The sequence below is a fragment of the Rhinoderma darwinii genome, chromosome 7, assembly GCF_050947455.1.
Source record: "Rhinoderma darwinii isolate aRhiDar2 chromosome 7, aRhiDar2.hap1, whole genome shotgun sequence".
NCBI classification, from domain to species: Eukaryota; Metazoa; Chordata; class Amphibia; order Anura; family Rhinodermatidae; genus Rhinoderma; species Rhinoderma darwinii.
The window spans coordinates 43,888,246-44,010,797 of record NC_134693.1 but is presented as its reverse complement, the minus strand read 5'-3'; the positions used below and the strand labels follow the sequence as shown (position 1 = coordinate 44,010,797).

The 122,552-nt window shown below is 42.0% G+C and overlaps 2 protein-coding genes across 2 annotated transcripts; both read left to right on the top strand.

Moving 5' to 3' along the window:
- The first annotated feature begins 11,755 nt into the window (after positions 1 to 11,755).
- LOC142657148 (calcium-activated chloride channel regulator 1-like) lies at positions 11,756 to 39,954 on the top strand. The gene is made up of 14 exons (XM_075832197.1): positions 11,756 to 11,914; positions 14,214 to 14,351; positions 14,893 to 15,043; positions 15,904 to 16,012; positions 17,531 to 17,699; positions 18,239 to 18,463; positions 18,675 to 18,899; positions 22,052 to 22,235; positions 25,071 to 25,177; positions 26,425 to 26,646; positions 34,661 to 34,931; positions 36,736 to 36,900; positions 38,755 to 38,985; positions 39,530 to 39,954. The coding sequence occupies exons 1-14, from the start codon at positions 11,756 to 11,758 to the stop codon at positions 39,952 to 39,954; spliced, it is 2,781 nt and encodes a 926-aa protein (XP_075688312.1).
- Positions 39,955 to 67,747: 27,793 nt separating this feature from the next.
- Positions 67,748 to 89,557, top strand: LOC142657147 (calcium-activated chloride channel regulator 1-like). The gene is made up of 14 exons (XM_075832196.1): positions 67,748 to 67,927; positions 69,569 to 69,706; positions 70,422 to 70,572; positions 75,948 to 76,056; positions 78,549 to 78,726; positions 78,816 to 79,040; positions 80,386 to 80,610; positions 83,380 to 83,560; positions 83,979 to 84,085; positions 84,195 to 84,416; positions 86,248 to 86,518; positions 87,444 to 87,611; positions 88,315 to 88,545; positions 89,090 to 89,557. The coding sequence occupies exons 1-14, from the start codon at positions 67,769 to 67,771 to the stop codon at positions 89,551 to 89,553; spliced, it is 2,829 nt and encodes a 942-aa protein (XP_075688311.1). The 5' UTR covers positions 67,748 to 67,768; the 3' UTR covers positions 89,554 to 89,557.
- The last annotated feature ends 32,995 nt before the right edge of the window (positions 89,558 to 122,552 follow it).

The following is a 122,552-nucleotide window of genomic DNA, read 5'->3' as shown; positions in this document are numbered from 1 at the left end:
GCAATTAAAGCTATTAAAAAACATCTGATTATTATTACTACATATAAATGCATGTCTTTCGAAAGTTAAGGACTCAATATATTGTTGATCGGTTCTCATTTTTACCAATTAAGCGTCATATGTAGAAGGACCCTATAAGATATTGTACACTGGCAGATGATCGGCTGAATGATCGCTTGTAATCAGGAGTTGTGCTGCCAACATAATGCAAACTGTATGGGGATGATCGAGCGTATTAACGATCGTTCCTCCCCATACTCATGATCATTGCTCCATGTAAATGAGCAAACGAGCGCCAGCCCAATCACAGACATAGTGCTGTTTCTGGGGAAAGAAACAAACCCTTTTTCTAAATCTGGCAACCCTTTTCAAGAACACTAAAGAACTGGTGTGCACAAAAGTGTAAGTGTACAAGTGCAGAAAAGGAATAGTAGCTGCTATACAAACAAAGCACATCCTACAAAAAAAAAAAAAAAAAAAGTTTAGGGCTAATATGCCATTTTTAATGGTCAGAACAATTTCATGATTCTTAACATGTAATTTATGTCAATAATACTAATAATGATTGGTTTTGACGGATGGAAATCATGCTTTAAAATTAATCGCTACAGTTATTTTGTTTTCTGTTTTTAGAAATAATACATCTAGGGCAATGCAAATGTACACATTTGGGAAAAATCATTCATATTGTAGGAAATAACCTTTCCCAAAGAGCAATCTGAAAAAAATTTAAACACTCACCGTCTCATGGCCAAATATTTAAAGACTATGTAAACCTTTGAACACTTATTTTTTTTTTCAATAATACCATATACTATGGTTTTAATTCATCTTTTAAATTTGTTTTTATGAAACACTTTTTTTACTTTATGAGATACAGCTTCTATGTATCAAGGATAAATAGAAACTGTATCTTGTGCTGAAACTCCAATCCGTCAGGTCAGTGGCACTGACGTCTTCGGTGACAGTGGGTCCTGTGTATCTCTGACACCTGGTATCAATCACATCTAAGTTATGAACCCGGATCCCTCTGTCACCGAAGCCATCAGTCCTGCTGACCTGACGGATTCAGGTTTCAGCTCAAGATACAGCTTCTATGTATCCAGGATATATAGAAGCTGTATCTCAAAAAGTAAAAACTGTTTTGAATAAAAACCAACTCAAAGGGTGCATTAAACACCATAGTACATTGTTGTTGTTTTTTATTATTTTCAAAAAGTGTTCAAAGTTTTACATAGCCTTTAAGTGTACGGTCACCTTGATGAACCCTAATGACACTAAATAAGAATAGACTCCACTTATTGTCTTCATGAGTGTCAAATCTAAAAAGGGTGAAGCTTAAGATGTTTGACTAGTGAAAATACTATTTTCTATTGTGATCCTAGGTAAGTAAAATTAAGTCTTTCTTGACCTATCCGATGCAGTAACACAAGGTGAGTTTTGTCGGCTGCACAGATAGGCGTAGCGGCTGGCATTTTGTTTTATTACCTTCCTGAGGTGGTGGCCGAAACATAGACATCTTTTTTCAGATGGTCCCAAGTGAGATTGAAGTTCTATTAAGTATAGAAAGTATTATTCTCAGCTCTTCAATTGTAAAGGGAGATTGTAATAAAGTCATATAATTATAAGGTAAAATGATAGTAATGGATTTATAGTGCATAGAAAAAAATTTGTTCTAGAAAGTTGCCTTTGAAGATATGCTTATTAATAAACATAAAACAACACTTGATGATAAGAAGGCCAGGGGTTTGAGGGATAACAATGAATATGAGTTTATACTGCCCAGAAGCCTCCAGATTGCAGCTTAGACCCATTGTTTAAAAGATTTAAATCCTGAGCCAAAATGTATACCTATATGTCCTAGTAGGGCATATGAAAAGGGGTTATCTAAGGCAGAAAGCCCTACACTTCCAGAGAAAGTGCCTTAACCCATCCACATCAATGAGACCACCCATTAACCATAAACTATGTAAGCGAATGTTCCTGGGGTAGGTGGTTTTGTTTGGTGCAAACCCATGCATTCTGATGTGAATAGGGATTTGTACTTATACACTTTGCAATTCAAGCCAATGCTATGGCCACAGCATCCTTATGCATTCAACCTCTATGCCCCTTTCTCTGATGATCTAGCAATGAATGGATGTTGAGACACATAAAAATATGGCTTTATAGGGTGATGACATATACAAAGTACTATAGATTAAGGTTCCAAGGTGTAATGGTTTCCATTTAAAGAGGTATTCTAGTTACATATATATCCAACTTCTCTCCCAATGTGCTGTGTGGTTGTAATAAAGTACACCTGATGTTTTTCATCTTCCATTATGTCCACTGTACCACAATATTTATTCAGTTATTTCCCGTTCGTTCCTGGTATCTGCAAAACTCATGTCCTACATCTCACAATATGGGCGGTTCGGGCAGCCGCCCAAGCCCGAGGCACCCAGGGGGCCCATGCAGGGGTGGGATCTGGCCAGTTCACCCCAGTTCTTTCAAACCGTTTGTTAAAATAACAGCCGGTTCGAAGTACTGAGGAGAAGTGGGACCCAGAACCACACCCCTGCACTCAATTGTATCTGCATCCTTAGGATACAATTGGATAGGTGATAAGTTGATGTGGTGCGATAACCCCTTTAAATCTGAAATTCATTTAATTAGAAGAGCAGCACTTAAATCAAAACATTAATTACCACTAACTAAGCTAAATTTTGTAAAGAGACACATTGACGCTCAGATTATAGCTTTATTATTTCCAGTGCAGCTTACAAAAATTGTCTGCCCTAGCTAGAAGGCTAGTTTATGTGCTATGTATCTGCAACATGGGATTTACTGTATAAGGCATGTTACATAATAAAGTCACTACCAAGTCGTTAAAGTGGTTTTATGACTAATTTTCTGGTATACAGAGTGTGGGTGTTAACATGAAAAAATGTAAGTGGAATAACAGCTGCAATAATAAATCAAAATCCAAATTGAATTGGCCATAATTTGTCTGCTGTAGCATGATTCTGCAGAGGGCTGATAGTCCGTCTTGTCTTGAGGAGATGAAGATAGCAGTAAATTCAGAGCAGGGGCCCTTTTACATCGGCCAATTATCGGGCAAACGCTCATTCATAGAACACTCGTTACCGATAATTGCCTTGTGTAAATAGGGCAGCGATCAGCAGATGAACAAGCAAACGCTCGTTCTTCTGCTGATCGTATCGTTTTAAAAGTGAAAAATATTATCATGTCGGCAGTAAACAGGGAGATGTGCTACCGACATGATAATAATGTATGGGGACGAGCGATCACAATAACGAGCGCTCGTCCCCATACTAGCTCCGTGTGAAAGGAGCAAACGAGCGCCGATCAAAGAGCTGCATCGTTGATCGGCGTTCGTTTACAAGGCCCAGGACGGGTCGTGTAAGAGGAACTTTAGTGAACCATTCAGGAGGTGGGAGGAAAAGAGCCTGATAAGTAGAGAAAAAGGCATTTTTCTCTGATAAGATATATCACAAAGTTTCTTATATTTGCTTATATTATTGATTTATGCTCAAAGTACAGTGCCTGTTTAGGCTTTTGCAGCTGACCCCAAGATAGGTCGGCTTCTTCTAAATGAAGGGATTCCTGTCAATACTTTGGAACATCAATCTGTTTTACATTCCAACCTAGTATCCAATTAGTCATAATTTTATTATTTGGGCTATTGTTGATGCAAACCTGTAAAGGATTAAACTTCTGCCAGCAAATAATTTATTGCTATATTAATCATGGTACTGTAACATTACCTCTATTTACCAGACAAATAGAGGTAATATAACAGTAGTTGGTAAATTTAGGCAATTCTGCATTCCAACAGAATATCCGAGAGTAGTAATATGGCTAATTAAACAAATAAGGGTTGTAGTTTTATTGATATGATTGGGGGAACTGTCCAATCAAAATAAAGCATGGCTTTGAGTGACAGATTATAAATAAGCGATTAAACTGTCAGCTCTCATGCTGGTGAGGCAGGTAGAAAGACTGAGAAAGAAGAAGATTGTAATTGTGTCTGAAAGCTGGATATAGTGACTACAAGGAAATATAATACGTATAATATGCATATAGGTCTATTAATACATGGCGTGTAATGGATTCCAATGTCTGCCAAATTAAATGAACTGTAAGAAATTTGGAAAGGGAACAAAGTAAAAACTATTTTCTCAAAGACTTCTACTCTTCTTTTATAAGTTCTTCATTAGGGTAAGTTTACATAGAGTTTTTTATACTGATTCTGAAGTGGAAACTGCGTCGGAATCAGCACGAAAAAATTTCGGAAATCGCCCCTCATTGATTTCAATTGGAGGCAGAAACATCTTTTTCTCCCAGACAACTTTTGGCTGCTCAGTCATGGGGAAAAAAAGCGGCATGTTCTGTGTTGCGACGGTTTCCACCTCTGACCTCCCATTGAGCATTAGATTCAATGGCCGCAGATACAAAACGCCACAAAAAACGTGGAAAAAAAAAAGCATAGGCAGTTCAAAATCTGCCTCATAATTCCTGAAGGAATTCTGAGGCAGATATTTTCTGCCTGCAAAAAACTCTGTGTGAACAGCACCTTAAATAGGCTCTGTCACCAGATTATAAATGCTCTATCTCCTGCATAATGTGATCGGCGCTGTAATGTAGATAACAGCAGTGTTTTTTATTTAGAAAAACGATCATTTTTGAGCAAGTTATGAGCTAGTTTAGATTTCACTTCTTTCACTGCACAATCACACTGTGCTGTGGATCATGCTGGGCTGGAACAATGAGAAGTGTAGGACACTGGCTTGGTCACTGATTGGTCAGCCTCATAAACTCCTCTGTACAACACCCAGTTGGTAATAAATAAAAACACGCCCAGTTGTCCATTGAGAAACTCATTAGCATAAATCTAAACAAGCTCATAACTTGCTCAAAAATGATCGTTTTTCAAAATAAAAACCACTGCTCTTATCTACATTACAGCGCCGATCAGATTATATAGGAGAGAGGGCACTTATAATCTGGTGACAGAGCCTCTTTAAAGATAATGTGTAACACAGTTGAAGTCATCTTATTCTCATTGCTTACAACTACAACCCCTTATTAGTTTAACTATTTAACTAGTAATATTGCTACTCTTCTGGCGTAGTTGGCAGGATCGTTGGAAGTTAGTGAGACTGTCTGTTTGATCTCACTTAGGTTTTGAGCTTGATGCTGAACACATTGATAGCAGTCATCAAATCATCAAATTGTTGTCTTTCCAAGGTTTCTAAAATATTTTGTCAAAATTTATATCCCCATTAGCTCGTATGAGGTCTGTCAAAGCGCTCTTCAATTCCGTATTTATCAGACCAGTTACCAAACTGGTCAAGTAATGTATGATCTGCCCTGATTAAATCATCAAAATGTGTTCCTTCTCTTCTTTCTATGTGATTCCAACTTTTCGCATAATTTAATCATGAATAACTGGATACTTTCCCCTCTTTCTGCATCTGGGTATAACATTTTGTTTTTAAAACTGCTACAGCAGCGGTTTCACCATACCGCCTTTCTAGCTGATTTATAATGTCACCCAAAGTAGCTTTCTTTGTTGGTGCAATGGGCAGAAGAGATTTATTTCCTACTTCTTCAAGTGAGCTCAAAGCCAGGTCTGCCTGATGGTGACTTGGGATGCTGCCTTGAGTCTGGCAGTGTGGGTACCAGTGAATGATGTGTTTCTACGGAAGCTGATGTTGGACAATAATAAATAGCTAAGGTGAATACATTGGGACATGGCTTTGCTGTCAATTTAGTGGAGTTGGCCGAGCTGTAAGCCGACATTAAAATAATTCCCAAAAATATACCTGATGCGCAAATAACATCAATACACAATGAAATAACAAATATAAATCTTTATTATCCCATTAGGGAAAAATGACCCACAAAATACATACAGTTAAAACACAGATAATTAACCCCCCCCCCCGGATTGGAACGTCCACCATATTCCATAATAATAACCATGTGATAATGCAGTAATGTAATAATACAGAGTATCGCCTGAAGATCAGGAGTCTAGAATTGATCAACTAGCTATGACATAAATGTTTTACAGTATGTAAATCACATCGATATCTAAATAGGTTATTTATTTACCTGGGGTGGACATGATGACAATTACCCGATCCGAGGACCACCTCGACGCGCGTTTCGCTTCCTTCGTCAGGAGGTCTTTAAAATAATGCTGGTTGTATTAAGTATACAAGGGAAGTGTAGTACACCAAGGACAAAAATATTTATGAACTTGGGATTGGACGGTACATTAATAGTGATGCAAACCAGTACTTTGAGGAAAGACATTTTGAAGAGAGAAAACAAATAAACGGAGAGCATGTGAGCATCTGATGACTGACGATAAGCTCCATCCCCCACACCCGCCCGCCGTATTTGTTTATCATGACCGCATGATATGTAGGACGCCAACCAGGCAGAGCTCAGACAGCTCCTTTTCCCAGGTGTAATCTTTGTCGCTACCCCTGGTGTAAGTTCAGGCAATCTAGCTAGGTAACTCTAAAGCATGAAAGAAAGGAAGCATGAGCCTGGCATAGCTGGATGGTCTCCCCCTCTGGTACAGACCTTTGTAGCGGCTGTTCAAACCTCAGCATTTGTGCAGGGATCTATGCCGTGTATCTCAGTATCCCCCTTAATGTGACCTTAGGGAAAAATGGCTATGCCCCTTCAGGAGTGGAGTGGATTCCTGGATCCAGCTGTCCCTGAAATCAGCACCTACAGATATATGAGCAGCATCTACAGCCTCTCCTCTGCAGCTGCTATTAAGCCTGCCTTCATATGGGGAAAATGTGAATATTATAAAGAAAAATAAACATCTATTGAGGGGGGGTTGTGATCTACAAGGAAGGGGTGCTGCGATCTACAAGAAAGGGGGGTGCGATATACAAGGGAGGGGGTTGCGATCTACAAGGGAGTGGGGTTGCGAACTACAAGGCAGGGTGTGCTGCGATCTACTAGGGGGGTTTGGGGTGCTATCTGCTAGGTGGTGTGGCACTATCTACATGGGCATTGTGGCACTATATTGGGGGTAGCACTATGTGGGCACTGTCATTACATGTGGGCACTGGCACTGTCATTATATGTGGGCATTGTGCCACTGATGTGGGCACTGTGGCATTGATTTGGGCACTGTGGCATCGCATGTGGGCACTGTGGCACTATATGTGGGCACTGTGGCACTATGGGGGCACAATATATAGGGACATTGCGGCACTATCTACATGGGCACTGTGGCACTATGTCACTATATGTGGGCAGTTTGGCACTATATGTGGGCAGTGTGGCACTATATGTGGGCAGTGTGGTACTGCATGGACATTGCGGTACTATCTACATGGGCACTGTGGCACTATGTCACTGTATGTGGCACTGTGGCACTATCTACAGGGAAATTGTGGCACTGTGGTGTTTTCAGGGGATTGAGACAAAAAAAGCTGACAAATGAGATTCGTCTTTTTTTTTTTTTAAATGGCCATGAAAAATGAACAGACGGACTGGAAATGGATGAGAATTTGGAGACACTGATGCAAAATGGACATGAAAAACTGACAAATGATGAGTTTTTAATGGTCATCTTTTTTCACAGTCATGTGGCTTTAGCCTAAATCAGTGATACCCAACCACTGGGCCGCGGACCATTTGGTACCGGGCCGCAGATCATTTGGTACCGGGCCGCTGTATCTGGTATCCGCCCCGGTGGCCTCAGGGAATTTTGGGCTAAAAACCGCACCAAACTGTGGTGCAGTTTTTCGCCCGGAATATTCGCTGCGGAAAACTACTGCTGAGCAGGCCTCTGGGATTGACGTTTCATCCCAGGAGACCACTGCACCCTGTGATTGGCAGTCACATGAGATGAAACATCATCCCAGGAGGCCGGCCCTCTAATGTCCCCCAGGCCGGCCTCCTGGTATGATGTTTCATCCTATGTGACCACCGCTGGTCCCAGTTCCAACTGCATCCTTAAGATGCAGATACAGTTGAATTGAATGCTGGAGCAAGAGTGATGGCTCCTTGCCCCGGCATTCACTCTGCCGTGACCGGCTCGGCGCAGGCAGGCGCGATGTTGTGACATCTCGTAGCATAGTCCAGAAGAAAAGGTTCCTCCACCCGTCGTGGGAATGAGGATAGGTAAGTAATTATGTTATTATTTTTTATTTTGTATTAGGCACGTATGGGGGCATTATACTGGGTATGGGAGGGGGGCTGATATGGTGGCAGCTATGGGAGCATTTTACTTTATGGGGCAGCTAAGGGGGGCCTTAGACTGTATGGAAAACATATGGGGGCATTATACTGTGAGAGGGCAACTATGGGGAGCATTATATTATATGGGGCAGCTATGGGAATCATTATACTGTGTGGGGGCAGCTTTGGGGAGCATTATACTGTGGGGGCAGCTATGGGGAGCATTATACTATGGGGGCATTATACTGTCTGGGGGAAGCTATGGGAAGCATAATACTGTGTGGGGTAGCTCTGGGGAGCATTATACTATGGGACATTATAATGTGAGGTGGGCAGCTATGGGGAGAATTAGACTATGGGGGCAGCAATGGGGGGCATTATACCATGGAGGCAGCTATGCGGGCATTATACTGTGGGGGCATCCATGAGGACTGTTGGGCAAGGCGGCTGGGCATAGGCACGGGCAGGGGTCTGGTGGTGTTGGGGAGGGGTAGGCGGGCCCAAGATGAATTCTTGCACCAGGGCACATGAGCCTTTAGCTACGCCCCTGCTGCTATTTGTTGCGGATTTTACCCCCCCATTCAATTTAATAGGGAAAACCCGCAACAAATAAGCAACGTTTACGCAAATACCAGTGACATGCTGAGTGATATAATTCTGCACCGCAGGTCAATTTCTGAGCGGTTTTTCCGCTCAGTATTTACGCAGAGTGTGGATGAGACTTGTTTTATCTCATCCACTTTGCTGCTACTGTATTATGATGCAGATTTTCCGCAACATAATACAGGTATTGTTTTACAGTTATACAACATATTTACGCAATGCGTGAACTAACTCTAACTGCTGGGAACACAGAAGTTATAATCAGATAGACATTTTTCCAATTGTATTTATGATAAAAAAAAGTATTTGCAGAGGTTAAAAGTTGTGAAGTTACGTAAAATAATTATAGCAATATATGTTAAAAAGTCATTTATATAAAGAAAATGTATTCAATTATCTCTTGGTATTACTGTTAAATAAACAGAAAAAAAAAAAAAATAATCGAAATTCAAATCTAAAATCGCCCAAAGTGTTGAAAAAAAAATCTAGATTTTATTTTTGGGAAAAATCGCCCAGCCCTACTACGTGCATCAATGATCCTTGAGCGCTCATAACACAGTCACTGGTTGTCCTTCCTGGGATCAATTTTGGCCCATTTCTGCTGCTTCCGACACATAATCTTCAAGAACTGACTGCTTTCTTGTCTAAATCTTCAATACAAATACAAATATTAAAGGGATACAAAAAGAACATGCATTTTATAATATATTGAGTATCAATCCTCTGGGGTTCCACAGTATGGACATGTGTGTATGTGTATCTACAAATGCTTGACAAGTTGTGCACATACACTTCAATATATCCAGCTGGTCCATAGATTTCTTGTATAAATGTGCATCTATACGCACACATGTTCATACAGTTTAATCCATAAGATCTTGACACGGGAAACAAAGTGCTGTATTACAAAATATAAAGAATTGTCTTATAATGACTCATGAGCTGATAGAGGGGAATCATGAGCTGTGTACCCCCCCTCCCCCTCTCTCTGATGTCCTGCTGCCCTAGATAGGCATATACACTAGGAAGGGGTTGCATTCTCCATGCTAAAGGTTATTAATCCTAACATCAACTTTCAAAAAACCTTATGAAGATTTGTATTCCTAATCTTTCTTTTTATGTTTTTAGTGAGTAATGAATAATAACTGTTTGCCAGTGGCGTAACTACCGCTATAGCAGCCGTAGCGGCTGCTACGGGGCCCGCAGCATGAGGGGGCCCGTGCCACCCGCCGGCACGGGCCCTTCCCCCCATGGCCGGAGGCTGCGCTAGCAGCCGCTATGGCAGCTACAGCGCGACGCCACTGAAGGGGTTGTTCCTACAAAAGACATGCATCCCCTATCCACAGTATAGGGGATACATGTGGGATCGCTGGGACGCCCAGCGATAAGGAGAACGGGGGCACCGAAAGTCCCCCAAAGTTCTCCATGACAAACCTCGGACTTCCGGGGTCTGTCGGCAGCTCCATAGAAATGACTTGTGCACCGGTTGTGCTTGTGCACATGCGTGACCAGCGCTCCTTTCATTTTTATTGAACTGCGCAGACCCCGGAAGTCCGAGGTTTGTCACTGAGAACTTCGGGGGACTTTCGGTCCCCTGTTCTCCTTATCGCTACCAGCGATCACACGTGTATCCCCTATCCTGTGGATAGGGGATACATCACTTTTGTAGAACAAACTATAGGCCGTTTTTTTTTGGGGGGGGGGCTGTATGCCGTTATCTACAGGGGGGCTGTATGGCGTTACCTACAGGGGGGTCTGTATGGTGTTATCTACAGGGGGGGCTGTATGGCGTAATATACAGGGGGGGCTGTATGGCGTTATCTACAGGGGGCTGTATGGCGTTATCTACAGTGGGGGCTGTATGGCATTATCTACGGGGGGCTGTATGGCGTTATCTACAGGGGGCTGTATGGCGTTACCTACAGGGGGGTCTGTATGGTGTTATCTACAGGGGGCTGTATGGCGTAATCTACAGGGGGGCTGTATGGCGTTATCTACAAGGGGGTCTCTATGGCGTTATCTACAGTGGGGGCTGTATGGCGTTATCTACAGGGGGGCTGTATGGCGTCATCTACAGGGGGATTTGGGGCTGTATGGCGTTATCTACAGGGGGGCTGTATGATGTTATCTACAGGGGGCTGTATAGCGTTATCTACAGGGGGAGGGATGTAAGGCGTTGTACAGGGGGGCTGTAAGGCGTTATCTACAGGGGGCTGTGTATGGCGCTATCTACAGGGGGCTATATGGTGCTAGCTATAGGGAGACACTATCTACAAGGGGGGGTTGTGTGATACCCAGGGGAGGGGGGGCCCCAGTCAAAATTTTGCTATGGGGGCCAGTCTTTTCTAGTTACGCCCCTGCTGTTTGCTGTTATTACTGTGTAACCAAGAGCAATCTATGTTGCTGCTATGGGGACCCATGACAAAGAATGACCCAGATCAGGCTTGCAAACCTGCATAGGAACGCTATACATGTATATATGTAACTATAGGTGGAAATGGACAGAGGGCCATGCAGCCCTTAATTTCTACAAAGGATGAGGAGAGAAAAAATAAGGAGCCTTCTATGTTCTGAGATGCTGCTATAGAGGGGCAGGGGGTCCAGCTCAGGCTAGAAATACTCCTTGTTCCTTGCGTTGTAAATCGATAGTAATGCAAGATATGGAAATCATAGCTTCTACGAATTAGCTATTCTGTTTCCTCTACAAAGTAACATTTTCCCAATCTTTAGATTCCTATCTCCTTATCACAATTACAGAGTGCTGACTTACTGTCATTAATAAGTTACAAATCACGGTGTTACCCAAAGTGAAAAAAAATGAAAGATAATCTACAGTAACAAAGTCCAAATAGATCCTCTAATAAAAAAGAACATTATATCAAGTTTCGTAAAACAGCTTAGCAAAAGCACTGAGCGTGAGGGGAGGAAGATGGCAAGCCGCCTCATTTTATATTTATTTTTACTATTCCAGGCTCTTTCCATAAGCAACAGTTCTCTAGTGAAGCTTAACAATGGAGGTTATCAGGATATTGTTATTGCAATCCATCCAGGAATACCTGAAAATCCTAAAATCCTTGAAAATATACAGGTAAGAGTCTAAGAAAATGTTCAATGGCTACTGTTGATTTCTCATACTCTTTCGCATTTTTTTTTTTCCTGTAGATATGGATTAAATTCTATAACTGCCTCATTTACATGCAACCAGACTGAAGATATTTTTGATTGTTCTTTACCGAGTAAAATATTCATCATATAAATGTCAAATCAGACAAATATTAACATACGGAAGTAAGGTATTGTTCATATCATGTTTTTCCCTATGGTTAGAGTGTACGCCAGGAAAGCCACCGACCTACACGCTAAACATGTCCATAGGGCTCTATAAGACCGGCTGAGACCAAAAGAGTATCCTTTTGACCTCCATCGGGCTGGTAAACGTTGGTATATCTTTGTTTTGAGGTATGGAATAGCGTACTAGACTACTCTGTCCCATACAATGGGGCCAATAAATTATTAATTATTTTAATATAGGAGCCTATAGTAAAAAAAAAGTAATTATTGGCCAATTCTGACAAATTAAAATTATCCCAGTGACCGAAATCATTGTCAGGCATGCTGAATTTTTCTCTTTGCAAGATGTTATTACCTGTACACTCAATAGGACCCAAGTGTCATACAAAGCAAAAATAGAATAAATACAACCGTGTACTCTATTTACTCACATATTACGCCATTCTTTACCTCGGATAGGCTTATTTTGAGTTAGCAGATGTGGCTAAGTAGATCTATAAACATACTATATGGACAAAAATATTGGGAATACACCTCCTAATCACTGAATTCAAGGCTTTCATTTAGTCCCATTGTCACAGGTATATATAATCCAGCACCTAGCCATGCAGTCCGACTTTACAAACACTTGTGAAAGAACGGGTCATTCTAAAGAGCTCATTGAATTCTAGCCTGGTACTGCAATAGGATGCTGCCGTTGTAACAAGTCAGTTTGTGAAATTTATTCCCTCCTAGATATTCCACAATCAACTGTAAATGGTAATATTGTAAGGTGAAAGCGTTTAGGAACCTCAACAACTCATCCACAAAGTGGAGACCACGTAAAGTTACAGAGCAGGGTCGCTGAATGCTGAGTTCCAAACCTCCTCTGGCATTAACATCAGTACAAATACTTTGAGAGCTGTCTCATGAGCGAGCCAAATGTTGTAGGCCCCGGGAGTTGCTCTGATCCATACAGAGTTGCAAAGTGATCAGGAATTTTTCCATATTATCAGTTCGGAGAGATTTTTTTTTTCACATACCAGCAGTTTATTAATTCTCTCCTTAACTAAGTTGAAAGGAAATGACTTTGTGATTTCCAAAAGTATGGGGGCACCTACACATTACATCTTCAGGAGCCAAAACCAAAACCAGAAATTCTGTTATGATGGCAGTTAGTTTCCATATATGTATTATTTTAAGAACGTCTATTGGATTATCACTAAATCTGTGCATTTAAAGGGGTTGTCTGGGCACGGACTACTGATGACCTCTCCACAGGATACATCATCAGTATATGATCGATGGGTGTCCTAAACCCAGACCCCGCAGTGATCAGCTGCTCCAGCTGCCTCCGGGTACCAGATATCCATGCCGGAAGCAGATGGCTCTGGTCCACAATAGCGGCTGAGCTCCAGTACTGCATCTCTGCTCCTACTCAAGTGAATAGGAGCAGAGCAGTAGTTTTGCAGGACAGCCGCCATTCAGTGTATGGAGCCAACTGCTTCTGGCTCCGAACGCTGCATACATTGTATAACATCCGGCGCCGAGGTGTCGGACCCCAGTGATCATATACTGATGACCTATCCTGTGGATAGCTCATCAATTGTCTGTGCCCGCACAACCCCTTTAAATTTAGTTTGAATTTTTAATATGTAATGAGCAAAATATACATTTACAACCATAGTGAGAGACTTGCTATAGATTTCATAATGGAGGGAACTTCTGCATTCAGTAGTTTTGCGTGATGTCAGAGTTTTGTTTTTCTGATTCAGAGGTCCAAACTCACTGCATCACATGAATAAGGCTCTTCCCATAGCGATGAAAGTTGCATATACGAGTTATTTTTCCCGATTTACAAATGGCAGTCTGACTATTTGACGAAGGTTTTGCTAGACTGAGACGTTATACTATATAGTGGATTGTTTGAAATAAACTAAAGCAAAATATGAGTGCCATTTCTCTCTCTAGAAACTCTGCTCCTTTCCTCAATCCTCTGAAACAGGGGACATATTGGAAAACATAAATGTTCATTATATAATGTAATTGTTGGAAGAGGTTACAGCTGTTCAAATTTGAACTCATAGAATGAACTTTTATTTCTTTTTCTCAAAAAGAACATGATGAAAGAGGCCACAAATTATTTGTTCTCTGCCACAAAAAACAGGCTCTTCATAGAGAATGTCAAGGTCTTAATTCCAATTACTTGGAAGAAAAACAACTATCTAAAACCAAGAACTGAAACATATGACAAGGTAGGAATCTCTAAATACTTCACTAGCTGCTAAAAAAAAAATCTATAATAAATGTAAATACATTTACGGGGAATTCTTTTAAGCCTTTTAAATTGGTTGTCCAAGATTAGAGAAACATGTCTGCTGTCTTCCAAAACATCCACCACACCGGTCCATGGGTTGCGTTTGGGATGGCAGCTCAGCTCCATTAAACTAAATCGGACTGAACTGCAATACCACTCACAAACCATGGACAGGTGTGGTGCTGTTTTTGGAAGACAACAGCTATATTTCTCTAATCCTGTATACTCAAGGATTCTTTGACCCTTCATTACTACAACAAAATTTCACCCTTTGGAATTAAATATTTAAAATATCTCTTTTTAATTCATTTCTTAGTCTACCCACATTTATTTTTGTTTTTTATTCAAAAGGGGTTTTCCAAACCAGATAACTCCTAACAGGAAAACATGATTTCTACCCAATATACTTTATTAAAGAAACTTGTATATGGAATTACATGCTCAGTACAATTTTCACACTTTATTATTTGTCAAATTAGGCAGATGTCATTATTGCTAAACCACACTTGAAGAATGGAGATGACCCGTACACTTTACAGTACGGCCAATGTGGAGAAAAAGGCAAATATATTCATTTCACATCAGATTTCCTGGTAGATGATAAACTACTGTCAGTATACGGACCAAAAGGTACAAAAACAAATATTGTAAAATGTATAATATTCCTAGAAAGCTTAGAAAAAAATATAATGCATGTAGAATATATGGAAAATAGAATGGTAGTACATGGCTAGACAATAACTTCAGATGAGTGATCCCAATGGCATGAATTGGCTTTTCCTTACTCGAGTCACACAGTTATTCCATGGTTGCATATCTCTGTGTTTGTCTAATTGTTTTGTCATCCCAATATATAATGTATAACATGTTATTAGCAGGATCCAGCTAATAATGTTAGTTCATGAACTTTGAGACATGCAGGACCAGCTTTCAGCTAAGCCATCAGTTCAGCTCAACTGACGGAATTGGCTTTGACAAAATGATACAGCTTCTATGTATCCAGGATACAGGGAAGCTGCATCTTAAAAAGTAAAATAAATAAATAAATCCATTTAAAAGTTGATTTAAATCACCTAAAACATTGCTTTTTTATTATTACAAATAAAAAAAATGTGAGCTAAAAGGTGTACATAGCCTTCAAGAATTTTATAACACCGTGCAGGATTTCTGATGCTGGAATGTGAAGTTATCCTGGACGTGATGAAGCAAAACATCTCCATATTATCTCACTACCACATTCACCACTATCCTACTACTACAGTCACCACCATCACATCTGACTGATGGTATTTCAGTTATTATTTACATACTATAGACAGAGTGGATGAGTTGCCTAGAGAGTTGTGTTTGGTTATAATTTGTTAATGCCATCTTTGAATACATTATTATCAGCATTTTTGATCTGTATATAATATTCAAGACGTTGTAATTTATTTGTTGTGTATATTGTTGTTTTTTGTTTTAATTAATCTTGTTGTGTTGTGTTGTAGGTAAAGTCTTTATCCATGAATGGGCTCACCTCAGATGGGGGGTCTTTGATGAGTACAATTCTTTATCACCATTCTACATTGCTAACAGTGGTAAACCAGAAGCTACAAGGTATGAAAAACTGTTTTGCACTTATTGGCTATGTAAACTTTTGAAAGGCAATTTTTTTTAAAATAAAAAGGTCAGTGTGATTAGTGCAACTTTCTAATTATTATTATTTTTTTAATGAAAAATTAGTTTTACTTTTTGAGATACAGCTGCTCTATATCCTCTGTTACAGAGCAGCTGTATCATGCGCTAAATCCTGCTCCCGTCAGGTCCACAGGACTGACGGGTTCAGTGACAGCAGGTCCTGTGTGTCTCTGACATGCAGGATCCACCTGTAATCGATCATATCTAAGTTCATAACTTAGACGTGCTAGATTAGAGGTGGATCCTGTATGTCAGATACACACATTACCCGCTGACACTGAACCCGTCAGGTCCGCGGGACTGACGGATTTAGGTCATAACGAACGATACAGCTGCTCTGTATAGAGAATATGGAGCAGCTGTATCTCAAAAAGTAAAAATAATTTTTAATATAAACTATTTATACTGACTGACCTTTTTAGTAAAAAATGTACCTTCAAAGTTGTACTTAGCCTTTAATAATTACTAGTTCCATTGAAATTGCGTAACAGAAGAACTATTTTTTTTCCCACCCCAACTAATCCTCTGCTAAAGATCACATAGTTGAATCTCACCTTTAAGAAAGCTACAGTTAGCAGGATAAAACAGGACAATCTATTTATTTGTGACATACTGCACATTGAAATTCCTTTAATCCGACATTTGATAATCCCGAAAATCTGATAATCCAGCACTTATTTCCAGCACCAAACTGAAATACAATATGAAGTTTCACAATATCAGAAGCAGAAAATTTAACAGAGAGAATCAATTAGGACACTCCTCTGATTACAGTTATAGTAACGTATTTTAAATTACCATTTCATTTTATTTTTATTCTCTGCCTTTTACAATTGATTTTATGCCACATTAAAGGAATTTTACTGTATATTTTTCAAATTGGGAATATTATGTGTAATAAATAAGCATAATTTTTGGAAAAGGGTTCTATTCTGCGGCTGCACTTTGCAATGATTGAACCGTCATTTCCTTTTGACTATGGAATAGAAACTGATCGACTTTACTCGGAGCGGTGTACGAACTCAATAGAAAGTCTATGAGTCCCTACAGTGCTCGCTCGGCTTTCCGAAGGAAAATAATTCAGAAACAAATCGGCACAGCACTCACCTTATAGCGATCGTTGGGGGTATCGGTGCTTGGACCCACACCGATCAAAACTTCTGACATGTGACTATGACGTCAAAAGTGTTTAAAAAGTTTAGTTACCCTTTAAGGTCTAATACATTCTTTGTGAATCAACTAATTATAAATAGTGGTAAGTAATTGACTCCAAAGTCTGCTCAAAATGGGGTTATCTACTGCTGGACCTTTGGGGCCAGCGTCTGGACCCACTGGAGGATCTTCTGGTGCTGTGGTTGGCTAGTCCCATCCTGATCCTACATTAGCAATCCTGTACAGGAGATAATATGTTTTCTTCTTTTCTTTTTTTTCTGGTAGGTGTCCTGTGAATCTAAATGGTGTTTATATTAAAGAACAATGTACAGGAAACAGTTGTGAATGCAAAAGGGACATAGACACTGGACTGTATGAAAATGGCTGCGTCTTTGTTCCAGACAAAAATTTTGCTTCCAAACACTCCATAATGTATCTACAGGCTTTACCTACTGTAAGTTACAATTGTCACCTATGATTCAGCATAGCTCTTTATGGCCGCATACACACGACCGAAATTGCGGATCAAAGTACGGACCCATTAATTTCTATTGCCCACGAAGACCTTCCCGTATATTTATGGGAACTTGTCCGAGCCGTAGAAATGACCCGCAAAAAATAGGACATGCCCTATTTTTTTATTTTATGGACTGTGATTCCATACTTTATAATGGGAGCATGGCCCGCAAATACAGATGACTGTCTTTGGCTGGCTGTGCCCATAATCACCGGCCGTGATTACGGGCACGGCCGTGCAGGGAACCTATGACTGTGAATGCAATCTTATTTTTATGATCGTATCCACACGGGATGCAACCTAACACCAGCAGGGAGTCGTTTTTAAACATTTTTGCAGACAATATTCAAGGCCGGACATGGTACTTAAAAAAAGGCGCAGACCGTAAATCTTTCGGCGAGTACTTTGGTCATGATAACTTTTTTATTTTATTGATAGCAGATAAATTCTATGTTAACAAATGTTAATGTTCTCAGGTATCTGAATATTGTGATGACCAGAGTCACAACACAGAAGCTCCAAATTTACAAAACAGAATGTGCAACTACCGCAGTACATGGGATGTTATCAAGAACTCAACTGATATAAAGACTACTGCAGTGTCATCCAATGCAAACGTTCCTGAACCCACCATCGCTCTTCTTCAGGCTTCAGACAGGGTGGTCACCTTAGTCTCTGATATTTCAGGAAGTATGAGCCAAGTAAGTGTTTGGATGATCCCTCTTGTCCTTGGTATAATTCCATGTTAAATATGAACCTAACCTTCCTGCTATTTACAGTTATGGCTTTGATTCTTGGATCACTATCACCAAGTCTGCTAGTTCCTGCACAAAGTTTTTCAGTGTTTTTTAATTATTTTTCTATAGCTTTATGGCTTTTATTACAACTTTCCAATAAATGTTACATTTACAGAGTGAACGAGATTTAAGACTGGTCCAGGCTGCAGAAGTATTTATTATGCAGATAGTTGAAGATGGGTCATTTGTAGGACTTGTGGAGTTTCAGAGTTCTGCTGCAATCATTTCAAACCTAGTGCAAATATTCAGTGGTGTCCAACGTCAGCAACTAAAAGGTCTCCTTACAAGGAAAGCAAGTGGAGGAACAAATATATGTGATGGCATTCGGAAAGGGTTTCAGGTAATAAAAACATCAGTGTATGTCCACTTTTTTAGGTAATTTTGCGTGATTGTACAATAGCCTTTTATATATTTGTAAAGGATCTGCCAGACACAGCTTCTGTGTCGATGCCCGTGGTTAATCAGTCTGCACCTGCTCCTAGGTCTGATAGAGTGACTCGATCTGGTACCACTCAGGCTGGTAGGCTCAGGAGTGGGAGAGCCTATCACAGCCTGGCCAGACGGTTCTAGCTCCCGCCCTCGGCCTATTTATACCTTCATTTCCTGCTTGTCTTTGCCTGTGATTCTTTCCTGTGTCCTGGCTCTGCTGCTCCTGCTATTATTATTGACCTTGCTTCATATTGACCCTGGCTCTGTGTTTGGTACCTGGTACACTCCTGGTTTGACTCGGCTCGTTCACTACTCTTGTTGCTCACGGTGTTGCCGTGGGCAACTGCCCCATTTCCCTTAGCTTGTGTGTACCCTTGTCTGTTTGTCTGTCGTACACATATTGAGCGTAGGGACCGTCGCCCAGTTGTACGCCGTCGCCTAGGACGGGCCGTGCAAGTAGGCAGGGACTGAGTGGCGGGTAGATTAGGGCTCACCTGTCTGTCTCCCTACCCTGTCATTACAATATTGGTTTTAGATTAATTGCATTAGGCTGGATTCGCACGCAGCATCTACTCGTATTTTCAGTGGCATTTTTTGCAGTGTTTTGGCATTGCTTTTTGCCCAAAAACACTAAGGCCTGTCAATAGTAAAATATGCTGCATACACAGAATTTTGTTTTGTAGCGTTTTTGGAATTAAGGGTAGTTTCACAAACAATGGTTTGCTGCATTTTTAAAGTCTATAGTAAAATATCAAATGCACTACAAATGCGTCAATTTTGTGGTCAGTGGCATTTTTGCCAGGAGTAACGCCAGAAAATAAGCATGTACAAGATACACCAAATAAAAGACACCACTATAAACACCTTAAAAACGCATGTTACATTTAGGCTGGGTTCACACGAGCATGTTACGTCCGTGAACGTATTTCAGCAGGCAAGTCCCGGACCGACCACACTGCAGGGAGCCGGGCTCCTAGCATCATAGTTATGTATGACGCTAGGAGTCCGTGCCTCTCAGTGGAACTACTGTCCCGTACTGAAAACATGATTACAGTACGGGACAGTTGTCCTGCAGCGAGGCAGGGACTCCTAGCGTCGTACATAACTATGATGCTAGGAGCCCGGCTCCCTGCAGTGTGTTCGGTCTGGGACTTGCGGCCGAAATACGTTCCGTCCATTACGGACGTAACATGCTCCTGTGAACCCAGCCTTACATTTAATAATGCTAGCATTTTTAGAAGCGTTTTTTTGGTGCAGTTTAATTGCCAGAAATATTCTGTGTGTAAAAGAGGCCTAATGGTGTTTTATTCAAAACGCAACATGCTCTAGGTAATGTGTTTTTTTCTGGTGTTTTTACCATAGGACTTAAAAAATACCAGGAAAAACTGTATAAAACAACACATATTTTTTAAGGGCTTCCCTCTTTTGTATCCACAGTGTTTGGCTAAGAAAAAACGTAATAAAAAACTGATGCAATTTAAGCCTGCCTCTTTCAGATGAGAGTATTTCACGTCCGTATTGTATCCGTTCTTTACTGTCCATTATAAAGAGCTAATGTTAGTCAATGAAATATGCGCATATTTTAATAACACAGCATGCACTACTTTCATCCATATTGCGGATGGAAAACGCACATTAAAGTTTACGGAGAGTGATTAAAATACGGATGTATCCATATTTGGTCTGTATGTGCATCCATACTGCATCCATTTTTCAAAGGGGCTATCTTATGTCATTTAATATTCTCCCTAAGGCAAGGATCACACACACAGCTTTAATGCAGTTTTCGTTTTTGTGGCAGTTTTTGGCTCAGTTTTTAAAACCAGCCCAGAAGGGGACTCAAAAGAAAGGAGATACATCAGACTTTTTTTTATTTCTTTCCTTCCTTTTGGATCCACTTCTGGCTGTGGTTAAAAAAACTGTCACAAAAAAAATCATTAAAACTGTGTATATGGTACCGCCGCAATTATGATAGCCCTTAGAAAAAAAATTAAATTAGAAATGAATGGAGTGCCGCTTACGCTTGTGCGCATCTCTGACCGGTGCTCCATTCATTTTTATGGAACTGCCGGCCACACAAACTCGACAAAGAAACCGGAAATCCCAAGCTTCTCATGGGGGACTTTCAGTTCCCCATTCTCCTTATCGCTGGGGACGGCCCCTAAGCGATCACACAATTATCCTCTATCCTGTGGATAGGGGATACATGTGTTTTGTGGCACAACCCCTTTAAACTAGAGCTACACGGCGACTTTGGCCGCGACACTAGTGGCTCTGCCACAGATCGCTGTGTAGCACGGCCTGCATTACAAGTAATGTACTGTACATGAATGCGGTCACATTGCGACCCTCAAGTCCCGTGACCGCGATGCAACAGTCGCAAGTCCAAACCCTCCCGATTTTTTGTGACTGCTGTCTTCCAGTCGTGTGCGAGGCGACCATATTCACTTTCATTACTCGAGACGCAGGCAGCGCGACACAATGATCTTTGGTCGTGCAACGTGTGTCGCAACCATATTCACCCATTTGACCTAGCCTTATGTAATTAAATTTCCTCTCCAGGAGACATTTCATCGATATTATGAATCCATTATATGGATGCAATATTGATTCAATGTGGATGACATACTGATGCAATATGATCCCTCATACAGACGCATTGCGGATCCATATTATGCAAGTTCACAAATACGCTCATTTGAGACTGGCCTTAAGGACTTATGCCTCTGTACACTGACATACAGGCTCCATCTGGTGCCACATGTACAGAGCTTCTCTCCCCTAGAAGCAGTATTTTAGTGTAGAATATACTATAGAATATCTCCATACATAAGGAGTCTGAGGAAGTATGCAACAATTATTTTCCTGTTTTATTCATATGTACACTATCTCTGTCCCCCATGTACCACGCCTGGTCTTGACTGTCTCCGTTGTTGTTTTTCTGCAGAATGTGAATGGGGTTCTGTAAAACCCAATTTACTTGCATTTCACTAAGCTTGGAAACTATCCCTTGCATATTGACCATGAAATTAAAACTTCACCACTTGGTACTGTATATTCTAGGTAAATAAAGGAACCAACGATAAATCCACATATGGTACTGAAATAGTATTACTGTCAGATGGGGAAGATAACAATTTCCCAACAGCTTGCCATAAGGAGATAATAGACAGTGGAGCAATCATTCATGCAATCGCTCTTGGACCTAGCGCAACAATGGCCCTTAAACAAATTGCAGAAGAAACAGGTAGGTTGTATTAAGAAGGAACATTTTCAATATATCTCATTCATTTAAATTCTGTATTCAGGGAAATTACAGCATGAGGGCCAGAGATGTGTATATTATCAGCGGATTTGCGCAAGTACAATCCTGCTGCGGATTACAGTAGTTGGGAAGTAGGTGAGAAGTTACAAAATCTCCTTCTTATAGGGGAACTAAACATTCAACAAACTTCTGACATGTCATAGTGACATGTCAGAAGTTTTGATTGTTGGGTGTCTGAGCACTGAGACCACCACCAATCGCTAAAACACAGCGGCAGAGCCCTGAGCCGCTTTGTTTCTGTTTGGCTTTTTCCGGAAATCGATGTAGCGGTGTACGGGCTCAAAAGAAAGCCTATGAGCCCGTACACCGCTACATCGGCTTTCTGGAAAAAGCCGATCAGAAACGAAGCAGCTCAGCGCTCACACGAGTGCTTTTGCCGCTTCGTTGTAGCGATTGGTTGGGGTCTTAGTGCTCGGACCTCCACCAATCAAAACTTTTGACATGTCACTATGGCATGTCAGAAGTTTGTTGAAGGTTTAGTTACCCTTTAAAGTCAATAACTAAAGATAATTACTTTTCCAAACTGGTGCAGGACCCAATTAGAGGGACGGATCTTTTGGACTTAATATTAACCAATAGACCTGACAAAATAACAAAAGTGCAGGTCAGGGGGCACATGAGAAATAGTGACCATAATATAATAACTTTGCACTTGCCTCCCAATAGAATGTTTTGTGGAGGAGCCACAAAAACACTGTAATTCAGGAAGGCAAAGTTCCATTAGCCAAGAGATGCCCTTAAAGGTGTTGTCCACCATCTGACAACTAATGACCTATCCACTAGATCGTGCACCGACACCTGGGCCCCACACCGATAAGCCGCTCTGGTGGCCTGCGGGCACCGGATGTTATGGCACATAATGCTATGTACAGAGCCCGGAAGCAGTTGGCTTCGTACATAGCATAGCGTCCATGATACGGAACTGCAGGTCCGCTCCTATTCACTTGAATAGGAGCAGAGCTGCAGTACTGCAGCTCGCCCGCTATTCCGTGGCCGGAGCTAAGTGCTTGGCACTGGACCAGCTGATCTGTGTGGGTTTCGGGTGTCAGACCCCCATAGATCATTTACTGATGATCTATTCGGTGGATAGGTCATCAGTTGTCAGAAGGTGGAAAACCCCTTTAACCTCACTGACTGGGACAATGTTATCAAAATTAATAGTAACGATACTAAATAGAATACCTTTTTTAAAGCAATTTAAATTTTCATTATGAGAGGGACATTCCGTTTGTCTCTGTTCCGTAAGGTTTCCGTTTTTTTGGCGGAATCAATAGCGTAGTCAAGGTGTCTGATGTTATCTAGAGCAAAAACGTTAGCAGGAGATCCTTTATGGATCAACTAGTTTTTCCATCATATTAGATGCTTGATCGGAATGAGATCTGGGGAATTATGAGGCCAAATTAACACCTTGAACTCTTTGTCATGTTCCTTAAACCATTCCTGAGCACATTATCGTGCTGAAGGAGGCCACTGCCATTAAGGAACACTGTGAACCAATGAAGTGGTGCACTTGGTTTGAAACAATAATTAGATAGCTGGTAGGAGTCAAGGTATGTTCACACAGAAAACGAAAAGGGAAAACAGCCCCTGATTTTCAGCCGTTTTTTTATGCATCAAGTGTTTTTTGATGAGTTTTTGGAGCTGTTTTTCTATTGAGACAATGAAAAACGGCTCCAAATATGTCTCAAGGAGTGGCTTGCAATTCTTTTTAATGGGGCATTTTTTTTACGCGCCGTTTATACATACGGCCACTTAAAAAAACACACTAGTTGCTACTAAATTAAGTTTTTCCCATTGAAACCAATGGCCAGATGTTTGGAGGCGTTCAGCCCCCATATTTTCAGCCATTTTTCGGGGCGTTTACAGCCATGTGAACATACCCTCAAAGTAACATTCACATAAATGTGTCCAAGGTTTTCGAGCAGAACATTGCCCAGAGCATCACACGGCCTCTGACGGCTTGCCTTCCCATAGTGCAACCTGGTGACAAATGTTCCCCAAGTAAGCAACGTACAAGCACTTGGCCGTCTACATGACGGAAAAGAAAACATGATTTGCCAGGCCAATACACCTTCTTCCATTGCTCCATTGACCAGTTTTGAAACTGACGTGGTTATTGTAGGTGCTATCGACGGTGGACAATAGTCAGCAGGGGCACTCTGACCTTAATGCGGCTACCCAGCCCCAAACGCAGCAACTGCGAAGCACTCTGACATCTTTCTATAAAAAAAAGAATAAGCAGAACTCAAAAAATGTAAGTAAAGTGGGTGCCAGCAAGCAGACCTGATCCTCAGTCAGTCCAATACAAACTAAAAGATTGCAGCAACTCCAAAGATATCCAAAAATACTGTATATATATGGGGCCCAGTCACATCTCTGGTGATATAGATTATAGATAGATCTAACAATTTCAAACTAACAATCAGTACTAAGAACATCAATCTAAGGCCCCAAGCACACAACTGTAAAAAATCTCCGTAATTACGGACCCGCCTGGTTCTATTGGCCGCGGAGACCTTTCCGCATCGCTATGGATAGGTGTCCGTGCTGTAGAACCGTGCCGGGAATTATGTCCTGCTTTCCAATTTTACGGGCCGTTCTCCCATACTTTGTATGGGAGCATGGCCTAAAAATGCGGCATTCGCGGGCCGTGATTACGGGCACGGCCACGTGCATGAGGCCTAACAGTTTAACAGGTCACTTTTTCTACTGTAATGTTATGGACAGCCGTTGTAAAATGTAACCTCTATTTTCCAGGTGGCTTAAGTTTTTTTGCTACAGACAGCTTTAATGCAAACGGTTTGATTGATGCTTTTACTTCAATCGCATCTGGTAGTGGAGACATCATTAAACAGACTGTTCAGGTATTGTATATTGTTTCTTTGATATAAACGAGACTTTACCATTTAATCATTATGTATTATTCATGTACTGTCTTAGGTGAGACTTTTGGTTGATCCAGTTTTGTTACAGGGGTCCCCCGATGATGAATTGTAATTTGTGCGGAAACCTGGCCGCAAGTATTAAATTGTAAACCTACAAAAGAACCTCAAACAGCAGAACAAGGGAGTCCCCACTATATCATAGAACAACCTAAAAGCACAAAAAGCACAGGGGACATAACACCCAAAATAAATAGAAGAAATATGCATCTACCACGTATCAGAAAATAGAAATTTTTATTAATAATAAATAACTACATGGTATCACATAAATAGACAGATGAAAAAATGTAGACAAGGTCATATACGAAGAGCAGCATCAGTGGTATAGCTGTAATAATACCCAGAGGTAAACAGAACAACCCATCTCAAACCAACAGTGTCCCATACTCAAGATACCCATGAAATGCAAAACATGACTGACTAAGCAGCAATGGCCAGAAAGTCAAATATAAACCTTATAGGTACATAGAGAAGATGGTAAATATACATCAGGTATGACCCCAAAACAGCGATGAAAATGATAAGATAGAATGTAAAGCTGAAAAGAGTCATCACCAGAATATCATTATGAATAAACTGTACCTAGAGACATAGTAGAGGGAGGAGGGAGATGTGGCACAAAAAACGCCTCGACGCGCGTTTCGCCCAAGACAGGCTTTGTCAGGAGGCTAACTATAGTAAAAATATCGGGGGGTTTTATAGAGACGCTGGACAAAATACCTACACCTGTGATTAACACACAAATCGGCGCTCAGCTCACATGATGAGGGCATCGCATTACCGGAAGCGCTATGCGTCTGCGTGGTGACGGAGCGCACAGAGATGACATCAGATGCTCATCACCATAGAAACAGACACAAACAAAGCACTATTTCTTCTATTTATTTTGGGTGTTATGTCCCCTGTGCTTTTTGTGCTTTTAGGTAGCAAGTATTAAACTCCCTGCCAAGTGAAATTAATTGACTGTCCATGTAAAGCACAGACTGTCTTGGGTCTTCCAGAGTGAGAGACTTTAGAATTGCAACTGCTGCTCATCTTGTTCGGAACATGGGCTGGAAAATTAACCATGAAAGCTCATTCATTTTATTAAATATTTGACAGTATCTTCCTGTATTTCCACACTTTAATTCAGTATAATGACGTGCTCGTTTTCAATCCATATACAGCTGGAGAGCACTGCATCAACAATTGCAAGCAAAAATTGCTTAAACGGCACAGTTTTCATTGATAAAACTGTGGGGAATGAGACTTTCTTTCTGGTCACTTGGCAATCTGCAGTACCCAATATTAACTTGCAGGATCCAAAAGGAAAACTGTATACAGCAACACAATTTGTTACTGACACAGCTACCAAATCTGCAAGACTTCAAATTCCAGGAACAGCTGAGGTAAGCCTTTTATGTCTGCCACAAAATATAAGTAGGAGTTAAATAGCAATAAGTTAATTTAAAACTATGTCACCTCCGCAACCATTTTTTTTGCTATTGTCCCAATGCACCTAAAATCAGAAATGATACAAAATTGCAATAGGGCTTGATCAATAATATCCTACCGTTTTGTTTTTTCAGCTCCTATGCAAACCTTTGTGTCTGCATGGTAATAGACAACAAATAAACTCTGTGTTGTCTGATTCTAAAGCCATACTTCCATCTCATCTACTTCTTGCAGGTAGATGCATTGGGACATAATAAATGTGGTTGTAAGGGTGAACATAGACAAAGCTTTTTTTCATTAAACATATATATATATTTTAAATTATATATTTTTCAGAATCAAAGCGTGGAAACATGTCATAGTTATGCCATAGTGAGATTAAGAGCCTTGTATGAGAAATTCAGAACTGTGTTACTTTCTATCGGGTGACTTATTTTTGTGACATCAACTTTGACCACTTTTAAAAAGACTTAAAAGAGTATCTGTCACCTCTCCTGACATGTCTGTTTTAGTAAATACTTGTATTCCCTAGGATATAACAATTCTGGAACATATTTTCTTAGAACTCTGCATTGTGCCATTTCTCCGTTATTCCTTATAGAAATGTATGAATAAATTGACAACTGGCTGTTAAAGAGGCTCTGTCACCAGATTCTCAAATCCCTATCTCCTATTGCATGGGATCGGCACTGCAATGTAGAGAACAGTAACGTTTTGTTTTTTTTAAACTTTCATTCTTGGCCAAGTTATGAGCTATTTTATATATATATGCAAATGAGCTTTAAAATGGACAACTGGGCGTTTTTTTTTCGTTATGTCCAACTGGGCGTGTATTGTGTTTTCAACTGGGCGTGTTTACGTGTATGACGCTGACCAATCAGTGACCAGTCAGCGTCATACACTCATCTCCATTGATTTACACAGCAGCGATGTGCAGCCACATAAACAGAGATTAACGTTAATCAAGTGTCCTGATAATGAATACACATGAAATCCAGCCTCGACGTCATGTGTATTCAGAATCCTGACACTTCTGACTCTTTTCTTTGAGATTTTCAGCAAGGGAAACAAAATCTAGTTTACCTCCGTAATCTCGCGAGATTTCGTTTCCCTTGCTAGAAATCTCAAAGAAAAGAGTCAGAAAACGCTGCGTTTTGCGTGCGCAAAAGGCACTTACCAGCTCCGTGTGTCAGCCCCGTATGATGCGCGATTGCGTGATTTTCGCGCAGCCGCCATCATGATGACACTCCGTTTGGATGTTTGTCAATAGAAAAGCACGTGGTGATTTTCTGTTTGCAAACATACTTTTGACTGCTGTTGCGCGAATCACGCGCATCCCACGGAAGTGCTTCCGTGTGGCATGTGTGATTTTCACGCACCCATTGACTTCAATGGGTGCGTGATGCGCGAACACCGCACAAATATAGGACATGTCGTGAGTTTTTTTCAGCGGACTCACGCTGAGCAAAACTCACGGACTGTCTGCATGCCCCCATAGACTTATATAGGTCCGTACGACACGCGTGAAAAGCACGCGCGTCGCACGGACGTGTAAACGAGGCCTTAAACTCACCGTGCGAGTTAAATAATGGTATATTGTAATAGATCGGACTTTTACAGACGCAGCGATACCAGATTATTTTTTTTATTTTTTTAAAAAATGTTATATTTTTTTTTTTTACACTCCTGAAAATTTATCTAAGGTTTTTTTTTTTAAAGATTTTATTAGTTCCCCTAGGGGACTTCAACAAGCTGCTACTTGGTTACATGTCGAGTTACTGAAACAGCGTAACTCGCTGAATTACGCGCTTTCCCTAACTCCCATAGTAGTGAATGGCAGTTACGGAAGCAGCGTAGCATGTGAGTTACGCTGTTTCCGTAACTACTGTTCAATTCTATGGGAGTTACGGAAACAGCGTAGCTCAAAGAGTTACGCTGTTCCAGTTATCTCCACATGTAACGAAGTGGCCGGGAGAGCACAGAAAGCTAGAACAGGATTTAGGGGGCCCCGTTCTAGAGATAGGTGCGGGTCCCAGAGGTGGGACCTGCATCTATCTGACATTTATGACATATCCTGTGGATATGTCATAAATGTCCTTCATAGAAAAACCCCTATAAATGCAGCGGTTGCTATTGACCGCGGCATTTAACTAGTTAAAGGGGTTTGCCATAAAACACATGTATCCCCTTTCACAGGATAGGGGCTACATGTGAGATCGCTGGGCGTCCGACCACTGGGACACCCAGCGATAAAGGAGAACAGGGGACTGAAAGTCACCCAAAGCGCTACATGAGAAGCCTGGACTTCCGGGTTCAGTGTCCGGCATATTTGTTCCGCAGCTCCATAGAGATCAATGGAGAGCCGCTGGCGCATGCGCAGAAGAATCCCATTGATCTCTATGAAGCTGCCGGACACAGAACGCGGAAGTCACAGCTTCTCATGCAGCGCTCTTGGTAACTTTCGGTCGCCTTTCTCCTTATCGATCACACATGTATCTCCTATCGTGTGGATAGGGGATATGTGTGTTTTATGTCACAACCCCTTTAAACTGCCAGGAACAGCGAAATTGCTGTTCCTGGCCATTAGAGCAGCGTATGCAGTGTATGCAGCGCGAGAGCTCGCTCCATACATCACCCCCCCCCCCCCTGCTCCATGATGTGCTGGGTCCCTTGACTGCGGACTATAAGACACAGGGACTTTTTAGCAAGATTAATTCTTGCTAAAAACTGCGTCTTATAGTCCGAAAAATACAGTATATATTGTAGCAGTTTGGGGAATGTAGATAGGCAAAGAGACACTCTCAGCGCAGTATTCTTGTTTGAACAGGACTTTAGAAGCTTTATTTCTCTTTCAATCAGGGAAATACAATATACACAACGGTAGCTTGTCTCCTCAGCATACACAAGGGTTAGAATAGAAAGAAACGTTTCACGTAACAAAAGTCCAGGTATAACTCACACAGTCCAGCCCTTTGCAGGGGTTAGCCCTCACCCCTCTGTTAATATCAGGTCTTGTCAGCAGCAGACCAGTCTTCACAGTCTTGCTCTCCCTTCTGACCCACACTCCCAGCAGTGTTTTCTCATAGTTAATTACCCTCCAAGCCAAAGATCCCATAGAGACGGTTCAAAACGTTGCCTGCCTGGGGTGAATAAGCACACCACTTTTTTTCACCAATTTCCTTGGAATTTTCCTTGCCTCTTCATTTTTGGGGGATTTCATTAACCCCTTCACGATCACCCCACGTAGATTAACGGGCTACAAAGCTGGTCGTTGTGCCTGCAGCCCGTTAATCCACGTGTGCTCCTAACAGAGCACACAGACGCTCTCCGCAGCCCGGCATCTCCCAGTACAGGCTGCTACTAGCAGCCTTAGTACTGGGGGAAAACATCGGGTCGGATCACAGCGATGATCCAAACCGATTAACCCCTTAATTGCGGCAGTCAATAGTGACCGCCGCATTTAAGTTGTTATAGCAACATCGGCACCCCGCTACGCGATTGCGGGGGCCGATTGTTGCGGGGGGGCGATTGCTATGGCAACCAGAAGCCTAACAAAGGCTTCCTATCTGCCATTACGTTAGCCGATTAGGCCCCGTCCGGAGGCGGAGCCTGATCGGCTTGCTGTCAGTGAACAACTGACAGTTCTAATACATTGCACTACATGGGTAGTGCAATGTATTAGAACATCAAACAAACAGTTGGACCTTCAAGTCCCCTAGTGGGACTAAAGAAAAGTGTAAAAAAAAAGTGTAAAAAAAGTAAAAATAAAAGTTGTAAAAATACAATAAAAGTTTCAAATAATAACACAAAACACAATCGCCCTTTCTCCTTTATCAAGTCATTTATTATTGAAAAAATAATAAAGCCATACATATTTGGTATCGCTGCGACCGTAACGACCTTAACTATAAAAATATTATGTTATTTATTCCGCACAGTGAACGCCGTAAAAAAAAAACTAAAAAATACTGACATAATTGCTATTTTTTGGTCACTTTGTCTTCCAAAAATTGAAATAAAAAGTGATCAAAAAGTCGCATGTATCCAAAAATGGTACCTATAAAAACTATAACTCGTCTCGCTAAAAATAAGCCCTCATACAGCTCCGTCAACGGAAAAATTAAAACCGTTATGGCTCTCACAACATGGCGACAGAAAAAATCTATTCTCTTTACAAAAGTTATTTTATTGTGCAAAAAGTTCTATAAATTAGGTATCGTCGGAATCGGACTGACCCGCAGAATAAAGGTAACATGTAATTTATAACGATTGGTGAACGCTGTATTAAAAGAATTAAAAAAATAATGCCAGAATTGCTGTTTTTTGGTCACCTTGCCTCCCAAAAAAAAAGGATAACAAGTGATCAAAAAGTCGCATATACCCCAAAATGGTACCGATAAAAACTACAGCTCGTCCTGCAAAAAAAACAGCCCTCATACCACTACGTCTATGAAAAAATAAAATTAGTTAAGGCTCCAATAAGCCAGGAAATAAAAATATGCAGTTGTGCCGGCCCGAGGGGAACATTTCTTCTGTTTCAAGTGGCGAATTATCAAGGCCCCTAAAATTAGGGAACCAGGAAGGGGAGAGCCCAAACATATCTGCTGGAAGCGACGGTGCCCGTATTATACCAGGACAACACTTCTCAGCAAAATTCCTCAAACTGCAAAGGTGCGGAGTGTGGACCAAAAGGGGCATAAGAAAGGACGCCGTATATCAGTGCGACACCGGCCTGTGCAGAAAGGATTGTGTCACAGCGTAACACACATCTATGGATTATTTTATTGTTTTTGTTTACCCTATTATTATACCACCTGACTATGCCCCTTATATACTCCGCCCGGCTTACATGTACCCGCACATTATAAACGGAAACACCAGTAAGACTCAATACAAAACTACTACAAGCAAAATCCATGCTCCAAAAGCCAAATGGCGCTACCTCCCTTCTGAACCCTACAGTGTGCCCAAACAGCAGTTTACTTCCACATATATGGCATCACCATACCTGGGAGAACCCTTTTAACAATTTTTGGAGTGTGTGTCTCCAGTGGCACAAGCTGGGCGCCACATATTGGCATATCTATAGAAAAAAATCCCATTTTCACTCTGCAACATCGAGTGCACACCAATTTCTGCCAATCACCTGTGGTGTTAATATGCTCACTACACCCCTAAGTGAATACCTTGAGGGGTGTAGTTTCCAAAATGGGGTCACTTCTGGGGGGGATCCACTGTTTTGTTCCCACAGGGACTTTGCAAATGCGACATAGCGCCCAGAAACCAATCCAGCAAAATCTGTACTCCAAAAGCCAAATGGCGCTCCTTCCCTTCTGAGCCCTACTCTGTGCCCAAACAGCCGTTTATGACCACATATGTGGTATTGCCATACACAGGAGAAGTTGCTTTACAAGTGTTGTGGCGCTTTTTTTCATTTATTTGTTGAGAAAATGGAACATTTTCAGCTAAAACTACATCTTATTGAAGAAAAAGGATTTTTTTTTATTTTCACTGCCCAATTCTAATAAAATCTATGAAACCCCTGTGGGTTCAAAATGCTCACTACACCCCTAGATGGATTCTTCAAGGGGTGTAGTTTCCTAAATGGAGTAACTTTTTTGGTGTTTTCACTGTTTTGGTCCCTTAGGGGCTTTGCAAATGCGACGTGGTCTCCGCAAACCATTCCTGCTAAATTTGAGCTGCAAAAGCCAAATGGCGCTTTTTCCCTTCTAAGCCCTGCCGTGTGTCCAAACAGCCGTTTATTACCACATGTGGGGTATTGTTTTACTCGGGAGAAATTGCTTTACAAATGTAGTTGTGCATTTTCTCCTTTTAGTCCTTGTGGAAATTAGAAAAAATTAGCTAAACCTACATTTTCTTTGAAAGAATGTAGATTTTCATTTTCACGGCCTACTTCCAATAATTTCTCCACAAAACCTGCGGGGTCAAAATGCTCACTATACCCCTAGATAATTTCCTCAAGGGGTATAGTTTCCGAAATGGGGTCACTTTTGGGGGATTTCCACTGTTTTGGCGCCACAAGAGCCTTTCAGACCCGACATGGTGCCTAAAATATTTTCTAATAAAAAAGGAAGTCCCAAAATCCTCTAGGTGTTCCTTTGTTTCTTAGGCCTGTGCTGCAGTCAATAAGTGCACTAGGGCCGCATGTGGGGTATTTCTAAAATCTGCAGAATCTGGGCAATAGATATTGAGTTGCGTTTCTCTGGTAAAACTTTCTGTATTACAAAAAAAATAGATGAAAAATTAAGTTCTGCAAAAAAAAAAAGAAATTTGAAAATTTCACATCTACTTTGCCTTAATTCCTGTGAAACATCTAAAGGGTTAAGAAACTTTCTAAATGCTGTTTTGAATACTTTGAGGGGTGACGTTTTTAAAATGGGGTGACTTATCGAGGGTTTCTAATATATAAGGCCCTAAATTCCACTTCACAACTGAACTGGTCCCTGTAAAAATAGCCTTTTGAAATTTTCTTGAAAATGTGAGAAATTGCTGCTAAAGTTCTAAGCCTTGTGATGTCATAGAAAAATAAAAGGATGTTCAAAAAACAATGCCAATCTAAAGTAGACATATGGGTGATGTTAATTAGCAACAATTTTGTGTGGTATTACCATCTGTCTTACAAGCAGATACATATAAATTTAGAAAACTGCTAATTTTTGCAATTTTTCGCAAAATTTTGGTGTTTTTCACAATTAAATACTTAATGTATCGAGCAAATTTTGCCAGTAACATAAAGTCCAATGTGTCACGAGAAAACAATCTCAGAATCGCTTGGATAGGTAAAAGTATTCCGAAGTTATTACCACATAAAGTGAAACATGTCAGATTTGAAAAAATTGGCTGTGTCCTGAAGGCCAAAACAGGCTGTGTCCTGAAGGGGTTAACAAGGGTTCCTAGCCTCAATCTAGGAGGCCTGCGACCACTGCTGTAGCTGTGCTGCTTTATTCTTTTTCTCATTTTATATATATATATATATATATGAAGGCTAATATGCTATAAGCTCATCAGCACTGGGACCATCTGTTGTCGATGTCCGCCGCTGGTCTTACTATTGCAGAGAGTTTCAGAGTGGGAGGAGTCATGAATAAAATGAAAGCAGCTGCTAAGGGGGTGCATGCGGGAGTTTGTCGACTAGGTCCTGGGCTGTTAAGTACTAGATATGGGAAGAATAAATGGTTGACATGTAGTGGTGAGATCTAGCTGCAATTTACGCTATTTGGCTTGTGAAACTTTAGGCCGTCCCAGATTGTGTAAGGGTATGTTCACGCGGCAGCGTCCGTAACGGCTGAAATTACAGGGATGTTTTCAGGAGAAAACATCCCCGTAATTTCAGCCGTAACGGCATGTGCAGGCGCTTGAACGCCGCGTCCATTACGGACGTAATTGGCGCTGCTTTTCATTGGAATCAATGAATAACGGCTCCAATTACGCCCCATGAAGTGACAGGTCACTTCTATGACGCGGGCGTCTATTTACGTGCCGTCATTTGACAGCGGCGCGTAAATATACGCCTCGTGTGAACAGACAAACGTCAGCCCATTGCTTTCAATGGGCAGATGTTTGTCAACGCTATTGAGGCGCATTTTTCGGACGTAATTCGGGGCAAAAACGTCCGAATTACGTCCGTAATTAGTGTGTGTGAACATACCCTAAGACTGATGTGTAACAGATAACTCCATAATACCTAGACACGTGTTTTAATAGACTGCATGAGTATAAAACGTTGTATGACCTGCAGTTGCTGTCACTTTATAGCTACTACAGATACAGCGAGACATATTACATGTTAGACTAAGATGGCATAACACATTTATACTGCATTGCTCATTGAGTTAACTTTGCCTTTTATATTCAACTGTATTTTAAAGATCCTTCTGCCTCTTGTGTGATTTACACATCCATCATCTGATACCATCATACAAACATATGCTTATTTTTTATTTCTAGAGGGGAGCCTGGCATTACAGTCTTTGTAATGGTATTTCATCATCTCAAGCAATAGGAATTACTGTAACCTCCAAGGCTGTGGATGCAAATGTTCCTCCTGTAGTTGTAAATGCCCATATGAATCAAGACACCAATAACTACCCCAATCCAATGGTAGTCTATGCCTCTGTTAGTCAAGGTCTACTGCCTGTGACAGGTGTAAATGTAACCGCCATCATTGAAGGAGCTACTGGACTAACAGATACCTTAGAACTTCTGGATAATGGAGCAGGTAATATTAAAATGAAAAATACACATACAGTTCAGAATAAATATACTCTTTAAAGGGGTTTTCCCACGAGGGACATTTATGACATATTCACAGAATATGTCATAAATGTCAGATAGATGCGAGTCCCACTTTTGGGACCCGAACCTATCTCTAGTACTGGCTCTCCTAAACCCCATTCCAGCATTTTGTGCTCACGCTGACTCCCGGCCATTTCCTGAAAACATGGTCGGGACATGGTCTGGAGTTGCAGAAACAGCATAACTCACTGAGCTACGCTGTTTCCGTAACTCCCATAGTAGTGAACGGCAGTTGCGGAAGAACTGTTTCCGTAACTACCATTCAGTTCTATGGGGTTATGAAAACGGCTTAGCTCAGCGAGCTACACAGTTTTCTCATTCATGGTCGGAAATCAGCCGGAACACAAAGAAGTAGAGATAGGTGCGGGACCCAGAGGTGGGACCCGTGTCTATCTGACATTTATGACGTATCCTGTGGATATGTCATAAATGTCCCTTGTGGGAAAACCGCTTTAATGTCAAAGCAAGCAGGTCCATTAAACGTAATCTACGTTCTCCTTCGAGTTATTATTCAGGAGTCACTCTTTTTGACAGCAATTTAATCTGGTTTGGACAGATCTTTGTTAGCTTTACAGATCTAGACACGGACGTTGTGCCCATTCTTTTTTGTAAAACTGTTTGGTTAAGTAGCCTGGGAATATTGACTGAACAGTTATTTAATAGTACAGCTACACATTCTCAATTGGTTTAAGGTTCAGACTCTAACTTGGCTACTATTTATTTTTTTGGCACAGGCTTAGACCTGGGGACAGCCCTGTTGGAAATGGAGGGTGTTTGTCAAGTCCAGTGCAATATTATAGAATATGCAGTGGGAGTTGTTGTAGTAGTCTATATTCAATATTTTAATACCTGTGATGTTAATAACAAATTTATTCAAACTTTAATTTAGTTGTTTTTGGTGTTCATCACAATTAATTGGAGGGCCTTCATTTACCAGGCATTCTAGTACTATTTACAGCACCTTAGTATTGTTATTCTTAAAGGGGTTGTCCACACACAGACATATAATGACCTATCCACAGAACGTGGCCTAAACGCTCAGTTTTTAAGACTAACAAAGATACATTGCATAACATTTTTCTATCTCTTTGGCGGTTTGTGGCCATTGATGGTACACCAAATGGACATTTATTGCTAAGCAACTAAATGTAAGTTAAGAAGAAGTAGGGCGCAGTTAGAAGGGAGTATGACTGCAGGGCAAACTACACAGGGGTTTTTCCATGAAGACATATAGGTATGCCTAGAAGTAGTAGACAAAAACAGTAACTTATTTATACTCCAGACTAAATTCAAAGCTGCTTTATGTTTTAGCACAATTCTGAGATAAAAAGTGAGAATTCCGAAATAGTTTAGTCAGAATTCTGTAATAAAAAGTCAGAATTCTGTGACTTAACTACAGAAAGTCAGACTTCTATTTATCTCAAAACTCTGACTTTTTACCTTTTGGTTTGTGTTATTTATTTATTTTTTGTTACATATACTCAGGCCTCATTCGTCATTTTTTTCTTCTTGATGTACATTATTAGAGCAATAAAAAAAATGGTTAAAAAGTACACATATCTTTTAAGAGTGTGTCTTATAGTAAGAAATTTTATGCAGTAATGATTGTACTTTATAATAAAGTGATTCCTTGTCTAGCTTTTTAATGACTATTTATTTTAAAACATAGCAATGTATGAATAATTGTTGCTTGCTTGTACTACTAAAAATATTCTGTTCTCTCCAAGGCGCTGATATTGTTAAGAATGATGGGATCTACTCAAGGTACTTTACATCTTTTTCAATTAACGGAAGATACAACTTAAAAGTGCGTGTAGAAAGCAGTCAAAAAAAGGGTCGTTTGGTACTTCCCAGAAATCGTGCTCTTTATATACCAGGCTATGTGGAAAATGGTAGGAAAACATATTATTTTACTATACTTTAGATGTTCACATATGCTAATATGTTCTAATTCCTCGTAGTCTTCCAGTCAAAATTACTATAAAGACTGAAGAACAAAACTACACACTATCAAACTAATGCAATAATCTTGTATCTTCAGTTACCAGTTCCTTTGTTGTTGGCTGGAGTTTTTCCATCCACTACAAACCCCTAAAGCTTTGGCAGGACTTCCACGTGCAGTCAGCCACATCACTACCCACAACTAGGTGCAATGCCCCTTGCATGATGTCCGTAGACAAGAGGTTCAGCAAATTCATTGTTTTAACCATTACCACTGTATGTAGCATTAACAGAACGTAATGCTGTCATCGTATTTAAGAAAAATAAACCAAAATAAATCTCTTAAGAATTTTCTTTAAATAGCTATAAATATATGGACACTCTATCTATCTATCTATCTATCTATCTATCTATCTATCTATCTATCTATCTATCTATCTATCTATCTATCTATCTATCTATCTATCTATCTATCATCTATTTATCTATCTATCTATCTATCTATCTATCTATCTATCTATCTATCTATCTATCTATCTATCTATCTATCTATCTATCTATCTATCTATCTATCTATCTATCTATCTATCTATCTAGGGGCATAACTAGGAAAGACTAGGCCCCATAGCAAACTTTTGACTGGGCCCCCCCCTCCCCTGGGTGTCACACAACCCCCCCTTGTAGATAGTGCCTTTTTTACAGCCCCCCCCTGTAGATATCGCCATACAGCGCCCTCTGTAGATAACGCCATACAGCCCCTCCCTGTACATAATGCCATACAGAGTCCCACCTGTAGATAACACCATACAGCCCCCTCTGTAGGTAACGCTATACAGCCTCCCCTGTAGGTAACGCTATACAGCCCCCCCTATAGATAACGCTATACAACCCCCTGTAGGTAACGCCATACAGTCCCCCTGTAGGTAACGCTATACAGCCCCCCTGTAGGTAACGCTATACAGCCCCTCCCTGTACATAATGCCATACAGAGTCCCACCTGTAGATAACACCATACAGCCCCCTCTGTAGGTAACGCTATACAGCCTCCCCTGTAGGTAACGCTATACAGCCCCCCTGTAGGTAACGCCATACAGCCCCCCTGTAGGTAACGCTATACAGCCCCCCTGTAGGTAACGCTATACAGCCCCCCTGTAGATAACGCTATACAGCCCCCCCTGTAGGTAACGCCATACAGCCCCCCTGTAGGTAATGCTATACAGCCCCCCTGTAGGTAACACCATACAGCCCCCCTGTAGGTAACGCTATACAGCCCCCCCCTGTAGGTAACGCCATGCAGCCCCAACCCCCAAGAAAAAATCTGACCTACAGTGTGTCCTACAAAAGACATGTATCCCCTATCCACAGGATAGGGGATACATGTGTGATCACTGGCATTGATAGGGAGAACGGGGGACTGAAGTCTGCGGTTTGTGATGGAGAATTTCAGGGGACTTTCAGTCCCCCGTTCTCCCTATCAATGTCAGCGATCACACATGTATCTCCTATCCTGTGGATAGGGGATACATGTCTTTTGTTTAATGGCAGAGCGGGGAGATACCTCCCCGCTCTGCCGTAGTGTTTAGTGGCGTCGCGCTGTAGCAGCCATAGCGGCTGCTAGCGGAGCCTCCGGCCATGGTGGGGGCCCGTGCCGGCGGGCGACACAGGCCCCCTCGTGCCGCGGGCCCCGTAGCAGCCGCTACGGCTGCTACAGCGGTAGTTACGCCACTGTATGTATCTATCTATCTATCTATCAATCATCTATCTATCTAATACATGTAGTAATACGTATTCATCGGTTTATTTAGGAGTGGTTGCCATGAATCCACCAAGACCTGTAATCGATGAAGAACAACTTGTTGTGGATACATTTAGCAGAACTGCATCTGGTGGATCTTTTGTGATAGCCAATGTACCATCTGGACTTCCGACAGACATTTTCAAACCAGAGAAAATAACTGATCTAGAGGCAAAGATAGTGGATGAAAATATTGTTTTATCCTGGACAGCCACTGGTGATGACCTGGACCAGGGAACTGGTGAGACATCTTTATTCACTACGTCCATTACTTTTCAGAGCTAATAATTTGCAAATAGGAAATGACCATGATCTTGTATTCATACGTTGACTTACCCAGGCATGTAAAATCACACATTTAATGGTGACATATATCAAGCTATATTTAGAAGTACAGGTAACCTGAGTCACTCACTCAATTCTAGAAAAAGATTTTCACTACTAGCTTAGGATTCCTTTATACTGTGAGGGTACTTAGACTATGGGGTTCATAGTATAAAAATATAGCGGACAACCAACTGCCTTAAAGTCATTTTTTTTTATGGATGAGGAGATGTTTCCTATAATTTGTGGCAAAACCACAATCATTTTTAATGTCAGACGGAAAGGCTTGTCCTCGTGCGCTCACAATTATGGCTGACCACGTGATTGAAATGGGAGATGGATGGGTCCTTGATGTATTTTTGAAAGTTTCCACTTCCATGTAAATAGCTCACACTATAATAAAAGGTTTTTGATGTTATTTGAATAAATACACTGGTATATTATTTTATTTCTTTTTCCAGCTACAAGCTATGACTTAAGGATGAGCGTCAACCCTAAAGCCCTTAGGGACAACTTTAATGGACAAACTAAAGTAAATATTTCCAGTATGTTCCCACAAGAAGCTGGATTGCGAGAAACACTCTCATTCGTGCCAGAAAATGTTCTTATAGAAAATGGAACCATTCTTTTCTTTGCTTTAGTTGCTATTGATAAAGTTGCTAAAAGATCAGATATTTCTAACATAGCCCAGGCCGCTCTTGTCATTCCTCCATTACCAGCTCCCACAACTAAACCTACAAATGACAGTTCAGAAGGGCTGAATAATATAACTACAATAACACTGATAGTATGTTCAGCAATAATCATTATATGTATCATTATAAGTATTACTACATGCATAGTCAGCTGCCAAAGGAAGAAGAAGAATCCAGAAATGAGAGTATGACAAAATGAGCATTGTATTTTCTAATAGGATGTAAACAGAGCTCCCATATTAATCAACTGAAAGGGGTATTTTTGTGTTTTGTATTGTATAATGAAAAGTTATACACTTATCCAAAATATTTTATATATAAATTCAACTTGTGCTGTCTTTCAATAGGAGCCTTTATTGCATACTTCTAGGGGATAAAAACCTGTCCTGGTCACGTGATGGACACACAGGTGCACAGCTCGTTACAAGACAGACTTCTGATTACTCTCTTGTAAAGGTGCCCACACACAGACAAAACTTGGACGAACATGCCGATTTTGTCTGAATGGGCTGACTATGAGATGTTTATGTGGGCCACCCGACTCTCAATGGCAGATATTCGGAAAAAAGAGGATTGGGCATGTTGGATTTCAACATGCTCGATCCTTTGTTTCCACCTGAAAAAAGACAACGGCTTACTCCCCTCTCTCAATTGAATTAAAGATGCATCAGTGATCAATGAAAATTGTAAATAAGCGATAACAAACCTGAGCTTACCCTATCTTGAAGGCAATAGGGCAAAATAGGTCACCAGTATTGAAAAAAGTTGATATAAGCAACAATTTCCAAATTTTGTTCCTTGTTTTACAGCCCATCGGTGCAACAGCTCGTTTTATGGCAACTTTATTATTGCAAAGTCAATACAGGGTAGTATTAGGCTGTATTCACATGAGATGGAAATGCTGCAGATTTTCCCTGCTGAAATTACGTGCAGAAAATCCGCAGTGGATTGCATTCACATGCTGCTGAACATTTTCCGGATAGAAATCAGAGCATACTGCGTTCTTTCAAAACTGCAGCACCCTCATTCTGTTCTGGGTATTCACTGCAGATTTCAGTCTTTTAATTCAGAAGGGGTGAAATCCGCAGCAAAATACGCACATAAAATGTGCGTATATTGCTGTGGAAATTATGCGGAATTGCTGTGGAAATGCTGGGGAAAGAAAAGAATCGGCAGCATTTCAGTACTGTGATTCTCAGTTAAATTAGGTGAAATATATCAATCTTTGTTGTAGATAAGCTGATAAAATAATCAAAACCACATATTAACAATACTATGTAAACTCACCATCCAAATGACAATCTATAAATACAGCGAAACCATTCAACTTGTCATATATATATACACATATGTGTGTGTTAAGATTCTGGCGTATGCGGACCCACTAGGCCGCTCCGTCGTAGCGTAGCGGCAGCTGAGCAAGCAACAGTCAATGCGAAAGTCTTAGCACGTATAAGAGTCCAGACAGACATGAGATGCAGCAGACGCTTTGACACAGATAATTCGTGGCACAGATGACACTTGGCGTGGCAGATGACAGTGAGCGTGGCAGATGACACTGGGCGTTGCAAATTAGATTTAGTGTGGCAGATGGAACAGACATGACTCCAACACTAGACTTCAGCTCAGGAACAAACGCAGTTACAGGATACAGGAAGCAGGATACAGGAACACAGGGAACAGGATACAACTAAGGGACCATTTGCATAAACGATCATGGGTAGACAACAACAAAGCTCAGGCAAGGAGGAAGAGGGCAGAGTCCTTTATATAGTCCAGGGAGAGTTGGGTTTGGGTAGGGAACATTTCACAGGTGTGCGCTGGCTCTTTAATGCCGGGGAAGAGCGCACGCACCCTAGTGGAAACAGCAGAGCAGGCCCGCCGCCGTGTGTGCTTGCATCTCCGGGGAGGGAGACGCCGGCTAGCTCTCAGAAGTGTCCTGCGGTCCCGGCTGCCAGTGAGCATAACGTGCCGGCAGATCAGTATATATATATATATATATATATATATATATATATATAAGTTAATACATTATCAATAAATATTTCACTGCCTATATAGGTGTCAGTTGTGCTGTTAGTTATTCTTTATGTTAATCAGGTGATATATAAACGTTAACGCTGTATTTTTTGCCCTACTGTACTGTATATCTAGCTATTATTTAGATTACAAAAATATAAATAAATAAAAAATCAACCATGTTTATTTTCCTGATTCTTGGCCTATTGTCTAAGTGTATAAACACCCAGTAGGGTCAGTAGACATATGTCCCTTCCTAATTGTTTTTAGAGCATTATGTTGCAATGAGTTGAAACAGAGCACCACAAGCCAGTGCTCAAGAGATGCCAGTATGGATTAAATGACAATATGGCACATGGTAAATCTCTGGTTTACATTGGTAATGTATATTGGCTAAGTGGGGACCACGGAACTGTCTTAAGCCTGATTGTTTTATGTCCCAATAAGGACACGTTCTTATTATTATTGCAATATGTATTGCATATCTGACAATTTGAAAACGTTTTGGGATCTCACCTGTAAATTTAACTGTGTAAGCTGGGCTTCTGCTTTAACAGATGTGTTTATCAAAAGCATATAAAATACACAGTTTATTTAAGAAATATAGAACACATCCATTCACACATACTGTATAAATATATTACATCACAATACACTAGAATACACAAGATGACTAAAAGTATTTGGATACAAGGAAACTTGGCCAGCACTTGTGGTGAAACTTATTATCTGTCCATTCATAGAAAATAATTAAATGTAGAAGCAGTTTTGTGGGTGTCTGAAATCGTTTTATTTATACAAAATGTGCTGAGGTAATGATTTTTGAGGATTTAAAAAAGCTAAAGCAATGTACAGTAGACAACCTACCAAGATCTACACTTGGCATAATAGTAATGTTGACACGGTCTTATAGACCAATATACGTAGATTAACACTAAAACACACACTCCCAGAAACAGACTTTCAATTTGCTTGAAGAAAAAAAAAACAAGGAATAGGCATTATTTTCAGGTTCATAAATGCATCTCATCCCCTCTTGGACAAACTCTGCACAGGAGAAGGCTACTTTTAGTATATACAGTTGCATAGTATGTGCAGTTTATGCAAAAAATTATATATTTTTTTTCTAATGTACAAATATTAAAATATTAGCTAAAATCCTTGTAAGGAGGTGTATCGCATGTAATACATTAAGAAATGCTTCAATAAAGTTCCCATACTTTGTACTTTAACTGGTTTCCGGCACAGGACGAGAATACTTGTCCTGAGCGGCGGTTACTTGGCGCATCAGAACGAGTATTCTCATCCTGTGTGACAGCCAGTGTCAGCACGCCACGATGAGCGGGGCAATGGCTGTAACACACAGCCGCAGCCCCGCTCTAACGGCGGAGAGAAGGGAAATCTCTTCTTTCCGCCGTTATCCCCTTGAATGCCGTGATCAAAGCTGATCACGGCATTCAAAGCTAAAGTTAGAAAGGGGTATCCCCTTTGATTGCATCACAGGAAATCCCTGTGATGCAATTAATGGCCATATCTGGTAGGGGCAGACAGCCCAGGGTCCATTTAATGACCCCAGGGCTTTACTGAGGTGAATAAATCCACTTTTTGCTTTCATCTACTCTGAAGTCCTGGTGCCGTTGCTGTGTTCTATGTCTCTCCCTATTCTTTTGGGGAATTGATTCACCCCCAGGTAACGAGCACATGGCCTGATTTTTTGGAAACCATTGGGCTATGTTCACACGGAGTATTTTGGGGGAGGAATATCTGCCTCAAAATTCCGTTTGGAACTTTGAGGCAGATATTCCTCTCCCTGCACGCCGATTTTCGCGGCAATTATCGCGCCGTTTTTCGCCCGCGGCCATTGAGCGCCACGGGCATAAAACAGCGAGAAATACCCTTTCTCCTGCCTCCCATTGAAGTCAATGGGAGGTCAGAGGCGGAAGCGCCCGAAGATAGGGCATGTCGCTTCTTTTTCCCGCGAGGCAGTTTTACTGCTCGCGGGAAAAAGACGCCGATGCCTCCCATTGAAATCAATGGGAGGCGTTCTCGGGCCGTCTTTGCCGAGTTTTGCGACGCGGTTTCCGCGTCAAAAAACTCGGCAAAATACCCCGTGTGAACATAGCCTTGGAGTGCTGTGTTCATCTACCATTGGACTGTGTTATGTATGTATATATATATATATATATATATATAAATACAAATATATATATATTTAGTTACAAAAAAGTGTTTTGGTTTTAATTCGTTGTCTGCTCATGATAAAAATAAAAAAATGCGATTAATTAAACTAATCTAGAAAATGAAAGCCTTATAAGTCTTGTAAAAGAAACAAACTTAAAATAGTTATGATGTTCAAAGTGGTTGCAAAGATATTATCGTTTAAAGAAGTGAATATCAGAAATGGAAAATGTGACCAGGACACAGATATCTATCTATCTATCTATCTAGAAAGTCCAGCTTCCAGCAGCACCAGTCCAGAGATCTAGTTGGGTGCACGCCCCAGAAGCTCGATCACAGCTCCAAATTTCCTATAGTCGTCCAAGAATAGGCAGCACTCCGAGTAATAGTGAAAAAAATGCCTTTTTATTAGCCCTTGTGCAACATTTCGGCTCTACATATGGAGCCTTTTTCAAGCATACAAACAGTGCATGAGCAAGTGAAATATATGGAGACCAGACAATCGATCTCATCAACAAGTGATTAAAAAGAAATCGAAAATAGACAATAATACAGTAATAATACAGGTGATAAAATATGCATGTATGCAACATCGTGACAGAAGACACGTAATCGTCCACATAAAGATAGAAAACACTGTATACATTAAAAACGATGTGCTAATTGGCGAGCATAACAATAAATACTCACATGTGTAAATAATGTGTCAAATTAAAAACAAACACCATGTGATACCTTGGATCCATGCTCCGCTGTGTGTTTCCGGCGCTATTCCGCGCATGCGTATAGATAATTATGAGGCCATCAGTGGCCATCTTGGTAAAGAAAAGAAAACTCTAACTTGGATTGTTTTTATTGTGTTATACAGCGCGTGCGTGATATGTATCTTGTAACGATCTTGATCACTAAGTCCTCCTCCTTTGTATGGACTGTCATTTTGTCCATACACATGTCAGAGGACTAAGGTGGAATTAATAGAGAGGGATACATTGTTAAAAACTAGAACACGAGGGTTATTGCCCGCTCGTATACCCTTTGTTACCACATTTGTGGAGAACATCAATAGTATTAATAGCATTATACTTAAACATTGGCCAATGCTGAGACATAATTTACCACATATTCCTGAAATTAAAAATAACCCCCTTTTCTCATATCGTAGGTCACCTAATCTACAAGACAGACTAGTACATTCTGACATAGATCCTGGCAGAATAAATAGACAAACCTACTTTACCAAGAGCAACACAGGTTGTTATCCCTGCCTTAATTGTATTAATTGTTCCTGGATACAAAAAGGTCCAAAGTTTATTCATCCCCATTCCAAACGGTCATATGACATAAGGTTTTATCTGAATTGTATATCTGACCATGTCAAATATATATTGGAGTGTCCGTGTCATTTGCTATATTTTGGAGAAACTTCCCTTCAATTTAAGATACGGTAAAACCAACACCGTTATATCATCCGAAAAAAACGGCTGGATCTCCCAGTATCTAAGCACTACACAGAAGCAGGACACACGGAGAGAGAAATACTGGTTTATTTGATAGATCACGTGCCAATTCCACGCAGGGAAGGTAATCGTATAAAATTGCTTAAATATAAAGAACTTCAGTGGGTAGAGAGATTACAAACATTGAGACCAAACGGTCTCAATGTTGACTTTGTCACATATGGTGTAGTCTAGAAATTTGCTTGCCCAAAGGGTGGGATGCGTTGGTCATACATCCTCTGTGTATATGAATCAGTGTATTAAACATTAATATAATATTTTGTAATTTGCAACATTGTGTATCTTTTTCAGATCGCTTATAAAGAATTCTTTCAAGTATTTACCATGTTTACTATGAATCTATGGTCCCGATGTGTAAAAATACGTCCAGGAGTGTTTTCTTTATTTTTTAACATCAAATGCGCTATCATATTTACTCTCTAGACATGGTTTGTAAAGATACGCTAAATAAACAAATGTATTTGTATATTTGAGATCTTTAAGTGATTGTTTTATGTTATTGTACACATAGTGCGTTAAATCAGCGTTTTTTTTAAGTGGACAGATGGTTCTCTCGAACATAAATATTATCTTTCTTATAATTGATCTAATCACTAGATGCTTGTCATCTTCTTATACAATACATTAACTATTCAATACACTCTGGTTATCTGTATAGTCTTCATTAAGATTATCTCTTGTACTCTTGTATGGTCTGAAGTAGATCGTTACAAGATACATATCACGCACGCGCTGTATAACACAATAAAAACAATCCAAGTTAGACTTTTCTTTTCTTTACCAAGATGGCCACTGCTGGCCTCATAATTATCTATACGCATGCGCGGAATAGCGCCGGAAACACACAGCGGAGCATGGATCCAAGGTATCACATGGTGTTTGTTTTTAATTTGACACATTATTTACACATGTGAGTATTTATTGTTATGCTCGCCAATTAGCACATCGTTTTTAATGTATACAGTGTTTTCTATCTTTATGTGGACGATTACGTGTCTTCTGTCACGATGTTGCATACATGCATATTTTATCACCTGTATTATTACTGTATTATTGTCTATTTTTTATTTCTTTTTAATCACTTGTTGATGAGATCGATTGTCTGGTCTCCATATATTTCACTTGCTCATGCACTGTTTGTATGCTTGAAAAAGGCTCCATATGTAGAGCCGAAACGTTGCACAAGGGCTAATAAAAAGGCATTTTTTTCACTATTACTCGGAGTGCTGCCTATTCTTGGACGACTATCTATCTATCTATCTATCTATTTATATTTTATTATTTATTTATTTATATTTGTAGTAAACGGACTAGTAACAAACTTCCCACTTCTCAGAACCACACATCTCAGGAAAAAGGGTACATTTCCAATGGCTTTTCAGCAATCCTATCCAGCTGAGAGAAGGTGAAAACAAATGCATCTGGCTCTCTCTTAGGGTAAGGCCACATGGAGCGGCCCTGACAAGGTCGCAACGCGGCTAACAACCGCTCCGGCGCCATGTTCGGAGCGGCAGTCAAACTACCTGTTAGTGGCTGTTTATGGCCGCACTATTTTGCAAATTACAACAATTTACCCCCTATTCATTCTCTATGGCAGCGCCGGAAAAAGCCGAACACTGCACTCGGCTATCTCCGGCGCTCCCATAGAGAATGAATGGAGCGGCAGTGCGCATGCGCATGTAACTAGAATACTCCTTAACGAGGTATTTGTCAGCTGCTCCTACATAGTGCCAGCACGATTGTTGGCCGTGTTGCAACCATGTCAGGGCCGCTCCGTGTGGCCTTACCCTAATTTGAAGACTGGCTTGGCTATCTCCGTAACTCCCATTAACTTAAGTGAAGAGGTTCTGCATTCACAAAATGCTAATATTGGAAAAAGGCAGCGAGTTTTTCGACAACTGGGACATGCAGAGTTAGCAGTCGCACAAATAGCAGATGTGGCAATTTTTGTGGTAGAAAAGCTGCAATTCCGCCGCAACTCGGAAAAATAAATATTATAATTACCCAGAATTCTGTGCTTCTTCGTCCAGGCCAGCCTCCTGGGATGACATTTCATCCAATGTGACCGCTGCAGTCAATCACAAGCTGTAGTGCTCACATGGGATGAAACGTTTTCCCAGGAGGCCGGGCTGCAGGATGGCAGAGGGACGCGTCGCCATGGGTACAGGTTAGTATGAAACTTTTTTTTCTTTATGTGCAGTTTGCCGCAGCGGACATTCTGGCTGGAAAACTGCACCACAATTTGGTGCGATTTTTCAGCTGGAATTACCTATGGCAACTAGGTATCTGCTCTGTGTGAACACACCCTTACTGTTTCTTACTTTAGTTTATTTTACAGGCCCTTATGTAAGTAACACCAGGGGCGGACATACCATTGGGGAAACCTGTGCAGCTGTGCAGGGGCCCAGTAGGTATGGTGCCTCACTGTTCCTTTTTTGTTAGATCAAATGTAAATGCCTGAGATAATTAATTTTATGGTAACAATTACTGATAGATTTTTAAAGAGATATAAGGGGTGAATTATGATGAGATCTTGGAAAGCAAGGGGCCCATATACTGTTCTTGCACAGGGGCCCTCAGCTATCTGTGTCCACCCCTGAGCACCACACTTAGCAGAATGCCAATCACTAGATAAAGCTCTGTGTAGACAATCATGCCTCAAGAAATGCTGGGAGATTTCAGCTCTAAAGCTAGAAGAATTGTAAATGCGTCTTTAGATCACAACAAGATAAGTAAAGCATCTGTGTTTTAACACTTTATAGACTGGTTCTGAAGGTAAATTGTAAAAAGACGATCCAAGATAAGCATATACTTTAATAACATCTGACATATGCCTAGGATGCAGCAATATTAATAAAAAAACAAACAAACAGGGAAGCAAAATAAAATGTAGGTAGAAAAGAAGAAAAAAAAAAACTCCTGACCCTTGTAATCAAATTTTCCCCAGATAAACCTATTATCTTATTTCGTAAATAATTAATTCTGGAGTCACGTGCATTCTGTTTTTCTGGGCAGCTGAATATTGTTTCATTCACAATGCATAATACTTGATATGTAATAATGTCTTCATTTAGTGTGATCCATGTGACTGATATGTCATTATTTCCTAGGTCAGAGCACAAAGTGTTGTCTTCTATAAACTATTACAGAACTTTTGGAAGAAGAGGAATCTCACGACTATCATCAATTATTATAAAAAATATCTTATTTATTGATCCATACCAGGAAGAAACTAGAGGAACAAAACTCTCCGACTGAGATTCAATTTGGACTTTGTGTTTATTACTGCTATGGATCAATAATGAAGATATTTTTAGAGCAACCAGTTCGTTTTGTGAGATAGATCTTCTCCTTGAGGACTTTCGTTGGACTTCCTTCTTGTCACAGAGCACCATCATTGTTTTAATTCACATTGGGCAGTTCTCTATTTGGATCCAGTGACAGTGACAGTGACAGAAGTTATAAAGTACTCTGTGTTAAACTTGTACTTTACCACACACACATTCTATAATTCTTTAACAAAAGTGGAACCCATATTACCTAGATGTCTTTAAGAGATATAATACAGTCTTCTGCCCGTTTTTGTTTTTTTTACTTGTTTTACAATATTATTAAGATAGAAAAAGTCCAAAGCAGCTCTATGGGTTGGCGTAGATCAGTCAGCCAGGTGCACAGAAGAGAGTGGGAACCCAAGCATCCCTTAGGCCACTTTCACACGGGTATATTTTATGAATATTTTGCTTCAGTACCAAAACAAAGAAGCAGTATGAATCTTTCCATTTGACCTTTTCTCAGTTTTTTTTCCACAACTGAGTTTGGCTTACAAATACTGATGCAAAAAAAACTGATAACAGTGTGAAAGGGACCTTAGAGTGTATTTACACGTGCTGGTTTTGTTGTGGTCTTTTCGGGTGACTTTGAAACCAATAGCAGTTTTTGCCAAAGAATGTGCCAAAACTGGCATGTGTGAATACACCCAGGGCCGCCATCAGGAATTTCAGGGCCCCCTACAGCTACATTTTCTGGGCCCCCCTACCGTGGCACCGCCTGTTAACGGTACTCCGTCCAGTACTATATCATGGTACCCAGGGCCGCCATCAGGGGGGGTATTATGGGTACTGATGTGAGAGGCCCGGCCAAACCTAATTGAAAGGGGGGCCCGGCAAACTGCCGCGACTTGCCTTTGGTAGAAAAAAAACAGGCCCCTGCAATGGGGCCCGTTTTTTTCACCAAAAGAATGTCATGAGCTGCGGGCCCCCCTTTCAATTAGGTTTGGCCGGGCCTCTCACATCAGTACCCCTAATACCCCCTTGATGGCGGCCCTGGGTAGCATGGGGGCCGTCAAACACCGCCGCCCGTGCGACCGATCACGCGCACCCGCAAACTCCCGCGCATGCGCACCGGCGACCGCCTGGAACCGCGCACCGAATTTTGAGGCAGATTTTGACCTGCCCACACTATCTTGCCGCGTTTTTTGCCTGCGGCGATTGAGGACAGCAGACAGAAAACGCAGCGAAAAATGCATTTTCTGCCTCCCATTGATTTCGATGGGAGGTCAGAGGCAGAACCGCGGCAAGAAAGGACGTGCTGCTTTTTCTTTTTTCCGCGACTGGCTCCCATTGATTTCAGATTAAATCAATGGGAGGCGGTTTTGGAAGTTTTTTGGTGCTGATTCTGACGCAGTGTCCGAGTCAATATCAAGGCCCAAAAACTCTGAACTGGGCCTTATTGTTAGGGCTTATTCAGACGAACGTGTAATACGTCCGTGAAACGTGTGTGATTTTCACGCGCCTTGCACGGACCTATGTTACTCTATGGTGCCGTGCAGACTGTCAGTGATTTTCACGCAGCTCGAGTCCGCTGCGTAAAACTCACGACATGTCCGATATTTGTGCATTGTTCGCGCATCACGCACCCATTGAAGTCAATGGGTGCGTGAAAATCACGCCCAGCGCTTCCGCAGCCGTATAAACTATGAATGAAAACAGAAAAGCACCACGTGCTACAAACATACAAACAGAGTGTCATAATGATGGCGGCTGCGTGAAAATCACGCAGCCACGCATCATACGCTGCTGCCACACGGAGCTGTTATGGACCTTTTGCAAGCGCAAAACGCCACGTTTTTGCGCGCGCAAAAAGCACACGCTTGTGTAAATCCGGCCTTAGGGTAGGAACACACTAGGCATGAACACTGCGGATCTTATGCAACACATTTTATTGTGTAAAATCCGCAGCGTATTACAGTCGCAGCAGAGTGGATGAGATTTGAACAAATCTCATCCACACGCTGCAAAAATAATGGACCTGCAGTGTGACTTTTTGGCTTTTTAAGTCGCATGTCAATGTATTCTGTGGAATCGCCGCTCCTCTGTTGCAGAAATGCTGCGGTTCTGCCGCAAAAATCACACATGAGAAAAAAAAAAAAGGCACTTTTTTAAATTTATAAAAAAGTTTAGACTTGCCCCGGCCGTAGTCCTGGTGACGCGATCCTCTATTCTTAGCGTAGCCCCGCCTCCTGTCATGACGTTTCATCCCATGTGACTGCTGCAGCGGTCACATGGTCTACAGCGTCATCCCAGGAGGCGGGGCTACGTTCAGAAGAGAGAGATGCGTCACTTAAACTACGGCCGGGGTAAGTCTAAACTTTTTTTTCCCTGCAGGATTCCCGCAGCGGACACGCCTCACGAAACCTGCGCCGCTATTTGGTGCGGTTTTGCTGGCGGAATTCCCTGCGGCTCCCGGGATAAGCTGTGTCGTTTTACTCAGCATATCCGCCTAGTGTGTCCCTTATGATGTCGCTCCTGGAGCTGCTGCCGGTCTCTAAATAGGCAGTTGGTCCAGTAGAATTTGGAATTATTTTTTTTTGTGAACCAGCTTAAAAAAATACAAAACTTTTGTGTTAGGGCCTGTTCACATCACTGTTCGCTTCCGCTCCGGGGTTCCGTCTGAGGTTTCTGTCGGGTGAACCCCGCAATGGAAAGTGAAAGTGATAGCACAGCTTCCGTTTCCATCACCATTAGCGCAGTCGACTGCGCTATTAATTCCGTCCGAAAACCAGCCGGAATGGTGACGAACGGAAACCATTAGCGATGTTTCCGTCACCATTGAGATCAATGGTGACTGAAACGGAAGCTGTGCTGTCACTTTCACTTTCCGTTGCGGGGTTCACCCGACAGAAACCTCAGACGGAACCCCGGAGCGGTGGTTCGTCACCATTCCGGCTGGTTTTCGGACGGAATTAATAGCGCAGTCGACTGCGCTAATGGTGATGGAAACGGAAGCTGTGCTATCACTTTCACTTTCCATTGCGGGGTTCACCCGACAGAAACCTCAGACGGAACCCCGGAGCGGAAGCGAACAGTGATGTGAACAGGCCCTAACACAAAAGTTTTGTATTTTTTTAAGCTGGTTCACAAAAAAAAATAATTCCAAATTCTACTGGACCAATTGCCTATTTAGAGACCGGCAGCAGCTCCAGGAGCGACATCATAAGGGACACACTAGGCGGATATGCTGAGTAAAACTACACAGCTTATCCCGGGAGCCGCAGGGAATTCCGCCAGCAAAACCGCACCAAATAGCGGCGCAGGTTTCGTGAGGCGTGTCCGCTGCGGGAATCCTGCAGGGAAAAAAAAGTTTCGACTTGCCAGGGCCGTAGTCCTGGTGACGCATCTCTCTCTTCTGAACGTAGCCCCGCCTCCTGGGATGACGCTGTAGACCATGTGACCGCTGCATCAGTCACATGGGATGAAACGTCATGACAGGAGGCGGGGCTGCGCTAAGAATAGAGGATCGCGTCACCAGGACTACGGCCGGGGGAAGTCTAAACTTTATCAATTTAAAAAAGTACCTTTTTTTTCTTCTCTTGTGTGATTTTTGCGGCAGAACCGCAGCATTTCCGCAACAGAGGAGCGGCGATTCCACAGAATAAATTGACATGCGACTTAAAAAGCCAAAGCCACACGGCAGGTCCATTATTTTTGCAGCGTGTGGATGAGATTTGTTCTAATCTCATCCACTCTGCTGCGACTGTGATACGCTGCGGATTTTCCACAATAAAATGTGTTGCATAAAATCCGCAGTGTTCATGCCTAGTGTGTTCCTACCCTAAGGCCGGATTTACACAAGCGTGTGCTTTTTGCACGCGCAAAAAACTTTTGCTTTTTGCGCATGCAAAAGGTCCATAACAGCTCCGTGTGTCAGCAGCGTATGATGCGCGGCTGCGTGATTTTCGCGCAGCGGCCATCATTATGACACTCTGTTTGTATGTTTGTAGCACGTGGTGCTTTTCTGTTTTCATTCATAGTTTATACGGCTGCGGAAGTGCTGGGCGTGATTTTCACGCACCCATTGACTTCAATGGGTGCGTGATGCGCGAACAATGCACAAATATCGGACATGTCGTGAGTTTTACGCAGCGGACACACGCTGCGTGAAAATCACTGACAGTCCGCACGGCACCATAGAGTAACATAGGTCCGTGCGAGGCGCGTGAAAATCACGCGCGTTGCACGGACGTATTACACGTTCGTCTGAATTAGGCTGGGTTCACACGACCACATTAACGTCCGTAATTGACGGACGTATTTCGGCCGGAAGTCCCGGACCGAACTCAGTGCAGGGAGCCGGGCTCCTACCATCATAGTTATGTACGACGCTAGGAGTCCCTGCCTCTCCGTGGAACTACTGTCCTGTACTGAAAACATGATTACAGTACGGGACAGTTGTCCTGCAGCGAGGCAGGGACTCCTAGCGTCGTACATAACTATGATGCTAGGAGCCCGGCTCCCTGCACTGAGTTCGGTCCACTACTTGCGGCCGAAATACGTCCGTCAATTACGGACGTAATTAGTGTGTGTGCACATACCTTACGCCCTAACAATAAGGCCCAGTTCACAGAGTTTTTGGGCCTTGATATTGACTCGGACACTGCGTCAGAATCAGCACCAAAAAACTTCCAAAACCGCCTCCCATTGATTTAATCTGAAATCAATGGGAGCCAGTCGCGTAAAAAAGAAAAAGCAGCGCGTCCTTTCTTGCCGCGGTTCTGCCTCTGACCTCCCATCTAAATCAATGGGAGGCAGAAAATGCATTTTTCGCTGCGTTTTTTGTCTGCTGTCCTCAATCGCCGCGAGCAAAAAACGCAGCAAAAAAACGCGGCAAGATAGCGTGGGCAGGGCAAAATCTGCCTCAAAATTCTTTAAGGAATTTTGAGGCAGATTTTTTTTTGCCTGCAAAATACTGTGTGAACAGGGCCATACATAAACAGCACTTTGAGATAATTTACTCACTGTCAGAAGAGCTGCTCCCACTCCAGTCCTCTTCCGGCGATGTCTTCCAGGGGAAGTCTTCGGTCCAGACATCCAGTCCTTCACCTCCAGCCAGGCTCCAGGTAAGTTTTGTCCATGTGGGTCCGCGGCTGTGCGCGCTTCGTTCGCGGGTGCGCGTGCGGCCGGTCGCGGGTGCGCGCGCGGTCGGTCTCCAGTGCGGGCGTTCGTGGATGCGCGCTCGCGAGTGCGCACGCGCGGGAGTTTCATTGTGCGCGCGATCGGGTGCGCGCGCGCGGGCGGACGGTTTGACGGCCCCGCATGACGAGGGGAGGGGGCCCGCAGCAGCAGCAGCAGCAGCAGCTCACGACATTCTTTTGGTGAAAAAAACGGGCCCCATTGCAGGGGCCCGTTTTTTCCTACCAAAAGAATGTCGAGGCAGTTGCCGGGCCCCCCTTTCAATTAGGTTTGGCCGGGCCCCTCACACCACTACCCCTAATACCCCCCTGATGGCGGCCCTGAATACACCCTTAGTCATAGCCAATCTTTTTCATAGGATAAAGAGCTGGACCGTCTAGAACAATCAAAAACCCTACCACAGCTCCGTAAGCAATAATACTGTATGTGTTAGTGTGCCTACACTTTATCTCAGCCCTGGTTGAATGTTATGGGCAGCCCCTTCTTGGAGCCAAAGGCCACATTTGGGGTTCACAGAATTCGGTGGATTGACCACCATTGGTCTACTCTTAGATGGCAGTCACATAAAAGTTGCAACCTATAAAAGTAAATTGAAAGTTAAACTGTTGGTCATATAACAGTAGTCCACTATTTCTACCCTCTTGTGTGAGAAAATGAGTCGAGCTGTGCTCTCTCTCGCAGCCATGAATTTTAGGCATAGGATATCAGAGCCGTACAAAAACATAAGGAAAAAATACAATTGTTTGCTGTTAAGTTTATAAATACTGGCCATGCAAAGATAATATATGATGTACTAGATAGTAAAGTATTCTTCATACACTGTAGAATGGCTGATGTTCATAAAATGTATGACTGACATTTATATGTTGACCATCTTAAACATTGTTTAGAATGAATTAGGCATCATGGGACAGCCTGGCCTGGCTTGGCCACCTGAAAAACCATCACACTCCTCCTTGTACCCCTGCTCTTAGTGCTCTAGGATAGTGCATAACCTGATTTCTCATATTGGAAATTCTCATGCGCTAGTCAATAGTTCAAATAAGGAGGTTGTCCAGAACAAAAAATAAGGCCATTCTTTCTAATTCTGGGCAACGCTTTTATCCTTCCCCTCTATATTCTGGTTGACAACACCTTTCTGGTGCCTAAGCTATACATTTGCTGTGTTCCTGTTGTCTAGTGAACATATGTCTCCTGACCCTTATGCCTAGTTTACATCACGTTTTGGCCCTACATTTAGCTTGTACGCTGGAGAAGCTCCCGTCGTACACACTAAACATGTTCATAGGGTTCCATTAGCGTGACAGAGGCCAAAACAGTGTCATTTTTGCCTCTGTCGGGCTGGTTTCCTTTGGTATACTTTTTTTTAGGTCTGGAATTGTGTAGTAGATTGAAGCTTGGTATACTTTTTTTTAACATTGGGCCCTATGGGTGACGTATGCCAATGCATGGCATTTGCCACAGGCACACATTTAACAAATACGTCATGGCCTTTTCAATAGCTTTTCATGACACTAATAGTATCCATGTAATGGATACTTCATGAACTCTAATGACCCCTTTTCATGATGTATCCGTTTAACGTATACCATTATAGTCTATGGTGACCGATGCCAATGGTAGGGCATCCGTCACAGCCTTCATTAATCGTATCTGTCGGGAGCTTTTACCAACTTATATGTCAAGAGTAGGCAAATAAACGTCATGTGAAAGGGGCCTTACTAAGCCAACTTTTTTGCTATCTATATTACTGGTCTTCACCAGCCTTGACTTATGCTCGTTACCTGACTACAAACAAACACTATCCAACCTCATTTATGCTTGTCTACTAACTAATAGTGAATAATGCCTGCACCTATATTTTTTTCTCTTGTCTGCCCACGATCTTTATGACTCCACTTCACCACTGGTCGTTGAAGACATGTCCTTTTCCACATGTAAAAACCTCTGCCAGCAATGCCCTGACAAAGGGCATTACACAGAGTCAAGTTTTGGTGGGAAAGATTATCCTAAACTGGTATAGGTACAACAGTTGGAAGGTTCTTTGAAGAACAAGCAGGACTTCAGTGAAGGATGTCACCAGTAAACCAGTCAGCCACAATCAAGTGTGAACGTATCCAAAGTAGAGCCAACATACCAAGGGTTTCTTCTCAGGTCTACAGCGACCACCTCCACACTTACCTATGATCGACTGGAACTCAGGTAACATTTTGCATTAGAGTCCAGCTTGTGCGACTTTAACATTAAGATTTTATGTTTATGATTTGTCTTTTATACCAGGACTACATGCATAATATACTTTCTGGAAAGAAGTATTCAGCAATGTTCCAGCATAGTCTGTGCTACCAAATCAGTCATCTAAAGATAGTTAGGTGTGTCGGGTTCCCAACCAGTTCTAAATGAAGGCCATATTTTATTCTTTACTATGGAGCTCTGCTAAGGTTCCCCTCTCCTCTATGGCTTAGACAAGTATATTGACTTAAGAATCTGAGGATATGGCCTCTGGACCACCATATATTGTAGACCCTGCTCAAATTATTTTATCTGCACCTTGTCAATCATTGAGGTATGTCCAGATAGAGATTTTATTTCCTAACAGCTTTAGCCTACATTTGTGGTTGGGGCACACAAAGTTACTCACTATTTTTGGGGCACATTTGTACCATCTCAATAAGCAGTTTGTTACAGCATGCACCTTCTGTTCCCAGGACAAGGTGCCCAGACCTAAACCCTATGAGCTGCTACTGCTGCTTTCTCTCTGGTTGTAGAGATTAAAGGGGTTGAAGATGACCCCTGTCCATTTGCCCTTTTAGAACATATGGTCTACATAGAGGGGTTCTCCCACTTGGGACACTCCTCTATAAGATAAAATACAATCTGAAAGGGGTTGTCTTTAAATGAGACAACTCCTTTAAGGATATAGAATGAGTAATTACATTACAGAGAATTTTAAGGCTTGTAGGTAGAAAAATATTTTAGTCCAGCTTATGTGATTATGCCTCACAATCTTTTATACGTAGTTTAGAATAGGTCAGGCTGACTAGGTTTATTCTAACAAATAGTGAGATAGAGTATAGTCAAAGGCTACAAGCTATGTGTATGAATTAAAACCCTTTATTTCTGATATAAGTAATCGAAGGTTTACAGTATCTGCCACGCTCCTACTACATGATTTTAAGTTCTGCATCTGTAGTTAACAATCTCGGCTCTCATGCTATATAGTGCCTGTTTATATTGCCCTGAAGCAAAGCAGTGTACTATGGTACTCCAAAGACAACAAGCAATAGTATCCGTAAATAGGACATTTTATTATATTTATTTACAGTTGGGTCCAAAATTATTCGGACAATTTCACAAGTTTTGGCATTTTAGCTGTTTACCAAAACATATTGAATATACAGTTATATAATCAATATGGGCTTAAAGTGCAGACTCTCAGCTTTAATTTGAGGGTATTCACATCATAATTTGAGGAAGGGTTTGGGAATTACAGCTCTTTAATATGTAGCTCCCTCTTTTTCAAGGGACCAAAGGTAATTGGACAATTATATCAAAAGCTATTTAATGGGCTGCATGGGCTATTCCCTCATTAATCCATCATCAATTAAGCAGGTAAAAAGTCTGGAGTTGATTCCAGATGGGGCATTTGCATTTGGAAGCTGTTGCTGTGAACCCACAACATGAGGTCAAAGGAGCTCTCAATGCAAGTGAAACAAACCATCGTTAGGCTGAAAAAAAATGAAGAAATCCATCAGAGAGACAGCACAAATGTTAAGAGTGGCCAAATCAACAGTTTGGTACATTCTTGAAAAAAAAGAGAGCACTGGGGATCTCGTGAACTCCAAAAGGCCAGGACGTCCACGGAAGACAACAGTGGTGTATGATCGCAGAATCCTTTGCATGGTGAAGAAAAACCCCTTCACAGCATCTACCCAAGTGAAGAAGGCTCTCCTGAAAGTAGGTGTATCAGTATCTAAGTCTACCATAAAAAGAAGACTTCATGAGAGCAAATAGAGAGGGTTCACCATAAGGTGCAAACCATTAATCAGCCTCAAAAATAGAAAGGCCAGATTAGACTTTGCCACATAACATCTAAAGAAGCCAGCCCAGTTCTGGAACAGCATTCTTTGTACAGATGAAACTAAGATCAACCTGTACCAGTATGATGGGAGGAAGAAAGTATGGAGAATGCTTGGAACGGCTCATGATCCAAAGCACACCACATCCTCTGTAAAACATGGTGGAGGCAGTGTGATGGCATGGGCATGCATGGCTGCCCAAGGCACTGGGTCGCTAGTGTTTATTGATGATGTGACTCAAGACAGAAGCAGCCGGATGAATTCTGAAGTGTTCAGGGATATACTTTCTGCTCAGATTCAACCAAATGCAGCAAGGTTGACTGGACGTCGCTTCACAGTACAGATGGACAATGACCCAAAACATACTGCGAAAGCAACCCAGGAGTTTTTAAAGGCAAAGAAGTGGAATACTCTGCTATGGCCAAGTCAATCACAAGATCTCAACCCGATTGAGCTGCATTTAACTTGCTTAAGACAAAACTTAAAGCAGAAAGACCCACAAGCAAGCAACAACTGAAGACAGCCACAGTAAAGGCCGGGCAAAGCATCACAAAGGAGGAAACCCAGTGTTTGGTGATGTTCATGGGCTCCAGACTTCAAGCAGTCATTGCCTGCAAAGGATTCTCTACAAAGGATTTTAAAAAAAACATTTTATTTATGGTAATGTTAATTTGCCCAATTACTTTTGAGCCCCTGAAATGAGGCGGCTGTGTAGAAAAATGGTTGCAATTCCTAAACGTTTCACAGGATATTTTTGTTCAACCAATTGAAATAAACCTGAAAATCTACACTTCAATTACATCTCAGTAGTTTCATTTCAAATTCAATCTAAATCTGAATCTGAATTGAATCTTCAAATCATGAAGATTGTGTCACTGTCCAAATAATTCTGGACCTAACTGTATGTTCTCAGTCATTGTGTTTAGTGTAACTTCTTAATTAGTTTTTATTAAAAAAAAATTACTTTACTTTACTTTTTTCGATACATCTGCTCTGTATTCTCTATGCAGAACAGCTGTATCTAGCGCTAAATCCTGTTCCCATCAGGTCCGCAGACCTGACAGTATCAATGAGAGTGGGTCCTGCATGATCCACCTGTAAACTATCACATCTAAGTTCATAACTTAGATGTGATAGATTACAGGTGGATCCTGCCCGCCGACATTGAACCCGTCAGGTCCACGGGACTGACGGATTCAGTGAATAGCGAATGATACAGCTGTTCTGTATACAGAATACAGAGCAGCCGTATCTCAAAAAGTAAAACACATTTTTAATAAAAACGAATTATAAAGTTAATATAAAGTATATAAAAAAAGCCCTCAAAGGTTTATATAGCCTTTAACTATTCATCACTTACAGCTAAGAACCGTATATACTGTGTGTGTGTGTATGTATATATATATATATATATATATATATATATATATATACAGTCCAAAGGTAGATGAACACAGCACTCCAGTACTTCCAAAATCAGGCCATGTGCTTGTCACCAGGGGATGAATCAATTCCCCAATTCAAAATAGAAAAAGACAGAGAACACAGTAACGGCACCAGGACTTCAAGGTAGATGAAAAGCAGGGTGGATTTATTCACAGCAACACAGCAACGTTTCGGTTCAACAAAAACCTTTCTCAAGCCATAAAAAAACGAAACAAAGTGTCAGGTATAAATAGGAGGAGCATACATTAATCAGCAATAAAGTAATCATATGTACAGTTCCAATAAAACGTACACACATATACATCCCAGTGTATCAAAAGATCGATCATGAAGTGCACATATTTTTTCAATTTAAGACATACATAGGCACTGGCGTAGCTATAGGGGTCGCAGCGGTCGCAATTGCGACCGGGCCCCGAAGCCAGGGGGGCCCACGGCCCCCCGCACCACATCAAAAAAAAGTTACTATAGTAACAGACTTTACTTACCTTCCTGGTTCCGGATCGCAGCGGAGGTCCTGACGTCAAGCGCTGTGCGCAGCGAATGACGTCACAGCGCTATGCGCCGCGCACAGCATCGAGACGACAGAACTCCCGCCGCGGCCGAAGAGGAAGGTAAGGTTAGCCCTGACAGGCGGGGTCCGACTCCCGGGACCCGCCAATCAGCTGTTTTGAAGGGGCCGCAGCACTCGTACGAGAGCTGCTCCCCTTCATTCCTGTCACTTCATTCCGCTCACACTGTGAATCCGTGTCGGCGATTCACAGTGTGTGCGAGTAGTGAAATGAAGGGGAAGCAGCTCTCGTACTAGTGCTGCGGCCCCTTCAAAACAGCTGATTTGCGGGTCCCGAGAGACACATCAGCTATTGATGGCCTATCCTGAGGATAGGCCATCAATGTTTAGGAACTGTACAACCCCTAAGCCTACGATTTAGCAGGCTTAGGGGGCCCATGAGACAGGATCACAGATTGTGTGATCCTGTCTGCTGGGCCCTATATCTAAGCCAATCACATGGTAGGCTTAGATACATGGCCCATGCGTGATCCTGTCTGCTGGGCCCTGTATCTAAGCCAATCACATGGTAGGCTTAGATACATGGCCCATGTGTGAGCCTGTCTGATGGGCCCTGTATCTAAGCCAATCACATGGTAGGCTTAGATACATGGCCCATGTGTGAGCCTGTCTGATGGGCCCTGTATATAAGCCTACCACACTGTAGGTTTAGATACAGGGCCCCAGCACACAGTAATCTTATACTGTATAAGATTACTGTCTGCTGGACCCTGTATCTAAGCCTACGTTGTGGTAGGCTTAGATACAGGGTCCCACAGACAGTATCACACATGGGCCCTGTATCTAAGCCTAACACACGTGTTACTAATCATTTTTTGTGTGTTTTCTTACAGGTTCGGTCATTGGACTACGGCGGATTCCAGGACTACTTCGATGACGGCTTTTTTTTTATTATCAATAAAATGGTTAATGAGGGCTGTGCGGGTTTTTTTATTTCAATAAAATATTTTTTCTATGTCTTTGTGTTTTTTTTTAAACTATATTACTACCGCCTTAGTAATGGCCGCCGGCTGATTGACAGCATCCATTGCTAAGGCGGGGCTTAGTGTTAGCCGATGCAGAGGCTAACACTAACCCCCTTTATTACCCCAGTGCTGGGAAGAGCCGGGTACGATCCAGTACCTGACCATCTGTAGTGATGGTCGGCCACCGGGGTGGCCGCAGGCTGGTATTATCAGGAGGGGAAAGGCCAAAAACAGTGGCCCTTCCCACCCTGATAATGCTAGGCTGCTGCTGCTTTATTGTATCTGGCTGGTTATGAAAAATGGGGGGGACCCCACGTCATTTAAAAAAAAATTAAATAAAAAATAATTGGAAAGAACGATGTGGGGTCCCCCCCAATTTTCATAACCAGCCAGATACAACACAGCAGCAGCAGGCAGCATTACAAGGGTGGGAAGGGCCACTGTTTTTGGCCTTCCCCAGCCTAATACTACCAGCCTGCGGCCACTCCGGTGCCTGCCCGTCACTACAGATGGTCGGGTACTGGTTCGTACCCGGCTCTTCCCAGTACTCCTGGTGGCGGTGGGTACCGGGGTAATAATGGGGGTTAGTGTTGGCCTCTGCACCGGCTAACATTAAGCCTCGCCTTAGTAATGGAGGTTGTCAATCAGCCAGCGGCCATTACTAAGGCGGTGATAATAAAATTTAAAAAGATACAAGCACATAGAAAAAATATTTTATTGAAATAAAAAAACACAACCCTCATTAACCATTTTATTGAGAATAAAAAAAAACGCCATCATAGAAGTCCTCGTATCCGAAGTCCAACAACCGAACCTGTAAAAAAAACACAAACACACAAAAATAATCAGTAACACATAAAGAAGCAAAATTATTCTTACCTATCCTGGGTCCAGCGCTGGAGACGCAATGTCAGCGAGTTGGGCCCTGTATCTAATCCAATCATGTGTGATACTGTCTGCTGAGCTGTGTATCTAATCGTATCTTGTGTGATACTGTCTGCTGGGCCCTATATCTAATCCGATCATGTGTGATACTGTCTGCTGGGCCCTGTATCTAATCCTATCATGTGTGGTACTGTCTGCTGAGCCACTGTATCTAATCCTATCATGTGTGATACTGTCTGCAGGGCCACTGCATCTAATCCTATCCATAGTTTATAGGGTCGTAGTGCTATAGATATGCTATGCTGTCTCCTATACACACATTTTTTTTTGGGCAGACACATATGTATTGGGGCTATTTTCCTGTCATTTTAAGCCCTGAGGGTATGTTCACACGGCAGCGTCTGTTACGGCTGAAATTCCGGTGCTGTTTTCAGGAGAAAACAGCACCGTAATTTCAGCCGTAATGGCATGTGCAGGCGTCTTTCGCTGCGTCCATTACGGACGTAATTGGAGCTGTTTTTCTATGGAGTCCATGGAAAACGGCTCCATTTACATCTGAAGAAGTGACAGGCACTTCTTTGACGCGGGCGTCTTTTTTTACGTGCCGACTTTTGACAGCGGCGCATAAAAAAAAATGACCGTCGGCACAGAACATCGTAAGACCCATTCAAATGAATGGGCAGATGTTTGCCAACGCTTTTGAGCCGCATTTTCTGACGTAATTCAATGCTAAAACGCCCGAATTACGTCCGTAAATAGGGTGTGTGAACCCTGCCTTAGTGATGCCCCGGCTGCTAGTGCTGCATTGTTGGGTCACTTAGGAGACCCAGCGATGCAGCTGAAAGCTGCGGACCGTCGGCCATGAGAAGTTTGCGGGGGGGGGGGGCCCAGTAAGAATTTTTGCATCGGGGCCCATGAGCCTGTAGCTACACCCCTGTACATAGGCAATATAAAATGCATGTTTAGTGAGTTTGTAATACTCATACATAGTGTAAATAGGGCAATTAGGATAATTGGAAAGCAAAGACAGAGGCCAATTCAATTTGCATAAGAATAAACTTACTATTTAGTAATCAATCCATACAGGGTGGGAGATATCCACATGTCAAGTTCGCGCGTGTCCACTGCGCATGCTCCAAAGATGGCATCAAAACCGGATGTTTAGTCCGGTGGAACGCATCGAGGAGCAAATCGCCACTGCGCATGCGCAGAAACAGAACATGCGTTCCATTCCTACTGCGCATGCGCCAGCGGCGATAACGATATACAGAATTTAAGCAGATCCAAGGGGAATCATAATCATAATTGGACTTAGTCCAGATATTTCAAAGGGCGCAACAATGTATCACCCAAGAGATTTATTGGGTTTTGCACCTTGGCGTCCGTAGAGTAAGGCAATTATGATTAAAGATGACAGTACTGTCAGTGAAACACTAGCTCCCTATTGAAAAAATATCGCAGCCGGACTCGTCCTAGCTCAATATAGTGTGACTGTAGTCACCATTGAGGCAGGTAGAGCTATAGTGATACAAGGGAAAGTTATCATCTCAAACAGGGATGTCAAAAAAATTCCCTAAAAAACCGCATCACGGAAAAAACGCATAATCTGAACATAACAGACATGCGTTAATTATCAATATAAGCTCACTTTTATTACAACGAATATGGTACAAGTATACAAAAAGGAGAAGCTTCCACTCTAAATCTCAATTAAATTATACAATCCATATAAAGACACATATGCAAACTGCCTCTCTGTATTATAGATTGAATCAATTATTCTGAGGGATCTGTTGATTTATACTTCCAATAAAAGGACGTTATAGTCCCAAAGGCAGGGCCTCTGTTGCTTTCCAATATCCCACATATTGCTTGACATACAATTGTGTATCTAGAAAATATTGGAAAAAAAAAGGAAAAAAAAAGAGACAAAGATTAATACATAATATCTGTGAATATAAAAATAAACATAAAATATGTATATTCAAAAAGGGTCAAAATAAGACCTCAGGTAATTTATACATACAATTAGAACAATTAAAGATAGCGTGGTCAAGGCCGATATTGGGTCAAACCGGAAAAGTCAAATGTTTCTGGCCCCTCCGAAACATGGCTGTTACCCATGTCTAGGTTGTAACATATGTGACAGTATGATTAAGGGTGGCACTTTTAACCATCCACAAACAGGGAAAATAATAAACATCAAAGGTTTCTTTACGTGCCAATCTTCCTATGTTATTTATTTGTTGAGTTGTCCTTGTGGCTTACATTATGTTGGTGAGACCACCACAGAAGTACGTCTCAGGATGAGAAATCACAAATCAAACATCAATACTAAGAGACAGGATTTACCGGTGTCAAGACACTTTGTTGAAAAAAAACATAGTTTATCACAGTTGAGATTTAGAATTATTGATTCAGTGCCTCAATTGAGACGAGGCGGTGATAGAGGTCTGGCTCTTAAAAGAAAAGAGTTAGAGTGGATCTTTAGATTGGAAACTATGTCTCCTAAGGGGCTAAATATAGAGTATCCTTGTGGCCCACATATCTAATATAGGAGTGGGTAACTTGCCCCTTATAATAACTATAGGGATGAGATCGGTCTATGTCCTTGATGGTATAATTTGTGTCCTGTATGTATAAATTACCTGAGGTCTTATTTTGACCTTTTTTCAATATACATATTTTATGTTTATTTTTATATTCACAGATATTATGTATTAATCTTTGTCTCTTTTTTTTCCTTTTTTGTTTCAATATTTTCTAGATACACAATTGTATGTCAAGCAATATGTGGGATATTGGAAAGCAACAGAGGCCCTGCCTTTGGGACTATAACGTCCTTTTATTGGAAGTATAAATCAACAGATCCCTCAGAATAATTGATTCAATCTATAATACAGAGAGGCAGTTTGCATATGTGTCTTTATATGGATTGTATAATTTAATTGAGATTTAGAGTGGAAGCTTCTCCTTTTTGTATACTTGTACCATATTCGTTGTAATAAAAGTGAGCTTATATTGATATTTAACGCATGTCTGTTATGTTCAGATTATGCGTTTTTTCCGTGATGCGTTTTTTTAGGGAATTTTTTTGACATCCCTGTTTGAGATGATAACTTTCCCTTGTATCACTATAGCTCTACCTGCCTCAATGGTGACTACAGTCACACTATATTGAGCTAGGACGAGTCCGGCTGCAATATTTTTTCAATAGGGAGCTAGTGTTTCACTGACAGTACTGTCATCTTTAATCATACTTGCCTTACTCTACGGACGCCAAGGTGCAAAACCCAATAAATCTCTTGGGTGATACATTGTTGCGCCCTTTGAAATATCTGGACTAAGTCCAATTATGATTATGATTCCCCTTGGATCTGCTTAAATTCTGTATATCGTTATCGCCGCTGGCGCATGCGCAGTAGGAATGGAACGCATGTTCCGTTTCTGCGCATGCGCAGTGGCGATTTGCTCCTCGATGTGTTCCACCGGACTAAACATCCGGTTTTGACGCCATCTTTGGAGCATGCGCAGTGGACACGCGCGAACTTGACATGTGGATATCTCCCACCCTGTATGGATTGATTACTAAATAGTAAGTTTATTCTTATGCAAATTGAATTGGCCTCTGTCTTTGCTTTCCAATTATCCTAATTGCCCTATTTACACTATGTATGAGTATTACAAACTCACTAAACATGCATTTTATATTGCCTATGTATGTCTTATATTGAAAAAAGATGTGCACTTCATGATCGATCTTTTGATACACTGGGATGTATATGTGTGTACGTTTTATTGGAACTGTACATATGATTACTTTATTGCTGATTAATGTATGCTCCTCCTATTTATACCTGACACTTTGTTTAGTTTTTTATGGCTTGAGAAAGGTTTTTGTTGAACCGAAACGTTGCTGTGTTGAGGTGAATAAATCCACCCTGCTTTTCATCTACCTTGAAGTCCTGGTGCCGTTACTGTGTTCTCTGTCTTTTTCTATATATATATATATACATATAATTATTATCATTTAAAGTTTACTTTTACTCTTGTAGTATGATCATTATAATTGAACATTTCAAGTCAGCGTAGAGTGGTGGGACTTATTATTTAGATTCTGCATGTATGAGAATTTTGAACTATTGCCTCTCACCGGCTCCGCGGTTGTCTTTGGTGATATATTAAGTTTAAGTTTGTTGCAGATTTGATACATCTAACTAGGCATGTTAGACACATTTCTCTTCCCTTTTTCACCTCTTTGTTTGCCTAGTTTACACCAGTTACTTTGCGCCAAAACTGTGACGCAATTTTGTTGTGCAGCAGTGCATTTTAATCCATACCCCTAAATTTTACATCACACCCACGTTTTAAGTCACCCTTCTAAACCACACCACTTTTCCGTTAAGCCACACACGTTTGTCGGAGGCTCAATTTAAGCCAGAGTTTGGGCACATTTTGAATAGTAAATTTGCCCCCAATATTTGTAAGTAAAAACTACTATCCTACATAGTCAGTACATTTTTATCAGCTATTGTTGCTAGTAATGGCTTTCCACCCTGTCTTATAAAGCAGTAAATGGTTATCTGTTAACATTGCCTTACATTGATAGTACTGAGAGAAAGATAAATGCGTAGAACGGTGATTGAATAGAAACTGAAGGGATTGAATATCAAATAAGGTTTTTATTTTGCCAAAAACAAGTAGCAGGAAATCCTTTATATAAACCCAATCATCAGGTGGGGATTTATTTTTTTAATGTATTTTAAAACTTTTCTTAATAATCTAGCATGGTCTGGTACAACATTTTTTGGACATGACCACTGTTTTCCCATGTCCCGACAGAGTTGATTATAAAAATCTTGCTGTCTTACACCTGCATACAGTTCTTATTGGAGGCTTATGGTGGCATATGTTAGAGATACTGTCACGATCTAGGGGTATGTGGACCCAATAGGCCGCTCCGCCGTAGCGGAGAGGCAGCTGGGAAAGTCACATTTAATGCACAAGTCTATACAAGAAGTACATAGCATGAAAGTACCTGAGATAGTCCAGGCAATTGCCAAGGGCTTTAGCACGGATGGAGGTGGATGTGGCAGGTTGCGCCAGACGTGGCAGATGACAGCAGGTGCAGCAGGTTGCGCCAGACGTGGCAGATGACAGCAGGTGCAGCAGGTTGCACCAGACGTGGCGGACGACAGCAGGAGCAGCAGGACACGACTCCAATCACTCAACAGGCTCAGGAACAATAACACAGAACAGGATACAGGGTACAGGTAGTAGGGCAAGGGAACACTGGGAACAGGGTAAGACTAAGGGAACGTTTGCAAGACTAACATGGGAATTACAAACAATGCTCAGGCAAGGATAGAAAGGGCAGGACCCTTTAATAGTTCAAGGTGATCTGAGCATAATTAATTACATATGTGCATGCTGGCCCTTTAAGGCCGGGAACCAACGACCGACAGGAAGGCAAAGACCTGCAGGAGCTAGGTATGGGGAGGTTGCGGTCCATGACCACAGCTGTAATAGATACCTAAAAATATTCTAACATTAAATATCTTATCAATATTTGAGTTCCAGATTTTTGACCCACCATGTAGACTAAGAACTGCTTCAAAATACCTAATATTACTATGTACTATACTATATTGTCTCAAGAGAGAAAAATAAGGAAACTTACTTACTTTTCTCAATTTAACCAATTTATGACTCATCTCAAATTACTAGGTTGTAAATAGATAATCATGTTCAGACTAAAATGTCAGAAACAAAGTCCAGATACAATTTCTGACAAGGCATATGAGTATATAAATGTAGACTAAGAGGAAACAATATTCATAAAGCATTCAATTCATGCAGTTGTATTAATTGTTGACGATGACACCCAGAAATATTTTTGCATTCATTTTCGTTTTTCACATCTTTGCCAAAATTGAGAGTTCCATGGTTAAACTCAATAATGGAGGATATGAAGATATAGTTATTGCAATCAATCCTAATGTCAAGGAAGATCTCCAGATCATTGAGAATATTAAGGTACAAACTATAATTATTTTAAGCTTTAGTGTTTGGTAAACATAAGTGATATTTATTAACCTTAAAAACTGCCCATTTATCTCCCTATGTAGTAGAAAGGCATTGACACAAATTGTGTAAAAGCACTAACAATTAGTAACGTTATATGTGTTTTGCTAGTTGGAGCATTAAGTGAGAATCCAAGTTCAGTACTTCCCTGTCTTTGCTTCCACTTTTTTTGTCATTATTTTTCACTTGGACAAACACAGGAGATAAATATTGATAGGGTCCGAACACTGGGCACTCCATGGAACACTAGATCAGGGGGTCTCGTTCCCTATTACTGGAAGAAAATGTATGCAGAAGTGACCAAGCAAACACGTGCCCCACACCAGTCAAGTCTAAGGAAGATACAGAAACAAAAAAAGACAAATAATGTTTCTATTTCTAGCATAGACTTGCCCAGAAAGAGCCATTTGCAGTTTGCCCAGACTAGATGTATCAATGCATAGTATTAGAAGAGACCATAATCTGAATCATCATATAATAAAAAGTTATGATTTTTTTTTTTTTATGTTCTTAGTGTTTCAATTTCTACTGTCTTTAAGATTTCTGATTGAGGTCAATTAATTCAGTACATGCAGAGGCTAAAAAAGTGTTCAGAACAGATCCTTGTCACATAGCTAATGGGCTTGTTATAATGTATCTAGATAGAAGTTAATCTTGGATCCCAGGACAGGAGAGAAATATGTGTTCCTTTGTGTCCAGGTCATAGGATCCTCTGGTACTGGTGGGCCAGTCTGACTCTGCTGGAGGTGTTTGGCAGTACTGAAATAGACAGTATATTGCCTGTACACAGCTCTCCCAGGAAAGCTCGTGTGACAAAGCAGTCAGCAAAATACCACAAGCACTTCGTTCTAGTGTTTAGGAAATGGGGAGGTCTCAGCATCTAAACACCCACTGATCACAACTTCTAACATGTTTCTATTAGATACGTCTGTATGGGCTGGTCCTACAGTCAGTCAACAATGGAGAAGACTTTTCACTGTCACTTTCCAGTGAAGCTTTCCAAAGTTACCTAAATCACTCTTACTTGGATACTTCTATTTCTCTTATTTATTTCAATATAGGGTGACCATGCAAACGTGACTATTTATTCATTGATCGTTGCCTCCATGGCTGGCCCATTACTGGGACCGTTGGGTGACTAGGTAGCCTAGTGGTTACACACTTTTTACAGTGGCTACCAGCCTTTTACAGAGCCATTTATTTCAATTTGAATAAATCCGGGTTTGTTAGCTCTGATCTTTACAAATCCCCCATTTAAGGTGACAGAAATACGCCCACAGCTTAGCTGTTCTCTTTTCATAGAGTGGGATAGTTAGTTTTTCTACATCAGGTCACTGCGCAGTACTTGGTGTAAAAGCTTTACTTTAATCTAGCTTTGTGCAGATAGTGAACCAGCAAAGAATGCTGGGAGATTTCATAATCGTGTACGCAGCTCTATACTATAATAAAGGACATAGTTCAGGATCAGTAATGCAATGTAAACTATAAATTGTATTCAAAGGTGTCCATGCTTTAAACACCATTATGACAGTCTGGAAATAAATCTAGCAATTGCATTTTCAATCTTTTTTTTCCCCCTTTTTGTTTCTTAAGGATATGGTGAAAGAAGCTACAGGTTTTCTATTTGATGCCACAGGCAAGAGGCTCTACATACAAAGTGTGAAGATTTTGATTCCCAATTCCTGGTCTGCAAATAACTATACAAAACCCAAAATAGAAACGTATGATAAGGTACAGAAAAAAGCAGGATCACTTTAAGAATATCTCATGTATTTCATATCAATTTGGTTTGTTAACTGTAACTCTGTAGAAGAGAAATAATGTGTGTAATATGTTTTTAAACGCTGTTGCAGTTTCTTTTTTTATTTTGAGAAACCTTCCTGAGGACTTCCATATTGGACGTACAACTTCCTTTCTGCATTGTCTGTATAGTGCAGCAGGATGTGTGTGCTTTATGGCAGCTGAAACAAATGGGTGTCAATGGTCAAAGAAATGTCTATAGAGCAATATAGTCTCCAAGAAAGATATAATACAGCCCCCTTACTAGATGCCATTAATTACATGGTGCCCATATATACTAATGCATCCACTGAACGACCCTCAAAACTCCTATTTAAGGGGACATTCAAAAGAGCATTACATACAGATACTCTTTACATATAAGTTGTTGGCATGCCATTGAACAAGCCCCAGGACTGGTGTTTGGGTAGCTGTTGACTAGCTGCAGTAGCACAGATGAGAACCATATTGGTGGGGCATTTAATAGATGTCTTAGTTGAAGGAATCATCCACCTTGATAGAGATTGAGCCCAACTGAGTGCACTGTACTGCAGGTAAAAACATTTGTGTGCCACGCAGAACTAAATGAAAGAACATTTTCTTCTCTGTGTCTCTCAGTTGTGACTGTTTTCATAATGATAATGCATTTCTGTGTTTATAACATTAGGCAGATATTATTATCGCTAATCCTACCCTGAAGCACGCAAGTGATCCATATACACAACAGTATGGGCGCTGTGGAGAACAAGGCAAATACATACACCTTACCCCAAATTTCATAACTGATGATACACTCATCTCAGTGTATGGGCCTCGAGGTAAAATAAGTTATTTAACTTTCTATGAGTAGAAGAATGTTATATTATGCTTCTCATTTTTAATATTATTAAGTTGAAGTTTTTGATACTTGAAACATTATTTGTGGCCTGTAGGCAAAAAAAATGTGGAACAGAAGAGTTTGTGAAAAATCACAAAATATGAACCACAAAAAAACAACAAAAAACACTCGGTAAAGGAGAGAGAGTAACCCAGTCTCGTTTTTCAGTTTGCTTTAATAATTTATGTTAAAGGGGTTGTTCCAACATGACAACCCCTTTCCATATTGAAGCAGATCAGCGGATCGCCGCAGGTCTAGTTTCTGAAACCAATGTCTCAGGGGAACCGATAGTTAGCCAGGGGAAATGCAGTATTACACAATAGCCAATGAAATAAAAGGACCTCAATGTAATACATCGACAGGTCAAGTCCATGACAGCAAGAGGTTAATAGAAGGGGGTCCCAAGTGGGAAACCCCTCTATGATATTTATATGCACTAACAGGGCATATAGGAATAGGTTTGTCGTGATGAGACAAACCATTGGTCTTAGCATATGCTAAAAAGACTCCAATGCTTAAAGATTCTCTGTCACCAGATTATAAATGCCCTATCTCCTACATAATCTGATTGGCGCTGTAATGTAGATAACAACAGTGGTTTTTATTTTGAAAAACTATCATTTTTTACAAAGGTATGACCTATTTTAGATTTATGCTAATTAGTTTCCTTATAGACAACTGGGCGTGTTTTTATTTTTTACCAACTGGTTATTGTAAAGTGAAGTGTATGATGCTGACCAATCAGTGACCAATCAGCGTCATACACTTCTCATTGTTCCAGCCCAGCATGATTGTGCAGTGAAAGAAGCTGGGCTGGAACAATGAGAAGTGTATGACGCTGATTGGTCACTGATTGGTCAGCGTCATACACTCCTCTGTACAACGCCCAGTTGGTAAAAGTAAAAACACGCCCAGTTGTCTATTAAGAAACTAATTAGCATAAATCTAAAATTGCTCATAACTTGCTGAAAAATTATAGTTTTTCAAAACCACTGTTGTTATCTACATTACAGCGCTGATCCATTTATGTAGGAGATAGGGCACTTATAATGTGGTGACAAAGCCTCTTTAAGGAGTAGGCTTATAGTGGATTCATTCCATAATCTCTGTAAAATATATTAACATTTTTCTCTGTATCAGCAAACTTTACTGGCATCCTACTCAAAACTACTAACAACTTAAATAGCATTCTCTGAACTTCAGATGTATTTCAAATCCCACTTGATCATTGTGAATAGAGATAAGTGAAAATTTGCATTGCCTGCACTTTGCCAACGAGCGTATTTCTTATCCCAGAGGCGTATTTTCCTTTTATAAGACAATGAAGGCTGAAAAATGGATCTGTCATAAAGTATTTCAGCCTCCATTCAGCCTCTATTGGCTTTTATATGGTTGCCAAATCTACCTTAAATTGCCAAGTGACTTATATCATGGGTCCTGACTATTTGATTATCACTATTTGTCAATAATCACGTTGGATCTTTTAATAATTAACCCCTTAATGACCAGGCCATTTTGCGCGTTAATGACCAAGGATTATTTTTTGTTTTCTCACGGTCGCATTCCAAGAGTCGTAACTTTATTTTATTCCGTCGACATAGCCATATAAGGGCTTGTTTTTTGCGGACAAGTTGCATTTTGCAATTGCACAATTTTTGGACGCACATAATATATCTATTAACTTTTATTAACTTTATTTTAGGAGAGAATTGAAAATAATCAGCTATTCCAGCATTGATTTTCAAGTTAGAATTTTACGCCCTTTACTATGCAGCGTAAATAACATTTTACCTTTATTCTATGGGTTGGCACGATTACAGGGATACCAAATATGTATCGGTTTTATATGTTTTCCTACGTTTGCACAATAAAAACCTTTTTAGAATAAAATTACTTGTTTTTGCATCACCACATTCCAAGAGCCGTAACTTTTTTATTTTTCAGTCAATGTGGCCGTATGTGGGCTTGATTTTGCAGGCCAACATGTAGTTTTCATTAGTACTATTTTCGGATACATAGGACTTATAGTTGAACTTTTATTTTATTTTCTTATGGGGGAAATGGGAGAAAAGAAAGAATTTTGCCGTTGTTTTTGCGTTTTTTTTGGACGCCATTCATCCGGCGGTTTCATTAATGCATTAATTTTATTGTGCAAGTCATTACGATCACGGGGATACCTTATATGTGTATGTGTTATTTGTTTTAACACTTTTACTAAATAAAACTATTTTTTGTGGGGAAAAAGTGGTTTTATTTTATTTTGACTGTAATAGTTTAGTTTTTTTTTCCATAAACTTTATTTAACTGCTTTACATTTTATTTTTTAATCCCACCAGGGGACTTCACCATGCGATCGGCTGATCGCTTATATAAAACTTTGGTATACTTTGTATACCAAAGCATTATTGCCTTTCAGTGTAAAGCTGACAGGCAATCTATTAGGCCATGCCTCTGGCATGGCCTAATAGGCAGTTGCTGAAGGCGGACCTGGGGGCCTTTGTTAGGCCTCCGGCTGCCATGGAAACCCGATGGTGCTCCGCATTTTCTTTGCGTGGGTGCCGATCGGGTGACAGAGGGAGCTCCCTCCCCCTGTCAAACACATTAGATGTTGTTGTCGCTATTGGCATGACCTCGGGCAGCGTCACCGGTGGGCTTTCCCATATTGCCTTGCATACCCTATAAGGGGTATAGGGTGTGAGTCACTGATGACTCAGTGGATGACAGTCATTTAAAGAGGCTCTGTCACCAGATTTTGCAAACCCTATCTCCTATTGCAGCAGATCGGCACTGCAATGTAGATTACAGTAACGTTTTTATTTTAAAAAAACGAGCATTTTTGGCCAAGTTATGACCATTTTTATATTTATGTAAATTAGGCTTGCAAAAGTACAACTGGGCGTGTTTAAAGTTATGTACAAGTGGGCGTGTATTGTGTATGTATATCTGGGCGTTTTTACTTCTTTTACTAGCTGGGCGTTGTGAATAGAAGTATCATCCACTTCTCTTCACAGCGCCCAGCTTCTGGCAGTGCAGACACAGCGTGTTCTCGAGAGATCACGTTGTGACGTCACTCACTTCCTGCCCCAGGTCCTGCATCGTGTCGGACGAGCGAGGACACATCGGCACCAGAGGCTACAGTTGATTCTGCAGCAGCATCAGCGTTTGCAGGTAAGTAGCTACATCGACTGGGGCAGGAAGTGAGTGACGTCACAGCGTGATCTCTCGAGAACACACTGTGTCTGCACTGCCAGAAGCTGGGCGTTGTGAAGAGAAGTGGATGATACTTCTATTCACAACGCCCAGCTAGTAAAAGAAGTAAAAACGCCCAGATGTACATACACAATACACGCCCACTTGTACATAACTTTAAACACGCCCAGTTGTACTTTAGAAAGCCTCATTTACATAAATATAAAAATGGTCATAACTTGCCCAAAAATGCTAGTTTTAAAAAAAAAAAAAACGTTACTCTTATCTACATTGCAGCGCCGATCTGCTGCAATAGGAGATAGGGGTTGCAAAATCTGGTGACAGAGCCTCTTTAAACAAGACAAATTCTCAGCACACTAAAGGATCAGGTGACAGCTGCCCATAGAAGTCTAGGGAGAGTGAAGGGGGAGGAGGGAGAAGCAGAATGTGAGAGAGAGAGGCAGAGAATCAGGTATAGATGCTGCAGCAGCTTCTAGTAAAAGTTATAGCTCACCCCAGTGCTGGATTTACAGCTATACTGCTCATGTCCTCCATCATGCTCCAGCTTCTATATATGTAAAAAGAAAATTGAGAATTAGAAGAAAAAATATAAATTATAAAAGAGCCTGCAGAGGGAAAAACGGCTAAAAAAAAATGCACATCACAAGTCATATAATGGCCAGATATAGTGTTATTCCTCATGTAAACACATATGACAGCTTATTCTCAAAAGTTATCTGAAAGATTAGGTCCACTTTAAGAGAAATATGTCCGTCTCCAAATATGGCAATGAGAATAAATCACTGGATTAACAAACCGTCTCCAGAATCCAGTACATATAAAGCTGGGTTCACACCTGCGTCGCTGTTTCCGCTGCACTGCTCCGTCAGAGAAGCAGAACAACGGAAATACCGAAAGCGCCGATTCCGATTCATGACGGACACCTCCTGCATCGGAGGAGCCCATTGACTTTAATGGGTTCCATCGGTGTGCGTCCGTGGTTTTACCGGAAACAATAAGGAAGCATGCTGCGCTATTGTTTCTAGTATTTTTGGTCGGATCTGCGACAGAGGCCCAAAACAAAGCCTCCAATGTAGATGTGAACGAGGCCTAACTTGTGATATTATACCTTTCAAGAAAGGCATCCAGGCCGCTATTGAAATCTTTAAATTAATAAACTCTTTCAATGAAACTTAAACCTAAAACTTTAAATTCCATTATGGATGGAATTTCCTTGTATATTTCACATAAATATTGATCGGTTGCTTGCACCCTGTGAATTAGGGCATATGGACATCATAAAAGGCGGTTCACCACTCAGGACCCCTATGAGCCACAGCAGAGAACCGCTAACAAGCAGTGGATCTCGTCTTGGCAGACTCGGGCTAGTCATACCGTACATGTATAAATCAGCTGTTTGCAGAGGGTCTGTGACGAGACAAGCCATTTAAGAATTTAGTACTTTGGCTAAAATTAAGAGTTGAGTTGGGCTTGTCAATAGTATAGAATTATCCAATGTAATGTTTAAGGGCATATTAGTTCAATGCATAATAGTACACATGCACAAGTTAGACTAAGGTGTTCATGTCGTAAATTTCAATTGGACCTTTTACAAAGATGAAATGCCAATGTGCAGTAATAAAACATTTTCTCAACTTTGCCCTCTGGCTTGCTTATACTTGTATAAACTTATTGATTATGTGCTTAAAAAAACCCAATATAACCTCAGCTTCATTAATAAATTAACTGGTTTGCATAAATCAGGAAAGGAATTTAATTTTTTTTCCTATTATTGTATTTGATATTGCCGCCCAGTTTAGTAATTTTCTAGCCGTCTTCAGTTCACATAGATTTTAAAGATGTAATTATCCGATCCATAATATTTTCATGTAACTGGCAACTAATATACATGACACTTCATATGACTACACACCATCTCTTGATAGGTGTGGGCTAGTGCTAAAAAATTATACACCAGGATACAAAAAGCTTAGAAAATATTAACCTTCATAAATGAACCGGTACATTGTTTTTATGTATTTATTTATTTTGATATCTTCTGTGCTGATTTATTTTTCCTGCTGTAATTCAAATAAAAGATCTATAAATAGTTTTTCTTCCTTTCAGGGAAAGTGCTTGTTCATGAATGGGCTCATCTCCGTTGGGGTATTTTTGATGAGTACAGTTCAGATCATCCTTTCTACATTGCAGGGAATCTTAAAGTAGAGGCTACGAGGTGAGCCATTTAAATTAGTATATTTAAATTAAAATAAATTAATATATTGTATAAAGTAAAGGAGGCACACATAACACACTAAATTGTTACAGACATATGCCCGGGTGGCTGAAGTGTGATAGAGACAAAGTCAATCTTGTGATGACTCTGCAAAATAGAAATGGGGACCGCAGAATTTAAAAACTTTTCAACTTTTCTATACACCTTCTCAATCCTCAACTAAAGGCCCTTTTACACAGGCCAATTATAGGCCAAACGAGCGTTCACAGAACGCTCGTTCCTGATTATGTGTGTAAATAGGGAAATGATCAGCTGATGAACGAGCAAACGCTCGTTCAACGGCTGATTGCATAGTTTATGCAGCATAAAATATTATCGTTGTCGGCATCACATCTTCCTGTAAACAGGGAGACATGCTGCCGGCATGATAGAAATGTATTGGGACAAGCGATCATAGTAATGAGCACTCGTCCCCATACATAGCTCCTTGTGAAAGAAGCAAACAAGCGCCGATCACGGAGCTGTTACGTTGATCGGCGCTTGTTTACACGGCCCATGTTGGGAAGTATAAGAGGACCCTAAGTTGTTTCTTCCCTTTAACCCACGAAAGGTGATCTTTATTAATTCCCATATCTGACCTCACTTTTTGCACTCATGCCACCAGTCCATACGACAAGACAGGGTCATTTTTACAATACCTTTAGCTGTAGCCTTTCCATTGTGTCCATCACTCCCCTGGTGAGCCTTCGTGAAGAAACACATGGGGACTAAACTCTGGGGGCATTTATTTGAGGACTTGTATTACAGTGTCCGACTGCCTATTATAGAATAAATACCTCACTATTTATTAGGGCAGGTGAATTAGGGCAGTTTCGTTCCTCCCTGCTCTAGTATTGACACTGTAGTTGTAGTAATATGACTGCTATCTGTACATTGTTCTGATTTTTATTGCATCTTTTTAAAGTTGTTTTATAACAGGCTAGTATTCACTGATAAGGCTTTTTTTTTTATTAGAGCCTGGTTAGATTAACACCCTAGAGGAAGTTTAAAACCTTATTATACCTCTTCCAGTGTGCAATCTTTTCTTATCATTGCTGCTGCAGTGTGAACAGCTTTTCTTGCTCCTTCACAACCTCCCTTTCTACACTGGCTACTGATTGTCAAATGATTACACAAACATATAAAGCTCTTTATCACCTCTAGATACCATTCCAAATGCAACCTCCTCTGTGACCTTCTACTCTTATCTTCTTTTATCTCCTCTTTACATTCTTACCATAAGGCCCTGTTACATAGAACAGTGATCGGAGGAACGACTGCTCGTACGAACACTTGTTCCCTGCAATTGCACTCTCTGACGCATCTTTTATATGGCCAAGAAGAAATGGTTGCCTGTAGGCAGCTGTGTAAAGAGATGCAAATGTATGGGGCCGAACGAGCCGTGTAAAAAGATGCAAATATATGAGGACGAACGATCGTATTAACAATTCTTTGTCCACATATATTTCAACCATTGCTCTATGTAATTGGAGCATAATAACTGCCAATTGATGTGTTATATTGTGTAAAATCACCTTTACATACTTTTTCTGTTCTCCGTCCTTCGGAATTTCCCAATGCAAACCATCTGCCTTAAATGCAACTTAAGAGTATGCCCATATTTGCAAAAAAAAATTTGTGTGTCTCCAGTGCATCTAGAAATAAAAAAATGAAGACATGATTACAGTACGGGAGAGTTTTCTCGCAGCGAGGCAGGGACTCATAGATAACTATGATGATAAGAGCCCGGCTCCCTGCAGTGTGTTCGGTCCAGAAAATACAGCCGGCATACAGTCCATATATCACAGTCCGAACACGCTCGTGTGAATCCGGCCTTGCTCTTTGTCTGATGCCCTCTTTCCCCTATCGATATCCCCACAAAGCAGCAGCATTTCCTGCTTGGGCTGTATATAGTGGCTATGACTTAAATGACTGTCATCCACTGAGTCATCAGTGACTCACACCCTATACCCCTTATAGGGTATGCAAGGCAATATGGGAAAGCCCACCGGTGACGCTGCCCGAGGTCATGTGATACTTCTTCTCTATCTTGTTTTTATCTAAACTGTAAAATGGTGGCCGCCACTTTGATCGATTCGTGGAAGATGAACACCAAATGTCTCTGATTTGCTCAAATCAGAAATTTTGTGGAAATTTGTAACAAATTTGATTTGTCTAGTATCGATTTTGCTCATCTCTAATGGTGGTATCTGCAGGATTGTGTGGCACTGCTACTTAGCACTTCTTGCAGTGTATGGCGTGTTATTTTGGTACCGTACTGTATTCCGCTTAAAATGAGATGCTGTAAAACATAACACCATATAGGGGGCACCAACAGAAGGTACTGCACAAGGTATATTCCAACGTAAAGCTGGTCATGCAAGCAGCTATCCTAATACTATGGCATAATACATATTAAGTATGAATACTAACATCATAATTGTAACTTTCAGGTGCTCTGTTGATATTTTTGGTGAAAACAAAATTCAGAAATGTCAAGGAACTTCCTGTAAAGTTTCCTCATGTAATTTTGACCCTAACACCGGGCTCTATGAAGAAGGCTGTGTTTTTGTGCCTGACCAGAGGCAGTTTGTCACAGAATCCTTAATGTACATTCAGGCGCTTCCTGATGTAAGTATTAGTAAAGTTTGACATTCTGTCAAGTTGTGTAGCAATATGCATTTACTCTTAGAAGATTAACACTGTGATTACTGTTTTAGGTCACTAAGTTCTGTGATGCAAGTAACCACAACATCGAAGCTCCAAATATGCAAAATGAAATGTGCAATTTCCGTAGCACTTGGGATGTGATCATGAGCTCCAATGATATCATTTCTACACTTCCAGCTCCTGACCTCAGTATTCCTGTCCCGACCTTTACACTTTTGCAGTTTTCAGAGCGAGTGGTGACTTTAGTGCTGGATGTCTCTGGAAGCATGGGTGGTGTATGTGGTCTCTATAACATCTAATGTCTCGTGCTTAAAGAATGCTTTTAATTTAGACTGAGAGCAAAACCAAGTGTCTGTCAACAGATGCTTCAATTTTCAAGAGACATGTTGGAATAAAGTGGGATTCTGGGTGTTTATAACCCTACTAATCTATAAAACAAAGAGGCTGCATTGCTCATCAGGACGTCTTGCCCCTTTTGCTACTGTTGGCTTCTTTTGGGAGAGATATTGGGTGTAATTTATCAACATTTCTACTCCAGCTTTCTGGCATAGAAAAGCCGCAAAAAGACCAGAGTCGCAACTTGCAATGCAAATTGCGACCTTTGGACTTTTACGTCACCCTTGCCACTTTTGCATGAAGGGGCGTGGCCTATGGGAAAGTGGGCCTAGCTGGTGTAGATTTCTCTTTATGCGAAGTAGCAAGGTAGGGACCCCGGCTGGTCCCTCATTTTTTCCTTCTTGATTTGACTACTCTGCCCCCCCAATTGGACATTAAAAGAAAAACTTAAAAAAATAAAATAATTATACTTACCACTCCTTTTCTCTCCTCCGCCTTTCTCATCACTCCATACAATGCAATAACACCGGGCAGCTCATACAATGTAACAAAATCATGCAGCACCAGGACATTGTATGCGAAGCATCACTGATGATGTTAAAGTTCTACATCGTGTATAAGGTCCTGATGCTGCTCGGTGTCAGCATCTTTTACGAGCGGCGCTGGAGTGACGAGGAAGCTGGAGCAGCGAAGAGGAGCGCTGAGGTGAGTATGTGTATTTTTTAAGTTATGGGTGACGAGGGGGAATGTATGATGCACGCTCGCGGTCCTTGCGCAACAATCATGGCGCACGGTACGACCAAAAGATATGACACATTTATTAAAAGGCTTTTGCCTCCAAATCTTAGTGTTGCAGTTTACTCCAATTTTTCTTTCTATTAAGACTGGCGTATGAAACGCCAGTCTTGATAAATTCCCCCCATTGTCTGTCCCCTATAATATATGATCTGGCAGTATCTCTAGATTGTATTTTTTTCTATGACATATCAGAAAATGTAGGTGCACAGTGGCTTTAATGACTCTCTATTACATTATAGAGGTTTTCCAGTAAAAAAAAATTATTTCATTTAATAATGAAAATCTCTGCTACTTTCTAATATACCAGGATCTCAGCTTGCTGTCAGTGAAGGAAACATTCTTATATACATGCAGAGGCTGAAAAATTGTCTTGATCATGTCCAAATGAAGTGTGCTTTATTCAAATAAAACTGTTAGAAAAGCTGAAATATTTTAAAATGGAAATACAAATATAATTGAATGCATTTGTGTTTTTTTCCCCCACAGTATAATCGTATTGGGCGCTTGTACCAGGCTGCAGAGGTTTTCCTTATACAAGTCATTGAGATTGATTCTTATGTGGGAATGGTGACATTTTCAACCTCTGCCACTATAAAATCATCATTAATCCAAATAAAAAGTGATGCAGAACGTCAGAAGCTAAAACAACTTCTTCCAACGGTTGCAGTTGGGGGAACAAATATATGTTCTGGAATTCTTGCTGGAATTCAGGTAATGTAGAATAAGATATCTTTGTAAAATATTATATAAAAAGGTATTTACAGAAGTAAAAATGGTTGTCCCTTCTGTCCATCTGTCCTTTTAGAGTATATAGATACAAGAGCACACATATTGCCCACTCAGGACTTCCTCTACTATGGGCCGGAGGAGAAACCTGATAGAAAGTGTGACTCCCCCACTGGGGTACTTGCTGCGACAATGTATTAATTGTTCACACATTCATTTGAATTGGCGCCATGTTAATACGACATTTTCAAAATGAGTGGCTATTAGCGATAGCAACTGATCACTGAGCACTAGCGAACCAGCACAGACCCACGGTGGATTATTTTTAAGAAAGGTTTGGGATAACCCCTTTAGTCACATCTTGAAACTAGACTCATAATTAGAATTAATTTATAAATACATGTACAATAAACGGCCTTTAAACTGGTATCTTGCACTAGTTTCTGGCAAGAACTGTATAAAGAGAGACTGCAGAGAAACTCATGAGTGTAGAGTATAAAGAGAGACTGTAGAGAAACTCATGAGAGGAGAGTATAAAAAGAGACTGCAGAGAAACTCATGAGTGGAGAGTATAAAGAGAGACTGCAGAGAAACTCATGAGAGGAGAGTATAAAGAGAGACTGTAGATAAACTCATGAGAGGAGAGTATAAAGAGAGAATGCAGAGAAACTCATGAGTGGAGAGTATAAAGAGAGACTGCAGAGAAACTCATGAGAGGAGAGTATAAAGAGAGACTGCAGAGAAACTCATGAGTGGAGAGTATAAAGAGAGACTGCAGAGAAACTCATGAGTGGAGAGTATAAAGAGGGACTGTAGAGAAACTCATGAGTGGAGAGTATAAAGAGAGACTGCAGAGAAACTCATGAGTGGAGAGTATAAAGAGAGACTGCAGAGAAACTCATGAGAGGAGAGTATAAAGAGAGAATACAGAGAAACTCATGAGTGGAGAGTATAAAGAGAGACTGCAGAGAAACTCATGAGAGGAGAGTATAAAGAGAGACTGCAGAGAAACTCATGAGTGGAGAGTATAAAGAGAGACTGCAGAGAAACTCATGAGTGGAGAGTATAAAGAGAGACTGCAGAGAAACTCATGAGAGGAGAGTATAAAGAGAGACTGCAGAGAAACTCATTAGAGGAGAGTATAAAGAGAGACTACAGAGAAACTCATGAGTGGAGAGTATAAAGAGAGACTGCAGAGAAACTCATTAGAGGAGAGTATAAAGAGAGACTACAGAGAAACTCATGAGTGGAGAGTATAAAGAGAGAATGCAGAGAAACTCATGAGTGGAGAGTATAAAGAGAGACTGCAGAGAAACTCATGAGTGGAGAGTATAAAGAGAGACTGCAGAGAAACTCATGAGTGGAGAGTATAAAGAGAGACTGCAGAGAAACTCATGAGAGGAGAGTATAAAGAGAGACTGCAGAGAAACTCATTAGAGGAGAGTATAAAGAGAGACTACAGAGAAACTCATGAGTGGAGAGTATAAAGAGGGACTGCAGAGAAACTCATGAGAGGAGAGTATAAAGAGAGACTGTAGAAAAACTCATGAGTGGAGAGTATAAAGAGAGACTGTAGAGAAACTCATGAGAGGAGAGTATAAAGAGAGACTACAGAGAAACTCATGAGAGGAGAGTATAAAGAGAGACTGTAGAGAAACTCATGAGAGGGGAGTGTAAAGAGAGACTACAGAGAAACTCATGAGTGGAGAGTATAAAGAGAGAATACAGAGAAACTCATGAGTGGAGAGTATAAAGAGAGAATACAGAGAAACTCATGAGAGGAGAGTATAAAGAGAGACTGCAGAGAAACTCATGAGAGGAGAGTATAAAGAGAGACTACAGAGAGACCCCGAATGGAAAGTCTGGAAAGAGAGCAGCATCTGGAGAGATCTGTGGAGACTGAGACAGCTACAGGAGTGGCTGAGAACTGCTGGGACTGTCGTCACAGATGTGGCAGGTGGGAGCTGAGGAGAAGCCTGTGACTGTGATATGTGGATATTTGCAGAGACTGATATTGTGTCACTGTATAACCCACAGACACTAATTTCATTTCTGAATTAAAGTGTAAAATCTGCCACCTGTCTGGTTCCTGCGCTCATATATTGCACTGGATGTTCCACCCTTACAGGGGATTTCCAGGGAAATAAAATATCTAAAAATGTACCCTACCTCCAGACATATATAACTTACTAACAAAGCTCCTGTAGAAATTTCAGCCACTTTCATGATTTCTGTACCGTGCGCTGCACCGGCAGGAGTTCAGTTGTTTCAGCATTCCTATCACTGTGTCGACACAGTCTCGTACACGCTACAAAATCCTCCCAAAGTCGGGTCAAAACGTTACATCATTATTAATGCTGGAGGGCTAGTCTATTGCTAATGCCAGCCTGCCCCTCTTGCTGTGTAGGGAGAGTTCGGGTGGGTGGGAGGAGAAGAGATGTAAGACTAGTGGGCGGAGCTATGGAGAGTGCGAGTGGGAGGGAGCGTCTGACACAGAAGTCATGACGCAAGTTAACATGGCAATGGCACGCACTTGCTTCAAGGACCACCCACTGACCGGAACTAACGAGTTTACAGTCCTGGGACGGTAACTAACTTGAAAGTAGAAATAAAGAAATTTGTACTGCTCAAACAGGAGGGGGAGAATAAAGAACATATAAGAAATGCTTTACAGGTAATTTTATATTTTTCTTGATACCCGGAAAAACTCTTTAACGTGTATTTTTATTAGCCATATATCATGTAACTGCACAGGTAAATAAAGGAATGTCCGGTTCATCTCATGGAACTGAGGTCATATTACTGTCAGATGGAGAAGATAATTATGATACCAACCTTTGTTTCCAACAAGTTGTTCAGAGTGGGGCCATAATTCATGTCATATTCTTGGGATTAGCTGAAGAACCGAAACTTAAAGATATTGCAAAAACTACAGGTGAGCATTTAAATGACTCCTTACAACAAATCTGGGTATTAGACCTCATGCACACTACTGTAATATGAGTTTATAGAACCTCTGAGTGGCATGGAGTCATCATATAACACCCATAGACATCTATGGTCCCAAATGTATCTCTGAATCCGACAGAGATAAATTTATTAATTGGATGTATTATTACGGAGGCATTCTATGAAGAATATCCCTGTAATACAGCTCTAAACAGAGGCAGCATATGGCGCTATATAGAGTGTCTACATCTATGAACTACAGGGATGTTGTGTGTCATATGCACAAGACCTTATGTGCTTACAATATAGATGATATTTGGTAAAAACTTTTAATTTATCGATAGTGAGTCATAAAGTTATTAACTAATACACTGAGAAAAAATAAAATGTTTGATTTCTTCCAGGTGGATTTACGCTTTTAGCCACAGATAATGTAGATGCAAATGGCTTAATTGATGCCTTCAGTTCAATTTCAGCAAATAATGGAGACATTACTAAACAATCTATACAGGTGAATGTTTCATTATTGCTCCATTGTATTAGATTATAGAAAGTTTACATGGATTAGAACCGCTCATTACCCTGATCATCACTTACATTAAATCTTCTTATTTTAACAGCTGGAAAGCACTGGCTTAAGTCTTCAACCAGCACAATGTTTGAATGGCACTGTTTACATTGATAATACAGTGGGGAATGACACTTTCTTTTTAGTTACTTGGCAAACTGTAATACCGAATATAAATTTGCAAGATCCAAAGGGGTTTAGATATACTTCGGCACAATTCATCAGTGACGCCACTTCAAAATCATCCAGGCTTGCTATCCCGGGAACAGCAGAGGTAACATTATTTTCCCATTTGTAAATTACCCCTCTTTAACACCATGACTATGTTGCTTGCAGCCACCACTAGAGAGACTTTAGGGACTTTAATGTATAAGCGTTATGCATTAGGCTCCTAATCTCCCCTTAGTGGTGGCTACAGTAACTTAGAAAATGGAGTAGTCCTTCAACTGTGTGTTTTTGCAAAGGGAAGAATCAAGTACAAGTATTAGGTGTTTGAACATAAACATAAAAGCATGATGTCCCGTATACATAGCAAATAAGATAGAGATAAAAGCGTTATGTTGAATTTCAATATGCCTGATCCTTTGGGTAGTTATTAGATAAGCTGCTGCAAGGCCGAGCGTGCAAGTGTATGAGGGAGTTGAGAGGAATAGCTTTCGGCCAAACAGCTGTTCGGCCGAAAGCTATCTGAAATGTGTGTCCAGTCTAAGGCATCTTCTTAAAGTTCCCCTTTCCAGCCCTTGTAAACTGCCTTATTAGGGCATATGGATGTCATAGGTGGGGGTCCGTCACTCAGGACCTCCCTCCAATGAGCCACAATGGAGAGCTGTTAACAAACAGAAGCTCTCCATCTGACAGATGTGGGCTGACCATGTATTACATAGACTGCCATTAATGTGAAGGACCATCATGTAATACTACATTTCCCCTGCAGCACCCTTTGCAATGAAAATGATCAGCTGACAGCAACTTCCCCCAGAAAAATGTACCTAAGGCCTCATTTACACGAGCGTGTGCGTTTTGCGCGCGCAAAAAATGCTGCGTTTTGCGCGCGCAAAAGGCACTTGGCAGCTCCGTGTGTCATCCGTGTATGATGCGCGGCTGCGTGATTTTCGCGCAGCCGCCATCATAGAGATGAGGCTAGTCGACGCCCGTCACTGTCCAAGGTGCTGAAAGAGCTAACTGATCAGCAGTAACTCTTTCAGCACCCGCGACAGTGAATGCCGATCACAATATACACCAACCTGTGAATAAAAAAAGATGTTCAAACTTACCATGAACTGCCTGCTTCCTCCAGTCCGGTCTCCCGGCCGTTGCCTTGGTGACGCGTCCCTCTCTCGTCATCCGGCCCCACCTCCCAGGATGACGCCGCAGTCCATGAGACCGCTGCAGCCTGTGATTGGCTGCAGCCTGTGCTTGGCCTGTGATTGGCTGCAGCTGTCACTTGGACTTAACTGTCATCCCGGGAGGTCGGACCGGAGTTATCGGTAAGTCAGAACGTCTTTTTTTTTTTACAGGTTCATGGATTTTCGGAGCGGAAGTCACTGTCCATGGTGCTGAACCAGTTTAACGCTTTCAGCACCGTGGACAGAGACTGTCTCCTGACGTCGCGTACCCGAACATTTTTTACCGGTTTCGGTCAAAACGAGTTTGGCCGAACCCGGTGAAGTTCGGTGCGCTCATCTCGAATTTGACACTCCGTTTGGATGTTTGTAAACAGAAAAGCACGTGGTGCTTTTCTGTTTACATTCAGGAGTTTGACAGCTCTTGCGCGAATCACGCAGTTCGCACGGAAGTGCTTCCGTGCGGCATGCGTGGTTTTCACGCACCCATTGACTTCAATGGGTGCGTGATGCGCGAAAAACGCACGATTTTAGAACATGTCGTGAGTTTTACGCAACGCACGCGCACTGCGCAAAATTCACGCATCGTCTAAACAGCCCCATAGACTATTATAGGTGCGTACGACACGCGTGAAAAGCACGCGCGTCGCACGCGCGTATAATACGCTCGTGTAAATGAGGCCTAATTCAGTATATCAATTTTCTATCGATTTATTGTGCTAAATTTAGTGATGATGAGGGTTTTCTGTTACTTTTCTTTAGAGAGGACCCTGGCATTACGGTCTTTGCAATTCACGTAGTTCAGTTGAAGCTTTAGGTTTAGTTGTGAATTCCAAGGCTTCAGATGAAAAAGTTCTTCCGATTATTGTAAATGCTCATATGAACCAAGACGCAAACCAATATCCCAACCCTATGGTTATCTATGCCTCAGTGAGTCAAGGACTGATACCTATCATTGGAGCAAAGGTCAATGCAATAATTGAACCTGTGAGTGGACCAATAGTGACCCTAGAACTTCTGGACAATGGAGCAGGTAACTATATATGTTTAATAGCGCTGTTACAATTGCCCAATTTTTTTTATTTGTTATGGTTACAGCATTCATACTAAGTACAAAGAAGAGGTGGTTAACTTACTGTCTTTTGGGAGCGATAATAATAACTTGCAACTGTTTACATTTATTACCATGGCCACATCCCAAAACCAAAGGCCCTTTTACATGGGCCAATTATCGGCCATCCCGATCATTGCCCTGTGTAAACAGGGCAAAGATTAGCCGATGAACGAGCAAACATTCTTAATAATAAGAAATATTATCGTTGTCGGCAGCACATCTTGTGTAAGTAGGTAGACGTGCCGCCGACATGATAGAAATGTATGGGGACGAGCAATCGTAGTAACGATCACTCGTACCCAAACATAGCTCCTTGTGAAAGGAGCACCAATCAACGAGCTGTCTCATTGATCGGCGCTCCTTCCCTAGGCCTATGTCGGCCGTGTAAGAGGACCATAACTCTGAATGTAAGCTCAATACCATTTACTCTGAGCCCCCAGGCCTACTGACCACCAGAAAAATTATTCCGAGGTCCATTCTCCATCTATACAGAATATGTACATGTCCACTTATAATTCCATTATAAACTTTTTATTGGGTTTCTTCGGCAACAATAGGTGTAAATAGACATTTAGGTTTCCTAGCAAAGAATCTGCTCAAAGGGCATAATTCTCCTATTTATATTAATGATGCTCTCATATAATTACTTATTTCTAGGCACTAGATACTGTTTCAAGAGCTATAAAATGGCTTGTTTGTCTGAGGATTTACTTTGTAACTTTTTTTAAAACCAAGCAATATATATCAAAATAATAGGTTGATTTTAGCAGATTTTTTTTTAGCAGATTTAGTAGCAATAGAACTAAAACACTAAGTAAATATCTTGATAAAATACTGTTTTTAGGTCCTGATATTTTGAAGAATGATGGAATTTATTCAAAATACTTCACACAGTTTTCAGCAAATGGAAGATATGGTTTAAAAGTACGAGTTGAAAATAATAGTAAGGGTAAAAGTCGCCTGGTGCTGCCCAGGAATCGTGCTCTCTATGTTCCAGGTTTTATCATAGATGGTAAGATATTTATTTAAATGTATTTAAAGAAATGAAAGGTTGGTACCTGAATCTATACGATTACAGCTGGTTGCTACTAGAGGCAATGCCACTAAATTTCAGTGCACAACAAGCCAACTAGTAAGATGAAGAAATACTTAAAGCGTACCTAATCATTAAGGTGACTTTTCAGAATAAGCTGTCATACGTGTGTACATGAGAAATAACAGTATTTCTGGCCATTATATAACTTGTATATAGCATTTTTAGCAGTTTTCCCCCTCTGCAGGCGCTATCTCTAATTCTCAGTTGTCTCTGAGCTAGTGGTCAGAGCCTAACTGCTATCACGTCTTTTATACACTTCACACATAGAAAAGAGTAGAAACCTGCTCTCCTATGTCTATCTATCACATATAAAGTAGCTGCAGCAGCATGGAGGACATCATACAGTAGTAATGAGAAGTGCAGCTGAGAATGCAGCACTGGGGTGACAAAACACTTACTAGGAAGCTGCAGCAGCATTTCTGTCTCTCTGCCTCTTTCTCACTCTGCTTCTGCTCCCTCCTTCCCCTACTCTCTCTATAGACTTCTATCATCAGCTGTAACCTGGTCCCCGTGCCATTAGCCAATTATTTACATAGGGGAAGGCAGGATTTAAACAATTCAATGAGACTTTGTTATTATATGAAATAATCCAATACTCTTAATGTAAATCTTTTTGTAGGTACTATTACCATGAACCCCCCACGCCCTCAAATTGCAGATGAAAATGTTAATGTTCAAGAATTCAGCAGAACAGCTTCAGGAGGGTCTTTTGTGGTATCTAATGTGCCCTCAGGTCCGCAACCAGATATCTATAAACCTGAGAGAATAACCGATTTGCAGGCAAAGATTAATAATGATATGATAATTTTATCTTGGACGGCCACTGGTGATGATCTGGACCAGGGGATTGGTGAGTAATATGTTTTATTTGTAACTCTGCAGTAGAATAAAATGTTTCATACTGGATTATGATATATATGTGTGCAAATAGCAGAGAACAAATGCTTGTAAGTCCCAATACAGGCCCCCCTACCATGTGCCAATAATAATAATACGGATGTCGTCTTATGTGGCAGAGAGGCATTTGTGCATCTTCAGACACCAAGGCATGTGTATAGCTACTACCTCTTATACCTACGCCCCTGGATAAATAAAAGGAGAGAGAGATTAAATACATAGATATTAGATAAATATAAAACAGATATGAGGATAGATGGATAGATGATAGATAGATAGATAGATAGATAGATAGATAGATAGATAGATAGATAGATAGATAGATAGATAGATAGATAGATAGATAGATAGATAGATAGATAGATAGATAGATAGATAGATAGATAGATAGCAGAAACAGAATAAAAGTAAATGAATCAAGTATAAAAAGCAACAGATGTAGATATATGTGGGTGAGTCAATGATGTGATATTATATATTTGACTTCTTTTCTCCAGCTTCAAGTTATGACTTAAGAATGAATATTAACCCCAGTGACCTCAGAACCAACTTTAATGGATCAACACTGATCAACATTGCTGATCTTACTCCCTTGCCAGCTGGATCCAGAGAATCATTCTCTTTCGTGCCAGAAAATGTTGTTATAAAAAATGGCACAATCCTTTACTTTGCTATAGTCGCAATTGATAAAATCTCTCAAAGATCTGATGTGTCAAATCTAGCTCAAGCCGCTCTTGTTATTCAACCAATTCCCGCTCCGACAACCGAGCCAACCACAACTACAACTGCTACTAGACCAAGAACGGATCCCCCCGGTAATGACAGTTCTAATGAACTGAACATTACAGTAACTACATTGATCGTGTGTTCAGCTGTTATTCTTATTTGTATCATTATAAGTATCACCGTCTGCATTGTGAGCTGTAAAAAAAAGAAAAGTAATCCACAAACAAGGGTGTGAAATGGAGAACAAGTCATATTTGTATATTAAAGTGTCACTTTAATTTTCTGTATATATATATATATATATATATATATATATATATATATATATATATATATATATACACTAAATTATCGCGGCACTCCAAAAATTGGCTTCAAATGAAATGTGGTTTATTGATCCATGTCAAAAAATAAGCTTTCTCAATAGACCTATGAGAGGACTGAAACGTAGTTTGCTTTTTGACATGGAACAATAAACCACATTTCTATTTGAAACCAATTTTTGGAGTGCTGCGATCATTTTGTGTGTATCTATAGGACCATTTGGATCAAGGTCAGGTTCGCATAGCACCCGCTACTCTACTCTGAAGTCCTGCACTTTTCTACCTAGTATAGATATATGTTTTGCATAGATCAGCAGTACTTGTGGGTACATTATACTTGTGTATGTTATTAGAATAAAGTAGCATCTCCCTCACCTTCCAGCATCTTGTAGTTCTCTGCCTGCCTCTAAAATGCGCAGAAATGTCTTTAGTCCTCCTTTTCCTTGCTTAGATCAGTGGTGACCAATTTAACATATTATGGGGGGCTACAATGGCTGCACATCAACATGGCGGAGTAAAGGATTAGGATCTTTTTACACCAATGTATTATTTGTGCCGATGTTTTATTCACATATTTTATTTGGCTAAAAAGAGGGTTGGATGAATAAAAATGAAACTTTCCAAAAGAGATCTTTCAAGATCAGTTTGTTTTTTTTTTTTTTTTTCTTATTCAAAATTTTTTATTGAGTTTCAAAACACAAAATTACACAACATAGTGGAGGGAAGGCCTCCACACCATAAATGGAACCGACAAACAAGGTCAGTGGACCAAATCAAAAACAAATCAGAACAACAACAAAAAAGAGAAATCAATCAATAATGTGCATCACATCTCAATAGGAAGGACACTGCGCAGTATACAACAGTAGCATGGAGAATTCTTACAGCAAAACATCAGGAGGCACAGTGAGGCCACTTAATTCAAACAGAGAGGGAGCGGCACATTACCCTAGACAGGGGAAGAGAAAGTATAGAAAAAGGTCCCCAGAGGGGGAGGAGTAGGAGGGAGGGGAGAGGACAAGGGGGATCCTGGACTCCGATTCTGGGGTATTCTGGGTGAAAAAACATCAGCCAGCAAGCGTCACAGTACATTTCACAAGAGCATAGGCCAACTCAGGTTACAGCCGTGAGGTAGGAAGGAGAAGAAAGAAACACTATCCAAGGAGACCACGTAGATGTGTATTTTACCACAGCTGCCGGAGAGTGAGCCACCAGGTGTTCCATTCGCTGTATCGCGGCAACTTCCCGAAACCACTCATCTAATGTTGGAGGTATTGCCGTTTTCCACCTGCGCGGGATCACTGACTTTGCTGCCTGAAGGAGATGTCTAACTAGTGAGCTTTTATAAACTTGTATTGGCATCGGGAACATGAATAAAAGAGCTGCTTCCGGAGAGTTGGGGACAGAGACTCCAGTAACCTCCAATATCAATTTAAGTACCGCATCCCAAAAACTCCTCAACAAGGGGCAACTCCACCAAACATGAGACATACAACCTCCTACATCACCACAACGCCAACAATTGTCAGGCATAGATGGATACCATTTATGAAGCGCAGCCGGGACCCGGTACCATCTAGATACTATTTTGTAGCTAGTTTCTTGGGCCCTAGTGGCTATAGATGCTTTTTGTGAGAGGGAGAAACATCGCTTCCATTGTGCGTCAGTAAATGTAGTATGCAATTCTCTCTCCCAGGCCCCGCAGAAGGAGGGGAGTTGTTGGGAACGCTGTGAAAGGAGTAACTTATATATCGTGGATATGATATGGGTAGGGGGCTGGGTGGAGACACATAGGCGCTCAAAGTCCGTCAACAACCGGTGAAGATGTGCGCGTCGCTTAACCGCTCCATAAAAGTGCTTTAACTGGGCATATTCATATATACGGCGAGTGGAGGGCACAGCATCGGGGCAGATGGATGTTAGAGGGAGAAGAGAGGAAGCGGAGAGGACCTGGGCAAAATACATGGGATTGGTGGACGGCCTGCCTAGGAAGGAGCGACCAGCCTTACCAGCAGGAAAGGCTGGATTGTCTGTGATAGGAGTTAAAGGACCCAGGGGGTCTATAAGCGTACTTCCAGGTCCTAAGGACCTCAATACCAGAAGGGTATGATGGACCACAAAGGAGGTTTGAGTCGGTCTGTTCCCGGGCAGGGTCCACGGCAGGGATGATAGGGTACTGGGACATAGTTGTTGAGCCAAACGGACCCATAGTTTTGATTCACGGTTATGAAAAAAATCTAAAACACGTGCGTGAGTTGATGCTAGGTAGTAGAGCCTACAATCCGGCAGACCAACCCCACCCGTACCCCTGGAGCGAGTCAGAAGAGCCCGGCTCAGACGTGGGCGACCAGTCGGCCAAATGAAGGAGCCGAAGCATCGCTGAAGCCGCAACCAATAGAAGGATGGGATAGAGATGGGGATCGTCTGCAGGAGATAAAGCAAGCGGGGGAGGAGCGACATCTTAATAATATTGATACGGCCAAAACAGGAAAATTCAGTCTTATGCCAGGAATTAAGATCAGTGCGAAACTTGGCCAGTAGGGGGATATAATTATTTGTAAACAGTTGTGTAAGGTCACCACTTATACGGGCACCCAAATATGTAATACCTCTGGAGGGCCAGGAAAAGGGGAAATTACTTTGGAGAAGCGACACTAACGGGCCCGGGAGAGAAACATTTAGCGCTTCCGACTTAGAGAAATTGATTTTGAAATTAGACCATGTTCCAAAACGGGACAACTCGGACATCAATGAAGGAAGAGAGACATGAGGATCTGTGAGATAGACCAATAGGTCATCAGCAAATGCCGAGCACTTGTATTCCATCCCTCCAATATTAATACCCTTAATATCCGTGTTGCTCCGAATGGAGGCCATGAGGTGTTCCATAACCAGAACATATAACAGGGGGGATAGGGGACAACCCTGTCTCGTGCCATTGTAAATAGGGAAAGGTGCCGAGAGGGAGCCATTTATTTTTATTTGGGCCGAAGGCGTACGATACAATGCCATGATTTTTGCCAAGAGAGAGGGTCCTATTCCCACATGCCGAAGGGTTTGGTAAAGGGCAGGCCACGATATTCTGTCAAACGCCTTTTCAGCATCTAGGGACAGGATCATGAGCGGGATGTGGTTAGTCTGGGCGTGGTGGATAATATCTAGAGTTTTAAGGGTGTTATCCCGGGCCTCCCGACCAGGCACAAAGCCCACCTGATCCGGGTGGATTAGATCAGGCAGGTAGTTATTTAGTCTATTGGCGAGCAATTTGGCGTAAATTTTCAGGTCTACATTGAGCAAGGAGATGGGACGATAACTGGAGCAGAGTTGAGGATCCTTACCCGGCTTAGGGATAACCGTGACATGAGCTAAGGTGGAGCTAGGAGGAAACCGGACCTCCGGGGAGATAGAATTAAAAGCTGGCAGTAAAAACGGTAACAACCGGTCAGCCAACACCTTGTAAAACTTGGCAGTGTAGCCATCCGGGCCAGGACTCTTTCCCCCAGGAAGATCGGTTATAACCGCAAGGAGCTCCGGGGAGGTAAAGTCCTTATCAAGTTCCTCAGCTATCTCCCTAGACAACGGTGTGAAGGGAGAAGAGAAAGAATCCCCGTCTGGCAGATGAGAGTGGGTAGGGGTGGGAGGGTCAAGGTTGTAAAGATTAGAGAAAAAGGTATGGAAGCAATCCGCTATCTCTGGGGTCGTGTGAACCACCTGGCCAGAAGGAGCTTTAGTATTTGGGATGTGTGATTGGGCAATCTTAGTTTTTAAAGCTCTGGCCAACATGCGTCCGCTCTTATTGCCAAACTCGTAGAATTTACTGCGACAGACTTGGAGAGCGCGCTGCTGGGCAGAGTCCAACAGCCGTCTGGCGTCCTGTCGGGCAACCTGTAACTCCCGTAAAATCGGAAGAGACAACGCACGCTTGTGGGCCAGTTCAAGAGCGCTAATTTTTTGGAGCGCAATTTTAAGGGAGTGGGCCCTTTCTCTTTTAAGGCGCGCTCCGTGTTTTATGAGGACCCCCCTGAGAACACATTTAAGGGCTTCCCAACGCACCAAGGGGGACGTGTCATCCTGAGCGTGATCAAGTGTGAAATATTCCACCGTTTGAAGTAAATCATCATGGCACATCCCATCCAGGAGCAGGGACTCATTCAGTCTCCAAGTCCAGGAGCCTTTAGTGATGAAGGGGAGATGTAAGGTACAGTATACCGGGGCATGATCAGACCACAGGATACTGCCAATGGACGTAGAGGCTACCCAGGGGAGAGCATGCTGCTGGATGAAAATGTAATCCAAGCGACTGTAGGTGCCATGCGGATGGGAGTAGAAACTATAATCCCTATCAGTGGGGTGTTGTAGGCGCCATGCATCACAAAGTTGAAGCTGTAGGAGAGCACGCCTCGCCCGTCTAATAGCACCATATGCAACACTAGAGCGACCAGTAGAATTATCCACCGTCGGATCCAGAGTAAGGTTAAAGTCTCCGCACAGCACCACAGTCCCCCGGACCACCGGAAGGGCGGCTTCTATAAGTTGGAGAACGAAGGGCACCTGACCCTGATTGGGAGCATAAGCGTTAATCACCGTGAATTCCCTCCCACCAATATTAAGCACTAAGATGATGTATCTTGCGTCGGGACCGACAACCAGATTAACAACCTGATGGGGGAGGGACTTGTGGAGGGCTATGGCAACTCCACACGATCTGGAGAGGGGATTATTACTGAAATGCCACGTAGTGTAATGTTTGTGCTTGATAGTAGGGGTATGTCCCTCCTTAAAGTGTGTCTCCTGGAAGCATGCAATGTGTACCTTACGCTTGTGTAGATGGTGTAGAATTTGCGCCCGCTTTTCAGGAACATTCAGCCCCTTCACATTGAAGGAGGCAATAGTAAGGTCAGCCATGGGTGCAGACTAAGCGGCTCGCTGAAGTATGCCGGCTAACGCACGAGGGATCGGAGTCCAGGATCGCCAGGAGGGAGGAAGAGGAGGGAAACAAGCTAGGAGTAAAGAACAGAGCATTAGAGAAAAACACAGACATAAAATCAAACAAAAAAGGCAGTAAGAAAACAACTGCCGCACCAGCTAAGCGCACAATTGCGGTAGACCAAAAATTCGGTCCAAAACCTACAGGGGGAAGGTGACAACTACGCATAAGAGTTATCCGCACTCCCCAGCGTACCATATTATAAATATTGACAGCTTAACATCATTGCACACTTTAAATAATGAGCAAGAGGAAGACATTGGAAGGCATCTGAAGGTAATACTCAAAACCACAGGCATTCTTGAAAACCGACAGCAAGTAAATACGTAAAAGGAAGGATTCCAGGGGTGTGAAATCCGGGTCATCACGCCGAACGGGCGGTCTCCGTGGGTGGAGTAGGGTCCCGTTCTTGTCGGCGTCTAGATCTTCTGCGGGGTCCTCGTGGAGGGCGACCCTCTGCCACAGATAGAGGCCCAGGGAGCGGGCGTCTCCCTCTCGATCCCCCGCCAGCAGAGGATAACAATGAGGGCCACTCTGGTAACGCAACATGAGGAAGGTTCAAGTCCCGCAAGAAACTAGGCAAGTCGGTCGGGGATCGCACGGTATAGGTACGGCCATCCTGTCTGACCATAAGGGCAAACGGGAAGCCCCACCTGTAAATGATGTCCCGGTTTCGGAGCACCTCCAGCAGGGGCTTGAGAGCAGCTCTTTGCGCCAGCGTATGTCGAGATAAATCCGGCAAAATACGTAACTGCGTGCCTTGATGGAGAATGATGGGCTGCCGCCGGATTTTTTGCAGGATAGAGTCCTTGATTGCGTAGAAATGGATTCGGCAGATGACATCCCTCGGCCGAGGATCATCAGCACTTACAGGGCGGAGAGCTCTATGTGCCCGGTCGATCTCTATATGGGTATTTGGCGGACGGCCTAGTAAAGTATTGAAGATGGTGGAGAGAGTTGAAAACAGATCGGACGTAGGAATAGATTCGGGCAATCCTCTCACACGTAGGTTGTTCCTCCTGTTACGATTTTCGATATCATCGAGGTGTTGTTGCAAAGTGAACAGCTGAGCTGAGTGCTGCTGAATAGTAGATTGGATATTTGCAATAGTGGCATTATCAGCAACCCGCTCCTGCGTAAGAGTGTCCACCCTTGTAGAAAGTGAGGAAAGTTCAGCCCGAAATTGAGTAAACTCCAGCTTACATTCTTCCACGATCTGTCTGGCAAAGGAAGACATATCAGCCCTGGTGGGCAACAGTTGGACAAGCTGGCGGATGTCTGAAAGAGTCGCCGGCCTATTTTCACATATACCTCCAGACGACGGGTCTGTGAGACTTAATGCAAGGTCTGCTGGTATATCCATCGGAGCATGGGCATATTCCAGGTCAGGAGAAGGAAGTGGGTGGAATTGAGGACCCTGGTCACGGGTATGTAATGCAGGCAAAGTCCCGGATTGAAGGGGAAATCCCACATGCCCGGCCGGGGCGGTGGTTGAGGGGACTTTTGGGGCGCTGCTCCTTGAGGAGCTGGAGGACCAAGATGGGGGTCCCCCACCAGCCCAGGGCCCCTGAGAGGAGTGGGGAGGTCTGGGACTAGTGGCCCTACAGGCTGTAAAGAGACACTGGGGGCAGGAGGTTCAGAGCCTCGGTACTCACTGCGCCTCTCATATGAATCGTCCTGCTGTGGAGCTGTAGTCAGGGCAGCTGTGGCGTCTCTTGCGACCCTGGAGGCCGGATCAGGTGGTAGCAGGCCGCAGTCAGGTCCAGGAGGTAGCTGGCCATCAGGCCATGAAAGCAATGGCGTAGGTGGATGGAGTCCCGACGTCTGCAGGCCAGCCGGAGAGCGCCGGCGGCCATCTTGAGAGGCCACGAGGCCTGATGGCAGAAAAGCGGCACCTGCCGCGGAGGGAGCCCCAGATGCCTCACAATGAGACCGAGGGTCCGATACCCTCTGCACCGGGGCTCTCCCATCCGGAGAGATTGTGAAGGGGGCCGTATTCCCCAGAGCAGGCCCACATCCGAGCACCACAGAGTCCCGGCGGCCATCTTGGATGCAGGCAGGCGAGGTCGGCCGGGCCGCAGGATCCTCCACAGCCCGGAGAAGAGATGCGGAATCGGAGGCCTCCAGATTCTGGACCCGGACGGGTAAGTGAGCGACTTCTGTTGCCGTCTCTATCAGCTCAGGGCACTGAGACAGTGGAGATGGAGAGGTCGGGCGGCCATCTTGACCCCCGGCCTCGGCCCGGATCGAGGCCCGGAGCTGCATCTGGGGTTGTCGCCCGAAGTATTCCCCGATATCACGCTGGGGTGATGAGGGGCATGTAGGGGCTGCTGCCTTGTGTTTTTTAGTCGTCTTCCCCATGTCTGAGAGTGGATGTCAGCCGATTTTAGCACACTGGGTGAGGAGCTGGAGAAAGCACGTCTTCACTCTCCCATAGCTGGCCACGCCCCCCAGTTTGTTTTTTTAGACGAAATGCAGATGGAGAGCGCATAGAGCACAGACAGGTAAGAAGCTCATACATAGACATACACATGACACAACTTTTGAAGATTGGAAAGATACTACAATCGTCCCATAAGAGAGGAGAAACCAGAGGAGCTCTTCTGTCCTTTATGGTTGGGCAGAGTACTCCGCATACAGGAGCCCTCATGCCCGAATATTATCCTCGGTAAGGCAGCTGCGCCGTATGAACTTGTCTTCCTCTTGTGGCCACACATCAGATACGTAAGGGCTGCTTCATGATGGGCATCACTGGTTTAGATGTTCATAAACCTTCTCCACCCTTAGATAATTTGTCAACAGCTTACTGTATACATCAGAAAAATTGCTGTGTTTGTAAAATGGGGAACGTCTCAACCATAGAGCAGTGAAGTGGGTGCAGAGGCTGCACTTATCTTATTGAAGACTCAATGCTACACAGTAGGATTACACAGGATAATCCAGCATTTACAGAACGAGGGCCAAGGAATGAAATAAGACACAACCAATACAGGTGACTAAGAACGCAGTTTGGCGTTTGAAACGCGTAAGTGTACTGGTCCTTTGTCTTTATGTGCTGGGTGTATTTTTAATGTTTAAACCATAAAGTCCTGAGATTTCTTCATGAAGAGCTGGATCATACCTTTTTTTAAATAGAGGTAGGGAACAAGATTCCGGGCTGCACTACATCTTAGGCTTCGTTCACATCTGCATTGGGACTCCGTTTATGGGTTCCGTCGGATGTTTCCATCAGGAGAACCCATGAATGGAATCCAAACTGAAACAAACGGAAACCATAGGTTTCCGTTTACATTACCATTTATTTCACTGGTGACGGATCCAGTGCAAATGGTTTCCGCTTGTCACCGTTGTGTAAGGGTTTCGCCGTTAACGGAATGAATAGCCCAGTCTACTACGGTATTGATTCCATCAAAACGACGGGACCCTTAAACAACGGTGACAAACGGAAACCGTTTGCAGCGGATCCGTCACCATTGAAATCAATGGTGATGCAAACGGAAACCTACGGTTTCCGTTTGTTTCATTTTGGATTCCGTTTATGGGTTCCCCTGACGGAAAGGTCAGACGGAACCCATGAACGGAGTCCCAAAGCAGATGTGAATGAAGCCTTATTTACACATGCAGCTATCCAATGGATAGATTGTGACTGCAATAATCTGCTGTGTACGATAATAAACATATAATTATATACAATAAAATGCGTCTTTATAACATGACTGTATTTACAGTAGTGTGACCTTTTACAAGTGTCAGTGTTTGCTATCTCCCATTAACCTCCAAGAATTGGACCCTTATTACTGTCATTGTAACGGTAAACCTAAGAATCTATCTCAATTGTAAAGACAGGGTTTTTTTTATTTTTTATTTTTTAAGGTTTGCAGTCAATGGTGTATACTTTTTTTTTCATTTTAGCATAGCATTGGTGGTGGTGCACAAAAAAAAACACACATTAATAGCTCTAATCCCATTCATTCTGAATTTCAACACTTACATAGGGTAAAGGATCTGGAACCCTAACTGAAATGAACTTGAATAAAAACGTTGGAGCTCAAATGATATGGACAGTACTATAGGATATGTGTACTGAGCTCTGCCTCATTTCTAACGAATAACTCCCTTACCACGACAAGTATACTTATACTGCTATTTGTCAAAATAAATTTTATTGCAAAACATCGGTTTTCTTCACAAGTTTCCTTTATACATAGATCATAGTGTAGGCCAAAAAAAGGTAATTGCTCTGAAATTGTTGGCTTTTCAATTTGGGGTATTTGGTAATATTATGTTTTTAGAAATACATTTTTTGGGAGATGAGGTGGGGTAGGGACATTTATAGGGTATATATAATTAATGCAATCATTTCGACTGTATGTTTCTACTTTTGTTCCAAATAAAAACAAAAACAAAAAGACTGTGACTTATAATTTCCAGTTTAACCCCTTCCCTCTTTAGCCACTTTTGACCTTCATGACAGAGCCTCATTTTTCAAATCTGACGTTTCACTTTATGTGGTAATAACGTCGAAATGCTTTCACCTATCCGGGCGATTCTGAGATTGTTTTCTCGTGACACATTGGACTTTAAGATAGTGGTAAAATTTGGTCGATACATTCAGTATTTAATTGTGAAAAACACGAAAATATAGTGAAAAATTGCAAAAATTAGCATTTTTCTCAATTTAAATGTATCTGCTTGTAAGACAGGCAGTTATAACACACAAAATTGTTGCTAATTAACATCCCCCATATGTCTACTTTAGATTGGCATCGTTTTTTGAACATCCTTTTATTTTTCTATGACCTCACAAGGCTTAGAACTTTAGCAGCAATTTCTCCCATTTTCAAGAAAATTTCAAAAGGCTATTTTTACAGGGGCCAGTTCAGTTGTGAAGTGGTTTTGAGGGCCTTATATATTAGAAACCCCCAAAAAGTCACCCCATTTTAAAAACTTCACCCCCTCAAAGTATTCAAAACAGCATTTAGAAAATGTCTTAACCCTTTACACATTTCACAGGAATTAAAGCAAAGTAGAGGTGAAATGTACAAATTTCATATTTTTTTGCAGAAATAAATTTTTAATACAATTTTTTTTATAACACAGAAGGTTTTACCAGAGAAATGCAACTCAATATTTGTTGCCCAGTTTCTGCAGTTTTAGGAAATATACCACATGTGGCCGTAGCGTGCTACTGGACTGAAGCACCGGCCTCAGCAGCAAAGGAGCACCTAGAGGATTTTGGGGCCTTATTTTTGTTAGAATATATTTTAGGCACCATGTCAGGTTTGAAGGGCTCTTGCGGTGCCAAAACAGTGAAAATCCCCCAAAAGTGACCCCATCTGGGAAACTAGACACCTCAAGGAAATTATCTAGGGGTGTAGTGAGCATTTTGACCGCACAGGTTTTTTACAGAAATTATTGGAAGTAGGCCGTGAAAATTAAAATCAACATTTCTTCAAAGAAAATGTAGGTTTAGCGATTTTTTTTCTCATTTCCACAAGGACTGAAGGAGAAAAAGCACCGTAAAATTTGTAAAGCAATTTCTCCCGAGTAAAACAATACACCACATGTGGTAATAAACGGCTGTTTGGACACACGGCAGGGCTTAGAAGGGAAAGAGCGCCATTTGGCTTTTGGAGCCCACATTTAGCAGGAATGGTTTGCGGAGGCCATGTCACATTTACGAAGCCCCTGAGGGGAAAAAATAGTGGAAACACCCCACAAGTGACCCCATTTTGGAGACTACACCCATTGAGGAAATTATCTAGGGGTATAGTGAGCGATTTGACCCCACAGTTTTTTTGCAGAAAATATTGGAAGTAGGCCCTGAAAATAATAATCTACATTTTTTCAAAAAAAATCTAGGTTTAGCTAATTTTTTCTCATTTCCAGAAGGACTGAAGGAGAAAAAGCACCACAAAATTTGTAAAGCAATTTCTCCCGAGTAAAACAATACCCCACATGTGGTAATAAACGGCTGTTTGGACACACGGCAGGGCTTAGAAGGGAAAGAGCACTATTTGGCTTTTTGAGATCACATTTAGCAGGAATGGTTTGCGGAGGCCAGGTCACATTTGCAAAGCCCCTGAGGGGACAAAACAATGAAAACGCCCAAAAAGGGACTCCATTTAGGAAACTACACCTCTTGAGGAATTCATCTAGGGGTGTAGTAAGCATTTTGACCCCACAGATGTTTCATAGAATTTATTAGAATTAGGCAGTGAAAATAAAAACAGTCCTTTTTCTTCAATAAGACGTAGCTTTAGCGCAAATTTTTTCATTTTCTCAACAAATAAAGGAAAAAAAGAACCCAAAATTTGTAAAGCAATTTCTCCCGAGTACGGCAATACCCCATATGTGGTCATAAACTGCTGTTTGGGCAAACGGCAGGGCTCAGAAGGAAAGGACCGCCATTTGGAGTGCAGATGTTGCTGGATTGGTTTCTGGGCGCCTGTGGGCCCAAAACAGTGGAAACCCCCCAGAAGTGACCCTATTTTGGAAACGACACCCCTCAATGCATTTACCAAGGGGTGTAGTAAGCATTTTAACCCTGCAGGTGTTTTGTAGAAATTAGTGTGCGCTCAATGTTGCAGAGTGAAAATGGGATTTTCTTCCATAGATATGCCAATATGTGGTGCCCGGCTTGTGCCACCATAACAAGACAGCCCTCTAATTATTATGCGGTGTTTCCCGGTTTTAGAAACACCCTACATGTGGCCCTAATCTTTTGCCTGGACATATGACAGGGCTCAGGAGTGAAGAGTACCATGCGGAGGGGAGGCCTAATTTGGCGATTTACTAAGTATTGGTTCACAACTGCAGAGGCTCAGATGTGAAATAATAAAAAGAAACCCCTGAGAAGTGACCCCATTATGGAAACTGCACCCCTCAAGGCATTTATTAAGGGGTGTAGTGAGCATTTTCACCCCACAGGTCTTTTCCATAAATGAATGCACTGCGGATGGTGCAAATTAAAAATTTATATTTTTCCCTAGATATGCCATTCAGTGGCAAATATGTCATGCCAAGCTTATGACACTGGAGACACACACCCCAAAAATTGTTAAAAGGGTTCTCCCGGGTATGACGATGCCATATATCTTGAAGGAAACTGCTGTTTGGGCACGCTGTAGGGTTCAGAGCCGAGGGAGCACCATTTGGCTTTTGGAGAGGTACTAAATTTGTTTGAGTATTGCTGGTGTTTTATAATGTGGGGGTACATGTAAGCGGGGCGGAGTATATAAGGGGCATAGTCAGGTGGTATGAAAAAAATAAAATAATCCATAGATGTGTGTTACGCTGTGAAGCAATCCTTTCCGCACAGGCCAGTGTCGCACTGATAAATGGTGTAATTTCTTATCCCCCTTTTGGTCCACATTCTGCACCTTTGTAGTTTGAGGAATTTTGCTGGAAAGTGTTGTCCTGGTATAATACGGGCACCGTCGCTTCCAGCGGATATGTTTGGGCCCTCCCTTTCCTGGTTCCCTAATTTTAGGTCCTTGATAAATCGCCTCTTGAAACAGAAGAAATGTTCCCCTCGGGCACAACTGCATATTTTTTTATTTCCTGACTTATTGGAGCCATAACTAATTTTATTTTTCATAGACGTAGCGGTATGAGGGCTGGTTTGTTGCGGGATGAGCTGTAGTTATTATTGGTACCATTTTGGGGTACATGTGACTTTTTGATCACCTTTTATCCTATTTTTTGGGATGCCAGGTAAACAAAAAAATGCAATTCTGGCACAGCTTTTTTCGTTTTTTTTATACAGCGTTCACCATGCGTTATAAATTACATGTTAACTTTATTCTGTGGGTCAGTACGATTCCGGCGATACCTAATTTATAGCACTTTTTTATGTTTTACAACTTTTTTCACAATAAAATTACTTTTGTAAAAAGAATGTATTTTTTTTCTGTCGCCAAGTTGTGAGAACCATAACGTTTTAATTTTTTTGTCGACGGAGGTGTATGAGGGCTTGTTTTTTGCGGGACGAGCTATAGTTTTTATAGGTACCATTTTTGGATACGTACAACTTTTTGATCACTTTTTATTCTAATATTTGTAGGGCAAAGTGACTAAAAAACAGAAACTCTGGTAACGTTTTTTACGGGTTTTTTTACGCTGTTCACCGCGTGCAATAAATAATACAATATTTTGATACCTCAGGTCGTTACGGTCGTGGCGATACCAAATACATATGGTTTATTATTTTTCAATAATAAAGGACTTGATAAGAGTAAAAGGGGGATTGTGTTTTATTTGATTACTTGAAACTTTTATTGTTTTCAAACTTTTATTTTTTGCACTTTTTTTTACACTTTTTTATACTTTTTTTACACTTTTCTTCAAGTCCCACTAGGGGACTTGAAGGTCCAATGGTCAGATATTTTTTTTTCTAATACATTGCACTACCTATGTAGTGCAATGTATTAGATCTGTCAGTCATTCACTGACAGCAAGCCGATTAGGCTTCGCCTCCCGGCGTGGCCTAAATCGGCTTCCGTAATGACAGAGCAGGAGACCATTGTGTCTCCTGTTGCCATAACAGCAGTCGCCAGTCCCGATTGCCTGTCAGGGCTGGCGATCTGCTAGTAACCGCTACGATGCAGCAATCGCTTTCGATTGCTGCATCGAAGGGGTTAATGGCAGGGATCGGAGCTAGCTCCGGTTCCTGCCGTTACAGGTGGATGTCAGCTGTACAGTACAGCTGACTTCCACCGCTGATGACGCCGGATCAGCTCCTGACCCGGCGCCATCTTGCCGGCAGCTACGGAAGCCGATCAGGCTCCGCCGCCGGGCGGATCTTGACCGGCTTCGGTGCTAGGCAGACTGGGAGGCCAGTATTAGGCCTCTGGTTGCCATTGCAGCCACCGGAACCCCGGTAATTTCATTGCTGGGGCTCCGATGAGCTGCAAACACCTTAAGTGCAGCGATCGCGTTTGAGCGCTGCACTTAAGGGGTTAATGGCGGGGATCGAAGCTAATTTCGGTCCCCGCCGTTACAGTCGGATGTCAGCTGTAAGATACAGCTGAGATCCGGTGATGATGGCACCGACTCAGCTTCTGAGCCGGTGCCAAACATTTGACGTACATGTACGGCATTTTGCGGGAAGTCAATGCTTTCCATGACGTACATGTACGGCAAATGTCGGGGAGGGGTTAACAAACTCAACTGGATAGAATAGGATAGGAGGTTAACTGAAGCCAACTGATGGCACGAAAAAACAGTCAGTGTATGTGCAGAGTGGTTGGATGCGCTGCATAAAAGTACACAGCGTATCCAACCTAAAACCCGCAGGGAGTTACGGTCAAAAAATCGGACCAAGTTGTGGTGCAGATTTTTGGTCAGATCCACCGCTCCGGAAAACAGAGTTGGAAGAAGAAAAAAAAGCCAATATTTATCTTCAATTAAGTGTTCCGTAGTAAAGTGTCCCTCTGTTTTTCCGTGCAGCCCGACTTCCTGTGATGACGCTGCAGCCCATGTGACCGCATCAGCCTGGGACTGCAACAGTCACATGGGATGAAACGTCATTTCAGGAGGCCGGACTGTGAGACCGAAGTCCGTTGCTATGACAATGCCAGGCGGGTAAGTCTAGACTTTCTACCTTCTCATTGTATGCAAGAGAGTGCAACGATTGGGCAGCATAAGGCTGGGTTCACACAACCTATTTTCAGACGTAAACGAGGCGTATTATGCCTCATTTTACGTCTGAAAATAAGGCTACAATACGTCGGCAAACATCTGCCCATTCATTTGAATGGGTTTGCCGACGTACTGTGCAGACAACCTGTCATTTACACGTCGTCGTTTGACAGCTGTCAAACGACGACGCGTAAAAATACAGCCTCGTCAAAAGAAGTGCAGGACACTTCTTTCAGACGTCATTTGAGCCGTTCTTCATTGAACTCAATGAAGCACAGCTCAAAATTTACGGCTGTCAGAGAAGCCTCGCAAAATGCGAGGAGGAGCATTTACGACTGAAACGAGGCAGCTGTTTTCTCCTGAAAACAGTCTGTCTTTTCAGACGTAAAAGCCTGCTACCGTGTGCACATACCCTTAGGAGAACGATATGGGGGTTTATATGGGTTTTTCTACGAAGGAAATGTATTACATATCCACAGGATATGTCATAAATGTCAGGTAGATGCGGATCCCACCTCTGGGACCCGCATCTATCTCTAGAACGGGGCAACTAAACCCCGTTCTAGGTTTCTGTACTCTCCCGTAGTAGTTACGGCAACATGGTAGCTCGCATGCTACGCTGCTTCTGTAATTGCCATTCACTACTATGAGAGCTAGGGAAACAGTGTAGCTCAGCGAGTTATGCTGTTTTAGTAACTCCACATGTAATCAAGTGGCTGCTGGTTCAAGTCCCCTAGGGGAACTAATAAAATGTGTAAAAAAAAAAAAAGAATGTGGTAAACAGAATAAATGATCTTTTAACAAATAATTTTTTTTCTATTTTCTGTTTTTGAAAACCTGGGTGCGTCTTATGGTCAGGTGCATCCAATAGTCCGAAAAATACGGTACACTAAGTTGAAAAAAAAATCAAAGATTTACATATACTTTAAGGTGATTGGTGAATGGTGTAAACTGTGTTTTTTGCATTTCCATCAAAATATAAATTCATCACTAATACAGTATATATACCCAAAAATGGTATAAAAAAGAAGAAGTCCTGCAAAAAATAAGGTCTTATAGAACTACGTTGACCTAAAAATAAAAAAAAGTCGACTGCCGTAATGCCAAGGGACAAATAAAATCTTTTGGTCTTAAGGCCAAAAATGGTCGTCTTTCAATCCAGGGACAAAAAAAACACACGCGCACGCACGCACACATGCACGCACGCACCCAAAAGAAATGAAGGGTGGAAAAGAAAAGACTGATGTATATCCTTTCTTTTGTGTCCACTCCGGTGTTCGCCTCAAAAAATGTAGCAAAAAAATGTATCAAAACGGGCAGTGGCTCTAACTGCAGATACAGCGCCATTCATACTGTTGTGGCTGTGTCGAGTTCTGCAGTTCATCTCTGCTCAGAACCGTTTACTTGAGCGCTGCGTCCCCTACATTCTGCTGATTGTGAGGGTGGAGTGGCCAAAAGTGTCTGTCTTTCCTTCTAAGGGAAATATAAGTTTGTGCCTTTTGTTGATAAATGTGCCTTTATCCAGATGTGATTGTTGTTACCATAAATCCCCTAAATATGCAAGGGATCGTAAAGAATTAAAAATATAACTAAGTAATTACCGTGTATCAAAAGGCAGACAAATCACATACTATTCTGTATAAAACAATATTACCAGTGGGTCATTAGAATTAGATTTTTTTTTACCTATGGCTTATTTACTTGTACTCCTATTGCTCTCACCTCTGACAAGAGAGAAAGCAATGAAACAACTGATAGAGGACAGCTACCACAGATATGAAACACTGACCCTATTAAACGTGTATTTGCTAGCTAAAGATTGACAATTGACCTGTGACTGTCACCAATAACAGATAACGACATTTCTTTGTGGATGATTTCCTCAAATCTCTGTGGTGACTCATCAGGGGCCAGATAGGGAATTACAAAGTACACAGTTGTAGTGCCAGCCTAGCAGCGAGAATACTGTTAGGTTTCGTTCACATCTGAGCCAGCGCTCCTTTCCGACATTCTGTCGGAGCTTTCCACCAGAACTGAGCCCTGACTCACACAAATGGAAAACAAAGGTTTCAATGCTGACAAATCTGCTGCCAATGGTTTCCGTTTGTCTCCGTTGTGCAAGGGTTCCGTCGTTTTGACGGAATCAATAGCGTAGTCTCTACTGTTCCTCTCTGGCGGCGCGTGCAGCATCAGAGAGGCGTGTTCTAAACACTAGCAGACGTGTCTATCGTGCCGGACGTCTGCTAGCCTTATCCTGGCCCAACCCACCCCTGCAATTGCTCTCCCTGCCCTTGTCTCCCTTTTAAGGCAATTGGAGGTCAGAGACGGAAACTTCTGAAGAAAGGGCATGACGTTTCTTTTTCCCATGAGCATTTTTGTCCACTTCAGGGAAAAAACGCCTCCGCCTCACATTGAAATCAATGGGAGGCATTTTCGGACGTTTTTTTTGGCACGGTTTCCATGTCAAAAACAGTGCCAGAAAACTCTGTGTGAACAGGGCCTAAAGAATGAATATACTTCAACTTGCTTACAGGTATCATCAAAACATGAGCCTACCTCTCCTGCCGTTGACAGAGAATTAAGAACTGATGCAATATCCTAAGACCTCCTTCATATTCCTTTAAAATAGGGTGAAAATCCGAGAACTGTCGCTCTCACAGATCACCAAGCAAAAATGTTTCACTTAGGCCCCATGCACACGACCGTAAAAGACCTCCGTTTTTGCGGACCGCAATTGCGGTCCGCAAAAACTGAGGCATTCACTTTCATTGAACACTGACACCTTTCCGTAACACTACGGAAGGGTGTCCGTGCGTGGAAATGTTCCGGGAATTATGGAACATGTCCGTTCTTTCGCATTTTGCGGGCCGTGCTCCCATACTTTGTATGGGAGCACGGCCAGAAAATGCGGCTGTCAGTCAGCGGCCGGCCGTGCCCGCAATTGCGGGCCATGATTGCGGGCACGGTCGTGTGCATGGGGCCTTACTGTATTCTCTGCAACGAGTGGCGGATCATCAAAAAGCAGAACCAAACATAATTTTAAAAAATACTTAAAGAACTATGCAGCGCGCTAGAGCTGCTGACAGCCGCTGCTGATGGGGAGGAAGGGCAGGTAGAGCAATTGCAGGGGTGGGGTGGGCCAGGATAAGGCTATCAGACGTCCGGCACGATAGGCACGTCTGCTAGTGTTTAGAACACGCCTCTCTGACGCCGCATTAGCCGCCAGAGAGGAACAGTAGAGCAGGAGCGAGAGTGGTGTGGTTAGTGTTGTTTTCCCCGCTCATCCTCCTGCCCCAGACAAAATTAAAGTAATCAGCCGATGCTTTGGGGGGGGGGGGGATTATACAGCAAGGGGGGGGGGGTGATTGAGCATCTAACTGACTGCAGAGGGCTCTATGGGGGATAATAATTTCCCTATTTTCTATGGGGATGGGGGATTACTCCCCCTTCATAGAGCCCTCTGCAGTCAGTTAGATGGTTAGACCCTCCTTGCAGTATAATCCCCCCCCCTTCCCATAGAGCCCTGAGTAGTTATTATATTGCAAGGGGAGGTCAGATTGTCTGACTGCTGAGGGCTCTATGGGGAGGTCTGAGCATCTGACTGACTGCTGAGAGCTCTATGGGGGAGATATCTTCTGACCACAGAGCCGTTAGAGTCAGACGCTCAGACCCTCCATAGAGCCCTCAGCATTCAGACAATCTGACCTCCCCTTATAATACCTCCATACAGCCCTCAGTAGTTATTTTACTGCAAGAGGAAGGGTGTCTAACAAACATGTCAAAGTGAAATGTCAGAAGTTTTGATCTGTCGTGGTCCGAGCACTGAGACTGCCACCCATTGCTAAAACAAAGTGGCAGAAGTGCTCGGGTGAGCGCTCTGCCGCTTCATTTCTGATCGGCTTTTCCCAGAATGCCTAGCGAGTGGTGTACGGGCCCTAACACTTTCTAGAGACTGTACACCGCTCTGATGAATGCCAATCAGAAATGAAGCGGCACAGCATTCAACCAAGTGCTTCTGCCGCTTTATTTTAGCGATCGGTGAGGGACCCCCACCAATTAAAACTTCTAACATGTAACTATAACATGTCAAAAGTTTTTTTTTATTTAGTTACCCTTTAAAGAGAGGTGTATTGCAATTTGTTTTATTATTATTTGATGTGTTAAAGGCTATGTTCCCATGAATTAGTGTAATTGGTGCAACTTTCTAATTCATTTTTATAAAAAATTATTTTTCCTTTTTCAGATACAGCTGCTTTGTATTTTGTATATAGAGCAGCTGTATCTAGCGCTAAAACCTGTATCCGTCAGGTCAGTGGCACTGACGAATACAGTGTCAACGGGTTGGGGAGGTTGCATTGCGTGTGAGGGGGAAGAAGGGGGCCCAAGTTGTGGCAACAACCCAGGGCCCATGGTGCACTTAATCCGCCATTATCTGCAATAGCCATGTGAACAACTCTGTGCCCAAACACTGTATGAAGCAAAAAATGTGGGCATAAGGTGACAGTCAGCAGAGTCGCATGCAGTAGATCAGTTGCCTGTACACAAGTTTGTCTATGTGTGTGCAACTGACGAAACTTCTTCAGGATTCTCAGCGCACTAAAAAAAATTTGAAACTGGCAATCACTACCAATTTTCTACAAAAAAAAAGGGTGATTTCTTGGTACAGAAATTGATGAGAATCTAGTTGGACTGCTTACAGTCTACTACATCTGAACATAGGATTTTGTTATTTTGCGATTGACATCTTCCTTAGAGTGTAGATTGCTGTTACACAACATTAGGTAATTTAATAGAGAGGTTTAAAGCTCTTGTTTCATGGAGACAACCCCTTTTTACATGCCATAATAGGAGCCAAGATGGGGTCCCCTGCTCAAGACCTATCTCCATTAGCGAGAGGGGAGAACTGCTAACAATGAGCGTCTCTCACTATGAAAGACCAGGAACATTCATGTATGACAAATCAATAGCCGGCATCTTATACTACATTTTCCCAGCAGTGGTCTGTCATTTTTAAAGCCAGACCCACGGTGATCAGCTGATTGCTGGGCTGACTTCAATGTAAAAAGCAATTGTCTTCGTTGGAAGGTTTTTTGTTTTTTTTTTGTTGCTGCCTTTGCAGTCCTTTACAGAAACAGGGGACAAAAAAAATGGTTTCACTAAATGTTTTTTAGACCTTGTTCACACACCAAAATTTCACCCTCATTCATATGTGGTTTTTCTGTGCCGGAATCAGCGTTAATTTCATCTGTAGCAAAGCACCCATTGATGTCAATGGGAAAGTGAATTTTCAGCAGGCGGAATAGCAAACCGCCTCGCGGAAAAAAGGAAGTGACATGTTACTTCTTGACAAGGTTTCTAAGGTGTATTCCACTGCAAAAACCATGTTGGAAGCCACAAACACATTATCCCAATTGAATGGGGATAATCTCCTTGCGGAAAGCAAGGCTGGAAACTGCCAAACTGCGTCAGAATTCCAAGCTCAGATCTTTCATGCAAAATATTGGCAGAATACATGTCGGATTTCTCCACTGGAAAAATACGTTGTGTGAACATACCCTAGTATAGTCAAAACCATTCCGTTATACGTCTGCGGTGTTCTGCTTCACATTGATGAAGTCAATTGGGAAGACATGCCTTGTGTGTGGCAAACCAGACCAATGCACACACATAATGAAGGGGTTAAACTACACTAAGGAACAGTTAGTCACTTAATAATTGTATTGCTATGAGTTACATTACAAACCCCTTTAGCTTAAACTACTCTGTAAAATTGTATTTTTATACAATATTGTGTAAAATGTAACCCTGTTATGATCCAGAGCTGCATTCACAGTTCTGCAAACTTTAAGATGAAATCTCACAGCATTCTTTGTTGGCACAATAACTGCTTAGAGCTTTCTTTGGTGATTTGACATCTGGGAAGTGTCATCTTTACAAAGGCATTGTACAATAATCTAATAGATATATGAAACTGTTTAAATCCATTATAGGAGTTTAGCCATGCTGTTAGGAATCTTTCCGATAACTAGTTTGTTGACTGTTTCCAATGATTTATCAGCAGAATTGTGAATATAGCTCTGGACTTTAATACAGGCTGTAAAGCAGGATTAGTACAAGATAAGTGAAACAATGTATTTTAAAAGTTATACAACTTTTTTGTTTAATTCTAATATTTATTAAAACCAGAATCTTTTTATAAAATAAATAAAGACAGTGTTCAGATAAAAATGTGATAAGTAGACTACACAAAGTCAAATCAAGAGCAGAGAAATTGGCAAAAAATCATAAAGCAACAGTACAAAAGGTAAAGACAGCGATGGTATAACGTAGACCTTAAAACAATGTGCTGAAAAAAGCAAATAAACTTCAATCAAAATTCATAATTATATATTCTTGTGGAAAAGGAGGTTGAAGATAGAAACTAGGAAGAAAGAGAGGAATGGGGAGAATTTTTTTTCCCTGAATAATAGAAGCTAAGAAGGCATTATTTTAACCGCTAAGTGAACGCTGTAAAAAAAACAAAAAAAAACGGTGTAATTGCTATTTTTTCAAACAATTAATTTTAATCAATAAGTTACCTGTACCCCAAAATGCTTCCAATGAAAACATCATCTTGTCCTGCAAAAAACAAGCCCCCTTATGCCTAGATCGAAGGAAAAATACAAAAGTTACAAAAAAATATTTTAGTTAAAAAGTGTTTTTTATTGTGATTGTGCCAAAGTAGTGAAACATAAAAAAATCTATACACATGTTGTATCCCCGTAATCGTACTGACCCATAGAATAAAGGCAACATGTTATGCCGCACGATAAACAACCTAAATTTAAAACGCATAGCAGAATTGGCAGAATTGCTGTTTTTTTCTATTCCCCCCAAAAACTGTTTAAAAAATTAATAAATAAATTATATGTACCCCAAAATGGTGCTATTGAAAAATACAACTCATCCCGCAAAAAGTACTCACACAGCTATAACAAAAGCATTGTGAGAAAATAGACATGGACCGCACAGTCCACAATGTATACGTTGATCTGAGCCGCTAGGCATAATTTCTAAACATGAACATAAGGTTCTTTGTTAACATTTTGATCAAACTGTATAAGCCCACTTGCCACTTCACGACGACCTCTTTCAAAGTGGGTCCCTACTCTATCGGCTGCAGCACCGCATGGCGGCCACCACAGCACCGCTCCTGCAGAGAGAGCAACCCATGGGCCCAAAAGCACCCATGCTATCAGACCGTGCCAAGCCTCCTTGGCTCTGGGCTACGTCCCCCCACAAATGCAGCACCACAGCAACAGACGCCACCCCACAGCACCACAACAAAGAACCTCATGTTCATGTTTAGAAATGATGCCTAGTGGCTCAGATCAACGTATACATTGTGGATTGTGCGGTCCACGTCTATTTTCTCCCAATACTTTTGATATTGTATATTCTATCCTCCTCAATTTCTTTGTTTTACTTGGCACCAGCACTCCACACATTTGAAGAAAAAAAAACAGCTGATATTAATCCAGGAATGACCTCATAAGTGTTTCTGCTCTTGCTTGGGCTCTCAGTTGGCCACTGGGGGCGCATGGTAAGGTGAGCTTATTCCATCTGTTCACATGTTGTGGTGCTGTGGGGTGGCATCTGTTGCTGTGGTGCTGCATTTGTGGGGGGACGTAGCCCAGAGCCATGAAGGCTTGGCACAGTCTGATAGCATGGGTGCTTTTGGGCCCCTGGGTTGCTCCCTCTGCAGGAGCGTTGCTGCGATGGCGGTGTCCGCCATGCGGTGCCGCAACCATTAAGAGTAGGGACCCACTTTGAAAGAGGTCGCCGTGAAGTGGCAAGAGGGCTTATACAGTTTGATCAAAATGTTAACAAAGAACCTCATGCTCATGTTTAGAAATTATGCCTAGCGGCTAAGATCAACATACAGTGAAGGAAATAAGTATTTGATCCCTTGCTGATTTTGTAGGTTTGCCCACTGTCAAAGACATGAACAGTCTAGAATTTTTAGGCTAGGTTAATTTTACCAGTGAGAGATAGATTATATATATATTAAAAAAAAAAAGAAAATTACATTGTCAAAATTATATATATTTATTTGCATTTTACACAGAGAAATAAGTATTTGATCCCTTTGGCAAACAAGACTTAATACTTGGTGGCAAAACCCTTGTTGGCAAGCACAGCAGTCAGACGTTTTTTGTAGTTGATGATGAGGTTTGCACACATGTTAGATGGAATTTTGGCCCACTCCTCTTTGCAGATCATCTGTAAATCATTATGATTTCGAGGCTGTCGCTTGGCAACTCGGATCTTCAGCTCCCTCCATAAGTTTTCGATGGGATTAAGGTCTGGAGACTGGCTAGGCCACTCCATGACCTTAATGTGCTTCTTTTTGAGCCACTCCTTTGTTGCCTTGGCTGTATGTTTCGGGTCATTGTCGTGCTGGAAGACCCAGCCACGAGCCATTTTTAATGTCCTGGTGGAGGGAAGGAGGTTGTCACTCAGGATTTGACGGTACATGGCTCCATCCATTCTCCCATTGATGCGGTGAAGTAGTCCTGTGCCCTTAGCAGAGAAACACCCCCAAAACATAATGTTTCCACCTCCATGCTTGACAGTGGGGACGGTGTTCTTTGGGTCATAGGCAGCATTTCTCTTCCTCCAAACACGGCGAGTTGAGTTAATGCCAAAGAGCTAAATTTTAGTCTCATCTGACCACAGCACCTTCTCCCAATCACTCTCAGAATCATCCAGATGTTCATTTGCAAACTTCAGACGGGCCTGTACATGTGCCTTCTTGAGCAGGCGGACCTTGCGGGAACTGCAGGATTTTAATCCATTACGGCGTAATGTGTTACCAATGGTTTTCTTGGTGACTGTGGTCCCAGCTGCCTTGAGATCATTAACAAGTTCCCCCCGTGTAGTTTTCGGCTGAGCTCTCACCTTCCTCAGGATCAAGGATACCCCACGAGGTGAGATTTTGCATGGAGCCCCAGATCAATGTCGATTGACAGTCATTTTGTATGTCTTCCATTTTCTTACTATTGCACCAACAGTTGTCTCCTTCTCACCCAGCGTCTAAGGCCTCATGCACACGACCGTATTTTTTCCCACCCGTAAATACTGGCGTAAATACGGGTTCGGTGTCACACGTATTCCACCCGTTTTGCACCAGTATTTACGAACCCGTGCCCGTAAATATGGGTCCGGTGTCACACGTATTCCACCCGTATTTACGAGCACGTTTTTGGCGGCAAAATAGCACTGCACTAATCGGCAGCCCCTTCTCTCTATCAGTGCAGGATAGAGAGAAGGGACAGCCTTTTCTGTAATAAAAGTTAAAGAAATTCATACTTACCCAGCCGTTGTCTTGGTGACGCGTCCCTCTCTTCACATCCAGCCCGACATCCCTGGATGACGCGGCAGTCCATGTGACCGCTGCAGCCTGTGATTGACCTGTGATTGGCTGCAGCGGTCACATGGCCTGAAACGTCATCCAGGACGTCGGCCCGGATGTCGAGAGGGACGCGTCACCAAGGCAACGGGCGGGAGACCGGACTGGAGGAAGCAGGAAGTTGTCGGTAAGTATGAACGTCTTTTATTTTTATTTTTTACAGGTTTATACTGATCGGTAGTCACTGTCCAGGGTGCTGAAAGAGTTACTGCCGATCAGTTAACTCTTTCAGCTCCCTGGACAGTGACTATTTACTGACGTCGCTTAGCAACGCTGCCGTAATAACGGGTGCACACATGTAGCCACCCGTCATTACGAGAGCTCCATAGACTTCTATGGACTGTCCGTGCCGTTATTACGGCCTGAAATAGGACATGTTCTATCTTTTTCAACGGCACGGGCACCTTCCCGTGAGAAAACGGGAAGGCACCCGTCGCCAATAGAAGTCTATGAGCCCGTTATTACGGGTCGTGATTACGACCCGTAATAACGGGAGTTTTTACGGTCGTGTGCATGAGGCCTTACTTATGGTTTTGTAGCCCATTCCAGCCTTGTGCAGGTCTATGATCTTGTCGCTGACATCCTTAGAAAGCTCTTTGGTCTTGCCCATGTTGTAGAGGTTAGAGTCAGACTGATTAATTGAGTCTGTGGACAGGAGCAGGGGCGGACATACCGCATGTGCAGCCGGTGCAGCTGCACAAGGGCCCCGCGTGGGAAGGGGGCCCGTTCCTCTGCTGGCCGACTCAGTTCTCAGCTGCGCGATGCTGAGGACTGAGACAGAGGCCCGTGGACCACTGGCGTAGCTATAGGGGTCGCAGCGGTCGCAATTGCGACCGGGCCCCGAAGCCAGGGGGGCCCACGGCCCCCCGCACCACATCAATAAAAAGTTACTATAGTAACTCGGGCCGCGGGCCCCTGTTACTATAGTAACATACTTTACTTACCTTCCTGGTTCCGGATCGCAGCGGAGGTCCTGACGTCAGGCGCTGTGCGCAGCGCATGACGTCACAGCGCTATGCCGCCGCGCACAGCATCGAGACTACAGAACTCCCGCCGCGGCCGAAGAGGAAGGTAAGATAGCCCTGACTGGCGGGGTCCGACTCCTGGGACCCGCCAATCAGCTGTTTTGAAGGGGCCGCAGCACTCGTACGAGAGCTGCTCCCCTTCATTCCTGTCACTTCATTCCGGTCACACTGTGAATCGGTGTCGGCGATTCACAGTGTGGGCGAGTAGTGAAATGAAGGGGAAGCAGCTCTCGTACGAGTGCTGCGGCCCCTTCAAAACAGCTGATTTGCGGGTCCCGGGCGACACATCAGCTATTGATGGCCTATCCTGAGGATAGGCCATCAATGTTTAGGGACTGCACAACCCCTAAGCCTACGATGTAGCAGGCTTAGGGGGCCCATGAGACAGGATCACAGATTGTGTGATGCTGTCTGCTGGGCCCTGTATCTAAGCCAATCACATGGTAGGCTTAGATACATGGCCCATGCGTGATCCTGTCTGCTGGGCCCTGTATCTAAGCCTACCACACTGTAGGTTTAGATACAGGGCCCCAGCACACAGTAATCTTATACTGTATAAGATTACTGTCTGCTGGACCCTGTATCTAAGCCTACCTTGTGGTAGGCTTAGATACAGGGTCCCACAGACAGTATCACACATGGGCCCTGTATCTAAGCCTTAGGGTATGTGCACAGACACTAATTACGTCCGTAAGTGACGGATGTATTTCGGCCGCAAGTACCGGACCGAACACACTGCAGGGAGCCGGGCTCCTAGCGTCGTACTTATGTACGACGCTAGGAGTCCCTGCCTCGCTGTGGGACAACTGTCCTGTACTGTAATCATGTTTTCAGTACCGGACAGTTGTCCGGCAGCGAGGCAGGGACTCCTAGCGTCGTACATAACTATGATGCTAGGAGCCCGGCTCCCTGCAGTGTGTTCGGTCCGGTACTTGCGGCCGAAATACGTCCGTCAATTCCGGACGTAATTAGTGTGTGTGCACATACCCTAACACATGTGTTACTAATCATTTTTTGTGTGTTTTCTTACAGGTTCGGTCGTTGGACTACGGCGGATTCCAGGACTACTTCGATGACAGCTTTTTTTTTTATTAATAAAATGGTTAATGAGGGTTGTGTTTTTTTTTTTATTTCAATAAAATATTTTTTCTATGTCTTTGTGGTTTTTTTTAAACTATATTACTACCGCCTTAGTAATGGCCGCCGGCTGATTGACAGCATCCATTGCTAAGGCAGGGCTTAGTGTTAGCCGGTGCAGAGGCTAACACTAACCCCCTTTATTACCCCGGTACCCACCGCCACCAGGGGTGCTGGGAAGAGCCGGGTACGATCCAGTACCTGACCATCTGTAGTGATGGTCGGCCACTGGGGTGGCCGCAGGCTGGTATTATCAGGAGGGGAAAGGCCAGATACAGTGGCCCTTCCTACCCTGGTGATGCTAGGCTGCTGCTGCTTTATTGTATCTGGCTGGTTATGAAAATGGGGGGGACGCCACGTCATTTAAAAAATAATTGGAAAGAACGATGTCGGGTCCCCCCCAATTTTCATAACCAGCCAGATACAACACAGCAGCAGCAGGCAGCATTACAAGGGTGGGAAGGGCCACTGTTTTTGGCCTTCCCCAGCCTAATACTACCAGCCTGCGGCCACCCCGGTGCCTGCCCGTCACTACAGCTGGTCGGGTACTGGTTTGTACCCGGCTCTTCCCAGTACCCCTGGTGGCGGTGGGTACCGGGGTAATAATGGGGGTTAGTGTAGACTCTGCACCGGCTAACATTAAGCCTCGCCTTAGTAATGGAGGTTGTCAATCAGCCAGCGGCCATTACTAAGGCGGTGATAATAAAGTTTAAAAAGATACAAGCACATAGAAATTTTTTTTATTGAAATAAAAACACAACCCTCATTAACCATTTTATTGAGAATAAAAAAAACGCCGTCATTGAAGTCCTCGTATCCGAAGTCCAACAACCGAACCTGTAAAAAAAACACAAACACACAAAAATAATCAGTAACACATAAAGAAGCAAAATTATTATTCTTACCTTTCCTGGGTCCAGCGCTGGAGCCGCAATGTCAGCGAGCTGGGCCCTGTATCTAATCCTATCATGTGTGATACAGTCTGCTGAGCTGTGTATCTAATCCAATCATGTATGATACTGTGCTGGGCCCTATATCTAATCCGATCATGTGTGATACTGTCTGCTGAGCCACTGTATCTAATCCTATCATGTGTGATACTGTCTGCTGAGCCACTGTATCTAATCCTATAATGTGTGGTACTGTCTGCTGAGCCACTGTATCTAATCCTATCATGTGTGATACTGTCTGCTGAGCCACTGTATCTAATCCTATCATGTGTGGTACTGTCTGCTGAGCCACTGTATCTAATCCTATCATGTGTGGTACTGTCTGCTGAGCCACTGTATCTAATCCTATCATGTGTGATACTGTCTGCTGGGCCACTGTATCTAATCCTATCATGTGTGATACTGTCTGCTGAGCTGTGTATCTAATCCTATCATGTGTGATACTGCCTTCTGAGCCACTGTATCTAATCCTATCATGTGTGATACTGTCTGCTCAGCCACTGTATCTAATCCTATCCATAGTTTATAGGGTCGTAGTGCTATAGATATGCTATGCTGTCTCCTATACACACACTTTTTTTTGGGGCGGACACATATGTATTGGGGCTATTTCCCGGACATTTTAAGCCCTGAGGGTATGTTCACACGGCAGCGTCTGTTACGGCTGAAATTACTGTGCTGTTTTCAGGAGAAAACAGCACCGTAATTTCAGCCGTAATGGCATGTGCAGGCGTCTTTTGCTGCGTCCACTACGGAAGTAATTGAAGCTGGTTTTCCATGGAGTCCATGGAAAACGGCTCCATTTACATCTGAAGAAGTGACAGGCAGTTTTTTACGCGCCGCCTTTCGACAGCGGCGCGTAAAAAAAAATGACCATCGGCACAGAACATCGTAAGACCCATTCAAATGAATGGGCAGATGTTTTCCGACGCTTTTGAGCCGCATTTTCGGATGTAATTCAATGCTAAAACGCCCAAATTACGTCCGTAAATAGTGTGTGTGTGAACCCAGCCTTAGTGACGCCCCGGCTGCTAGTGCTGCATTGTTGGGTCACTTAGGAGACCCAGCGATGCAGCTGAAAGCGGACCGTCGGCCATGAGAAGTTTGCGGGGTGGGGGGGGGGGGCCCTGGCACATTATCTGCACAGGGGCCTTTTGCAGTCTGTGTCCGCCACTGGACAGGAGTCTTTTATACAGGTGACCATGTAAGAGCTGTCTATAATGCAGGCACCAAGTTGATTTGGAGCGTGTAACTGGTGGAGGAGGCTGAACTCTTAATGGTTGGTAGGGGATCAAATACTTATTTCTCAGTGCACAATGCAAATAAATATATATCATTTTGACTATGTGATTTTCTTTTTTTTTTTTATATATATAATCTATCTCTCACTGGTAAAATTAACCTAGCCTAAAAATTCTAGACTGTTCATGACTTTGACAGTGGGCAAACGTACAAAATCAGCAAGGGATCAAATACTTATTTCCTTCACTGTATACATTGTGGATTGTGCGGTCCATGTCTATTTTCTCACAATACTTTTGATATTGTAGGGACTCACACACCTATGTTGACAAACAAATAAAAAAGTTATAGCTCTTTGAATACGAAAGAACGAAAAAACAAAACAAATTGCTTGGTCATTAACCCCTTCCCCCTGCTTGCATTCTGGGCCCTAATGACCAAGCCATTTTCTAAATTTTTCCATTGTCACATTCGAAGAGCTATAACTTTTTTATTTTTGCGTTGACATAGCTGTTTAAGGTCTTGTTTTTTGCGACACGTCTTGTAGTTTTTATTGATACCATTTTGGAGAAGATGCGACTTTTTGATCACTTTTTATCACATTTTTTTAAAGTCAGGATTAACAGAAAACAGCAATTCTTCCATAATTGTTTTATTTTATTTTTTACGGCGTTCACCGTGCGGGTTAAATAATGTAATAGATCTATAGTCGGGGTCGTTACGGACGCGGCGATACCAAATATGTGTAACTTTTTTGCTTTATTGTGTTTTTTTTTTTATAGTAAAGCAGTTTGTAAGGGGAAAAAGTGGGTTTTTCATTTTTTTTTTATGTTCCAAAAAAAATAAAAGTATTAAAAGTTTAAAAAAAAACCTTTTCAGATTTTTTTCCCTAAATCAATGTTAAAAAAAGAAAAGTTAATATAACTGGTATCGTAAAAGTCCAAACTATCACAATATAGTGTTGTTTAACCCGCTCGGTGAGTGCCGTAAAAAGAAATATATATATATATAAAACAAGAAAATTGCTATTTTTTGGTCACCTTAGCGCTCCAAAAAAATGAAATAAAAAGTGGTCAAAAAGTCACATATACCCCAAAATGGTATCGGTAAAAACTACAGCTCGCCCCGCAAAATGTAAGCCCTCACATCGCTAAAAGTGGTAAAACATAAAACAAAACATAAAATTTGGTATCGCCGTAATCGTATAAACCTGTAGAATAAGGTGAATATGTAGTTTTTACCGCCTGATGGATGACATAAGGCCATGTTCAGACGTGGCGGAATTGCTGTTGAATTCCACTGCTGACAGTCTGTTTGGAAATTAGGCTGCAGTGCAGAATTTTCCCTCCACAGCATGCACATTATGTTGCGGAGAAGCAGAGGAATTTCACTGCGGATTTCAGCCTTTGCAATTCAAAAAATGAAATCTGTGGCAAGTCCGCTGTGATATCTGCAACGTCTGAATTACCCGTCAAATATGCAAATGTTGGTGCAGATTCGTTGCCTAATTGCCCCGAATCTGCACCAACATTTGCACCAGAAAAGTTCTGCCACTTGTGAACGTGGCCTAAAAACAACCCCCCCCCCACCCAAAATGGCATAATCACTGTTTTTTGGCCATTTCACCCCACAAATATTTTTTTCTCAGTCCCCCAGTACATTATGCGGTACAATAAATGGTGCCATGAAGAACTACAACTTGTCACGCAAAAAAACAAGCACTCATATGGCTATATAGACGGAAATATTAAAATATTATAGCTTTTGGAACGTGGCGAGGAACAAACAAAAGTGAAAATCCTTTCACCTTCCCATGCATGTGCAGCATGTAATAGGCAGGGCTGTACAAACCCTGTCTCACTATAATTTTTTTTCCTTGTACAGCCCTGCCTATTACATGCTGCACTCAGAAGCGCATGTATTGGCAGATGAAAGGTTCTCTTTAAGCAAACATGCAGAATACACTGATCATCATAAATGAAAGCATAAATTTATTGTGCAGGCTGTCATGATCGTAACAATACCAAATATGTTTATATTATTTTATGTTTTGGGACTTATATGTAACCCCTTAGTGACCAGCCCATTTTAGGCCCTAATGACCAAGCTATTTTATTCGTTTTTCTATAGTCGCATTCAAAGAGCTATAACTTTTTTATTTTTTCGTCTATATAGCTGTATGAGGGCTTGTTTTTTGCGGGATTAGTTGTACTTTTTAATAGCACCATTTTTGGGTACATACAATTTTTTTATTAACTTTTATTAACTTTTTTTGGGGGGTTTATAAAAAAAAACTGAAATTCCGCCATTGTTCTATGCGTTTTTAAATTGACGCCGTTCACTGTGCGACGTAAATAACACATTACCTTTATTCTATGGGTCGGTACGATTACGGCGATACCACATATGTAGAGGTTTTTTATGTTTTACGACTTTTGCACAATAAAAACACTTTTGAACTAAAATTATTTGTTTTTGCATCGTCGCTTTCCAAGAGCCGTAATTTTTTTATTTTTCCATCAATGTAGTGATTTTTTGGGCTTGTTTTCTGCGGGACGAGACGTAGTTTTGATTGGTTCTGTTTTGGGGTACATGGGACTTATTGATTCATTTTTATTATGACTTTTTTGGAGGGCAATGGATAAAAATAGCAATTTCGCCATTGTTTTTTGCGTTTTTTTTACTTTGTTCACTTTGCGGTTTAAATTACATAATAACTTTATTAATGAAGTCATTACGGTCGCGGCGATACCACATATGTGTACTTTTATTTATTTTTTACACTTTTACTAAATAAAACCACTTTTTATGGAAAAAAATGGATTTATTTTTTTACTGTAATTTTTATTATTAATCTTTATTTCACATTTATTATTTATTTCACTAGTCCCACTAGGGGACTTTACTGTGCGATCTTCCGATCGCTGCTATAATGCTTTGGTATACTTCGTATACCAGAGCATTATTGCCTGTCAGTGTAAATCTGACAGCCAATCCGTTAGGACGTGCCTCCGGTGCGTCCTAACAGGCATATGTCCAGGGCAGACCTGGGGGCTTTTATCAGTCCCCCGGCTGCCATGACACCCCATCGGAGACCCGTTATTGCATTTGCGGGCCGCCGATGGGTGACAGGGGGAGCTCACTCCCTCTGTAAACAAAGTTAAATGCCGCGGTCGCTATTGACGGCAGCATTTAACGGGTTAAACGGCCGCGATCGAAGTAAACTGTCATCAGACAGCTGAGCCCCAGCTCCAACTTGCACGGGAGACCCGTGCAGGACTTAGACTAGGCTCACGTGAAAAGGCGTAAGCCTAGCCTAAGGCCCCTTAGTGACGAACGTAAAAAGGCGTATTGTTGGTCACTAAGGGGTTAATAAAGTTTATTTATTGTAAAAAAAAATACATTTGTGTGTATTTTTTTTAAAGATTTTTTTTAACATTAATTTTTTTTATTTTTAGTAATTTTATTTCATTTTTCTATCCCAGCAAAGTTTTTTCATTTAGATTTTTGTTTCCTAACTTTAATATCCTGGCATATATCTATATGCCAATACATTAGCCTGTGTACTGATAGTACCCAGGCATACCTGAGAAATACCCAAGTGCCCTAACAACAGAAAATATGGTCAGACTGCACTGGGGTCCCTCAATGGACCTTGCCCATAGAAGGTATGTTCCTTGATCATGTCTCTCAATCGGATTCCCTGTGACATGATCAAAGCGGGTCCCCCCCTCACTCTTTCCCTGTGAATGCCACGATCAGCTTTGATAGCGGCTTTCAACGTGTTAACAGCAAAGATCAGAGGTTACTATTAGAGATCAAAGGCTACTATCAGAGGGCTATAGCTGTATATTATAGCCATTGCCCCGCTCCTGTTAGCACAGGCAAACTTGCTATGCCCGTGCGATCAGCATGACAAGTATGCTCATCATAATGCGACAACATCCAGCCGCTCATGACAAGTATACTAGTTATGCGTCATCAGTGAGTTAAACCTAGCTTTTTAAGTCCTGCTCGATATAGAAGATTTGTGTTTGATTGTGTATTATGGTCAGAAGTCAAATGAGTGTTCAAATTCCTTTCCCAATTGAGCAAGTATGTTGGATGTGTGTCCTCAAGTGGGGAGATCAGTAAGTTATAGGTAGGGGAACGAGCACGTGGGAGAAATCCAGTTGCAGATCCCATGTTTTCAAAAACAGTGAGAAAGCAAGTGTAGTTTGATGGTTTCGAAATTGGGCGCAAAGTGAGGCCTAAGGAAGCATGCTAAAACGTGAAACGGCCGTCACCTAGAGGCAAGCTGCGTTGTATTCCTGCTGGTTTATGCCATTCGTTTGAAATAAAAAATAAAAATACAGGTCAGTTCCGCATTTAGTATTCTAGCCACATGCATGACTTGAATGGCTGGACTTTAGGCTGAGCGCCACCGGTTTGAATGGGTCTCACTCCTTATCCTGTTAAGACCCCAGACACCGCCAAA

Coding starts and splice junctions, on each gene's coding strand:
- LOC142657147 (XM_075832196.1), top strand. CDS start 67,769: ATGACACCCAGAAATATTTTTGCATTCATTTTCGTTTTTCACATCTTT. Junction 78,727..78,815: donor ACATTCAGGCGCTTCCTGAT/GTAAGTATTAGT, acceptor TTACTGTTTTAG/GTCACTAAGTTCTGTGATGC. Junction 87,612..88,314: donor TCCAGGTTTTATCATAGATG/GTAAGATATTTA, acceptor ATCTTTTTGTAG/GTACTATTACCATGAACCCC.
- LOC142657148 (XM_075832197.1), top strand. CDS start 11,756: ATGGCAAGCCGCCTCATTTTATATTTATTTTTACTATTCCAGGCTCTT. Junction 22,236..25,070: donor ACAAATTGCAGAAGAAACAG/GTAGGTTGTATT, acceptor TCTATTTTCCAG/GTGGCTTAAGTTTTTTTGCT. Junction 25,178..26,424: donor TCATTAAACAGACTGTTCAG/GTATTGTATATT, acceptor ATCCATATACAG/CTGGAGAGCACTGCATCAAC.